The following is a 116,591-nucleotide window of genomic DNA, read 5'->3' as shown; positions in this document are numbered from 1 at the left end:
ACGAATCACACACAAACACATCATTCTAACAACCAGAATTTAACAGAAACTATTCATAATCTGGTATTTTAACACTACAGTGTGTGTGTGTGTGTGTGTGTGTGTGTGTGTGTGTGGTGGTGGGTGGTGAGGTATCAGGGGACATGTTTTTATAACATGGTGAGAACTGAATGTCCCCATGAGGATAGGAATATCTGACAGATTTGACCTTGTGGGGACATTTGGCTGGTGAGTGTTTTACAAATACTGAAGCTTTTATTTCAATTTTATTTTGATTGCTGAAGTTTGGATGTTAGACGTCTGTGTACCAGAGCGTTAATTATCTGTATGCATTAATAATTATATCAATGGGAGGTCCTAACAAGGAAGGTAAGACAAGAATGTGTGTGTGTGTGTGAGTGTGTGTGTGTGTGTGGCGTTTAACTCTGTACTAAAACCTCATTCGTCACCTCTCGGCTGTACAGGACTGAATTATTTAACGCTCGGCCCCTCGTGCTCTAATTAAAGGGCAATAAAGCAGCATTAGCGCTGACAGGCCATTAGAGAACGCTGTAATGGACTGTGGAGAGTTTAAAGCAGGATCAGCGGAGAAGAGCGGGACAATTCCTCTCTCTCTCTCTCTCTCTCTCTCTCTCTCTCTCTGTCTGTCTGTCTGAAATTCCTAACATTCTGTCTAAAATCAGATTTACACATCCACGTGCACAAGATATAAGAACCTGGATGAGCTAAACTTCATGAAAGGTTAAATATCGTTGAAGGAAACATGCTAACAATGTTGACAATGCTAACTTCACAATGCTAATTCTCTTACACTCGCTGTTAGCAGCATCGCTAAGATTATCAACTTTTCTGGAAGTAATGAATCCTTAAAGAATCCTTTAGATCCCAAAAATCCTTTCTTTCTGTATTTAATTCATTCACTGATTAATTTTCTTGTTTTTTTCCCCTTTTCTTGTGTTTCATTGTTTTGTTCTGTATTTAATTTAACATTATATATAATATTATATAATAGAACATTAATTTAATGCATTTATTAATGTAATATGTTTTCTTTATCTTATCTGGCTTTTCTTTTCTTCCCTTTTATTTCTTATGTTGTTTTTTTTTGTTTGTTGTTGTTTTCTTTCTGTCTTTCTTTTCTCTGTATTTAATTTAATATCATATTAGTTTAATGTATTTATTAATGTAATATTTTTTCTTTATCTTACCTGGGTTTCCCTTTCTTTATCTTTTATTTCTTTTTTTTCTTATCTGTTTTTCTTTTTTCTCTATTGACTTTATTAGTTTTTCTTCCCATTGCATCTTCCCATTTTTTCTTCTATTTCTTCTTTCATTGTTTCTTTCTTCTGTATTTAATTTCTTAATTTTTCTATATATTACCTTCTTTCTTTCTTTGTTTCAGATTTCATTTATTAATTTCCTCGTTTTTCTTAGTTTTTCTTTCTTTCTTTCTTTCTTTCTTTCTGCATTTAATGTACCAATTTATTCATTTTTCTTTCTGTATCTTTCCTTGTTTTTTTTCTTTCCTTTTCACTTTCTTTTATTTCTTGCTAACTGGTGGTCATTCATTTACACTCATTGTTAGCAGGATTGCTGTTTTTGTCCTTAAAGGTTCCTTAAAGGTTCCTTGAAGGTTGTGTGTAGAACCCTACAGCACAGAGATCCTCTCTCAGAACCCTGTCTGGAAGCCAAACATCTTTTAAATGCAGCTTTAGTGTTCATGGGGATTTGTTATGATTTTAATGAAGTGAGTTTGAGGGATTTTTCTCATGCAGGTGTAGGAGAGAGAGAGAGAGAGAGAGAGAGAGAGAGAGAGAGAGAGAGAGAGAGAGATGATCAGTGTCTGCCACCTGGTGGTCAAAGTGTGCTATGATCTGTGATCTGTTTATCTGTTGATGTGTTTGATGATCTGTTTATCTGTTTATTTATATATATATATATATATATATGTCATAGTACACTTTTCTAAGATTTTCTAAGATGTTTTTTTATTTATTTATTTGATTTTTCCCCCCTTTTAATAGCAATAAAATAATCTGATTGGAAGCAGCTAGTTTGTTGGAAAAAATTGTTAAATGTTACTTTTTTTATTTTATTTTATTTTTTTTTTTTACAGATTATTTGTAAAAAAAAAAAAAATTCCTTTATGTTAAATGGATTATTTCACAAACTTTAATTTTTAAAAAATATTTTGAATATATTAAAACAATTAATTTTTCTAGATATTAAATAAAAAAGAATCAAATTGATCTTTTCACGTTTTTTCAGCACAGCATGTAATGTCCAGATCGTGTAGATTTCCATGTGAGATTATGTTACATGCAGAGACTCGATATGGATCATTTCGGCTGAAAATCCGCAGATCTGATGATGCTGCAGGTGCACAAACATGTTCCCGCATCTCAGTGCACTTCAGCACTACTGATAAAAGAGATGGCGCCCCCTGTTGATCTGGATCTGATCATAGCTGACTTTAATCTGCAGAAGACTTCAACTGGACGTTGTAACTTGAGCTAGCTTCGATTTTCTCCGAGTTCTGCGAGTGACGTCAAGTCAACATGGCTGCGCACAGCATCAACACAGCAGCACGTCTCACCTTTAAATGAGTTATGAGATAAATGAGGACTTGGGAAGTCAGAACTCGGAATTACGGCATTTTTGACCTCCGTGTGTTCGAGCTACGAAGTGGGAAAAAAACCACAGACGCCTCCATGTTCATCTTTTGTTAGTAACGAACTATCCTGATGATTTAACAGGTGAATGTGTCTGCATGTTTATTGATCAAAAGCTTGAAAATACTTGTGTATACAGAATAAATAATTTAAAGGTAAGAAGTGCTGCTGTGTTTACTGTTAAAGCTGTGAGCGGCCATGTTGATTTGACGTCACTTGCTGAACTCAGGGTTGAGGAGACCGTCCCAAGCAGGAACTTCGAGTTGAGGAGGTGTTTTCTTTGTTTTTTTTTGTTTTTTTCTAGTCGGTGGTTGGATTTACAAGTTTTAGTCAAATGCAGTGTGTGTGTGTGTGTGTGTGTGTGTGTGTGTATGCGCGCGTGTGCATGTGTGTGTGTGTGTGTGGCCTTTGTGGTCTCTGAGGGCACTTCTTTTCTTGATGAGATTAATAGTGGCTTTACACTGCTGGCCATTATTAGGACAGAGAACACACACACACACACACACACTCTCTCTCTCTCTCTCTCTCTATAATAGCAGCACTCTGTATTAATGGCGTGTGTAAGAGGGCAGGATTAATGTGGGCCAGCTGTAACAGAGAGAGGGGCAGCTGCAGGAGGAGAGCTGTGTTTCAATCCCACTACAGAGGGAACAATAAGGGCATAAGTGTGAAAGTGGAAGTGAGGGGAGAAAAGGAAAGCTCGTGTAATGAGATAAGCACTTCTCCATTGTGTGTTCAGATTAATGAGGAGTGAAATGTAACATTGCCACTTGGCTTTGTGAGAAAAGTCTCGTCACCTGTGCGGCTTTGTCCCGAAAACCACGAGGCGTTTAGTGTTCTTATTAAAATATCATCCAGGTGAAGAACGATAGAGTCAGGCTTAAGCACATGCAAGGAAATTCTGTACAGTCAAAATATTACAATAAAAATAAATAAATTATCAACACAAAAAAATCGCCTGTATGCTTTTTACAATGAAATCAGCTACACTTTATTTAAAAAAAAAATAAATAAATAATGAAATCAGCTGTACGTACACACTAATAAATAAAAGAGAAGGGACAAAACAAGAGAATAAAAATAAAAATGAATTCTTTCAATACAAAAAAAAATATTTCAATACAGAAAACAGAAAGAAAGAAAGAAAGAAAGAAAGAAAGAAAGATGTTTGTTCAGGAAGAAGAAAGGAGGCGACTGCAGGCCTGCGAGGATGCTGATGTGAATGATTAACAGCGTGACACACTGACAGAGGCATAAAATCATGCAGTCTGAGATTAAGCCTCAAACAGGAAGTGGAATAGTTGTGTGCAGTCCTGTATGTCTGGTGGTATGTCTGAACATTTTACTCAGACATACACCCCATCCTCAGATACACACTTCCTGTTGATTAATGTTAATGGAACACACACACTCATATATACACATACACACACTCTAAGGTGTTTGTTATGCATGTTGCACTGACTCAGTGTGACCACACAGGGGCAGCGTCACTTCACTCTCATCACACTGAGAGAGCGAGAGAGAGAAAGAAGGAAAGGAAAGAGACACAACAAATCAACAGTACGGGCTAACGAGAACAGAAAGTAATGACCATAAAAGTATAATAGAAGGTGAAACTGCACCTGTCCCTTCACACACACACACACACACACACATTTGCACTACTGCAACACACACACACACAAACACACACACCAGCACCACTCACACACAGACTGTAACACAACACTGCAACACAACATTGTAACACAAACACAGACTGTAACACACACAGACTGTAACACACCACTGTAACACACACAGACTGTAACACACACAGACTGTAACACACACAGACTGTAACACACCACTGTAATACACACAGACGGTAACACACCACTGTAATACACACAGACTGTAATACACACAGACTAACATACACAGACTGTAACACACCACTGTAACACACACAGACTGTAACACACCACTGTAATACACACAGACTGTAACACACCACTGTAATACACACAGACTGTAATACACACAGACTGTAACACACCACTGTAATACACACAGACTGTAACACACCACTGTAATACACACAGACTGTAATACACACAGACTGTAACACACCACTGTAATACACACAGACTGTAATACACACAGACTGTAACACACCACTGTAATACACACAGACTGTAATACACACCACTGCAATACGCACAGAGTGTAATACACACAGACTGTAACACACCACTGTAATACACACAGACTGTAATACACACCACTGTAACACACACAGACTGTAATACACACAGACTGTAACACACCACTGTAATACACACAGACTGTAATACACACAGACTGTAACACACAGACTGTAACACACAGACTGTAACACACAGACTGTAACACACCACTGTAATACACACAGACTGTAATACACACCACTGCAATACGCACAGAGTGTAATACACACAGACTGTAACACACCACTGTAATACACACAGACTGTAATACACACCACTGTAACACACACAGACTGTAATACACACAGACTGTAACACACCACTGTAATACACACAGACTGTAACACAACACTGCAACACAACATTGTAACACAAACACAGACTGTAACACACACAGACTGTAACACACCACTGTAACACACACAGACTGTAACACACACAGACTGTAACACACACAGACTGTAACACACCACTGTAATACACACAGACGGTAACACACCACTGTAATACACACAGACTGTAATACACACAGACTAACATACACAGACTGTAACACACCACTGTAACACACACAGACTGTAACACACCACTGTAATACACACAGACTGTAACACACCACTGTAATACACACAGACTGTAATACACACAGACTGTAACACACCACTGTAATACACACAGACTGTAACACACCACTGTAATACACACAGACTGTAATACACACAGACTGTAACACACCACTGTAATACACACAGACTGTAATACACACAGACTGTAACACACCACTGTAATACACACAGACTGTAATACACACCACTGCAATACGCACAGAGTGTAATACACACAGACTGTAACACACCACTGTAATACACACAGACTGTAATACACACCACTGTAACACACACAGACTGTAATACACACAGACTGTAACACACCACTGTAATACACACAGACTGTAATACACACAGACTGTAACACACAGACTGTAACACACAGACTGTAACACACAGACTGTAACACACCACTGTAATACACACAGACTGTAATACACACCACTGCAATACGCACAGAGTGTAATACACACAGACTGTAACACACCACTGTAATACACACAGACTGTAATACACACCACTGTAACACACACAGACTGTAATACACACAGACTGTAACACACCACTGTAATACACACAGACTGTAACACACCACTGTAATACACCACTGTAATACACACAGACTGTAATACACACAGACTGTAACACACAGACTGTAACACACCACTGTAACACACACAGACTGTAACACACCACTCTAATACACAGACTGTAACACACCACTGTAATACACACAGACTGTAACACACCACTCTAATACACAGACTGTAACACACCACTGTAACACACACAGACTGTAATACACACAGACTAACATACACAGACTGTAACACACAGACTGTAACATATAGAGAATGTAACACACACACTGTAACACACCATTGCAACACAATATTGTAACACACACACAGACTGTAACAGCACTAACAAACACAGACTGTAACAACACTAACAAACACAGACTGTAACACAACACTGTAATACACCACTGTAACACACACAGACTGTAACACACCAATGTAATACACACAGGGTGTAACACACACAGACAGTAACACAATACTGTGATACACCACTGTAACACACACAGACTGTAACACACACAGACTGTAACACACCAATGTAATACACACAGACTGTAACACACACACACAGACTGTAACATACCACTGCAACACACCAATGCAACACACACAGACTGTAACACACCACTGTAACACACACAGACTGTAACACACCAATGTAAGACACACAGGGTGTAACACACACAGACTGTAACACACTGCTGTAAAACACACGGACTGTAACACTACACCTACACAGACTGTAACACACCACTGTAACACACACAGACTGTAACACACACAGACTGTAACACACCACTGTAATACACACAGACTGTAACACACCACTGTAATACACACAGACTGTAACACACACAGACTGTAACACTACACCTACACAGACTGTAACACACACAGACTGTAACACACACAGACTGTAACACACCACTGTAATACACACAGATTGTAACACACACAGACTGTAACACACCACTGTAATACACACAGATTGTAACACACACAGACTGTAACACACCACTGCAGTTGATTTAACTCCGTTTGTGTTAATATTGATTATTAATGTGTTAAATTGACATTTATTTATTCAGAGCTAATTATACTGTAAATTCCAAACACTGGGCTAAAACACCAAACAGGACGGATACAGTGAGATAACACGAGATAAAGTGAGACAACATGAGATAAAGTGAGATATAACAGGATGAAGGGTATGAGTTTTAGTAAATTGTAATTTTTTTTCTTTGTTTCTTCTGACTGCAAAAAGAAAAAGAAAAAAGAAAAATAGATAAATAAAGAATATATAAATTCAGGAATTAAATAAAGAACAAAAAGAGAGAAAGAAAAGAAAGGAAAAAGCAAGAAATGGAAGAAAAAAACAGTAAATACAAGGAAAATTAATACATTTATGAATTAAAGAAAGAAAGAAAGAAAGAAAGAAAGAAAGAAAAGGAAAATAAAAACTAATTGAAAACAAATACAAGAAAAAAGGAATAAATTAACGAATTAATTGAGAAAGAAAGAACAAAGAAGAATTTTTAAAAAGAATAAAAGAAAAAAGAAATGAATTAAATGTTATAAAAAAGAGCAAAAAGAAAAAGAAAAGAAAAAAGGAAGGCTCAGAAGAACAAACAACTAAGAAAAACAACAAAAAAATGGAACAGCCTGCTATTAACAGAATTTTTTTTTCAAAGAAGAAGAAAAATAAGCATTCCTGCGCTCTGTGTTCTCATCTATGTTTAGACGAGTGTGCTCTGTGTAATTACTGTCAATATTTTTATATCTTTCTACAGAGAGAGAAGGAAAATATGGAGATTCCTCTTTTCTGTTTTTTTGTTGTCTCTAGTGGGGAAGGAGGAAGAGGGAGGATACAGAGATGGTGATGGAGAGAGGGATAGAGAGGAGAGAGGAGTAGATGTGTGGCTCATTATCGGCTCACATGGGCATGTGTGTGTGTGTGTGTGTGTGCGTAAGCACTGAGCTATGGAGTGTGTGTGTGTGTGTGTGTGTGTGTGTGGTTTTGGCAGCAGGGTCGCCTCGTTTAGATGATTAAAAACTGCTTAATTAAAATTTGATAATTTAATCGAATGAAGAAGAAAATCTGTTTCAGTGTTCCCATGTCCGAAAGACACAAGAGTCCAAAAACATCTTTTCTTTTGTTTCGGAGAAATAAAGAGCTTTTAAAACATCCTGCACTGCTGGAGGAAAATGGAGCGCTCTCGCTCTCTCTGCAACACGGCCGTGCCATTACTGTGAATTTTAAAAATGGAGGACATAAAGAAAAAAAAAGTAATGACAGGAAAAGATGAGACACGGAAAAGGTTTCCTATAAAACGTGTATTATTATTATTATTATTATTATTATAGCAGTGTGAGAGAAGAGGAATAGAAGTGTGTGTTAGCTTTGTGTCAGTGCTACAGGCATGTACAGGTGATAATAGCTTTATATCGTGTGAAATAGAGAGAATCTTCCTCACCAGTGTAACACTCATGCAAAGGTGTGCGTAAGTATTCACCCCCTTGAACTAGTCCACATCTTGTAATGTTACGTCTCCGAACTGAAAATGATTTTACATCATGAATCTCCACAAAATATCCCATAATACTGAAGTGGAGGGAAAATCAATATAATTCACAAATTTATTTACAAAAAAACCTGATAATAGTTGTGAGCGCATTCAGAAGTATTCACCCCCCAAATTCGTTCTGTTTATTAGATAATAAAGTGTCACGTGATCTACATATAAATCCACTTATATCCACTAAACCAGGAAGTACAACTACAATCAAAGAACAAGGAACACGTGAACAAGAAACAAGGTGAACAATAACCGAGACAAAGCATGATTGCGTGATAAGACTTCACAACGAAAGGCAGAAACAGCAGGGTTTAAACAGATAAACTAATCCAGAGCTTAACACAGAGGATCAGGACACACACCAATGACAGGACAGGGGGCGGAGACAAAAGCACATAGTAACGTGAACAAAACATGAAATTAGCGCCTGACAAGTTGAAGAACGCAGATGCAGAAACAGCATCATGAGAAGGCCACAAAGAAGCCATCAAAACAAGTCTTGGAAAATGTTCTGGAAAATAAAGTGACATTAAAATCATTATTAAAAAGTTTAAAGACTCAGAAACCACAACTGCAACTCTGCCTAGTGGACGGCATCCACCAAAATTCAGTGAGCAGGTGAAGAGGGGATTAGTCAGAGAAGCGACCAGGTTGTGTTCAGTGGGATGTGAATGTTCACGCTGGGACACTCAGTGAAGTAATACCCGGGTGATGATGTGGAATGGGGTGGTGTGATGGTGCAGCGTGAAGCATTACTGCCTCACAAAAAACAGCTCCAGGGTTCCTGAGCTCAGATTCCTGTCTGTGAGGAGTTCCACATCTTCTCCCCGTGTCCATGTGGGTTTCCGCTGGGTTGCCCAATTTCCTCCCACTGTGTAAAAACATGCTCGTAAGTGTCTCTCGGTGTGAATGAGTGTGTGAATGAGTGTGTGAATGAGTGTGTGTGCATGCTGTGATGAACTCATGTCCGTTCCAGAGTGTATTCCAGCCTCACTCCCTGTGTTCCCGGTATAGGTTCTGGATCCACTGTGACCTCACCAGGATAAATCAATGGATAAAGGATGAATCAATGAGTATTCACACACACACACACACACACACACACACACACATATACAAACACACACCAGAGGGGGTGGAGCCAGCAGAGCTCGCTGCAATTTAAAATGTTTAAAATGGCCACCGCACCAGAAAGAACATCACACCTGTCTTCTGGTTTTTGGTTTCTGATCCTGTTCTGGAGCTCTTTAGCTTTTCTCCTGATCAGGACTCAATCAGGGTGGATCCAGAGTCTATCCTGGGCATGAGGCTGGAATTCATTCTGGATGGGACGCCAGTCCATCGCGGTTCATCACACACACACACATTCACAACTGGGGTAATTTAGCATAGCAAAATCCACTTACCTGCATGTTTTTGGGAGGAAAGTGGAGGAAACCCACACGGACACGGGGAGAACATGTAAATCTCTGCAGACGGTAATCCGAGCTCAGGATCGAACCAGGAATCCTGGAGCTGTGAGGCAGCAACGTGAACCTGCTGCAGCGGGATTGATGCATTGGATTTCCCCTTAATAACATAAATAAGCTGTTGTTCCTGTGGAGGCTGTTCTCATGTCCTGATGTGATGTGATATTGTGATCATGTTCTAACATCTGGAATCTTTTCTAGTAACCATGCTTACTATTGTGGAAATACATAAACCTTCTCAAAAAATACTCAAAATCATTTTTTTTTCAATATTTAAACAACACCATTTCTAGTTGAATCACAATCATGAAGTTTTACATGATCGTATCCATAGTTAGAAATATATATTTATATATTACAAAGCAATTTCCAAAGCAAATTGATACCTGTATTTTTGTTAGTCGTAAATATCCACGACTTTAAGGCTGGTTAGTTTTAATCACCAACAACCACCATCTGTAATTAACATAAAAACAAGCACAGGAGAAAACAGCTGTGGAAAAACCATGAAGAAGAAAGCCGTGATGTGCACTACTGCTGCTCGTTTAGCTAATATTCCTCTTATTTATTCCAAACAGACGAGCTCCATTAGTTTGGGTATAAAGTGAGGTAGATTAATGAAAGCGCTGCTGCTTCACAGATGCGTATCCCGCTGTGAGAGCTTCTCTGTTTGACTACACTGTGTAAATTCAGCACAGCGTCGTCCTGACTGACTGTGATGAATGTTTTCTACAGACGAATGACAAATCTGTCCATCAGAGAGCTGCAATTCTGTGACTCAGTGTTTTGACACGCAGTCGAGAATAGAAACATGTGATATAAAGAGAAAAAGGTAGAAAAAAGAAAAAAGTCTGCACAAATTTATAACACAATATGGTCAACTATCCAGGTGATAATAATGATATTATGAAAAAAATGAAAAAAGAGAAAAATCTTAATTAAAATTGGAATTTAAATTGCAGTATTTAGTATTTATTTAAGTTAAAGCGTACTCAAATATTCAAGGCAAGACACTGCAGATAGAGATAGCAATTTTCATCCATCCTTTTTCAGATTTTTGCATCTATAAAGTTTTCTCTTCTCATTTCTAGTAGTAAAAATGTGACAAATAAAACATGTTAAGCTCCGCCCTCTTATACATCATGTCCTGTCATACATCACTGAAAAACTCATTTCCTGCTCTTTATGTCAATTTCTGTCATTATGATATCCATGTCAATTTCCTTTATAAACCTTATAAACCACATTTACTAGATAATACACTGTGTATGTCTAAAACCACTTTCTGAAAAGATTTTATTCTAAGTTTAGAACTAAAAGTCTCAGTTTCTAGAGACTTCATTGAGAAGGATAAAGCAGAAGGCGTGATGTTTAGACAGGGGAGAAAAACTCCGTCTCTATTGTTGAGTGTTGTAGGAAATGACTGAACAGACCACAAAGAAATATTTATTTCTTTATTATATTGTTTACAATATTTAATGTGGCTATGAGATACTAAATCATCATGAATTCGTATCGTGTGCTGAGGATGTAGAGGATTTGATCATATGACGTATTTGTAGAGGAGGCGGATGCAGGTGCAGATTTAGTTTATTGCAGGTGAGACACATGAAACTCAAACAGCAAGAAAAGAACAAGGATAAAAACGCAGGCAATAACATGAGCAAGATCTAAATCAGGCACAAGGTTACCGACACAGACGACAAAAGCTAGACACCGAGTGCTGCACAAGACGTAACTTAAATACTAGCGCTCAATTAAACCAAAACGTGAAGCAGGTGCAGTCATGTGACATGATCCCGTGAGGCGCAGTGGCTGATGGGAAACACAGTTCAGCGCTGATTCCAGCATAACCATGACAGATCATAATTTTGAATTTTTGAATGAATAGAATACTGTGAATGTTTGTGTTAAATTGATGCGCTTTCCTGTAAATAAAACATATCTACGGTTTGAAGGATAAGCTGACCAAGCATTCATCTGCTACACTTACAGAAAAAAGTTCATTCATCATTTTATCCATAAAAAAAATTTGGTCCTGCAGTTAAGATGCATCTTCTCAGAAAACAAAACAAACCTTTTTTATGGACTTTAAAGGGACAATATTATTAATTAATGAATAATGTCATATTTGGTGTTTTGGCCTCAAATGACATTCCATAGTGTTTTTGAGAGCATTTACAAACCATACCATACCAAACCAAACCATAAATTTCTGTGTAATTCTCATATAACTTCTGAATAAATGTGTAGTTAGGTCTTACTGTGGTTTAGTTATATAGTTAATTGTATGTTATTAATAAGTAATTGTGAGATAAAGAGTGGCAATTGTGAAATGTTAACTTGCAGTTGTGAGATGTAAAGTCACAAAACTCCTGGTTGTGTGGAAAAAGTCACAGTTAAGGAATGTAAAAAGTCATAATTGAGGGATAACTTGCAATTGTGAGACAAAAAGTCGCAGTTAATTCAATTCTGCGTTATATTTTCTCATATGTGGTGGAAACAAGCTTCCATAGAATACCGCTGTGTGACAATTTTGGTATTAAAACCTCACTATGTGTGTGTAAGTCAACACTGAACACTGAACACAGCGCTACAGTAATGTGATAAGTGTAAAACTGACTATCCATCACGCTGAAGTATAAGCGCTATATTTTATCCACATCATCCACATAATCATCATCATCGTAAACACTCATCCGTGGACGTGAAAGGCGAGGACAGAAGACAGGCCGTGGGTGAGATGGTGAGAACATGACAACATCCACAACATAACCAACACACTTTCATTAGTGCTTTAACAATTGCATTACAGCACATGAATATTGCATGCGCCGTGTCTTTGTGCCGTAAATGAGTTAGAAGATATTCACCGCCTCAAACGGCCTCATGGGAAACAAAGCCTATTCTTCCAGTGACGCTTCATTTACATCCTCACAAACCACGGGCCGGAGCGAGCACAAGTCCTGCTGAATATCAAACGCTGTGAGCAAGAACTGATCAAACACAAACACACACAAATCTGCTCTACAACCAATCATCTGTCCTCATCATCTGTCCTCATGACGTTCGGTGATAGCAAAGCTTCCTTTTATATATGAATGTATGAGCTTTTCAGCACACAAAGTCACACAAATGATTATTATTGAATTTTACACTGCTGTTGAATTCTGGATTCGGATTGGTCAGAAGGTGTTCAATAATTTTCTATTACTGAAGCTTTGGCAATTTGTACAGCGGACACTCCACATAAACAGATAAAACAAGTGTGTAATCATTGATATGGTGAAGTTTTCTGTAAATTTATTTAACATTTATGGAAGGAGTCTCCAGTGTCAGTGCTTTGTAACAGTCAGAGGTAAAGGTGTAACTCTTAGTTTTCTGACATCTTCAAGACAGAGGAGTTTTCGCTTTTTGCCGTTTCTTGTTACCATGACACGCTGCATTTTTTAAAATTTTATTATCTTCAAGAGAGAGAGAAAAAGAGAGAGTGGTGAGGGAAAGATATTATGCATTATAGTGCAGGTAATACACAGTCTACAGTCTATAGCACTTACTATAGTGTTACAGTCAGATAAGGAGAGACGCGGTGGTGTGATGAAGCAGAGTTACAGATTTGATGTAATTTTCTTCATTTTATTTTTGGCAGGTTGTAAATCTTCAGATTGTTAACCATCATTAACAGCTGACCTTTTTTTAATTAAACCACTTTACACACAATCAACCAGCCTCATAAAGACAAGATTCACGTTCTTCTTGTTGTTCAATACACACAACGCACAACATGGCCTGTTCAGGTTGTGTATTGTGTCTCTGTGCTGTGAATAGAATGACATTTCACAGTTTATTAGAGTTCCTGTTGACCTGCAGGATAAAATGGCGGTGCTAATTCCTCGAGAGGATTGCTGAGTTGCTTGGTGACATTTAGAGGCTTTGACAAATGGGTCATGTTGGGATGCACAGGAACCGAACCATCAGGTTGAATCAGGTACAGCGCTTTCACACATCTTACACACAAACACAATTAACTGGATAAAATAATGCAGTGGGTTGATTTACCTCCTGCTGTGTAGACTCGTACAGTACTTGTCTTAATGTTTGCACATGGAGATGAGCGAGAAGTGTGTGTGTGTGTGTGTGTGTGTGTGAAATGTTCTGCATGACAGTGTGAAGGGCAACTATATATACAGCATATACAAGGCGAGAGAGAAATGAGCTAACGAGGAGAGAAGGAGAAACTGTGAAAATGAGAGTGTAGTTTAAAGGAATATCAGCCAAATGTGAAATGTACACAATGTTCTTCAGGTTTTCCGACATGGACGCCAGGAAACTTCCATTTATAGTTGCTATAGCATAAGTGAGAACAGGAACTCTCTTATTTAACAGACAATCCACAACTTTAAGTGTAATATAAAAAATATAAAAAGTATGATGTGTCGTATATTAATACATTAAGAATTGTAATCGTTGGAAAATAATCAACTTTGGGGTGGTAACAGGAGCGCCACACAACTTCATCACATCATATCATCATTAATTAATTTACTATAAACACATGACACACAAGGTTTTATTCCTTAATAATCTTAAACACTTAATAATCGTCAAAACTCTTTTTTTAAATTATACTTTTCCCGCAAGTGCCAGTTCCGTCATGGAGATAAAAATACACTCAAAATACATTCACCAAATCAGGAGATACATACCAAACATTCTGTAGACAGTGATCTCACACACACACACACACACACACACATAGCGCTGGAGGAAGTTGAAGGTCTTGTTGTTATCTTATGTTTTCAGCAATTATAAAATTTCACATGCACTCTTATGAAAAAAAGAAAGTCTTTGGATATTTACATGCTCTAAACTTTATTCAGTCCTGAATCCTTTTATGATAACAAAACACTTATAAGATTGTATGTGGGACTTTTAAGCGTTGCCTCAGAAGGTGTAGTAGAATGTAATAAATGAGACAATAAAAATAAGTAATAATAAATAATAAATAAGTGTCACAAAACACTCCCTCTCTGCTCACTTCTTCAGTTCTGGTGCTGGTTCTGCCACAGACCACGCCCACCCTTCATTACTATCATCTACGTATGAAAAAAGGTTCCTGAAGGTTCTTTATAGTTTCTACTTTATAGGTTTTAAAACCTACGTAAATCCGTACAGGTTCTATATAAAGCCCTACAACGGATGGTTTCAATTTTAGAGAGATTTCCAATTTAGAAATCTACGAACCCTCAGCCAACAAAAAGCACTTTTTTTGGAAAAATTTAAACATATAACATTGTGCAAAATTCTTAAGCCATTCAAGAAAATAACATTTAATAAAATAATAAGCCACAGCAGTGCAACGAAAAGTGTTCACCATATTATCGGAAAGATCACGAGTTTGAATCCTGACGATCCTACAGACTTCTGTGGCCGGGAGTCCAAGAGAGCAAAATTGGCTGTGCTGTCTTTGTGGGAGGGGCTTACTCTCTCTCCCCTGTCAATCACAGCAACACTAGCCAATCACAGGCGTAGGTGAGCTCATGTATGTGGAAGAGGGCAGATAGCTCTTTCCTCTGAGTGTGTTAGTATGCATTAAAGTGATTTTTATCTGAACTAATTCTCATTTTAGTGTTTTTAATAGCCACCCAGATAAAAGAATTGTATCACTAAAACCATTTGGGAATGAAGATGGTTGTTTTAAACTTTAAATGCCCTCAGAACATATTAATACAGTTTGACACCTGAATGTTAGTTCAGTAGGCGGGGCTTTTTTCACTACTATACAATACTGTTTATACATTGTGTAAGGAATAAAACTCTCCCTGTGGTGCTGTTAGAGTAAAATAATAATATAGAGAAAAATAATAATTATTTTCCTCTAACAGCATGTCCTGAAGTGTTTTAATCCTCTTATACCACAGCAATTTGCCATAGATTGCAAGTTTATTGTTAATTTTTATCCATTTATAGGTACATTTAATGTTGTGGAATGTCTGTAAAACAAGTTAGTTCCTGTTCTCGCTTACGTTAAAGCAGCTGTTAGCATCCTGTGTCCTGAAGATGTATAAACATCGTTCCCTCACCAGCCTCTCTTTTTTTTCTCTCTTGAAGATATTACGACGAATAATGCAGCTTGTCATATCACCGAGAAACATCTCTGCTCGGAAAATTTGACGCCTGAATGTTAGTTAGGCTTTTTGAATTAATTTGGTGAGTAGATCCGCCTCTTTGTCCTGATTGGTTGGATGTTGGTGATCCATTTTATTTGCTTTTTTCTTCTGTTTACAAATATGAGGAGAACTAATGTTAGCTCTGACCTGACATTTAACGTAAGTCTGAAAGAGTTAATTTTAACCGACTCTGTGGTTAGGGTGCGAGGCGATGACTCACGGGGAAGCCTGAATAAACCACCTCAGTGTTTAATCCCATCACCTCTGGCTCCTGTTCCCTTCGGCACGGTGAAGCCGCAGTGATGTTATAATTACCAGGTTGGATACGGCGCATGGCGGGGGCGGATGATAATTCCGTCTCTGCTTTTCTGCTAAGATAGGAGGTCGCTGTGCCGCTCCACATCCATGTTGCCCCTAACAACCATTCTTATGTCCGCCCACACACACACACACACACACACACACACACTCACGCCCACACGCGGGGGATGCACATGCAGGGGTGAGGTGTGGGGAAGACAGGAGACAAGACCTTTCCTCTTCCTGGCTCTCTCTCTCTCTCTCTCTCTCCCTCTCTCTCTCTCTTCAAAGAAAAAAATCTTATCCTTGTTTTCCCCTCTCTCCCCATTTATCACAATCTCCATCTCTTAATATCTCCGTTTCTATTTAATCTTCTTCTCAGCAATGTTCTATCCCATGTCTTTAGATTTAACATTATAGCAGCCGAAACATTTATTTTAAACTGAAAATTTCATCACTAACATTAAAAATTCTGGTGAAAACCGAGCTCCAAAGTCTTCTCAGTGCTCAGAGTTCCTCCTGATGTCAGGTAGCAATCCTTAAGTCACGATTTTCCTTCCCCCGGACCACATTTAGGACCTGATGTGTCAATCAATGTCAAAATCCGAAGCTGGCGTAAAGATACAGGCAGACAGTGGCAACAAGAGCAAATCTATATTCCAGGTCATGACTGTGCTCGTGTTTTAGTCTTATTCAGATTTCTTTCTGCTCTGGTTCCATACTAGAGACTGAACTTCTGGCATTGTTGCACAACTAGGTGAAAGAACTTAAGTTATTTCCCCCAAACCACGTAAACTGGCAGAAAAACTTATGAAGTTTACATTTTCCTGCGTTGTCCATGTGCATTTGTTTTGGTCTTCTCTAACTGTGTTCAGTTCTGATTGGTTTCTGTACGCTGCTGTTGCGTCACGAAGTCTTTCCATGCATTTTTGCACCGAGCATTTCTGAACCTTCTTTATTTATTTCATGAGTTTTTTGACTCTTGCCTGTGTTTTGACATCAATTATGGATCTTCTGTGTTGAACCCTGTCCCCTTGTTCTGGATTACGACAATAGCCCACAATAACAGCTATGCTGAGTTTACACACTTGTGTACTGCCAGTAAATGAACTATGCCACCAGCCCTTTTCAGACAGGATTCGATTTACATGGTGCACTGCAGTAACTCCATCAGCTGCAGGTTCTCCTCTGTGATTTTATTTCCATCCAGATCAGCCTTGTTTCTGTTTTTCTTCTCGTCTGAGTAAATTACACACCAAATTACCTAGTGTTTTTTTTTTTACTCAACATTCATTACGGCTAAAACTTTTAGCTCTGTCTGGATCCACAATCACACTGATAACTTCATTTTTATTTTATCTTACAGCAGTGTATTTAAGAACACTTGATCTGGGCTGCTTAATGGTAATCTCCAAAAGAGTGCTTGTAACGATATGTAAAGAGTCTCCTGAGGGACTGTACCATTGCATGGATATAATAAGGGGTGGACAAAGAAATTATACTTAAGTGAACATAATGTTTAAAAAAACTATTCACCTATAATTAGGAGCCAAAAACTGTACTCATGTGAGAGTAAAGAAGTTGCTACTTTTGAATGTATTCGAGTATTAAAATGTAAATATGTTTAAGTGATGAAATTATGTTCATGTCATGTTTTCATGTGAAAATTATGTGAAGTAAGAATACCAGTATTTTCCACTCTTGCTTCTTTGATTGGATAAAATCTGGTTGTTACCAAATTTTAAAACTGATTGGCTACAGATCGTGAAACACTCAACAACAAAACTAATTACTCACTACTAGTGATGATGCACCTTAAACTCTGCCAGAATTCTTTAGTGAACTTTATCTAATCTCAGTGCGAGGTATAGGATCAGATTTACACCCTGATCTAAAGGTCGACTGGTGCAACTGGCTAGAGATCTTCATCATCATCATCATCATCATCAGAAACTGATCTGAGCATAAAAAGCTCCTTGTTGGGAAAAAAAATCATTTGAGACTTTGATGAGCTCAGGTTTTCTTTCATCAGGGAGATGCTCTGATCTGATGTGTGCTGCTGTAGAGGTTTATTACTAATGTATGAGGAGAATAATTATTAATCATCAGGAGCTCATGAGGATGAGTAATGATCACGGTGATGATGATTAATGTGGGAAACACTCGTCTCTGTTAATCCTCATATGCATTCTACACAGCAATATCTCAGACAGGGCTTATACCCTACTGTACAATACTGTTTATATACATTCTGTAAGGACTGAAACTCGTGGTGCGTGTGGTGCTGTTAGAGAAAAATAATCAACGACAGGGTGGTGTGATGAAGCGGAGTTACTGTTACCTTCCCAAAGTGTTTTTAATCCTCTTATACCACAGCAATTTGCCAAAGACTGCAAGTTAATTGTTCATTTTTATCCATTTATAGATACAGTTAATGTTGTTGAACGTCTGTAAAACAGGTTAGTTCCTGTTCTCGCTTACGTTAAAGGAGCTATTAACATGCTGACACTGGAGACTCCTTCCATAAATGCTCAATAAATGTCTCCTTAACTGCAAACTTCACCATACTGATGATTTTTAAAATCTGTTTATATGGAGCTTCTGCTGTACACGTCCCTGTGAATGAGCTGTTACTATAGAAACGATAATGTATTAGAACAAGCACATTAATATAAATTAATCAACACCGTCTGACCAATCAGAATCCAGAATTCAACAGCACTGTGGTGTCATATACAATTACAAATAATGATGTGGCTCTTCATTATGCATGGGCTTTGTGAAGTCCCTATATAATTTAAACATATTATTTATTATCATCATCATTATTATTATTATGTAGGATTATGTTTATAAATAATACATATTGTATAAGAAGGCAGGTGGAAGTTCTCTCTCTCTCTCTCTCTCTCTCTCTCTTTCTCTCTCTCTTTCAAGTAATTGAAGAATTACAGTTTCAAATGTATTAGCTGCCATTCCAGACTGTCTGGACTCACTCAGATAAGTTCATGCTGGGAAGCAAGAGGGAATTATGGGAAAGGCTACAGTGGGTTGACCTGGTTATCTTGGGCTGTGGGAAAAAAAAGTCCCATGAGTCACTCTGGCATGTAGTTGAGGCCACTTTGGTAATGTATGGACTAGCTGGGGCGCTTGCTCATGCATGGAGGGTCACTGGTGCTGTTTTTACACCACATACTGGAAGATTGCAGGAGAAAAAATTCCCATGCCCAATTCCCTCACACAGCTCAGCGCTAACTCATCTCAACTTATACATGCATGGTACTTCACAGAGATTATAATTATAAAAGCAGTACAGGTTTAGTGTCAGTCCTAAAGCACTGCTGAGTTCTGGATTGTGATTGGTCAGAAGGTGTTGATTAATCTTCTAGGACAGCAGCTCTGTCAGTAGTGCAGCTGCAAATCACAGCACTCGTTCTAATATGTTATTGTTTCTATAGTAACAGCTAATAAAAACATGTGTAATCATTGATATGGTGAATTTTTCTTAAAGTAAGATGTTTATTTAACGTTTATGGAAGGAGTCTCCAGTGTCAGTGCTTTGTAACAGTCAGAGGTAAAGCTGTAACTTCAGGACAGAAGAGTTTATGCTTTGTGGTTTCTTGGTAAACTTTGTTTTTTTTTTCTTATTAACTTTAAGAGAGAAAAAAGAGAAGCTGGCGAGGGAACGACTGTTTATAGCTGCTATAACGTAAGTGAGAACAGGAACTAACTTGTTTTGGGGACGTTCTACAACATTAAATGTAACTATAAACTGACAAAAAGTACAATGTAACATTCTTTAATTAATAATCATTGGCAATTGCTGTAGTATAAGTGGAATAAAACACTTCAGAATGTGCTGTTATAGAAAACTATAGGAAGTCTTCGCATCGGGTCGCATTGCACCACCCACTGTTGATTATTTTCCTGTAACAGCATCACACAGAGTGGTTTATTCCTGGCACATACTTACAAAGATGTCTCTATAAATCAAATCTTATTCCTAGAGCCCAAAAAATTTTAAACAAAAGAGAATTACCTCCAGCGTTTTAGTTTCATCCTTTCGTTATTCGCGATCATTGGCGAGTTTATTAGCTTTCCTGAGAACGTGTCCTGAAATATCGGCAGCTGTTCGGTGTCTGTTAATATCTAACCTTGCAAACAAAGTCTAACTAGCTAGTAACCTGCATTATCTAGATCATTCTAATGAAACCTTTTCCAATTGGATGATGTTTAGCTAGCATTTTTGGGCTTTATCTTGAAATTTCATGTACACATGATGTAACTAAACTGCTATATTTATATGACTATATGTTCACATTTATGACTGTTATACTGTAACTAACAGTCACATTTTCGTTTGTAGATAGTCTGAAGTCATTGAAATGATCTAGCTAATGCAGGTTACATGCTAGTTTCCCTTTATAAGCTAGCTTGGTTATTCAATGAACAGAAAAACAGCTGCTGCTAATCATAGCTAATAAACAAATTAAAAAAAAAAAATGATGCATGATGAAACTAAAGAGTCTGAAGGTGAGTTTTTTTGGATTAAAAAAAATACTTACAAATGAGACAGACAACTTTGAGTAATGCTATTGAGGCAAACTATCGTTGTTGTTGTTTTTTTTTCAGTAACTTTGTCAGTAACAGTAATGCTAATTTCTGCTTTTATGGCTACAGGAGTTTTAACATTCCTGTAGCTCATGGAGTAGCAGGACTTCTGTAAATCTATGTAATACTAAAAGATAAAGCGTAAACAGAGCTAAATGTGTGTTGTGTCGTGTGGAGTGAGTATGTGGATGCTGGGAGTGTAAAGTTGTTCTTGTTTGCACGCCCTGCCCTCATGTCTTTGTGGTGTCGGGTCTCTTTCTCACAGAGCAGAGCCAAGTTGTCCTGGCAGGGGACCGCTGGAATAAATTCAACAACAGTCCCACCACTTGTTATTTTCGTTTAGCTATAAATGCGACGAGCTCGTTTTGAATCAGTGCAGATCATTTCACTGCCTGTCTGCCTCACATACGAGGTTCTAGTGGGTTATAGATGTTATAGATGTTTAGAGAAGGAAACACAGCATCATATAGTCTAGAGGAAAGATTATGCCACTCTTCCATACGATACAGAAAACTCACACAAACTTCTTGTGTGTGTGTGTGTGTGTGTTTTTGTTTTTTTTTACATGGGATCAAAATGTACTTTATTTCCACATGTGATTTCTACACACGTAATTTTCCATGTAATTTAAAAAGACATATTATTCATTTATTTTGTCTGATTTTTTAAATATCATTTATGACGTTTATTTATGACATGATCTTTATTTCCACATGTAATGCTTTCATTATTCATTATGATTCTTTTTTTACACATGGTTCATTTATTTTCATATGTAACAGGGCTGCACAATATATCGAAATGATGAAAATATCGCAAATGTAAATATCGTGATATACGTGATATATCCTTGCGATACCTGAATGATTTTAATACTTCAAAAAGTTATGAAAAGTCAATGCTGTCTTTTCCTCAGAAGAGCAAGAAACATGTTTGTTCGTTATGTCACTTTCAGTTTTTAGATATATAAATATATATATAAATATAATATAAATTGATTTTACAAACTTATAGCATTATCGTACCGCATATCACATTATTTAATTATTTAAAGTTATCGCATATCGCACTTTTCTTCAATATTTGATACTGAAGATGATATTTTGATGATTATTGATCATTTATTAGCACATGATTCATTTATTCACATGTGATTCTTTCTACATGATTCTTTTATTTGCACATGAGGGTTTTTTTTTTACATGGTTTACACATGGTTTTATTTATTACATATTATTATGACATATCACATAGCCTATAACTTATTTTTCATACAATATTCTTCTTCTAATCCTTAAAATTTAAGTTTTAAAAGTTTTTTGGGTGTTTATTCGTGTTACTTTGTGTTACATACTTTGTAAAAAAAAAAAAACTCCTTTGCTGTTAGAAATGCAATAGATAAATTGAAAGCTTAATAAACAAACAAACAAATAAGTATTGTTCACATGATGTCACTTGATGTTTACTTGAGTTCACATGTTCAATCTGAGGACATGACCTTTGAACTTTACATGAGGATAAAACTGTAAATCACATAGGACTCAGATGATCACGTGATTCCTCTGTGAGATTGGGATTCAGCACTACAGGAGTTCAGCTTGTCCATAATGTGCTGCTTAAGCTTTAATTATAATCAACAAAGAAAACTTCACAACCTAAGCGACTAATAATAATAATAACAATAATAACAACAACAACAATAATAATAACAACAGCATCAACAACAACAACAACAACAACAATAATAATAATAATAATAATAATAATAATAATAATAATCATAATCATAATAACACAGGATTCGTTGAAGACAAAATGAATGACTCCTCTAAAAGAGTCGTTCACAAAAAAAATGAACCGACTCTTTTACGATTCTCCCATCATCACTAACGGGAGGGCATGAGCGCGCGCATCAGTGAGCTCCGTGCGCTCGCGCTTCATCTCCTCCACACGCGATCACCGGAACAACGCAGATACACGTGAGGGAAAGAAGAAGAAAAAAAAAACACCGGCAATTATTCCTCTTCAGAGCAGACACCGACACCGACAGCGACAGCGACAGGACTGCGGATTTAAACTGATTTATGACCAAAATCTGGGAATCTTTTGCTATAAATCGCGCGCGCATCACTGACCGGAGGAAAAGTGCACAGGCGTGTAGCTTCACGTGAAGGAGGACAGCGTGCACGCGGGGTTCTGCGGGAGTGCGTTAAAAAATAAATAAATAAAATAAAATAAAAGGAGTATTGTTTAAGAACCAGGCCCCTGAAGTGTGGAACTCCTAATGATGTACAAGTTGATGGAGAGGAAGAGAGAAGGAGAGATGCTCGTCAGATACACGCGCGTGCATGAAGCTGCATCCTGAACACGGCGTCATGACTTCCTGTAAGGTAAAATCCTAAAAGCAGCATCATGCCGTGGAGCTGCACCGTAGTGAACCGTAGTGTGATGCCATCCTGTGAAGACCAGCGTGCTGCCACTGAGAGGACGTCTGACGTCATTTTACAGTGAAAAAGCGTGATGCCATCCTGCATGATGCCACTCTGGACTGAACAGTGTGAAGTTGTTTTCTAATAAACAGTGTGATGTCATCCTGGGTGATGCCACTGTACTAGGAACAGTGTGATGCCATGATGCCACTGTGCAGAGAGAAGTGGCGTGTCATTCTGTAACCGCGTGATGCCATTCTGTCATTCTACAGTCAACAGTGTGATGCCATTCTGTCATTCTACAGTCAACAGTGTGATGCCATTCTGTCATTCTACAGTCAACAGTGTGATGCCATTCTGTCATTCTACAGTCAACAGTGTGATGCCATTCTGTAAGCAACAGTGCAGCAGTATGTGCGATGCCACCTGCAGTGAACACTGAGAGGTCACTTTGCAGTGAACAGTGTGATGCCACCCTGCGTGATGCCATTCTGCAGCGAACAGTCTCGTGCCTGATAAAACATGCCATCATGCCGTCTCGCGATGAAAAGCATCAGACTCTCCTGCACTGACTTCTGAGCGGCGCCATGCACTTGGCAGACGTGCTCGCGTGCATCGCGGTGCTCGCTGTCCTCGCGGTCTCGCTGCTGTCCAACGCGCTCGTGCTGATCTGCTTCGCGTGCAGCCCCGAGATCAGGAAGCGCGCGGCGGGCCTTTTCACGCTCAACCTGGCCACGTGCAACCTGCTGCTCACCGTCACCAACATGCCTCTCACGCTGCTCGCGCTCGCAGGCCACGCGCAGCCGGGAGGCGACGGGCTGTGTCGCGCGGCCGCCTTCCTCGAGACCTTCCTGAGTGCCAACGCCATGCTCACCGTGGCCGCGCTCAGCGTGGACGGCTGGATGGCGGTGGTCTTCCCGCTCAGCTACCGCTCCAGGATGCGCCACCGGGACGCCGCGCTCGCGCTCGCCTACGCGTGGGCGCACTCCGCGTGCTTCGCGGCGGCCGCAGCGTGCCTCTCCTGGCTCGGCTATCACGGCCTCTACGCGTCGTGCACGCTGCGCGCCACCGCCGCCGCCGCCTCCAGCGTGCCGTTCGCCGCGTTCACGGTGGCCTTCCACGCGCTCACCTTCCTGCTGTCGCTCGTGGTGCTGTGCGTCGCCTACCTCAAAGTGCTCCGAGTCGCGCGCTTCCACTGCAAGCGCATTGACGTGATCACCATGCAGACCCTCGTGCTGCTCGTGGACATTCACCCCAGGTAAGAGTCACGTGCACATCACTGCAAACTCTTAAAGAAGGTTAAATCTAAAAGTTTGTGAAGGTTCTACAAGAGAGTAAGTTCCAAATACACACTGTTCAGACAACGAGAACCGTTAACCATCCGGAGAACCCGTGAGGAACTATTTTATTCCTGCAGTGTAGTGGAAGAGGAGCAGATCTCGGAAAGTGCATGAACTCTGTACAATGTAATCCACTTCAGTGTTGAATTAACATCTACTGTGTGAGTGTAAATTAAACACACTCTCAGAGAAAGGTACTAAACTGTACCATCTTTCACATGGTGTCTTTGCAAACATGGTTTGAGGAACATCACCGGACCTTATGGACCACTCCAGTTCCTTTAATTAGCTTTCTGAGTAATACTTTAAAGGTACACCAGACACAACTTCACAAAAAAATCACATGAAAACGTGCACTACGTATAAAAGTGTGAAACATTACACATGACGTGTGTGTGACCTTTCTGTAAGGTTTGCACTGTACAACGTAAAGTCTGTTTATAAGGAGAAACTGATGAAGTGCATTAAACCAGATTTGTTCCTAAATTAGCTGCATATTTCTGATAAACAAGCTTCATGTTTTTGATCGAGCAAAACAGAAATGAATCTTCGTAATCATGTAAAATGCGTGTAAAAGGGTTGTGGTTTAGCAGCGAGCAGTGAGAGCGTGCAGCGTGGGGTTAGTACGTGTGTAACGCACGCTGCTCGAGGGAACACACTGCTTTTTTGCGGCTGTTGTTTGGGAAATGTTAAAATGACATTTCATTATGAGGCCAGAGACCTGAGGGGACAGGAGAAGAGCTGTGCACTAGCAGCCTGCACGCTCTTAACTCCAGCACACAGGCTTCATAACCACATCTTTGCCTAGAGAATGCTGGAGTCGAACACATCTATTATTTATTTAATGCAACAAAAGTGCATAAATACGTCTGAAATTTTCACAGCTGCTGCAGTTTAACTAAGAGCAAGGATGCATCGAGACCATTTATTTCACACCGTAAACTCGAGTATGTTTTCTGGTCCTTGTTGATGCTGAAGTGAGTAACCTACAGTCAGTGCCTCAGTGTTGGTTGCTGTTGTGTGTTGTTAGTTTTACGTGTAAGATATTATTATGTTTAAACAGCATCGTTAACAGAGAACCTGAAGAACGGCTGACTCAGGGCTCAGTGCTCGCTGAAGTGAAGTGCTCTCATGTGGAACAGTTTCTCTGCACGCTCGCTTCACTGCTCCACACTCGCAAATCTTTAAGTGCGTGCGGTTCACGGCAACTCACGCTTATTTTTGAGGTCCGTGCTCACTGATGCTCTCAATACTCCCTATTAAGCACACTGTTTAAACACCATGTAGATGTTTTATCAGGTTAGTTGTGCTGTAGGATTCGCTGTAGTTCCTCCTCATGATATTTTCACAGAGTTTCTAGCTCGTATTAATCATTACAACAACGTACAGTAGACTTACGTCACATAGCATCACCTGGTATCAGCTGTTAGTATCAGAGCATTTTTTTTAATGAGTACAAATATGAGTACTGATACTGAGTACTGATACTTTACCAGTATCAGTATCGATGCAACTCTAACTAAGAGGCTCAAATAAAATGTAAATAATCAGAATAAATTAACGCCTTGAATTAGTATCTCTCTAATTAACATTAACAAACACAGATATGCTTTTTAAATTTTGGGGGATGTATGAATCATATTTCACACAATACTTCCCCCAAACAAACCCCCCACTTCACCCCCCCATCCTGATCTCACACACACACACACACACACACTCAGTAACACATGTCTGGTGTTGCAGTGTTCGACAGCGATGCCTGGAGGAACAGAGGAGGCGACGGCAGCGAGCAGCCAGGAAGATCAGCACATTCATCGGCACTTTTGTGCTTTGCTTCGCACCCTACGTGATCACAAGGTGAGAACCCGATACACACACACACACACACACACACACACACACACACAGTTCACTAAATCTGAAAAATAAATACATCCAAAAAATAAATTAAACACTGGTTTAAGTCTCAAATTATTATTATATATTATTAAGCATTTTATGAAACACCTTTTACTAAATTAATTTCACTAAATTAATCATACAATGGGTTAGTAAGAACAGCGTCAGTACGCCTTATCAGCAATTCTACATGCCTCTGGAATTCCACACTACAACCCTTTTAAAAAAACCATTAACTATATAAAGCACCCCTTGAAGAAGAGTGTATTGGAGGGATACACCCTGTGGATGGAGGGGGGCGGAGTCATCCTGGATGAGACCACACCCACCAGGATAGAAATGTTTCATCACAGGATAAAGGTGATGAGTCAGAAGATCAGCAGTACTGATTTACACCTGACGTTTCCGTCTGAAGGACTTCATTTGATGTTAATTATTGGCCTCAGGATGCTTTCACACCTGCCGTGTCTGGTGAGCACCTATCAAACACGTTCTTTATTTCAGTCCGTTCTGACAGATGTGAATATTCCACCTGTATTCAGGTGCACCGATACCTGAACCGTGCTCCACCAAGCATGAGGAGTCTCAGTTCTCGTCCATATGAGCCATTTTACGAATGCAGTTTTAAGAAGGAACTCATTTTTGACATTCATGAAGTATACTGTGGAAGCTGACGCTCTCTGATCCACACCTACTGCATAATTTACAGCATTTGCAACCTTACAAGTTCAAAGAATCTTGCATACGACAGCACATGAGTATTTGTGCTATTACTGAAAAATAAAGTCCAGTTCTTCCCACAAAACATGATGTATTTATTTCTAGAGCAAACATACTGTAGTTTAAACAGTAGATAACACATACACGTTTATTTTCCTTTAAATAGCTTATACAGGACATGTTAAGGAATCATTTATCAACTCAATAAACAATAGACATTTTCTAAAGTAGCTCCATAAGTGCGTGTCAGAAATCAGAAAACCTTAAATTATCCACTTTGGCACGGCTCTGAAGAAGTGCAAATAGAATCATTAGGAATATTGGCACATTATACTAATGGCTAGGTAATAACTATAGTATTCTAATGTCTTAATAATAATAAAAAAAGGCATCTGTGTGACCTCTAAACAAAAACTAATTCTCAGTGAGAACCAGGAAGAAATGTTTATCAAAACTGTGCACATTCTGTAAAATTCCTGACCAGTCAAAGTCGTCACACATGCAAAACGGTTTAATGGGATTGAAAATTAGTGCAGTGGGAGAGAAACTGAAAGAAAAAGCCTGGAAGTTTTAAGGGAGCTCCTGGGCGTAGGTCACACTCTCCATGATCCTCTGATGAGCTTCAAGCTTTTCTAGGATCTTGGAGATGAGGACAAAACAAATGAAAAATAATTTACAAGGTGACAAAAAACAAAAACAAACTAGCAAATAAATAAATACTAGATGTGCAAACAGCCTAGGACTGGGATTTAATTCAGTCTCAGATGAGGATTTTTCAGCCTGACACCTGAACCTGTGTCCTTTATAAGCAGTGTCTTTATGATTAGGAAGATAGAAGAAGGCACTATAACATATCATTGTGCATATTGAACATTTGGTACCTTGCCTTACTGAGTATCAGCTCATGCCAGAGAGATGTCGGGATCTCCATACTTCACTAGGCACAAAAATTGGTTCTTAATGGAGAACACCCATTAATCCTGAATCTAATCAGTGTCAGGATTAATCTGTGCATGAAAAAGCCTCTATATATTTAAGAAACAGCCGTACTGAGAAGCCACAAGGTCACAGATAAGTGTTTTTCAGAGGTATTTCACTGCTTCCTACAGCCTGAGCCCCAGTGGACCTGTACAATGAACAGCTTACACACACACACACACACACACACACACACACACACCACTGGCTGACCTTGTGATAGAGAATCTGATGCCGCTTCTGCATTTTCAGTGTGTGCAGTTTGATGATATATTCTGCTCAGTGATTTCCCTCTACATTCTTAAAGGAACACTTCACCTGGAAATATATGGACAGTTTCCTCATATGTACCTTAAATATTCCTTATATAATATATAAATATTCCATAACTGATATTCCTATAGATAGAGAGATAGATAGATATCCACTTATATATACTATATACTATACTGATATACTAGTATATTTTAAATGATCCTGTTTTCAACCTCAAGCTGATCTTGAACCTGCACTATCAATCAGCAGTCGAAAGACTTATTAATTGGCTAATTAAATTTATGTTGTTATTAATGAAAAAAGGGAATTATGGAGTAGATAATGTCTGTATTTGACAATCAAAGGCCATATTGCAGTTATGATTAATCAGAAAAGTATGTGTATTATAGTGAACATGTTTCACACATGAAGAAAGAAACAAAAGAAAAAAATCAGTTGACTTTTCCAATGGCTGAATATTTTCCTGGTTTCCTGCTTTTTGTGCAGTTTTTGGGAATTTTGCTGAGGCCTGGCAACCCTGCGTTTTATTCTTTTAGCTCCTCTCTAACATGACTGTCCCATTCCATTACTAATCAAACTGTCATTTCACAAAACATAAAAGGCATTTTAATTAAATTGCACAAAAGGGTAATTTCAGTGGACGCGCCCGACCAGGGAGCGAATGCGCATGCGTTACACACTGCAGGCATTGTGAAGGACTAGCCTAGAGATATGGCTCTGGCCTTGTGCTGTCAATCATTAAGTTCATAAAGCAAAGTTATATGAAATTCTGCAGCAATCATCAGTATAAATGTAATAATGGTACTCCTAATTTTCATTTTGAGGCAGAAATGAACACTGTAGGAGGTAAATCAGTGCTGATGATTTATAATAATGCACAGTGCTGCAAAATACAATGAGCTTTAATTTCTTATTATTTGTACTCTGGGAATTAATCAACATCTCCCAGCAGAAAGCAGTTTGGGAAAAAGGACTGTGGGGTCACACCAGGTTTAAACAGGAAGCAGATTATTCTGTCATCTGACAGCATGATACAAATGATCCAAGGCTGACATCTTTTAATGTGGCATAAGTATATATATATGCAGTGTTGTAGAGCATTATGAAATATGAATCATATGACTAAATTCAACTGTAATGATCTAAATGGGGTCTATGACAAGTAAGGAATAAAAACACGGTCACACTGTTTGTGTGTTTTAGCACACCAAGTTGATTATTTTCCTATACAGCTCATCCCAAGTGTTTTATTTTTATTTATACCACAGCAATGTTTCAATGATTACAATTTATTAAAGAATAATGCATACCTATTATCCATTTATAGGTACATTTAATGTTGTGGTCCATGAAACAAGTTAGTTCCTACATTATAGCAGCTATAAAGTTCCCTCACTAGCTTCACTTTTTTCTCTAGAAATTATTAAGACAAAAATTCGCAGCTTGTCATATTACCGAGAAACCAGGAAGCGTAAACTCCTCTGTCCTGAAGATGAAGTGCTGACACTGGAGACTCCTTTACAATTACACACATTTTTAAACCTATTTATTTGGAGCATTTGTCATACAAGAGCTGTCACTATAGAAATGATAACGTATTATATATTATATTAACGTAGTAATATAAACCTGTGGTCTGTAATAAAAAAAAAATGTATCAAAAATGTCTGACCAATTAGATTCAGACTGGAACACCAAATGTCAGATAAGATCTGAGCCAAGGCAGAGCAGGTTGCTTCAAGCTTTGAACTTTTTGCCTATTATTAAGTTATTCTTCTTAAAAGAGCGTGTGGAATTTACTACTTTAACCAGCGCTGTTTCAGTACTTTTATGAGGCCTAAACCTTGACTGAAAATGACTCCTATGTAAATATGAGCTTAGCTAATGAGCTAGAACCTATTCTAGGATCTTGCAGAGATTGTTTCAGGGGCCAATCACTGAGAAAACATATAAATAAGATGATGTATATGAGGATCAGTTAAATTACTTCAGAATGCTCGACTGGGGTACAGTATTTTAGGTTATGATTTTCTGTATATAATTAAGTAACAAAATATGCTGTTCAGTTCATACTCAAAGTTCTGTCAAATGTTTTTAAATATTATAATAGGAAAAAAAGTTATTGCTACTACATTTTGTGGGTATCTGTGCTTCAGTGTTCATCTTATTTCTCAAGTTTGCTACTGTACCAAATTAAAAATCTTAGAATATTTCTGTTAGGGAGACGCTAATCTCGTTGGTAACACTCACTTTATTTGAAATCTGAAGACTACCAGTTTAGTTTACACACAAAAATAAGGTGCTAACAAGAAAATAAACTGTTATTTAAAAAAATGAGAAACACATAAACTAAGTTCCCAGTTTAAATAACTACTACTTAATTTAACTACTCGATAGTAAGGTGTGGAATCGATTCAAATAAGATTTGATTAACTGATCTACTGATTCACCTAAGCTCTGGATTCATTTCCATACCTCAAGTTCACGCAGAACATGTGCACTAATAGTTACTGTAGATTCAGTGGGTGTTCATTGGGAGTTAAGTCTGAGATCCATTGAGTCATTTAAGGAAGTGAGACAGATTAAATAGTTTAAAAGGTATAAATAGTTCATATAGGATTTGAATATGTCCATATTCATAGCATATACCTGTATTTGAGGTATGAGTAAGCAGAACGAGGTTCACTGTGGAGAAGCTGATCTTCTTGCATCCTCACTGTGTGTGTGATATACATCAGCACTGCTGTGTGTGATATGCTAATGTGCTAACAGCGTAGCTCTCTTTATCCAACTCTCTGTCTTCCTCAAATGATATGATGGATGTCTGTATTGTAATTAGACCAAGCTCTTTGTGTGTGTGTGTGTGTGTGTGTCTCTAGCAGTCTCTGATGGTTCAGTGAGTGTGTTGCCATTAATTAGATTTCCAGGGAAGAGTCTCGATGCTCAGGATTATAATAAAATAACAAGGCACAGATTTTATAAATGCCAGCGGCTGTCTTACAGTAAAGATGGGAATTTTCAACATCTTCTATCTGTGTGTGTGTGTGTGTGTGTGTGTGTGCTCTGAATTACAACCCAAGATTGGAATAACCAATTATAGTGGCATAAAATGAGGCATTTTGCAAATCCCACATTCTTAACATGAAAATGTGAGAATTATTTCTTGTTATCAGAATTTCTAAATATAACACACAAATATTAGCCACTAATAGCTGCTAATAAGGCCTGATGTGTGTGTGTGTGTGTGTGTGTGTAGGTCTGGGAAAATTCACTGGATATTGATATGGCTGAATTCTGGAAAACCGGCAAAAATGATGGCTCTACTTTATTATACATATATTTCCCCAAAATTATATGAAAATATTTGTATTTAGGTGACTTTCTAACCTTGCCTGGTGTCTGCCTGTAAAGATCATATTGTGTAAGGAGCCAGTTTATTAAACACAGCAGTAAAAACAGTTATACAGTCTGTATAAAAAGGTGTAAAACCTCATTAGCTAATTCAGCTTGTAATCAGATAGCAGCTGTCAGAATGTCTGCCACGCAAAAGAGGAACATGTTTCATTCGTTTTCAGAACTGTATCTAGTAGAAAATGTCACAGTTTGACCGTGTGAAGGATTTTCCCAGACTGCCACACATATTTGCAAATTTTTCAGCCTATTTTTACTCTGCAATGCAAACTATGCTAACTGGGAATGTGTTAAAGCTTACCCAGAAAAGCAAGGATGCCCAAAAGATATGAACAAAAAAAGACATTTGTAGGACGTCCAAGGAGATGAATACGAGACATCAAAATTTGATCGGGGCCAAAAATAGACGTGTATTTAGGGATGAAGTCTGGCAACAATAGACATCTGAAGCAACTCCTTACAGAAAGAGGGCACTTTAAATTTAAAAAAATTATCCTCTTAATAAGATTAAAAAGCACTGCTGGGAAATGTGATAGGGATTTTAATTGGCTGCATTCAAAGCTCACAGCACTGTTTTCACCCAGACAAGTCACACTCGTAGTGTAAGAGTGATGAAAAATGACTCGGATTGTTAAAGACCCTCCGAGCGCTCGGATCTGTCACTTGGTTTCTGAGTGAAAAGCTAAAATGACGGCCCAGAGCTGTTATGAAGAGTGGAAGTCACCAAGTGGGAGGGGTACGCTCTAATAAGTTAAATATAGAAAAAGTGGAAACAGACGAAACAGAGAGAGAAAATGCAATTTGAGCTTCTTCATGGTTTTTCCAGCTTAAATTTAATTCCTTAGATTCAATCCGGACCTCTAGCTTCAAGGTAGCCGTGCTGTAACACTGTGGTTTATTCATTAAATATAAGGATACACTGCAGAATCAGAGGATGTACTGTGTGTGCTAAGTCTGTTTATCCAAGCATTTCCAGTCAACATGGTCATATCACCAGGAGACATGGTCCTCGCAGGCAAATCCTTCATCATAGCTAAAAGACGACAGGCAAAGTTTTCTTTAGACGCAAACCTGAAAAAATTACTTATACATGCACTGTAAACTAGGACAACTAAAACGAGAAACAAAGAGACAGGAAATTAAGGGACACATACATACACACACTGGGGAATAAATACAGAAATATTTACACACACTGCGCTGCTTGAACAATTCTCTATTTCCAAAGAGGCAATATGTGACATGATGCTGTAGTAAAATATTCAGTGACACGGTGGTGGGATGAAGCGGATGTAGCTTCACCTCCTACAGCCTCACAAACACTCTGCTTGCACAGCTAAAGGACTTTAGCCAAAAAACACCCTTTTTCTCTAGAAACGTTGTATACTGTACTGAATATTTACTACATCTGGGCAGAAACCCAACATTGCTCTCATCCTGAGAACACCATCTCTACTCTGAAGCATGGTGGTGATAGCATAATGTTCAGTGTTCCCACTGGCCTCTTTTTGCTTCTCTGACTAATCGCCTTTGTACCCAGTCACTGATTTTGGTGGATGATCTCTTCTAGGCAGAGTCAAGGGTGTTCCATATTCTTTTGAATTTTAATAATGGATTTAATGTCATATCATGTGATGTTCAAAGTTTGGGATATTTGTTTTATAACCAAATCTAGATTGATACTTTTCCAGAGCTTTGTTCTGGACTTGTTTTGGTAGCTTGTTGGGCTTCATGCTGCTGTTTGTTTAGGTATGTTCTCTAACAAACTCTTCGCTCAGAGTCCAGGTGTATTTATATTGAGATCATGTGACCCTTTAATTGCGCACAAGTTGACTCCATTTAACTAATTATGTGACTTCTGATGGTAACCGCTTGCACCAGAACTAATTTAATTTGCAAGTTGCATAGCAAAGGGGTGAATACTTACGCAATAACAACTTTTACATTTTTCATTTGTAAATAATTTTGCAAACTATATTGATTTTTCCCCCACTTCAGTCCTATGGGGTATTTGGTGTAGATTCATGACATAAAATCCCAATGCAGTCCATCTTAGTTCTAGGTTGTAACACTACAAAATGGTGGAAAAGTACACCATTTTGCTGACATCTATTATGAACAACACCTCTCACCCCCTGTATGGGACTGTGGAGACCCTGTGTAGCTCTTTCAGCCGCAGACTGCTACACTCCCAGTGTAGGAAGGAGCGCTACCGCAGGTCATTCATGCCAGCGGCTGTCAGACTTTACAACACCGCGTTACAGTGATGTTCAAATGTGCAATATTTTATAAATTTTATATAATTTTACTTCTTTTATTACTCCTAAGGGTGTATATATAGTTATAGTTTTAACTTTTCCTTCGTCCTTCCTTTTCTTTCTTCCTGCACTTTAACTGTCTGTGAGCTGCTGTGATAAGTGAATTCCCCCACTGTGGGATCAATAAAGTTTATTTTATCTTATCTTAAAAGGTCAAGGTACAGACATCATGTCCAATAACCCTCTTTAAATGCAATGGTAGAAGTTTCTGAAGTGTGTCTTAAGTTTATATATGGGTTCAAAGACACACCCATCAATTATGTCCATCTGTCCGACGCAAAGACACGCCCAACTCCGGACCATTCTTATCTTTCAATTCTGAACGTTTTGGAACCTAAAATGGTTTCCAGATGCCAATGTTTTTCAAATCTTGAACATTTACTTCCTGCACTGCACTTATTAGTATTTTCCTGCTCACAGGGAGGGTTTGTTAATAAGAGTTGTAGCAGGATTGTTGATGCAGCGTTGGAGTACATGAACACTAGGGTTAAATCATGGAAGCTTGAAAAGAAGTATGGAAAATAATACGAATAATAGAAAAGACAGAATTTCATTAAACCCATCATGTTACATATTCTGGAGCTAAATATCCTGACTTTAAAGCTAAAATCTCCCTCTTTTTGTCTCTCACAGGCTTCTGGAGCTTTGGCCTGCAGTTCCTATAAACCAGCACTGGGGGGTGCTGTGTAAATGTCTGGCCTACTGTAAAGCAGCATGTGATCCCTTTGTCTACTCCCTACTCCGGCACCAGTACCGGAAAGCCTGCACTGACATCATCAACCGGATCCTAAAACGCAGATCTATGAACTCGTCAGACGAATGGCAGCGAGCAAACGGTCCCAACACCGTCGTTCAGGCCATGGAGCTACCGGGAACACTGAAGGAATGTACAGCGTAAAAAAACGCTGGGTGTAATGATGATGAGGAGCTTCTACGCACAAGAACTGTGAAGATTCCACTCTGCTGTCGGATCCTAGCAAAACAATTCACTGGAGATTCCAGAACGGTCCGTTCTCTAGAAAGGACAATTCAAGAGTTTCAAGGATTTTTTAAACAGAAGATTCTGGAGAAATTTGGAGAATTCAGGTTTCTACAATATTCTGGAGAGTTCTGCAGAGTGCTGTGTCCTACAGTGGATGTTAAACACTTCCAGAGCACTAGGTTTTCTAAATCAGAAGATTTTGAGTGTTCTGGAGAATTCCACATACTACAAGTGGAGGTCTCTTTTCAGGGGAGTTCCAGACAGAGATGTATTCTCCATGTTTTAGGGAATTCCATTGTCTAAAACGTGATTTTACCAGAGAATTTCAGTCTCTAAATGTCTCTATCTTTACATTTTAAAGAGTTTTAAAGAACTGGAGAGTTTCATTCTTTAGAGCACTATATCCTTGAGAGTTCTTATGGAAGATTTTGGATTGTTATAGGTCTGAAAGAGTCCTGGAGGATGATATCTTCTCAGTAGTTCTACAGAATTCTATTTTCCACAATGATGGAATCGGGAGAGTTCAATTTCCAGTATTCACAGAAAAAGACAATTATAGGAATTCCTGGTTAATTCAGTTCTTTAGAGTGAAAGATTTTTACAAGGTTTCCAACATTACAATTAATCTAAAATCTAAAAAAAAATCTAGAGAGCCGAGTTCCCTAGAATGTTGAAGGCACGAGAGTTTTAGAGAGTTCCTTAGATTTCTTGTGAGTGGACTATTTTATAGAGTTATGTTGTTCACAGCATAATATTCTAGAGTATTCTAGCCTCTGGAGCGAAACTTTTCCACAGCTCACCATGTAAAATTTAGAGAATTCCATGGCATTATGGAGAGAGGATGATTTTAGAGTTCAGTTCTCTAAAATGTAAGATTTTACAGGGTTTCAGAGAGTTCCATCAATCTAAAATGCAAAAAAATTTCCAGAGAGCCCTATTTCCTGGGAAGAAAATAAGCCAGTTCTGGAGAATTCTGGAGAGTGGACATTTTTAAAGAGTTAAGTTGTCTACAGTAGAATTTTCAAGAGTTCAGTTCTAGTGTGTGTGTGTAAAATCTTCCAGACAGTACCATGCGAAAGTGTTTGCCCAACTGCCTTGAATGTAGAGTTCAAGAGACTTCTAGAGAGTGCAATCTGGAGAGTGGAAAGTTTTATAGAGTTATGCCTACTAGAACCGAATACTCTAGAGAATTCAATTTTATTCTCTAGAGTGAAAGATTTTACTGGGTTTCTTAGAATTCCATCCATCTAAAATGCAAAAAAAAATTTCCAGATAGAGTAATAACCTAGAATACAGAATTCAAGAGAGTTCTGGAGACTAGACAGTTTTATACAGGTATGTTGTCCATAGCAGGATATTTTAAAGAGTTCCAGTGTCTAGAATTGATGATTTGACCGAGTTCCAGAGATTTTATTTTCCAGAATATATATTCTTAAGATTTCTGGAAAGCTCTTCTCTCTAGAATCCAAGATTTGAAAGCATTCCACTCTAGAGGAAAACATATTAGAGGAGTGCACATCAATCACATCTATACATCTTTCCACATCTATACTGACTTTTCTACTGATTTCTCCTGCTTGCTTAGGACTTCATTGGTAGCTGTGTGTTTTAAGATTCCTCTAAAAATGGTAAACTGCAAGGTCAATGTCATGACAGGATATATATATATATATATATATATATATATATTTGTTCCAAATACTGATGAAGATTCTTGTATGGATTTCGGAGGACATCATCTAAACGGGTTGGTGGAAGCTTACATCTGTCCATGTCTATAGGACACTGTGAGATGACACCATTTCCAATAGCATTGCATGAACAAGAATGGATGATGAATCTGAAATGTAGCACCGATATCTAGCTCAACCTGTGCTCCTTAGACCGGAGTCTAGTGCTGCTATCGTCTGTGATATGTACAGAGAAAACCTTTTCATTTTAACAGAATCATTTGAACAACAAGACCCTGTTAGGTTTTAGAAAATAAAGTCTTATCTACTGACTTGGGACAATCTGACACACTGGACCGTACTGCAGAACGAATGGTGGGGAAATCGACGTGGGCTTCAGCAGAGCCCTCTCATCCGTGAACAGCACGATCTCTCTTGAAACTTTCATTGTTTCCCCCCACACGCTCGAGCCGACTCTCTCAGAAACCAATTAAACCACGGCTGGCAGCTGAGAGAGAGAAAAGAGAGAGAGAATGCTACGCTCCCTCCTGGCCTCTCAGACTGTCGGATTAATTGACAGAGTTTCCCTGCTCCAGGACAGGCGAAAGGACAAATCACCTCCGCTGTGTGTTTAGTGCCTTCTTCCTCCAGTGTAATTGAATTTAGATTGAGATCAGCTAGCACCATGGCTAATACGAGACTATTTATACTCCAAGCTGTGGATAGTGTTTATTTGTGATGGTCAGAACAAAGTGTGTTTTGGGACTAAAGTTAGAATCTGTAGCTCATTTTATTAGATCAAACGTGGTCGCGTTACGCATGAATCCGTTTTCTTATCTACGAGTACTTTTGAAATGACTATGACCTAGCAACCAACTACCTCTTCGCATATTTAGTTCAGTTTATAGTGAGTAAAGAATGATGAATTTGTTCGAAAATGAAAAATCAAGAACCCATGAAATCAAAACCGGTTAAAATCATTATACCCCATGAATTCATCACACCCTTTCCCCAAAAAACTAATTCTGTCAGTTATCAATCTAAATACTACCACAGCACTGTTGAATTCTCGACTCTGATTGGTCAGAAAGTGTTGATGAAATTTCTATAGCAGCTTTAAGTTCTAATACGTTATCGTTTCTATAGTAACGGCTCATTCACAGGGACTTGTACAGCAGACGCTCCACATAAACCGATAAAAAAAAAACAAAACAGGTTATCGTTGATATGGTGAAGTTTTCTTTTCTGTAAGGAGACATTTATTTAACATTTATGGAAGGAGTCTCCAGTGTCAGCACTTTGTAACGGTCAGAGTTAAAGCTGAAACTAAGGTTTCAGAACTGCGTTGTTTGTCTTATTAACTTCAAAAGAGGAAAAAAGAGAAGCTGCTGAGGGAATGATGTTTATAGCTACTATAATGTAAGTGAGAACAGGAACTAACTTGTTTTGTGGAATATAAAATGTAACTATAAACGGATAAATGTATGACGTGTCGTCCTTTAATTAATATTTTTAAAAATTTTCAAATTACTGTGGTATAAGAGAAATAAAACATTTTGGGACATGCTGTTACAGGAAAATAATCAACTTCACTGTGGTAAGAGTTTTGATTATTTTCCTGCAACAGCATGACACTGGGTGTTTTATTCCGTATTTAATAAATAACTTGCTGCAAACCCTATTTTTGGTTGCTAATGGTACAAAACACACTGCTATGTCTTGGCTAGCCTCCATTTTTACCTAGCTGGCTAAGCTACCATAATGATCTTGAGATTTATTGGCTAACTTCCTGTTTCAAAAGGAAATTTCATAGGCACTTTAAACATTTCACTTCATCTATAGAAGGAATGATATACGGACTCACATTCTGATTCCGAGTTTGATTGATGTTCTTGGAAAACCAGTGATGAAAATTTATTGGACTTATTGGTCATGAAATCTGTGTGTGTGTGTGTGTTAGATAACGTGAAAAACCTTTGCATCGGAAATGTGAAGTCTTTTGTAGCAGAGTGTTAAATGGATCTCACTGTTGTAGCTTCAGGCTTTATTAGATATGTAAAGTTAAGTGGTTATACTATCAGCCATGGTATCAGCCATTTTGTTTTTCAGTTCTCCTTTCATTCTTTTATACTTCTATATATATTTTTTAATTCATTACATTCCTACAGCCCATTAGTGTGACTCTAGGACATATGGGAAGAAGTATGTGCCTATTATAATAATAATTTTATACAATATATCACACAACATTGTTATCAAGGACAACAGTGTCAAAGAGCAATCCAACAGTCTGAGAAAGATTGATGAATAACTTTATTTTAAATATGTTATTTGGTGATAATAAATAAGACAAGGCAATTATCCTGATGAGAAACGTACCTGGATGCTAGCGTGATCTCATTAGCACGTTATTAGCTGTGCTTTCGGTGAATCATTTCCACACGCCCACGCCGACTTTCCCCTCTCGACTCTGAAGTGTGTATCAGCTACACCACATCACACAAACGTCCACTCGTAGCAGAAGAGGATTTTTCAACAGGAACACACACTCGACCTTGTAGGCAACGACAAACTAGTTAAAGCAGTTTCCTCAGAGATTTGTTTCCTGTTAACTCTGTACACTGCAAATATTAACACACGGAATAAAACACTTCAGGGACGTGCTGTTGTAGGAAAATAATACTTCATGAGTACGAAGAAAATCAGCAAAGCTTTTGTTCAGATTGACGAAAGCATTTACACAGAACTTTACTAAATGATTGATAAATGAAGCCAAATCTATCTATTTTGTCATGGAGTGTGTTACCATAGAAACTGCTAATTTACAGGTTTCAGTAAACGCACAGCTCCGAGTACAATCTCTGTGCCGTAATCCCATAAATGCAGAAAGGCAAATCTACTATGACGGAAATTCACTTTATTTAGGATAAAATGTTTAAAGTTGACATTTCAAAAGCTAACCTTTTAGTTTCCTTTCCATTCTCACTGACATTTCAGTTCTGCTCGTGAAACTCAAATATGAAAACCGGATATTAAACAGTAGGGTGTTCGTTTAAGGAGCCAGTATTTGTTCAGTCCCACTGTAGGAAGCAGATTGTGTAATATTAACATGTTTTTATATTCATGGTTTTGCTAATCTGACATATTAGCAGTGTTAACCCGCTAACGCAGCTAGCGCAGCTTTTCATATTAGCAGTCCTTCACATTCAAATGTACTGACAGGATTTTTCTCCTGTCACCAAGATAAAGCTCAGAAAATCTGTCTGAGGCGTTCGTTGTTTTATACACACACACACACACACACACCGGGAGATGATGGTTCTCTGAGGAATGGGAAATTACAATGAGATGAAAATCTGCTCGTCTGAAAAGGTCATTTGGGGTCAGTGAACGTGTCTTATGTGTCTGACCTGCAGAAGGAGCTCCTGTTAAAAACGAATTACAGTCACAGCATGAGTGGAATTTAATAACAGCGCTGTGCTGTGCATCTGAAACGATGTGAGGAGCAGTTCCACTCCGACGTTAGGATCTCAGTCAGTGTGTCGGGTATAACTGAAATCTAACAGGAGTCTCCACCTCTTTTACCTGAATGTTAAATTTAGGTATAACAATTAATAAATAGAAAATTATTTAAAGAACTTTACAAACCACCAAAAAGGCTAGTCATGCTAAGCTTTGTCAAGAACTTATTATTTTCATGCAATTTGCCTGACATGGCAGGCAACCAATCACAAACCTTAAACTCCCAATCTCTTTAAAATTGTTTTTTAAAGACAGGATTCTGTGATTCTTTTCAGTGGAGTATCATAGTATCATGCTCCAAAAACTCCAAACTGTGGTCAAATATTTGTTTTCAGTGAGTGCTGTGAGCCAATCAGATTGCACCCTTCGAGATTCTGAAGCTTGTGGCCAGAAAAGTTTACACAAGATATCAGACACTCTTATCCTGTCTGTGTGTATGATTTTCACAATATTTACAACACACATAGTAAAGGCGTAAGGGACCAATCTGTAACAGTTACGACAAAAAGTAACCCGTTACACAGAAAATAATTTTGAGAGTAAACAGAAATGTTTCAGTGGTTGCTTCAGAACAACGAGCTGTACCACTTCATTACTGTTAAGTCTTTCGGGCTTTATTGCTTGACCTTCCTCATTACAATGCTCATTACATATTCATTCATCATGAAGAGAAAGTTGAAGTATCTAGGCGATTTTTGTAAATGAGCTCTCTAGCTTAGTCTTGTGTTTTAAATGGAATTAGACATATTGCAGTTTAGGATGGATCCAGTTATTACTGAAAATGGAGCACACCCATGCTGCGTCATCATTATTTCCAAAATATAGTTTCCATCTTCCTTGAATGTCTTCTGTTTATTTATTTGACCAACATTTAGTCCATTTGAAGAGTCTGAATCAAAGTCTGGTACTTTCTGATTCGTTACTTTTGGGTTTGCACATAATTTAATTACCAACAATAAAAAAATACATTGGCTGAGGGATATGTAGACCAGAAAACAACGCTCTCATAAAACACAAGTTTTCCATTAAACGCACTAAACACTGTGCACGTTAAAACGCACAATGATGGCTGCCAGTTTTACCATTTCCCACGACCCCTGAACGTAATGACGTAGCTCCATTTGTTTTTTTTTCAGTAAGAGCTCTTTGAGGACTTCTGTATGATTTCATTTTCCATCTGCAGAACTTTTGCACAGAATAGACTAGGAATACACTTGAATGAGAAACGTGTAATTGTGATGTTCCTCGGTGAAATTAAACAGACTGTGTGGATATTTAAAGAGCATTTCTCTTGTATATGGTGAGGTTTAGTTTTAGACATTTGAGAAAAATGCGTGAACAATATTTTTGTGTAATCTATTCTGAAATTCATAAGAAATGTTTTAGAACATGTGATGAAGTGGATTTTTTTTTTTTTTTGGCTTGTTTTTTTATAGTAATGTAAATAAGTAGATGAACGGAAACGTCTGTATTTTGACCTCGGGAAATAAAGTACATGAAATAAAGCTGGTATTACTATTTAAACCACTTTTAATAATCTTTTCTTTCATACTACTTTATTACCCATAAAGCATCGGGGTACTACAAAACAGCATCAACAGCAATCATTTTACAAGTGTAATGTTTGAACAGTTTTGTAATCAATTAACGCACTAATGTTAGCTGTAAAATGTCACTATAAATCAAATGTATAAACATGCAAGCATGTCAGGCTTTAGCTAAAGTTAATTAATATATATACACAGTGCTAATCTCTTATAGCCGCTAATTAACCCATTAGTTATCTTGTGATGTGTCTACAGTATGTGATCTCTGCTGCATACCACTGAATTTATCCCATACAACACGTCTAGTTCAGTGTAGAATGATCTGACAATGCTAATTCATTCTAATTAATGCTAATTACCCAACAAGCAGCAATGTTGCTTTTTCCCAGATGCTAAAAGTCATGTCTCGTTAGTGTTCCTTCAGCATGGAGTTATTTTAAACACTAGAAGACAAAAAAAAAGAAATCTGTCTGATGCTCTGACATTTCTTAGAAAACAACCCAGTGTTCCTTTGTCCCTTTCTTCAGTTCCTTTAATACAAAATGACTATGATGACTATGTGCAGAACATGTGCCAGTTACAAACATACACATTCTGATATGTTGAATAAATGTCTGGAAATGTGAACTGCAAATAAATTGCATTCTTAAAAAAAAAGCTTTAGGCAGGAGTGGAAAAAGGAGAACTGAGAAATTATACTTGTGAAAATATAGATACTGTGTTAAAATGTTTAATTTACTCAGTTAAAAGTTGAAGTATCCAGCAAAATAGAAACACTCAAGTGAAAGTAAAAAAGTTGCGATTTTCACATGTACTCAATGAGTAAAAAAAGAAAAATGATGAAACTAAGAGATCGTGTTTTAATGTAAAAACTCTTAGCTGATTTTTATGTTAGAGCAACTACACCATTTTCCCTGAAAACATCAGTCAGTCTCTGTAGGTTTGTTGCTCATATCCATGACTAACATTATGCAGTTCGATAATAAATTAATCAGAAATGAAATATTCTGTCAATAACCAGTACTTACCATTAGCTAATATTATTACCTTAGCTGCTGGAACTGATGCTAGACTAACCTAACATTAGCAAAGAAAACAGGCTAACGTAATTTAAATATAGTCGGTTAATGTTAGCAAATTAGTGAAATGTATCTCATGCTTTTTCTAATTTAATTATTGGACAGAGTTCATGCCTTCTATGGAGTTAAAGGAGCCTCATTTTATGAGTCTTTGTTTACTCCAACATACTGAAACATTTTCCTGAGGTAGGGCCAGAGGCGCTCATCCTCAACGTCAACACTGCAGTTCAGTGGATTATCCATTTTCAGACACACACACTGATAGTGCTAACTTCATCTTGTAGCATGAGATCACTGCAATTGTGACTGCTCTTGATAGATTTTTTCTACTTGAATGGTGAACAGAAATTTTCTGGTTTTCTTTTATTTATTTTGGAACTTACCAGGTACAAAATGACTTTCACAAATATCTATAGCAAAAGTGAAGAGACACAGAAGCGATGTACTTGTATATGCATGTAATGACGTCGCATTTAGAGAAAAGAAGAGTGTTAGAATTGGGTTGTCTGCCTGTTGTATGTTTAACGCCACCTAAAAGTGTTGGTTTTATGAGCAGTGGTGACTCCGCTGACCCCACCAGGATCTCAGGAACCCTTTCTGTAACGTTTGATATCGAGTTAAGGGAACATTCAGTAAATATGGATCTGAGAAGACAGATATGTGCTGTACAATTGGGACACAGCCTTTGTTACTGTGCTAACAATTCTCAGGTTTGGGGATTTGGCTGTGGACATGTGCAAGCAGCGCACCGCTCCGAGGGCAGTGTGTGTTCTTCACACTCCATGCTTATCTGTAATGAAACAGCCAGCAGGAACAGCAGCTGCAAATGGCTGTGATTTCAAACAGCAGACCTCACATGAACGTGTACGGTGTGTTAGTGTGAGGAGTTTCAGGTGCATTGTGTTTTCCTTCGGAGTGCAAGATTAGAACAATTACATCAACATGAGAGAACACAGATTGCTTTCTTAGTGGGGCGTGTGTGTGTGTGTGTGTGTGTGTGTGTGTGTGTGTGTGTGTGTACAGAAAGGGTTCCTCACGGGTTCATAGCTTCCTAACAGGGAGGCCTCTTTAAAAAAGGAAACGCTCTGCTGTAGTGTCTTCAAAACACTACAAAAAAAGGACTCTAGCTTTAACTTTTTTAAGAGTGTATTTATATCTATGTGTAGACTTCCATGAGTTCAAAATCTCAAAAGTATTTACATATCAAAAATCGCAGGGTAATAAAAAACAAAGTATTCATGGCAATGCAGAAAACAATGTTCCATCACTAATGAATTTACTATTAAACTTTCTGCATTATTACAAATCATAAAAAGTATATGTAACAAAATAAAACACTCAAGAACTTTGAATAGGCTGATGTAAACACCTATAGCTCTATAGAATGTTTCAAATTTCCCTACTGATGTAAGAAAAGACATTTCTCCAGGCAGATTAAGGCCCCATCTAAATGTATATACAGCGATCAGCCATAGCATTAAAACCACCCTATATTGTGTAGGTCCCCCTTGTGCTGCCAAAACAGCTCTGACCCATCAAAGCATGGACTCCATGAAGACCTCTGAAGGTGTGCTGTGGTTTCTGGCACCAAGACGTTAGCAGCAGATCCTTTAAGTCCTGTAAGTTGTGAGGTGGAGCCTCCATGGATTGGACTTGTTTGTCCATCACATCCCACAGATGCTCGATCAGATTGAGATCTGGGGAATTTGGAGGCCCAGTCAACACCTTGAACACTTTGTCATGTTCCTCAAACCATTCCTGAACAGTTTTTGCAGTGTGGCAGGGAGCATTATCCTGCTGAAAGAGGTCACTTCCATTAGGGAATACCGTTGCCATGAAGGGGTGTACTTGGTCTGCAGCAATGTTTAGGTAGGTTATACGTATCAAAGTAGCATCCACATGAATGCCAGGACCCAAGGTTTCCTAGCAGAACATTGCCAAGAGCATCACTCCGCCAACTTGCCTTCTTCCCGTAGTGCATCCTGGTGCCATCTCTTCCCCAGGTAAGCGACGCACACGCACCCGGTCATCCACGTAATGTAAAAGAAAATCTGATTCATCAGACCACGCCACCTTCTTCCATTGCTTCATGGTCCAGTTCTGATGCTCACGTACCCATTGTAGGTGCTTTCGGTGGTGGACAGGAGTCGGCATGGGCACTCTGACAGGTCTGTGGCTACACAGCCTCATACTCAGCAAGCTGCGATGCACTGTGTGTCCTGACTCCTTTGTATCATAGCCAGCTTTAACTTTTCAGCAATTTGTGCTACAGTAGCTCTTCTGTGGGATCGGACCAGACGGGCCTTCACTCCCCACACACATCACTGAGCCTTAGGTGCCAATGACCCTGTCACCGGTTCACCGGTTGTCCTTCCTTGGGCCACTTTTGGTAGGTACTAACCACTGCATACCGGGAACACCCCACAAGACCTGCTGTTTTGGAGACATTCTGACCCAGTCATCTAGTCATCACAAATTGGCCCTAATCAAAGTCACTCAGATCCTTACGCTTGCCCATTTTTCCTGCTTCCAACACTTCAACTTCGAGAACTGACTGATCACTTGTCTAATATATCCCACCACTTGACAGGTGCCATGGTAACGAGATAATGTTATTCACGTCACCTGTCAGTGGTTTTAATGTTATGGCTAATTTTTGTTGATGTTTCTGAAAACAGAGGAGTAAAAACTACATTTGTTGGGTACATAAATATTCATCTCCCGGTCTAATACTTGGTAGAACCACCTTTCCCTGCAGTTAGCACTACAATATCTGTCAGTTTTGTACATCTGGATCCTGGATATTTTTACGCACTCTTCTAGGCAAAATTGCTCAGGCTCAGTCAGATCGGATGAACAGTTTTTTCAAGTCTGTTCTCTTTTTTCATGATACTCTATTTTATAGTTTATAATTGTAAATAATCGTGCAAATTATATTGGTAGATTCATGACAATAAAATGTGAAAAGGTGCAAATACTTATGCAATGCACTGTACATGGCCATTCAGCTGCAGAGACACACACTGAGAGGGAAAACAGGATGACACACACTTGTCTGATCTGTAGCTGGCAGCGTTTTCCACATCAAAGCTGGGCATCACTTCAGAGAGAGAGTTTGGCCTGTGAAGCTGAGTGGAGGTCAGTGTGTCAGCCCTCCATCTCCACACAGCTGTGGTTCTGCTGGTCTGCAGCTGTGAGGAGGAACCCTGTTAGACCAGGCCACCACGCTGCAGGCTCAGGATTTACAGGTGTTACAATAAAATGTTCTGTGCTAAATCGGTCATCATGCTGTGTGTCATGATAGAAGGTAAATTTGTGGATTCTGAAATGCTGATTGTGGTCAAAAATGTGGTGTGAAGTTGGGTAGATCTATTTTAACACTTCATGGTACTGTTATTAGTGTGTTGGTGAAACCTTAATCCTCTTACAAAGTCTATTCAATGTAATGTCTATACAGCACACATGTCTGTGAGCCCACTTAGTCCTGAGCTCACACTCTTTAGTCTTGGCCTTGGTTAGCGTCCAGGGTTTTACTCTGATCGATGTGGCTCTTTTCTTCATCTTAGCTGGTGTGTGTCTCAGTCAGTAGATGTTATAGTTTTTGGTCTTATTTTATTATTGAATGGTGCAAGTCTTCGTCTTATTTTGGTCTTGGTATGGATAGGTGTCCTGGTTACCATAAGTCTTGGTCTTGGTTGGTATGAGACTTGTTGGTTTTGGTTAGTGTAAGTTTTGGACTTGACTTGGTTGTATGTTAGGTCTTGTTCCTATTTTAATCTTTGTTTTTAATTAGTCTTGGTTAGTATGTTTTTTATGTTACTTTGGTTTTAGTTGGGTCATTGTCTTACTTTGATCTTGGTTGATATGACCTTGTCTGGCTTGGTATATGTCTTGGTTGGTATGGGTCTTGGTCTTATTGTAATCTTCGTTTTCATTTGTCTTCTTTTCATTTGGCCTTTGTTGGTACCAGCCTTGGTCTTATTTTGGTCTTGGTATGGGTCTTGGCTAATATAGGTCTTGGTATTATTTTGATCTTGGTTGTTGTGGGTCTTGGTTGGTATAGATCTTGGTCTTATTTTTGGACTTGATTATGATGAGTTTTGGTCTTAATCTTGTCTTAGTCTTGATCGACATGGGTCTTTTCTTGTACTTGCCTTGGTCTTTGATGGTGTGGGACATAGCCTTCTCTTAGTTGAGGTTGTTTTTTTTGTTTGTTTTTTTTTTGCCTTAAGAGCTGGTTTTGCTTTATACCTGGTTGGTATGGGCCTTTTCTTGGTCTTACCTTAGGCTTGGTTGGTGTGAGACTTGGTATTGCCTTAATTGAGATTTGTTCTTGTTTTGGTGTTGCATTGATCTTGGTTGATATGGTTTTTGGTCATATTTTAATCATGGTTGGTATGGGTTTAGGTCTCATTTTAGTCTTAGATGGTAGGGTTTTTTTGTCTGATCTTGGTCTTGATCTATATATACACTTTTGTCTTGTCTTATCCTGGAGTAAGATGGACATGAATACAACTATACTGCTATGTAGTCATCAGAAAGCCACCATATCTGTAATTATGGCACCTTTGAATAAAGAAACACACACCAAACACACACAGTCCTCCATCTTGTGATTTATATATACACTGAGGCCCTGATTTGCTAAGGTGCATTCGGGTAAACTACTTGTGTGTTGGTTGGTATCTTGCAGATGACGTACCAAGGGTATTTACATGAATAAAGGTATTAAGTATTAAGTGCAAACTAAAATAAAATGATTTTTATATGTGTCTAATTAAATCTCAGCAAATAAAACAGATAGCAGGTCAGAGCAGCTGGAGCAGATCACATCTGAAACAAAAAACTCTTCTTTCCAGGTAAAACATCATAATCAGAACTCCACCACAAATGGGTTATGTGCTATCAGCGTAAAGAAAAAGAAAAGATGAACCTGTATTTTTATGGGAAATGATTTTAGACAGATAGATAAGAAAAAAAAGACTCATATACTCACTATTTTGCCATTTGGACCAAAGGACCCTGTCCATCAGAGTGACGAAATCGTGTTCTGGCACTGGGATATTTTGCCACAACACTGGTTTGGACATGTTTGGAACGACACATTACCTGCGAATTCTGCGTGTCTGGTTTCATTCAGTGGATTTAGGGTGCTGGGAAGTCTTATATAGCCACCCATCCTGCTCGAAGAAATCTGCTCTGTGATAGTCCAGCACTGAGGAAGCCTGAGGCTAAGAAATGAGGAGCCATGGGAGGTTTTGGCATTGCGAGAGTTTCATTAACTCCCACCTGTGATTGGCTCTAAGGCAAAAGATTCTTAACGCCATAGATAAAAGATAAAACGTAATTATTTTGCCTTTTCAAATCATGCATAATAATGCGTATCAGTCATTAACAATCCTGTACAACTGTGTTCTTTCTCTTCAAAATAAGTGCAGCCATGGTACGAAATGAGCACCAGCTTAATACCTGCCCATTGGTTGTATTAATTTACACACTCAAATACTCAGTGGTTCTGTGGATGTTCTTTTCCATTGCATTCCTGGTCGAGGAGAACCTACATATATGGTCCAGAGCAACAGACAGACTACAGTCAGTACTTTTTTGTATAAATACAAAATGCACTTATACAGTGCAGTACTGTATGTTCGACACGTCACTGAAGTGTCATTATTAAAGAGACAGTGAGAAGAAGAGGCTGTGAGCATAGTAAAGATGCTCGTTTGCCTGCGATTCTGGAACAAGAACTCTCCAGTTACTAATATTTCTAATATTATTTAATTACTGATATTATTTATGACATCACTAGTTTTTCTAGCATACAATGAGCAGATATGTATGCATTTTTTTAAGGTGTGTATAGAAGAGAAAGGCTAGGAAGGCTAGGAAGGCTATGATCTGGAGCATTTTCACCACTTTAAATGCTGTAAGGTATCTTTAAACGCTGTAAAGGAGTGGAATGATGTGATGTGAGCACTGCATAAACGAGAGTTTTCAGTGATTTCATCATCCATCCTCCAGGTGCATGAAAGTCTCATTTTTGTGATGTAATGATCTACTAGATTTTCTTTTTAATCACACCAACAGCACAACAAGACATTATCAAGCAAGGAGTGTAAATAAATGGCGCTGGTATGCGTGGAGATAGCTTCACATTCTCACATGTTCATTTCAATTTAGCTCCAAATGTTGCTGAAATGTTCTGCATCCTTGCTGAATGTGAGGCGAATATTAAACACTGAACTTTACGGAGGACAACGTGTGGCCCACATATCTCTACATGATAGTTTGGTTCACATACCATCTCATGATTAATTTAAATAGATTAAAATCTCTAACCTGGTCTGGGTTTTCTTAGATGACCGTTTTATTGTGCAGGACACACACACACACACATTCAGATTACATGGCTATTAGTCTTCTATTTAATGGATTATTAAAAAGATTCCCCAACTTGTTCATTCAGATAGAAGTTTAATTCGGATTAGCATCAATGGGGTTACTGAATTCTAATTGAGCGATCAGTTTGAGCATGTAAACGTAGCTCACGAGTGCAGCTGTGCAGTGAAATGTGCATCAGATTAATACCTGCCTATCAGTCATATTGATTTAAAACGCAAATACTATCTCAATGATTCTATGGTCGTTCCTTTCCAATGCATTCCATTCCAACCTGGTAGAAGAGATCTAATGCACAAAATCCATCAATATGATAATGAGACATGTTTGGTCATCAGTGTGGACTTGAACACGTGCAATTAGAAGGTAAACTTTGCCTGAATGGACTGTTTGCTACGGCATCAATAAGAATAGCGTGATTATCGCTCACATAGCTTACACAGAGGATGATCTGGTCTCCTTGGAGCTCGAGGGGAAACTCCAGGACCGTGAACAACCACAATAATACACAAAACACACACACACACACACACACACACACTCCACATGAGGCGAGATAATTGGTTGAGCAGCAGGCTCATTCGTGCGTATCAGTAAAATGTTGATGGTGGACTCAGAGAGAGGAGGCGAGAGGTGATTGGGGGTCCGGATAATTGCAGCATTGCCATAAGGAGGTGTGTGTTGATTCGTGGGTGTGTTTACAAAGCGCAGAGAAAACAGCAGAGTAGATGGCACACAACGTAATTAAAGCTTTGTCTCTGAGACCATTACAGTCGAGTTTTTTTAAAATAAATAACTAAACACAGTCCACAAGATCCTCTGCTACACCATAAACCAGTGGATCTCACTTTTATCTCACTTTTTAGCTATAGTGCCTCGTTAACAGACTACAATATATAATTTTATACAATTCTCCAAATACTGCAAAGTATGTTTATAATGCAAATCTGATTGGTGTTGATTTGTTTTCTATAACAGCAGCTCAGATAGTAGTGCAACTGCACATCACAGGCTCAAGTTTAACAATTCATAGCCATGAAAATTCAGCCAGGAGGTGCTTAGTATGTGGTCTCGAATTATTAATTCGTGTCCTAAAAAATTGCAGCCATAAATATATTAACTACATGTGACCTCAAAAATATTAACAACTTTTGTCTTCAAAAAAATTACGTTGAGGCCTTGAAATTATTAACAGCACTTTGCTTGGAAAATATTAACAACCAGTGGCCTCAAAACTCATTATTATATATTATTATATATTGTTTATATTATACAATTTAACTATTTGTGGCCCTGAAAATAGGCTCAAACATACTAACTAATCATGGCTTTGGAAAAATGAATTACTCTTGTCCTCAAAATATTAACTACTTGTGTCATCAAAAAATTTAACGCAAGGCCTCGACAATATTAACTTGTGGCCTTGAAATAATTATCTGTGGCCTCAACACTTTCATTTTGGTGGAGATTTGGTAGCAAACAGTGCAAAAAAAACAACAAAAACACTGAAAACAAGAACCAAAAACCTGAACTAGAGATACAAGGCGAAACATCCAGACTATGATCGAGACTAAGTTACAAACAGCATCACACAAACACAAAACCAACAAAAGCTTGACAATGAGGTGCTTACAAGCTAGACTTATATAGTGCTAAATCAGGGTGGGGTGAGACGAGACACAGGTGATGGTGGTTAGGACATGTGACATGCTGGGGCTGATGGGAAATGTAGTCCTGTGTTTTTTGGGTGCTACTATAACTGAAATTACAACAGGAAGCTACTCAAACACGTCAAACCCAGCACTGATGAGTGCTCACGCGTACAGGATTTACAATTCCCGATCCTTAGGAGACTGACGTTGCCAGTTTGTTTGGAACACAATAACTAAATATTTATAAATATTTTTCAAGTAACACAAAGGAAAGACTAGGAAGACTGACATGGGGCATTTAAAAGCTGTAAGGAATTTGATAAAAGAGTGAATAAAACTCACCTGATGATGCGACTGTCATAGCGTAAACAGGAGTTATTAATGATTTCATCAGCCGATCGGTGTGTTTTAAGGTCTCCTGCCTGTGAGAAGCTCATTTTCATGATGGTACGTGATGATTTTCTGTTTTCATATCAACAACCAGACATCATCAAGCCATGGGGTGTAAACTCCTTTAGCGTCCGGATGAGCGTGCATGCAGACACGCCACATGTCCTTGGAAAGTGATCTGTTGGTTCAGGTTTGGTGGGAAACACAAACCAGCTGAGGTTCCATAACTTCTGGTTTGAGACACACTTCATGAACACACTCAAATACACTCCATCACATCCTAACACGCTCTGATGCTAATGCTGAAGAGCCTGAGCGCTGCTGAGTTCAGCGTTTTAGCTCATTTCACACACCTGATTCACATCAGCAGCTCATTAACACAACCAGAGTCCATTTTAACACATTCTTTAACTTTAGTTCTAGTCTTAGGCTGATTGAGGTTTTTTTTTAGGAAGTAATCATATTTTTAGTCACAGTGAAACCATCTGAAATCAACGTGTCAGAAAAGTGGCAAGTACTGTCACTTTTTTATTTGTTTGTTTTTTACTTCCCAACCAATCAGGTCACAGCTCATGGAGCTAATGTGAAAAAAGGGAGAAAAACAAACATGGAGGACAAAGTGCGGTGAAAAATGGGTCTTGTTAGATACTGAATATGAAGAGATTTTTGACACGTTAAATGGAAAATTTTGCTAACATCGCACAAGTCACACGAGCAGCTCAAAATCTGCCTTCAAAGCTACAACAAGGACAAACAACCCCCTCATCACCAGAGTCACACTGACCTATATTTCACCTGCATTACTGAGAATAATCCATCTAATGTAGAGAGCAAGCTAGGCTCGTTAGTTAGCTAAGGCTAGCTAGGAGTGGTAGTTATAATCGTTTGGTTATTGTTGCTTTAGTCTACATGCCGTTTCAGTCAGTGAAAAACTAAAGGTTTCACGCTTTTTCACTCATCAAAGTTCCACAAAATGTCCTTTTTCAGCTTTCAGAATGCAAATTCAGTTATTTCATTAGTTTTAATTCCTTCTTAAAAACAACACCAGCTTGTTTTATGAATGCACATTGCCATTACAAAGTTGTTCTTTATCTTAAACTATCACACAGCTACAACATGAAACAGATCCTTTATACTAGTGCGACTCTAATGAGCAGTTTCTACACTACATGCACTTAATAAAAGGAAATTAATTACATCAGGTACAGTTGGGGTCATCAGTTTACATACGCCTTGCAGAATCTGCAAAATGTTAATAATTTAACAGAATTTAAGGCAACATGATGCATTAAGAGCTGGGGGGTGTAAACTTTTGTACAGGATGATTAGTGTAAATTGTTATTATTTTGTCTTCTGGGAAACATGTAAATGTCTTATGTAGCTTCTGAAGGGCAGTACTAAATGAAAAAATAAGATCTTGAACCAAAATAATAACAATTTACCCCAATCATCCTGTTCAAAAGTTTACACCCCTTTGGCGCTTAATGTATCTTGTTGTCTTCTTGAGCATCAGTGAGTGTTTGCGCTTTTTGTAATAGTCGTGTTCGAGTCCCTCAGCTGTCCTCAGTGTGAAAAGATGGATCTCAGCATCATATAGCTGCTGATGGAAAGGAGTCAAATATGCAGAAGATGGTGGAAAAGCAGAGAAGGTGCAGGACCTGGAGGATTTTACTGAAGAACAGTGTGCAGTTTAACTGCTCAGGACAAACAAGAGACTCATGAACAACGATCACAAAACATAAAAACAGTCGCTGATCATCAGGAAACACACACAGTATTAAGAATCGAGTGTATGGAAACTTCTGAACTGGTTCATGTGTGTAAATTCAGTTATTATTGTGTCTTGTGGACTAGATGGAAACATCTGCTGTGTGAAATCGCTTATTCAGGGCAGAACTTAGTAAAAAATAAAATGCAATTTTTATGATCACTCTTATTATTATTATTTTTTTAATTATTAACATTTTGCAGATTCCTGCAAGGCGTATTTAAACTTATGACCACAACTGTGTATGCTATTTCTAGCTAGCTAGCTTTATACACTAGCAAAACAATTTTTCCAAGGACATAAAACATTTCTTTACAAAAATAACTTCACTGTAACGGAAAAGGTTGCTAGTTAGGAAAGAGGTTATGAGAATGACAAGAAGATTCAAAAACCACAAAGCTTTAATGTGCGGCTTTTACATGCGCAGATCAGAGAAGTCGAGTGTAGATCGTTTGTAGATTTAGGAAAGTATTACATGTCATCATATATTTTCAGCAAAAGGGTGAATTATTATTTATTTATTATCGAGTTTGTCTTCACGGAAAAACTTGTTAAGAAACATTTATCATGTCAGTGTTCACCATGGCAAATGATTTCTGCAAGAATCCTCACCTTTACACAGGAATTTAATGCCAGGAGTTTATTGGAGTCCATTTGTAAGGTTTATCAGTTAAACATTTCCATTAATGTAACAGATACAGTCAGTAAATAGTAAGAGTGAGTAATGAAGCATCAAACAGGATCAGTATTAACTCCAAATCTGTCTGAGTTCATCTGAACCCCTGATCATTGTAGATGTCAGATATCTATAGGTAGATAGAAACGTTATTTTACCAGTTTAAGTGCCATTACACAGGCTTCACAGTGAAACTGCCTTGTTTTCTCCTGTACTCGCTTTCAATTAACTTCTGCTACAAATCACAGGTTTATATTAATGCCCTCATTGTAATACGCTATCGTTTCTATGGTAACAACTCATTCATAGGGACTCGTACAGTGGACACTCCACATAAACAGATTTCTAAAGATTGGTGATATGGTGAAGTTTTCTGTAAGGAGATGTTTATGGAAGGAGTCTCCAGTGTCAGGGCTTTTTAAGAGCCAGAGGTAAAGCTGTAACTTTCAGTTTTCCAAAACACTGCAGTTTCTCGCTAACAAAAAACAACCAGCTGCATTCTTTTTAACTTCGAGAGAGTAAAAGAGAAGCTGATGAGGGAACGACTGTTTATAGCTGCTGTAACGGAAGTGAGAACAGGAACTAACTTGGATGTTGCACAGAATGAAATGTAAATTGAAGAATCGTACTCACTGACACGTTGCTGTGGTATAAGGGGAATAAAACACTTGAGGACGTGCTGTTATAGGAAAATAATCGACTTCAGGATGGTTTTATTCTTCTTTAGATTGACGTATTGCTCCACATCAGTGAATAATAATAAATGCAGAAAAACATGCTTTAAACGGATAGTAATGCTGAGAGTTTTATTTCCATGCCAGTTTTGGTGTTTATAATTCTCTAATAACTCTGTTCATGCACTCTGTAATTATATTAATTCTGAATAAAACACTTATGTCGATATAAAATGGACACTTTGCTCTTTCTGTAGCTTCGTGTTGAAGCGCATTTACAGCCTGAAATAACAAAAATCTATTTTCTACAGAACCAAGCGGCTCTTGTGTATCCTCTATCCTTTATGTGTGTATCCTCTATCCTTTATGTGTGTATCCTCTATCCTTTATGTGTGTATCCACTATCCTTTATCCAGTTCTCTATCTGATTACTTTATTCATTCTTTTTTCACCATCAGACTTCATACAGTCTAAAACAGTCCAGAATGTCCAGCACACACCCGGGTTCCCTTTCAGTCCCTCACACAGCGTCGTCTATGTCCCCGGACGTCTCTGTTGAGGTCGTCGCATGTTGATTGGCTGCTTGTTGAACTTCTCCATGATTTCTTTGATGCGTGACAGGTTGGAGCGAGCGAGTCTGAAGTCGCACTGCGTGGCTCCCATGTCGTAACCGACTTCACACACTTTACGGGTGAGACCGTAGCCTTCGGCTCGCACCGTCACGCTGTACTCGCCCGGGTTCAGCAAACGCCAGTAATCTCCATCCGCGGCTGTGGGGAAAAAAAACAAAACACACAAAGTCATTGCAGCATAGAGAACTGATCCAACGACATCTATGACGAATGACATGTCATACTTTTTCATTTTATAGTTATATTTAATGTTGTGGAACGTCCAAGAAACAAGCTAGTTCCTGTTGTCGCTGTTATAGCAGCTATAAACAGTCGTTCCCTCATCAGCCTCTCTTTATTCTCTCTCTTAATGTTAATAAGCAAAAAAAATGCAGCTTGTCGTCTTTTATCACCGAGAAACCACAAAGAAGTGTAAACTCCTGTGTCCTGAAGATGTTACATCTTTACAGCTGACTGTTACAACATTTATTTATTATAATGTAGTTTATACCACAGCAAAAATGACTGGTTTCGGATTAGCTCATAGTTTTATGTCGGCAGCAAAGTCCTTCTAGTTAAGCAGTTGTAGCTGAGCGGTTGTTTTCAGTCGTACAAGACCAGGCTGAATGTGCAGAGACCAACAAACCAGAAACAGATCAACAAGATCACATTTCAAACATCGATTAGACAAAAAGATTGCATGAATAATGTGAGAAAACTGTTCAGGTTGTTCATGTTTCTCCGTAACTAACTGAGCAAGGCGCTGTGTATTTGTGTACATCAGTGTGAGATTCAGAGGCATTTTTTGGTAACATCTCAACCAAGATGAAGATCGACTCTTTTTACTTACGCAGTACAAACACCATGTTGAGTCTAAATAGCAGTTTATTAATTTGCCTGAAGCTACAATTCAAACATGATACAACTGAGCAGCTGAAGGTTCTGTGTCTTGCTCAAGAGCTCACAACCTTCCGATCTCTTGCCCAATGCTTTAGTCACTGAGTCACCACTGACCTTTACATTTCACCTTTGCTTTTAAAGCAAGAAAACGAGAATATTTTTTAAAAATGTATCTAAAAATCGTTTAATCCGTGATTCAGCACAAACATGAATTTTGAGTGTTTATAGACTCAGCTCTTGAGCAGTTGAATGGCTGAGTGCTCTTGAAATCAATATCATGACAGTCCTTGCTAATGCTAACTCTAGCTGAACCACCATATGTTCTGGGGGTGCAGGTTAAGTCACGGGAATGGGGTTTGGGTTCAAGGAGTAAAAGAATCATTCAAAGCTTTTATTCAACACCACCTACTTAACCTTTAAGACCTAATCTTGACACATTTTGACAGATCTTGCCTAATGCACCTTTAATTAAATGGATTTACACAGAAAGAACAGAAGGCAGCCATAGCAACGGCTCTGTGTGTGTGTGTGTGTGTGTGTGTGAGTGTGTGTGTGTGTGTGTTTAGCTAAATAAAGTGAGAGTTTGCAGTTTTCATACCCTAAAGTTATGAGAAAGCTAAACACCTCAGTTTGTTTAAACACTGGTGGAAGTGAGTTAGCACAGCTAAAATATCTCAGCATAAGGAAATAACACACACTGCTTTGTGCCTATAAATACTCTACATTTACCAGTTACCATCAGAAGTGACATAATTGGTTGAATGAAGTCGACGTGTGTGAAATTAAAGTGTCATGTGATCTCAAAAGAAAGTTCCCAGACCCAAGAACCCAGAGTTTGTTAGAGAACATACCAAAACTAAAAGCATTGTGAAGACCAAGGAGTCAGAAAAGTTCTGGAAAAATGTGGAAACCAAAACACTACTCATCACCCTGAGACCAGCAGCACAGCAAACTGTGAAGCATGGTGGTGGCAGCATCATGATGAGACTTGCGTCTCTGACTAATCCCCTCTTTACCTGGTCACTGACTTTGGTTGGAGGACGTGGTTGTGCCAAATTCCTTCCATACTTATGCAAGGTGCTGTCTATGTGTTTAGACTTTAGCAGTAGCCAAATCACTCCAATCAGCTTTGAACAATAACGTGTGTGTGTGTGTGCGTGTGTGTGTTTATATTAACCATCCTCTCTCTGGGTGGGAATGCACACACAGTCATCGTAACTGCCTTTGCTGCTTCATAATCAGCTCAGGGGATTGGCTTACTGTGTGTGTGTGTGTGTGTGTGTGTGTGTTGGGTATCTCCAATCCACAATTAGGAGCAATGACTCAAGCTGTAGGTTTCAGGCTGACACACAGCTTCAGGAAAGCCAGGCTGCTCTGCCGCTGCAGTGTAAGTGATCCTACACTCTGTTTCCAAGATACAGCAAAAACCTGGCAGAGATAAACTGCTTCTCTTCTTTGTGCATCTATCTGCAGCACAATACTCTAATTAAACTGGCGTTACGCTGGACGATTTTGGCCTGATTTTGCTCTCGCAGACAAAAATCACACGCTGTAAAAAAACAAAGATTTGTTTGTGGGTTGAGAATGGTGGTCTTACAGAGCATAATGTGATGTCATTTATTTTTGATTGAAATCTCAGAGTGTGAGATTTTGCTACGACTCTCATCGACCAATAGGAGGACGGCAAACTACAGATACGGTAGCTGTGATGACAAAACGTAAGCGAAACATTCTAACAGACAGAAAAAAAAAATCTCATTATCTCAAACTCACTGTGAATTTGTTTGTGTGTATGCGAGCCTGTTTTCTGGAAGAGCTGATTTCTGCATCACGCTGATTGACGACGTAAACCGTATCGTACGTAGTAATTTTTTTTAACCGCAGGTCCAGAGGATCGTTAGCGATCAGGTAATCTGACATCGAGAACACACGCTATCACACAGTCTGATATAGAGTTCAGCACTGAGTTTATTGGGATCGTGTAAAATGTGTGACGTGGAATAAGTGTAAATTTTTTTTTACGGATTTAGAGGGAACGATGACAATAACATCATGATTTAAAAAAAATCACTATGCATGAAATGCATCATGATATTTTGTTTTCCTGACGTTTGCGAAGATCAGTGCAACAAACACAAACGCACCAGGGAAACTAAAAAACAAACAAACAAACAAAAAACCTACAACTAATCAATTTTTCATTTTAGTATTTACAGTAGAACAAAAGCTACTTTTGGCTACACAGTTTTAATTTGCCTTGCTCTTAATAATTAATTTAAATCTCTACAGTACTAGAAATACTGCTAATCAAAAATATGACGATCATTTTATTATCCCAACATTAATAACAGCATCGTATTGTACTGCACTGATGCTAAAGCAACTGGCCTTATTACTGACACTTTCGCTAATTTATTATCAGTCATTACACCTGGAAGTTACATTAAGAAGCAGAAATGTAAGAACATATGAAGATAAATTGTGAAGATAAAAAGTGAGGTGTTTGTAGCTGCTATAACGTAAGTGAGAACAGGCACTAACTTGTTTCACAGAAGTTTGATGACATTAAACGTAACAATAAATGGATAAAAAGTATGACGTGGCATTCCTGGCGTGGCACAAAATTCATTTCTTCATATGCTGATCCCATTTTTATTGTATCTTTTATGAAAACAGAATAAGTTTCCAGATCTTTACAGTAGAATTGCTGACTCGTACTTCGCCGAAATGCACTGTACTGCCTATGTGTTTTGTTTTGTTTTTTGTTTGTTTGTTTTTTTATTTCTAGACTTTGTGTGGTGAAACGAGTAAAATAAGGCAATAAAATAAACTTTTTTAAACAAAATTATAGCTTTTTTTTTTTTTAAAAAATTGGAATTAAGTTCCCATTGTAGTGTGTCCTTTAAAAAATTATAATAGATACAATAAAAAAGCTATTTCCGTGTTTTTCCCGTCTCCATTTCACACACAACTCAGCTGTATTGTGCCAGTATTACAGATGAGAATACGAGAGTATTAAACTATTAGAATAGAAATGTGAGTAAGTGTACCTGTGCGGATGTCGTGGTTGATGCCCTCCACACTGACTATGGCATTGGCGATGCCTTTCCCCTGCATGTCCCTCACCACACCCTTAATACCCCGATGAACCTGAGAAAGAGAGAGATTCACAAATCACTGAATCATTTTTCAATTCATTTCACCTAAAACATGCAGGAGAAATTATTCAGGAGATAATCAGCTTTATTTTATATTACTGTAGCTGAATAATCTTCACCGAGGTCAGTGAACGGAGCTAAATGATGTACGAGTTGTTAAACTGAAGCTGCTTGTTAAGACGACACACTTTACAGCCCACACACTACACTTCAGTCCTACAGTTCCTAAGGCTTCAGTGATGGATGATTCACAAACAAATGATTCTTTTGAAATGAATCATTTAAAGGAGTCAGATAAAATAGGTTCACAAGCACAAACTACCACTAATGCAGCTAATAATGATTTTATTTTAGGATCTAGTGATAGAAAATTCCTAAACAAGTGAGTTACTTGGAATGAATCATCTAACTAATGAAGAATCATTTTATTTAAGGATCTAGTGATGACCAATTCACAAACAAATGAACATTTAGGAATAAATCATTTAATTGAGTTGGATGAATCAGCTATTTGTTTATTTATTTATTTATTTATTTTTTTTATTTATTCTTCATATTGTATTTTATTTTATTGTGTCTGTCAGTCTCATTGGAGGAGGCGTGTACTCTGTCTGTCAATCATGTAATAGGAGGCGTGGGCAACGTATCTGTCAGTCAAAATGAAGGAGGCGTGGCCTCTGTGTCTGTCAGTCTCAGTGAAGGAGGCGTGGCCTCTGTGTCTGTCAGTCTCAGTGAAGGAGGCGTGGCCTCTGTGTCTGTCAGTCAAATTGAAGGAGGCGTGGCCTCTGTGTCTGTCAGTCAAATTGAAGGAGGCGTGGCCTCTGTGTCTGTCAGTCAGAGTGAAGGAGGTGTGACCTCTGTGTGTGTCAGTCAAATTGTGCACTTGGTGCCTGTCAATCAAAGTCAAGGAGGCGTGGCCTCTGTGTGTGTCAGTCAGAGTGAAGGAGGCGTGGCCTCTGTGTGTGTCAGTCAGAGTGAAGGAGGCGTGGCCTCTATGCATATCAATCATGTTAAAGGAGGCATGTGGCCTGTGTATCTGTCAGTGGCAGTAAAAGAGGAGTGGCCTCTGTCTCAAAGAAGGAGGTGTGGCCTCTGTGTCTGTCACAGTGAAAGAGGTGTGGCCTTTTGCCCTTTTGTATTACATCGAAATAGATCTAAACTGATTTGTATTGAATCTCTTCTTCATATCACGTGATATATGGATTAGTTTTGTGAACTCGACATCCATCACTTCAATATATTTATTTCTCTAGACCTGAAACAGATGCTGGAGTGTATGTCACGTAGGTGGAAATGTCACTTTGCTTGTAATTCAGTATTGCAGTAAAACCCATGTGTGTGTGTGTGTGTGTGTGTGTGTGTGTCATGCCACACTCCCACTGCTAGCATTAATCAGATTTACTCCATACTGAGTCGAAAGCTGTGTAATCTCCAGCTTAACCGTCTTAATCATCTGAGGAGGAAGAGAAAACGTTCATCACCTCAGTGCTGGAGCTCTGTATTACTGCAGTCATATATCGGACACATATGTTGTTTCAGTATGTGTGTGTGTGTGTGTGTGTAGGTGTTTGCGCTGTACCTGTTCCATAAATCTGAGCTGTGACAATCAGTCGATTATATCTCATTTGTGCTTATGTGTGTGTGTGTGTGTGTATACCTGCTCCATGAACACAAGCAGAGACTCGCGGTTGTTCTCCCACTCCTCAGGCAGCTCGCTCTCATGAGGAAACTTGTCACAGCCCACGTACATGGACAGCTCAAAGCAGTTGGTGTGGAGGTAGCTAAAATCATTCATACCTGAAAAACGGACACGTCCTCGTAATAAAGTACAGATAATACTGTATATCACACATGCATGTATAACCTGTTAGATGTTATGTGTGCAGGATGGCCAGGTCTGTGTTATTTAACAAAGAAAATCATGTGTAATCGTTGATAAGGTGAAGTTTTCTGTAAGGACATGTTTATTATGTAACATTTATGGAAGGAGTCTCCAGTGTCAGCGCTTTGTAACAGTCAGAGGTAAAGCTGTAACTTTAAGACAGAATGACTGTTTACAGCTGCTAAAACGTAAGTGAGAACAAGAACTAACTTGTTTCGTGGATGTTGATCGACAAGAAATGTAACGAGAAACAGATAAAAAGTACAATGTAAATTGTAATCGTTAGCAAAGTGCTGTAGTATAAGAGGAATAAAACACTCTGTGTCGTGCTGTTACAGGAAAATATTTCACTCACGCCACTCTGTGATTATTTTACTGTAACAGTAGCATGAACTGTGGTTTATTCTTAATAAAGTGTTATCTTATCATATCATATTCTTTACTTCAAAAAAGGAGATTAGTAACCAGCACAAGTGAAGCTTAATCAAGATTCATTATGGTTGCTATGGTTACATGAACAACTCCTCATATTTTGAAGAAACTGAACTCTGATGGGTTATAAATGTTCTGTCATTCAGGTTGTAAATTGATTGTGAAGAACCTGTGGGATAAACAGGAATAGATGAAGAGAAGAATGTATTAACTTTCCGAAATGAATTTAAAAAGAATCGCCTGATTGTGTGTATATGAGAAAAATTCAAAGTTGACACAGCTATCATTTTGCTTTCTAAGGGTTTATGCATAATGAAAAAAAAAGTCAAAACTGGACGAGGTTTCAACAGGAAATAGTTATCTTATTGTATCTATTGCACGTTAGCATGATTACTTGCAATATAAATTAACTTGTTTAAAAAATAGATGGTGTTTATATAATTCTCTGGTCCTTTTTAAACACTTTTAAACACTTTTAAACACTACGGTTCTGAGGTCATACTACAGCCAAACAAATGACGAAACATCTTTATTCCCAAACCTCACTCACTTCCTGCGGCCGTGTGCCAGGACGCCCCGTTGATGTTGCCGTCCTCTTTGGCGAAGTCGTGTGTGTGACACACCCTGCGCGTCGGGGCTGTCATCAGCCGGTGTGTGGACGCGTACGAGAACGCCAGCCAGCGGAACACCGGGTCGTCCGGAGTGGGCGTGGCCCCCTTCAGAACTCCAGATTGTCGAGTCCGGTCATAAGGGAAGGTCACTACCAACTCGCCGCCTTGAAGATTGCCCCCTAAGACGAAGGGGATCTTGTCCATCCATCCCAGCAGTGCCCGCGTCTCCATGGCAACCTGTCATATTGAGCTATTCATATCTCTGCTTTAATAGTGATATAGTCTATATAATGCTCTTATAGCAAGATATTGTGATTTTTTATATATATTTCTAACACTAGATAGGTAGGGAAAAGTGAAAAGTGTATCTCAGGACTGTTTTTGGAGAGAGAATGTCCTCAAACATGAGGTGAGTGTGTGGGGAAGTTTTAATCTCTCAGGATTTAACTCACTAATTAACAGTTAAAAATGAAAAAAGAAGAAGCACTGGATAGGAACAGACTGCGAGTAATCTGGATTATGTAATCTGTTTACCTGTGATTAAAATATATGTGCATGTTTATACCGCAGCGCTGCTGAATTCTGGATTCTGATTGGTCAGAAGATGTTGATTACTTTTCTATAACAGCAGCACTGACAATAGTGCAGGTTAATATTAATGCACCTGTTCTAATACGTTATCGTTTCTATAGCAACAGATCATTCACAGGAACTCGTCCTGCAGACGCTCCACATAAATAGATGTTTATTTAAGGTTTGTGGAAGGAGTCTCCAGTGTCAGTGCTTTGTAACAGTCAGAGGTAAAGCTGTAACGTTAACTTGCAAGCGATGTAAATAGTCTCAGCAGTTTCACCTGAAGAGCTTTTATTTTAGTGTGTATAGGTCTGTAATACATCAGGACACTGCTGGTTGTCATTTTAAATATGTACAATAACCCCATTATTAATTATTAATTGTATCTATTTAGAGTTATTTATTAATAGCTTGTTATGTCTCGGTTAATTTATGGAGCAGATTTAGTTTCTATAACAAGAGAGTTAAGACGAGGGCTGTGACAGCAATCAGCACTGACTGTGACTCACACATGCTCAGAAATAACCGCAACAGCAGCACACACTCTGCTGAACACGATGAAATGTGTGTGTGTGTGTGTGTGTGTATACATGTGTATGGAAATAACCACCTCTAAAACAGTGTGTCAGCCTGGGTGGTTTGCCTCTATTTTCTAATTATGGCTGCCGTGCTAATGCAAACACTCGCAGCAGGGAGCTCAGAGTTTCTCTTTACTTCCACAGCAACAGCGTTTCTGACAGAAATGTCACACAGGCCACTTTCAGCAGCATTCTGCCCTAAATAACGACTTTTGGTGCTTGTTTTTAAAGTGAAAGTTTGGTGAAGAATGCTCATAGAGCTAAGATTGAAAGAAAAACTAGCAATGTTAGTATGAAACCGTTCATTTGATTTGTTCTTAGCACCAAAGTTCTTATCTGTGGTTTCTCTTATTACATACACACACACTGATTATAATTTCATTCACGACTTTCAAACCTTCGCTAGCAATGCGTCTGAAATTAATGTTCAATTTGCTGTTGCTCATAATGCAAAGCAAATGCTCTGTGAGAGGAGAAATTGGGGTTTAAAAGCTGCTGAGAAGTGGCGTGAATGGGCAGCCACGGAAAAAAAAACGTCAAAAAGATCAGGACTAAACAGCATGTTTAAAATGCAAGTCCATTAACCAGGAAAATGTGTTAATAAATGAAGTTCTTATTAAATAAAGACGCTCGAGCCAGAAGAAGTAAACAGAGTGGCAGGCGGAAATACGGCCGATACGCACTGATTACTAATTAGTTTTAATGAACAGATGAATGTGTACAGAATAAACTCCTTATAAAAAAGTTTAAAACAGCAGGCCAATTGACAAGTCAGGAATGAAACTGTGTGTGTGTGTGTGTGTGTGTGTGCTGCTGCTGCTGTACTGAGTGATGATGATACTGTCCCCACCCCAAAGTTGATTATTTTCCTTTATTTAACCGCATTTCCTGAAGTGTTTTATTCCTCTTATGCCACAGCAATTTACCAAAGATTACAATATTTATTCATTAAATAGCATCAGCCTTTCTTTTTTCTCTCTCTTGAAGTTAAAACTCCTCTGTCCTGAAGATGTCGGAAAACTCAACGTTACAGCTTTACTGCTGACTGTTACAAAGTGCTGACACTGGAGACTCCTTCCATAAATGTTAAATAAACATCTCCTTAACAAATTTTTTAATCTATTTATTATTAATGGAGCATCTGATGTACACGTCCCTGTGAATGAGCTGTTACTATAGAAACGATAACGTATTATGACGAGTACATTAATATAAATCTGTGATTTATAGCTGCACTACTGTCAGAGCTTCTGTTATAGAAAATTAATCAACACCTTCTGAACAATCAGATTTGAGAATTCATCTGTGCTCTGGTGTAACAAAAACATAACACAATTCTATATTGATATTTATTATTCAAGTATCTATATTTAAGCCGTCTGTTCCTGATTAGCTCCTGATAAATACCTCCTTAAATAAATAAAATTGAAAAATAAATTGAAATAAATAAAATAGAATTGAATTGAATTGAATAGCACACTCCACATGTCACTAGGTTCACTTTTAAACAGAACTGTGTGCTGGTCGGCGCTGCACTGGGACTTACTGCGCCCTTTGTCTGTCCCAGTAGTCATTGTACTGTCATTGTACTGTCTTGTGCTGTCTTGTGTGGTCTTGTGTGGTCTGCACATGTTTGCACTTGTGCACTTTATGTATAATTTATGTAGTCCTTTGTAGTTCTGTGTTGTTCTGTGTTTCTTATGTAGCACCTTGGTCCTGGAGTACTTGTATATGGCTGAAATGACAATAAACTCCACTTGAACTTGAACTTGAACTAAATAACTCTGACTTTCGGTGAAGTTTTGCGAAGTCTTGCTCCTAGCGTGCCGCTAGTGAAGTTACAGAGATGGTTGTTTGTGTACATGCTTGTGCAGTATTGATGCTGTCTAGCCTGGTTAAGTCTGTCTGATGATCGTCTGATACTTTGCTTGTCTATTGATTCTGATGTTTGTTTGCGCTTTTGGATTCGTCTGCTTTGTTCAGTAAAACCCTGCACTGGCATGTGCGCCTGACTGATATTCCACTGAGATCAGTGTTTCTTGTATTTCTTGGTTGTATACCACACAGTCAGGTCTGTGGAGCTGTGTGTGTGTGTGTGTGTGTGTGTGTTTATAGATGACATACCGTGGCATTTTTGGACTGGTACCACTCAGGAATGGGTATGTGGTGGTTGTGGAACTTGCGTGGAACCCATTTCCGAGACTCGGCTTCCCACAGAATTTTGTTCAGGTCAGGGAAGTTATGGTGGATGTCCATGCCGTCCTGACTCCATCGACCCAAAGACCATCCGCTCAACTCCGAGCCCTGAGAACAGGACAGTTTATATTTTGGAGTTCATAGTAATAGCCAGTTGTTCATTAAGGACTGTATTTAGTTCCTAACTACGATGATACAGTATATGAATGAGAAAATGGCCAGATCAAATGAGACAATGCTGCATGAATAGCAGCTGTAATTATCACATTAATCACTGGCTTCATTTAACAAAATGGCTTCCACACTCATTATTCAGCTGGGCATAGAATAGCACTTGATCCAGCACATCCTGCTATTTTACATTTTATTTTTTATATCATGCTCTGACAGTTATTCATGCACACAATTTAATAAAGAAATTAAAAAGTAATTGAGGTCATGAAATAGTAACGTTTGTGCAGCATGCACTTAATTTTATCACAGTTTTAATTCAGTATTTAAGTTGTTAAGTCGATAAAATAATGCTGATGTTTGTGTTAATTCGATGTGCTCTCCTGTAAAGAAAACATGTCCATGGTTTGAAGGATAATCTGACCAAGCACTCGTCTGCTACACTTACACACAAACTCCAGTCTCGTCTGTTACACATACAGACAAACTCCAGTCTCGTCTGCTACACTTACAGACAAACTCCAGTCTCGTCTGCCACACTTACACACAAACTCCAGTCTCGTCTGCCACACTTACACACAAACTCCAGTCTCGTCTGTTACACATACACACAAACTCCAGTCTCGTCTGCTACACTTACAGACAAATTCCAGTCTCGTCTGCTAACCTTACAGACAAACTCCAGTCTCGTCTGCCACACTTACAGACAAACTCCAGTCTCGTCTGCCACACTTACAGACAAACTCCAGTCTCGTCTGCCACACTTACAGACAAACTCCAGTCTCGTCTGCCACACTTACAGACAAACTCCAGTCTCGTCTGCTACACTTACAGACAAATTCCAGTCTCGTCTGCTAACCTTACAGACAAACTCCAGTCTCGTCTGCCACACTTACAGACACACTCCAGTCTCGTCTGCCACACTTACACACAAACTCCAGTCTCGTCTGCTACACTTACACACAAACTCCAGTCTCGTCTGTTACACTTACAGACAAACTCCAGTCTCGTCTGCCACACTTACAGACAAACTCCAGTCTCGTCTGCCACACTTACAGACAAACTCCAGTCTCGTCTGCAACACTTACAGACAAACTCCAGTCTCGTCTGTTACACTTACAGACACACTCCAGTCTCGTCTGTTACACTTACACACAAACTCCAGTCTCGTCTGTTACACTTACAGACAAACTCCAGTCTCGTCTGCCACACTTACAGACAAACTCCAGTCTCGTCTGCCACACTTACAGACAAACTCCAGTCTCGTCTGTTACACTTACAGACAAACTCCAGTCTCGTCTGCCACACTTACACACAAACTCCAGTCTCATCTGCCACACTTACAGACAAACTCCAGTCTCGTCTGCCACACTTACAGACAAACTCCAGTCTCGTCTGCTACACTTACACACAAACTCCAGTCTCGTCTGTTACACTTACAGACACACTCCAGTCTCGTCTGTTACACTTACAGACACACTCCAGTCTCGTCTGCTACACTTACACACAAACTCCAGTCTCGTCTGCTACACTTACACACAAACTCCAGTCTCGTCTGTTACACTTACAGACAAACTCCAGTCTCGTCTGCTACACTTACAGACAAACTCCAGTCTCGTCTGCTACACTTACAGACAAACTCCAGTCTCGTCTGCTACACTTACAGACAAACTCCAGTCTCGTCTGCTACACTTACACACAAACTCCAGTCTCGTCTGCTACACTTACACACAAACTCCAGTCTCGTCTGCTACACTTACAGACAAACTCCAGTCTCGTCTGTTACACTTACAGACAAACTCCAGTCTCGTCTGCTACACTTACAGACAAACTCCAGTCTCGTCTGCCACACTTACAGACAAACTCCAGTCTCGTCTGCTACACTTACAGACAAACTCGAAGTCCTCCATGTGGAAAAGAAAAACCCTTTAAAGGGACGATATTATTAATCAATTAATAACGTTTGTGCAGCATGCACTTAATTTTATCACAGTTTTAATTCAGTATTTAAGTTGTTAAGTCGATAAAATAATGCTGATGTTTGTGTTAATTCGATGTGCTCTCCTGTAAAGAAAACATGTCCATGGTTTGAAGGATAATCTGACCAAGCACTCGTCTGCTACACTTACACACAAACTCCAGTCTCGTCTGTTACACATACAGACAAACTCCAGTCTCGTCTGCTACACTTACAGACAAACTCCAGTCTCGTCTGCCACACTTACAGACAAACTCCAGTCTCGTCTGCCACACTTACAGACAAATTCCAGTCTCGTCTGCTAACCTTACAGACAAACTCCAGTCTCGTCTGCCACACTTACAGACAAACTCCAGTCTCGTCTGCCACACTTACAGACAAACTCCAGTCTCGTCTGCCACACTTACAGACAAACTCCAGTCTCGTCTGCTACACTTACAGACAAATTCCAGTCTCGTCTGCTAACCTTACAGACAAACTCCAGTCTCGTCTGCCACACTTACAGACACACTCCAGTCTCGTCTGCCACACTTACACACAAACTCCAGTCTCGTCTGCTACACTTACACACAAACTCCAGTCTCGTCTGTTACACTTACAGACAAACTCCAGTCTCGTCTGCCACACTTACAGACAAACTCCAGTCTCGTCTGCCACACTTACAGACAAACTCCAGTCTCGTCTGCAACACTTACAGACAAACTCCAGTCTCGTCTGTTACACTTACAGACACACTCCAGTCTCGTCTGTTACACTTACAGACACACTCCAGTCTCGTCTGCTACACTTACAGACACACTCCAGTCTCGTCTGCTACACTTACAGACAAACTCCAGTCTCGTCTGCTACACTTACAGACAAACTCCAGTCTCGTCTGCTACACTTACAGACAAACTCCAGTCTCGTCTGCCACACTTACAGACAAACTCCAGTCTCGTCTGCTACACTTACAGACAAACTCCAGTCTCGACTGCTACACTTACACACAAACTCCAGTCTCGTCTGCCACACTTACAGACAAACTCCAGTCTCGTCTGCCACACTTACAGACAAACTCCAGTCTCGACTGCTACACTTACACACAAACTCCAGTCTCATCTGCCACACTTACAGACAAACTCCAGTCTCGTCTGCCACACTTACAGACAAACTCCAGTCTCGTCTGCTACACTTACACACAAACTCCAGTCTCGTCTGTTACACTTACAGACACACTCCAGTCTCGTCTGTTACACTTACAGACACACTCCAGTCTCGTCTGCTACACTTACACACAAACTCCAGTCTCGTCTGCTACACTTACAGACAAACTCCAGTCTCGTCTGTTACACTTACAGACAAACTCCAGTCTCGTCTGCTACACTTACAGACAAACTCCAGTCTCGTCTGCTACACTTACAGACAAACTCCAGTCTCGTCTGCTACACTTACACACAAACTCCAGTCTCGTCTGCTACACTTACACACAAACTCCAGTCTCGTCTGCTACACTTACAGACAAACTCCAGTCTCGTCTGCTACACTTACAGACAAACTCCAGTCTCGTCTGCTACACTTACAGACAAACTCCAGTCTCGTCTGCTACACTTACAGACAAACTCGAAGTCCTCCATGTGGAAAAGAAAAACCCTTTAAAGGGACGATATTATTAATCAATTAATAGTGGCATATTTTTGTATTTAATATGGACCTCGAGTGACATCGAGTGACGATATCAAGAAACATGCGCTTAAGTTCAAGATCAGAATCAATAAAGGCGTAATTGAGACACGCCCCTGTTATAGACAAACTCCACCCCTGTGTGTGTAACTATCATGTTACTTCAGTCTGTAGTTATGTCTGAGGTCTGAATGCTGATGTGTGTGATTTCAGCATTAAGCACTAGCATTAGTTTAAGCACTAGCATTAACTAGAAGAAGTCCTGGTCCACATTGGTTGTCTAAGTGTGTGTGTGTGGGTGTGTGTATATATATATATATATCTGTGTGTGTGTGTCTGTGTGACCTACAGCCTCTGAGGCCTTGTCGTATCCGTCTGGATTGACCGATGGCAGTAAATGGATCCGCGTCTCGCGAACCAGGTGTCGTATCCGTTGGTTACCGGAGCGATACTCCACGCATAAGAACTGCATTAACAGGAGGAGGAGTTCACGCCCCAGCACCTCGTTGCCATGGGAACCCGCCGTGTAGCGAAACTCCGGCTCACCTGGAGGAGGGGGGTGGATGAGTCATACCTGCGAGTGTGTTTTGATGAGTCATGGTAGCACTTTTGTTCAGAAGGCTGTAAAGAGCGTGTGTGTGTGTGTGTGTGTGTGTGTGTGTGTATATGTAATGATGTCTTACCCAGCTCATGTTCTCCTGGATTATCTGTTATCTCTATAGCGTAGAGTTTCTGTCCGTTGTAGCTCTTCCCGATGTTATAAATCCGGGTAATATTCGGGCACATTTCATTCACCACCTTCATTAACTGCAGCAGAAAGAACAGATTTATTTACAGTTTTTTTAATCACTGGCCTTACACAACCTTACACAACAATTTGTGACAATTGACGGTGGTTACAATTCTGCACAGATCCTAAACAAGGAATAAAACAATCTGCGTCATGCAACAACAGCATGGTGTGATGAAGCAGAGTTACTGTTACCACACAGAAGTTGTTTATTTTCCTATAACAGTATCTTATAACGAAAAAAATGAATAAACAAATAACCTCTTGGACACCAGAGATCACAGTCTGAAAAATACTCAGGCTTATAAAAGTTACTGATCACATTCAGAGTCTGTCAGCAAATTGAAAAATCCTAACTTATCCTACTTCAGCCTGTGTTTTGACTCTGTTTTGGAAGGAGTCTCCAGTGTCAGAGCTTTGTCACATTTGTTTACAAGAATTTCTGTGAGACCTCAGACTCTGAGAGTCGATGGTCGTTGGTCCCTGATTCGTGAGCGTGATGTGAAAGTGTGTTTTATTCTGTAGGGGGTTTGATGACTGAAACCCGTGCCAAAAAATATATCTTAGAAAATGAAAATATCTTGAATATGAGCCAATGTATTTAATAATTCTTCTGATCAAATATAAGATTCATCAGCCTGCTTTTAGATGCTTTAACTCATTTTTATGAGCTTTTCTTTAAAAATGCTTAAAATTAGAAAACATTATCTGCCAACAGAATGAGACAAACTAGTTAAAACTATTTCAAACTAGTAAAAATTGTCTATAAATAGGTTTAATTCAATTCAATTCGATTTTATTTGTATAGCACTTTTAAAAATGGACCTTGTCACAAAGCAGCTTTACAGAAATAAATACATTCAAATTAAACCTAAATAAATTGTAAATTTGTGAAGATATTGAGATGATATGAGGAAGAAACCTTGAGAGGAACCAGACTCAAAAGGGAACCATCCTCATCTGGGTGTCACTGGATAGTGCGATTATAAATAATTCCCTTAAACCTCTCCACTGTCCACTGATGAAGCCCCAAGCACAAAGCTGCTCATGGCAACCGCAGCCCCAAAGCCACCACAGTACAACTCGCCATATTAATGATTTTTATATCTGGTTTGTGTGTGATGACAGAAATCTGACTATATTCAGAATATCTTCACTTGCTAAAATGTCATTTTTTGTGGTGTATATTTGGGGTCCCACATTGACAACATTAGTTAGGATGGTGTGTGTGTGGTTCAAGCATTAAAGGCAGGAAATGAACAGTCGGAGGTAAAGCTGTAACTTTAAGTTTTCCGAGTTTTGTGGTTTCTCTGTAACATGAAAAGCTGCAATATTGTGATATATGTCTTGTTAACATCAAGGGAGAGAGAGAGAGAAAGAGAGGCTGGTGTTTATAGCTGCTATAACGTAAATGAGAACAGGAAAGAACTTGCTCCAGTAAAACCCTTTCATGCATAAATTATTTACACGCATATCCACAATCTCTTTTTTTCACTTAAAATTGCATAATGTATGAATTTTGCTTCTGTCTAAATATTAAATATATTAAAAAGCAAATGGATTATCCATGAGTAAAAAAGGCTAAAACAGTATGTTTGATATAATAATTAAAAAAAAATTTAAATCTTCCAATGTTCAAAATTTTTTAACATTCAGATTGAAGAAATTTTTTTTTAGAAAATAACATACAAAAGTTACACAGTTTACAACTGCTGAATGAAGCAAAGAGGTAAAAAATAAAAAAAAATTAATAATAATAATAATAATTTTCCCAAAAACACTCATTTAAAAAACAAACAAAAAAAATAGAATTGTAAAAATTTAAGGGGATCAGTGGAGTCTGGCACAAAAGCAGTTTTACTCTAAGTTTTTTTTTATGCAGAAACAGATAAAAAGTATGATGAGTTGTTCATGAATACATAAAAACTTGTAACTGTTGGCAGGTTGCTGTGGTATAAGAGGAATAAAACACTTGGGAACGTTCTGTTATAGGAAAATCGTCACCTTCAGTGTTGTAACAGTAACTCCTCATTATCCTTGACGATGACATAAACCCTGAAAGCTGAAGCTATAACAGCACAGCCCAGAGTGTTTCATTCCTTACTTAATGCATGCAGCATATTAAACTCAGGATTGAACGTTTCAGGATGAGATAACCGCGTTGCGTTATCGTGCTCACGCATGTTGCGGAGGCAGAACACAAAATGATATCGTGATCCACTACCACAGGAAAGGGAGGGACTAATTAGCCTTGTATCACGACGCAGATGAGAAAAGACGGAGCAGGAGCACAGAAACGGTGCGAATGAAAGTCAGGAGCATCTGCCTCTGTGTTCTGTACAGCTCTGCCTCATAGCACTTCAACATATGCTCTAAACAAAAGCGGGGCATGCTGGGAAACGGCCTTGTGAGCTGTCAGCCTGCATGCTTAATAATGTATTTTCATGTTTTGTTTGCCAGCTGCCTGTATGGTAATTAATCAAAGCAGAAAGAATGGGGTTTTAATTAAGCTCTTGATGAACTGTGATTTCCACATTGTAAATCTTTTCCCAGACATCTGTTTTTCCTGATCGAGCATGTGGGCGGCCAGCGTGGATGTCATTCGCTCAGCTGGCGTGCACCAAGCCACCACTTTCTTGTCGAACAGCACCACTGACGTGTGTATTAGAAGATGTGTAACTACAGGTTAGCATGTCTTAATAGTTCTTCTGATGTACAGAAATGACTAGCAAGCTAAACAGCACATGTTTAGCAGCAGAACGATCTATAAATATTGAAGTGTTAGCGTTAGTAAGGAATAAAACATGATAAAGTGGGGTGTTATAGGAAGAAAACCCATGATGGAGTGGTGTGGAGAGTTACTGTGACCACCCCAAGGTTGATTATTTTCCTATAAAAGCATGTCCTGAAGTGTTTTATTCCTCTTATACCACCACAAGATAAGTTATTTCCTGTTATAGGTTATGCTATAGCAGCTATAGAGCTGGACGTAATTACTGAAACAATCTAGCATTCCCTTTTAAGAAGGAATTAAAATGTAGAAAATGATTCATTTGCAGTTTGGAAACATGGTAGGGAAATTTTAGGGGGAAAAAAAGACTAAAGATTTTAGATTTATTGACTAAAACGGTTATGGATTTTTATCAAAAGACTAAAACAAAATCCAAATTAGCTCTCTAAGTGAACAGTGAAATGATCAGTACGTGTTGTAGCTCAAATGCTGTACATGTCGATTAAACACTACAGGATGTTTTTGTTATGTTTTAAATGAAAACCATCGTATTGGAGCTGTGACATCTGATGGCTTTCTGCATCCACGTAAGAAATTAACAGCCAACTAAGTGGCCTGTTATTAAAATAAATGAATGGACAAAGTGAGGAACACTTTAGAGCATGTTTTACATAATCATACATAAATCTAGTACACATAAATCTTTGTGATTTTATACAATTCTCATATATAACTTATTATTGTTGATATTAATGTTATATGAATTAAAATAGCACCGTCTTGGGATTATTATTAAGCTATTATGCAGTATTGCTCTATTTTTTAGAGTAATATGTTGATCGTATCTTGGGTGCTGAACATTTCTTTCTAACTTCCTTTACATTAAGCCAAGCAGTTAGGAAGCTTTATATTGACGTTGCCTCACAGTCCGGAATGGCGGACATGTTGACGTATTTTAGTAGCTAGCAGCAGCTGTTAATGCGCCACCTACAGCAGCTTTCTAATATTTATAACACAGTACATCCAAATGAATCGGTGAGAATGTAAGGCATTGTGAAGGTAATGAAAGTGTGATGTAGTGGTGAAGATCGTTCTTTACCTGCCTCATCTCTTTGTAATTGTGGTGTCTGAAGTCCAGCTTGTCTGTGGTGGTGATTTCATTGCGGCGGTGGTAATAATTATTAGGATCTGAAATGTACACACAAAAAGATATAATCCAAAGGCATAATTTATAAAAACAACATTCTGTAATTAACCCTTAAAATTAAATTTTTGCCAACATTATGATTTTGTTACATACAGTATTTTGCTTTTGAAACTATTCATTTGCACCACATTTTCTCCAAAGAAGTTTTTTTTTTTCTTTGCTAATATTTTCTTCTCCCTTTATTTTGTAATCTTCACCCTTATCTATATCTTCCCCATGTCAAAAAAAGAATAATAAAACATGCTGTTATAGGAAAATAATCAACTTTGGGACTGGAACAGTAACTCTGCTTCATCACACCACCTCATTTGTTGATTATATTCCTATAACAGTAACACAGTGTTTTATTCCTTCCTTATAGTGTAACATAACTATAACTGATTAAATAGATATTAAACGGATCTCTTTTCATTGTTAGGCTGCATTTAAACATAGCTACTGATGTGAACCAGCTGCATGAAAAAGGGTTCCTCATGGGTTCTTCGGATGGTTATGGGTTCTAGATTTCTAACTTGGTTCTGAAAGATCAGCCCTCTGCTGTACTACACTGTACTACACACACACTGCTTTCTCTTCTCCACTGTGAAGAACCCAGGGTTGTTTTTTTTTACCTGGTAAGGGGCATCCCAGGATCTCCGCCCTCATACAGATGCTGCCGTGGTTGTACCAGGAGCGCGGGTTGATCCGGATGTAGCGCGCCACCACAGGCCTGGGGAATTTGTTCAGCACTGGGATCTCCTTCTCCTTATTGCCAATGAACAGCTACTGAGGCAAGCACAGGTCATGATGAATACAAAATCAACTTTTATTCATCATCCTCGTGCTCACAGTTGTAAAATTGTAATGTGTTGAAAATATCAAGTCCATACAAGAAACTATAGGCTGAACAAAAACAGATAAAGAAATAAATTGATTAAAAAATAACTGTGTTTTAGTTACTTTATGGACTATTTGCATGGTCAAGTCATTTCTAGAGTCTGAGATGAGCCAAGAGTCCACAATGTGTCTGAGTCAAGTCACACGTCCACTATGATTCTGAGTCAATTCTAGAGTCCACTATGAGTCTAAATCGAGTCACAGGTCCAGTATGAGTCGAGTCACCTGTGCACCCTGAGTTTGAGTCGAGTCACACATCCACTGAGTTATGTCATGTCAAATGTACACTATGAGTCTGAGACAATTCCACAGTTTGCTATGAGTCTGAGTCAAGTCACAGGTCCAGTATGAGTCAAGTGACATGTACACTATGAGTCTGAGTTGAGTCACACATCCACATATAAGTCTGAGTCAAGTCACATGTCCATTAGGAGTCTGAGTTAAGACACATGTCCGCTATGAGTCTAAGTTGAGTCACACGTCCACTATGAGTCTGAGTCAGTTCTAGAGTCGACTATGAGTCTAAGTTGAGTCACACGTCCAAAATGAGTCGAGTCACACGTCCACTGAGTTTGAGTCATGTCAAATGTACACTATGAGTCTGAGTCAGTTCCAGAGTCCGCTATGAAACTGAGTCGAGTCACATGTCCACTATGACTCTGAGTCAAGTCTCGGGTTATATATATCGAGTCATAGATCCACTATGAGTCCAAGATGAGTGAAGACTCCACTATGAGTCTGAGTAGAGTCAAGTGTTCACTGTAAGTGAGTCGAGTCACATGTCCACTATGAGTATGAGTCATGTCAAATGTACACTATGAGTCTGAGTCAGTTCCAGAGTCCGCTATGACTCTGAGTCAAGTCTCGGGTTATATATATCGAGTCATAGATCCACTATGAGTCCAAGATGAGTGAAGACTTCAGTATGAGTCTGAGTAGAGTCAAGTGTTCACTATAAGTGAGTCGAGTCACATGTCCACTATGAGTATGAGTTGACTCGAGAGAACCTCTCAAGATTTATTCCTAAAGTTCTATAGGAACTTAATTTTTTTCCTCATTGCTGTCATCTTCAGCTTGCTTTAACACAATTAATGCTAAAACGTTATTGGAGCTGTAAGTGTAAGGGTATAGATGAACAGTCTCACTGTGTCTCCACAGGGTTTTAATTGAAGCACTTTGAGTCTCCAACATGGTGCACAATTATTTACAATTACATCTCCTGGTAATTAGGTTTGCAAATGAGCGTCTAATAAACCTGAAACAAGCATACGCTCTTCAGAATCGACGGCAATCAAATGCTCATACAGGATCCGATCAGTAATTAGAATAACAATAATATTCTCCTGTGTAAAAGGAGCTGCATCTGTAATGAATTAGAATCTCTTTTAATTATCATCTCAATTAATAAAAATGATTAGAAGGTTTGTAAAAGAAAAAAGCGGATAATGCTGTAATAAAAATAATCAGCCAGTTTGGAACGAAGTGTTCGCCAATTACTGACATGGAGTGATGTTAATTCTAGTGTTTCTAGACAGAAGCCTGAGCCAAATTCAATCAGCTCAATCAGGTGCAATGAAATCAAATTCAATCGAGTTTCATTTTGTAGAAGATGAAATAAATTAACCTGTTTTTAATCTGCAATGTAATAACAGTAGTTATAATATCATACTGTTGACGGTTTGCTGAATCTGCTGTTTTAACCATTAAACCCAAAAATGGCTGACCTTTTGTTTTTTATACTGCAGAATACTCCTTACCTCTCAGTATTGATCAGGTCTCCTCCATTAGCAGTTTAAAAATAAAACATTTTTAGTGTACCATTTAATGAGACTCATTGTGGATTCTGGACTCCACCCAGACTCATAGTAGATGTCTGACTTGACTCAGAGTCAGTGGATATTTGACACAATTCAGACTCATAGTGGACTCTGAACTCAACTCAGACTTATAGAAAATGGGTTATTTGACTCAACACACACTCATAGTGGATGTGTGACTCGACTCAGACTCATAGTGAACTCTGAACTTGACTGTAAGTAATCGCGGACATGTGACTTAACTCAAATCAGACTCATAGTGGACACGGGACTCGACTCAGACTCATATTGGATGTCTGACTTGGACTCATACTCATACAGGACACATGACTTAACTCAGACTCATAGTGGATGTGTGACTCAGTGGACGTGTGACTTGACTCAGACTCATAGTGGATGTGCGACTCGGTGGACATATGCCTTGACTCAGACTCATAGTGGATATGTGACTCGACTCAGACTCATAGTGGATGTGTGACTCAGTGGATATGTGACTTGACTCAGACTCATAGTGGATGTGTGACTCAGTGGATGTGTGACTCGACTCAGACTCATAGTGGATATGTGACTCGACTCAGACTCATAGTGAACGTGCGATAAATATAACTACATTCAAGGTGATATGTAAATGTTTGTCTCTTTACCGCTGCACATGTGACACTCCCATGGAGAATGAATTATAAAGCATCAAGACTCAAAATATGTCTATGGCTTGGACTCAAAAAAAAGGAAGATGTCTGCTGTGAAGCACTTTAAGGTGCACCCTAAATGTAATGCGATATGAACAATAATAATTATAAGTTTATGTAATAATAATAATAACTGTTAGGTACATGCTCTGCTCACCAGGTCTCTGGAGCCATTCTTCAGAGTCACCCAGGTGTGTGAATCATTGCTGACCAAAACTCGGTACGACGTCACCCAGTCACTCCTGAAAAAGAGTCAGAAATGGAAAAGCAGTGGAGTGAATGATGTAGAGATTGAGGAATATGCTCTGTATTGATTAAAAATCTGAAGAAGTTATGTTCAGTCAGATGAGCATCTGAGCAGCAGAGTTGAAAGGTATTTGTTGTGTTTTTTTTTCAGACTTAACAGGACAAAAACATGATGAAACTTTGGAAGGAGGAACAAAAACAACAGGGCAGAAGTTAATCAAAATAATTAAGGATGAGACACAGAACAGGTGAACACATTAGGGTAATAAACCAATGACAGGGCAGGGGGCGGAGACAGGACCAAAACCAGAGCAAAAACTCAAAGTTTGTGTTTTTCATGCATTTAAAATTTTTGTGTTGTTATGTTTATCATGAATTTCAAACAAAATTTATTGATTAAGATCAATTTTAATCTTTAAATAAGAAAGTGACCCAGCATTCTGTGGATTCTGATCTTCTTTACAGTAAGACGTGAAATTAGTAGTAGCAGACCTATAATTCTAGGCTTACTAAAATTGAAGAAGAAGTAGAAGGAGAAGAAGAAGAAGGAAAAGAAGGGTCATGGGTTCATGAGAATTTTGGACACTTAAAATGGAGTCACTCACAGCCAAAAAAAATATTGCAAACCCTTTATGTATGAGTTGATTCAAGCTGCTAGCTGTTTGGGGTGTAAATGGCAGAATAAGATGACTACATGATGATCCTCAGCTCTGAGGCTTTTAGTTCACCCTTATGATTCAGGGTTCCTGTTGAATCACCACTTCCCAGGTTTTTCCCATGTTTTCTAAAATGTTTTGGGGAATTTTTTAATGTCTTCATCGAGTGTTTAAAGCTCAGGAGTCGGATGTTGAGCCGATTTGGACATCGTTATGATTGTGGGATTTAAAAATAGATTTGAATAACGAGGTTTTCCTTCCTGCAGCAGTAAATGAGCTCAGGGCAGACCAAAAATACCCCCAATTAATTAATAATTCATTATCCGTATCCTTTTATTCTAATTACTATAAAGAGGCCTGCAGCAGAATCTTCACTTCCTCTCTGATCCAGGAACAGCCGTGATGTGTGTTAGCCATGTGTTACAGGAAGTTACGAGAAGAGGATAAAAGGAGATAAAATATTAAAATGGAGCATAAATCTCACACTAAACTGGGAAGCCGTTCTTAGTAGTGTGTGTTAGACGTGACACCGTTATGTATGAGGTGATGCTTAAAACGTTGTATAAAGTGCTTCTCAAATTTAAAAGATGGTGTTTTTGTACCTGTTTCCTTTGAGAAGCTTTATTCCCGTAGGTCCATTTCAGGTTTTCTAGATGCCACTGAAAACCCCATGCAGGTGCGTAACCTGACTCTGAATACCAGGAACTTTCTCCTGAGTAAATATTCATGTAACGTTTGGACTTAAATTGATTAATCTGAAGAAAATGTTAAGATTAAAATGAATAATAATGTAAATGAATGATAACGTGAAGGTACATAGATTACTAATTAAAACACATTCTCATTCATATTGATTAGAAATATATTAGTAAAATTTACAGTTTTGATAGTGTATAGCCTGAATGTATCCGCACACACCATAGTTTTTATTGTTTTAATTGTTGTGATGTCATAGTTACACATTACGTACGGCTAAATCATGCTAGGTTTTAGTGATTCAGTTCAGTTCAATTTTATTTGTATAGCCATTTTAACAATAGACATTGTCACAAAGCAGCTTTACAGAAAGAAATACATTTTATTATTAAAATAAATTTTAAATGTATGAATTTATCCCTAATGAGAAAGCCAGAGGTGATGGTGGTGAGGAAAAACTCCCTGAGATGGACATGAGGAAGAAACGTTGAGAGGAACCAGACTCAAAAGGGATCCATCCTCATCTGGGTGACACCCGATAGTGCGATTATAAATCATTCCCTTCTATAACTGTGTACTACATGCACAAATAGTGCAGTTGTGTAACCAGGAAATTCATTAGTTTTCACATGAAGTCTGTTTTGTTAAACCTCTCCACTGTCCACTGGTGGAGACCTGAGTGCAAGCAGATGTTTTTACATCAGGCATTAAGCAGATCCTACGCAGTATTTAACACGTCGCCTGCCGAATTTTCAGTCTCTCTAAACAATAGAAGCTCTGCTGCTTTCTGTGTTTTATTATTTAATAATTAATTTATATAGAAACCACGACAACTTTATCAGCATCGAACCACGTGGCTGGAATTAGCATCTGACATTTTCACTATCTGACTGGAACAGTGCCTTTAACACATTGTGTGTGTGTGTGTGTGTGTGTGTGTGTGTGTGTGTGTGTGTGTGCGTGCGTGTGCGTGTGCGTGTGTGTGTGTGTGTGTGTGTGTGTGTGTGTGCATGTGTGTGTGTGTGTGTGGGCAGTGCGAATGCAATTTAAACAAATCTTTCTCCAAATTTATTTGATCTTTGCTTCATTTTATTCCTGTATTCCATTTGAAGGCAGAACATAAGAGTGACAAAGTGTTTCACATGGATGTGAGACATTTTTATATAAATCTTGTGATTGTTTATTATTTATTATTTTATTTTTAAAATTGAAAAAATTATTAATTAGCAAGTAATATATAGTTTACTAATTAAAGCTTAATTAGTTATTGAGTAAGTATTATGTAGAATTAAAACATATTTTATATAAAATGTTTAAATATTCAGATATCAGGTTTAATTATTAGAATAAAAGTTTGATTTAATTAACACTTTATAATACATTTATTTATCAATTATTTTACATGACGGTTTGTCGTTTATATCATTAATTATTTTTGATGATTTTTCCAGAAGGTTTTATTCATCAGGTTTATCACATTGTAAAGTTGGGTGTAAATGTTTTCGTCGATCAAACCGAGCTAAAAATTCTCACCAGATTTGAAAATGTCACTGATTTTCCTCGAACTCGTGTGCGTACATTGATAAATTACCATGTTTACGGCAGGGATGATTTACATTAAGCCACACCCATGAAACTCCATAAAAGGCAAAGCTCACAGAGAGCTGAAGACAACAAAAATATAGTTATGCTGCAATCGATTTACCTCAGAAGCAGGAAGTCGGACCTTACAATTACGTCATTTTCGACCTCCACGTGTTCAAGCTACAAAGAGGGGAAAAACCACAGAAGCCTCCATGTTCATCTTTTGTTAGCTAAAAGCTAGCCAGCTAACTGTGCCGAGTGATGTATATCTACCTCAGAACAGTGAGCTGGAGAGTCAGTGTTACAGATTTAACTAATATGTCTAATATTTATCTATTTATCTATTATGTGTATATACAGTATAACCCATTTAAAGGTAAGAAGTGCTGCTGTGTTTACTGCTGATGCTGTGAGCGGCCATTTTGATTTGACGTCACTTGCTGAACTTGGGGTTGAGGAGACCATCCTGAGTTTATGAGTTGAGGAAGTGGGTTTTCTTGTTTTTAAAGTTATGAATTACAAGTTTAATTTGAATGCAAAATTTGATAAATGTGTGAGTGTGTGTGTGTGTGTGTACTCACGACCAGTGTGAGCTCCTGCCCTGTGTTATGACTCCGGTGAATTTGGTGAGTCTCCGGGCGTCGACCTCGAACCACTGCAGCGGGTCGTTCCTGCCTGCACACCACGCTCCGTCGTACAGATCGTCCTCATACAGACCAGCCTGGAAAAGCAACACACAAAAAAAATTATTAAAAAACATACAAAACATTATCACAAACTGGACACAGAGTTCTCTGCTAGCATTCACTAGCCGTGTGAATCTGCTGATGTGATGGAGTTCAGTTCAGTGAGTAAGGCGGCTCAGTCAGGCTGTAGAGAATTATCCAAAAACTACAGACGCTTTTCTTAAAACTTTCCAACAGAAAAGCAACGTATCTTAAAACTTTTTACTGAAACTTGGCAAAAAAATGTTTTATCAGATACCAGAGAAAACATATAACTTACGGGATATCGGATCCTGTAACACAGCTAATGCCAGAGATTGGAATTAGATTTGAAAACGAAATTTATTTTTGAATTTGGAAATGTTTACATATAAAGAGACTTCACTGGTTTTTCTTTTTAATTGTGCAATAATATTTGATGCCATATGTACAATAAGTGCAATATTTTAACTGTTCAATATTCTTTTTTTATTTATTTTATTTTATTTTACTTTCTGCACTGAGAGTACTCACTCAATTTCATTGTACATCCATTGTTACAATGACAATAAAGAGTTACTTACTTATTACTTATTACTTACTTATTACTTTTGATAGGATTTTTAAAATATTTTCTATTATATTTACACTTAAAGAGTTTAACTGTGAAGTGTTTCTATAAAAAATAATTAATCTTAGCAGTTTAAGCAGTTAAAACACTGAAATGTCGGATGGGTTTCAGTATCAGCTGATACACAAAGGTATCGGTAAAGAAAAAGTTGATGTGCCATTTCTATTTTTTTAATCATATTTTCCTGAGAACAGCTTTTTCAGCACGGACACTAACTTTACACTTTACTCATTACACATTCATGAATAATTCAATGCATTGTGGGAAACAGTGGCGTTCATATAAAGACGTGTAACTGTGATAATGAGTTGACCTGGATGTTGAGTCGTCCTCTGTGAGCTCCCAGACCGTACCGCTGCATGCTGGAGGCGTGAAGCTGGAAGTCATCGATTTTCAGAGTCTCCAGGCCGAGAGGCGGGCAATCTAATGAAGCAGAGCAAACATTTACTCCACAAACACCACCAACAGGAAGTAGAACCTGCTCATGATGGTGTGTGTTCATCGAGTCACACCACAGACTGTAGTGTTCATTTCAGCAGCGTTTCATCTCTAACTCTCTAAATGAGCTGATGAACATTAAACACTAAACACGGTGGTGCCGTGACCCGCCTCAGAGTTATCAACCCAAACAGAATGAAGTAAACATCACACAGCTGCGAACCGTAACACGTCATTACAGTGCAGAATATTATACATAGCTCAGTAAAGAGTTAAACACGCAATGTTGTGCTGTTATAGTAAAATAATCAACGATGAGATGGTGTGATGAAGCAGAGTTACTCTTACCATGTTGTCAGATTGTTGTGTTTCTGAGAAACCGCAAAGAAGCGTAAACTCCTCTGTCCTGAAGATGTCGGAAAACTTAAAGTTACAGCTTTACCTCTGACTGTTACAAAGCGCTGACACTGGAGACTCCTTCCATAAATGTTACATAAACATCTCCATTACACAAACAGATCAAGAGTTGAACACAATTTTTAACCCATTCGCTGTACAAGTCCCTGTGAATGAGCTGTTACAATAGAAACGTATTAGAACAAGCACATTAGTATAAACCTGTGATTTGCAGCTGCACTACTGTCAGAGCTGCTGTGTTCCTGGGATAGACTCTGGATCCATCACCATCCTGGCCCAGATAAAGCTCTTGCTCAAGATGGATGAATGAATAGATGAATAAATGAATTAATGAATGAATGAAAGTGATGTGAGAAAGTTAAATGACTCATCTCATATTTCGATTATAAACAATTTTCAATCAAATCCCTGGGCACCTGAGTTTCAGAAGGCACAGCTCTGTTGAAAGAAAAAAAATCTGACATACAGTTCTGTGCAGAAGTCTTAGGCACATGCAAAGAAATACTGTAAAGTAAAGATGACTTCAAAAACAATGAAATTAAATCTTTCTATTTAAAAGAAAACTACTACAACGTGCAGTAAACAATAATAAACTAAACAAACTCAGTATTTGGTGTGATGAAAAAATCAGTATGTGAGGTGCAGTGTGTGCAGTTTTATAAGGAAATGAGCTGGAAGTGTTACTGAGCATCTTGCAGAAGCAGCCACAGTTCTTCTGGAGACTTTGACTGTCGACTCGCTTCTTATTTCTGCAGCGAAACCCAGCAGCCTTCATTATGTTTTTATCTGAAAAGTGTCTCTTATGGAATCTGCTGCTTTCTTTACTGACATACAAACATTTTTCTGGAACGTTTCATTTTGTGCCGGAAAACTAATGTTTGGAATCTAAAATGTTTTTGTTCTGAATCAATAATGTAGAAGTCAGAAAATAAACATCTATAACAAAGTTTGTACTAAGAAAAATAGGGTGCCAAGACTTTTGCACAGTACCGTACATTAAATTAATTTGTTCAGCAGAAATTAAATGAAATTAATAAGAATACCATTTTATTTTATTTTTTAAAAAAAAAAGAAATGTTGCTATGGGCCACAGCTGGAGGTTTCCTCAGTTACTACCTTTTGATTTCAGAGAACAACTTTCATTTCGTTTCGTTTCGTTACCCAAAAATTCTCATAAATCAAGATAAATGAAACCTCACGAGGTGTTTTGTTTTTGTTAACACTCTGGAGTGATCAGTGAGTATTTTACTACCATATGAAAAGTGGACATTAATTCAGTTTTATTTGAACAGCAGTTTAAACAATGGCCATTGTCAGAAAGCAGCTTATTATCAGGAAAGCTTAAGATCGAAAGCAAATGTGATGATGAAGTTACATTTTGTTACCCAGATGAAGTTTCTGAAGTTTGTTTGTGGTGAAATAAGTGTTTCCTTCAACCAGTTTTACGAAACCGGTGCAGGCATGAGCTCAGAACTGCAGAATGAAGTAAATAAAGCTGTAAAATATCGGCCTAATTGCCGACAGCAGGATGCGGGATAACAAAGAGCTCCTTCGTCTAGAGTCTGTGGTTTGCCTTGGCCTGGCCTCGAGTCTGTCCGTGTGATTTCAGCCAGAAAATATGATGAGGCGTTGAAACGTGTGAGATCAGACACATCAGAGAGACTCACTGAGACGGACGCTAAACAGCATTCTGACCAAAATACCTCGTCTGGAGAACAGCTTTCACAAAAGGGTCGAAAGCATGCATTTCCTTCTCTCTCGTTTCTGTGTGTGTGTGTGTGTGTGTGTGTGTGTGTGTGTGTAGACATTCAGTATGCTAACCACATGCTCTCTGTTGCATAACCTCACCACAGCTCGAACACAAAGGTCAGTGCAGATGTTGGAATCCCAAATCCAATTAAATTAAAGGGAATTAAATCTAATTAAATTCTCTCTAATTAAATTTAATAAACATTATTGTTTCCTCAAGGGGTCAGATGAGGACTTGGTTCACTGACTATCATAATTGTGCAGGAGAAACGATGTACCATACTGTATGTAAGATACGATGTCCAAGAAAGTATCTTTAATATTTAAAATAAACATTAATGTGTTAGAACGAGTGCATTAATGCAAGTGAATGAAGGAACAAAATGGAAGGAAGGATATGGAAGGGCATGGAGGAAGAGAGAGAAAAGTAAAGATTTAGAGAAAGAAAGAAAGATTGATTCATGGTATTCATGGAATTAAAAGAAATAAAGGAAGGAAGAAAGGAAGGGAGCGATAAAAGAAACAGAAAGAATGCAACAAAACAAAAAAATGGGAGTGTGTATTTAATCAAAGCTTCTGATTGGTCAGTTGCAGTAAAACTCATTATGACATCATCAACTGGGAATTTAAATTATCCAACATTCAGTTTCACACTTTAACTCTGTGATTGAGCTGTTGCTATAGAAACAGTAATGTATTAGAACGAGCGCTTTAATATAAACCTGCACTACTGTCTACTGCTGTTAAAGAAAATTAATCAACACCTCCTGACCAATCACAATCCAGAATCCAGACTCCACAATCCAACTGCGCTGTTGTGTTTTGGTATTAAGGAGAAATTTTCCGTGTGACTTTTTGTCCACTATAAGAGCAGATTATGTGCATGAGTTATTGACATATGGGTGAAATAGCAAGTGATGTGAACTCATACGCTTGTGGTTTCCAGTTTCCTCAGGTACGAGTGGAAGTAAAAATCCAGTCAGCGTGCGCAGAACCATCACATCGTGCACTGAATTATCCTCACTGTCCACGATTCATCAGATGATTGATGACACTGACAGCACGCGGAGGCTTAATGAGCTCGTCATGATGTCAGGGCAATAATAATTAATGAAATGATTTAATTACATTAGCCTAGCGAGTTATTAAACAGGAAGTAGGTCACGCTTACATCAGGCAGATTCTCCTACTAACCATGTTTAAGTCATTGTTGCTTGTTTTTCCCTTTTTTTTAGTTTGAGAATAAACTTCGCCAGACCTACTTCCTGCACAACACACACTCTTTACCCGTCTGAGAGCTATTAAACACCTCATATAGAGAGCTCCGATATTTATAAAAGAGAAGAAAAGCTTCTGTCTCGAGCATGAAAAATAACACCACCTGCTTGTCTGATCATGCACTCCTCCTCCTCTTCCTCTTCCTCCTCCTCCTACAGAAGCACTTCTTTTAGATTAATCTGAACCACAAGGACACACTGAATGCACAGAAATGGCAGACTGAGGAAGTGTTAGGAGAAAGCCAGGACACTGAGGGTCATATACAGAGCTGTGTATAATCACACACACCAGTATTCAGACCTCAGACATAACTACAGACTCAGGCACTATGTATGTGAAGTTACGGGAGAGTTACACACACAGGGGGTGGAGTTTGTCTAAAAAAAGGTGTGTCTCAGTTACACTCGATCCTGACCTTGAACTTAGGCATTTTTCTTGTGTGTTATTGGCTCAAGTGAGAAGCAGGATTAATTCCTGAAATTTCCTGTCACTCTGAAATGTATGTTTTGGCTGTAAATACACTCAACCACACTACGGGAAGCCATTCAAGGCCAAAATTAAACACTCCTAGATATGAAACTATTCATTAATTAATTATATCCTAGAGACGATACATTTTTAAAGGGCACATCTCTCCTCGTCTCTCTAACACTCTGTCTGTCTCCATCTCTCTCTCTCTCTCTCTCTCTCTCTCTCTCTCTCTTGCTCTGAACCGTTCCTGAGCTGAAGAAGAGTGATTGTTTCGAATCCACTGATCCAGTCCAGAATGTTATCTTCTAGATATATCTGACAGTGCTTCCAGAAAGCATGGATCACTAAAAATCAAAGAACTGATAAGGGCATGGCTCTGGAGGAAGTCAGGAGTCTCTACCATCGCTACCATCAGGAGGAGGAAGGAGCTTCTTCTGTCTTTCCAAACACCACAAATGACATTTGACTTTGCCTCTAAGAAAGCGAAGAAAGTCAAGTTAAGGCACAGAATGTCTCTGACTGGAGTAAAGGAGTCAGGATGGTCAGGGTTGCTGGTGCTGGAGGTTCCTGTATAAAGCAGATCTACAGTCGCAGGTCATGCACATGGAAATGGCTTTAAACAGAAATGTGGCTCACGTCGACCCTACTATAGGAGAAGAATCTCAATTCTGTGGCAGGGAGGAAACGTTAGACCACCTGCTCATCAGAAGATTACTGAAATCACAAATTACTTAAATCCTGCTTCAGGGAGGTTTGGAGTCAGCTGGACGGAATGTGTGTGTGTGTGTGTGTGTGAGAGTTCGGGCCAAAGTATACAGCTGCACACAGAAATCTGTTCTTTATTGAATTTTATGATAGATCAGGTCAAGCTTGCTGTCATCTAAGGGAGTGAGACTCAGGACACTGTCTCTGTCCCTCTATCTTTCTCTCTTTATCTGTTTATCTCTCTATCTTGATCTCTGTCATAACATGAATCGCTAATGCCATGTGACTCACTGCGCTAATAATCCTGAAATATTGCTCAGGACATGCTCATGCAGTTCTCTTCTCTTCCTTCTGAAAAAAAAGCATATCTTTTACAAGATTCTTTATTATTTTTATTCCTATATTTGGGATTTTATGTGTTCTGAGTGTAAAGGTCATTTGCTGTATCATGAAAAGGGAAAATGCAGAAAATAAGACTAAAGGTAAAAGATTAAAAACGTTATAATCATGCATGTTGTGCTACATTGGTTTGTGTTCCTCTTATTCCTGGCCAAACATTTCATCAGAAGATGAACATGAAGGGACATGTGGGAAATATGCTTTTAAATTGATGATGTAAAAGAGTTTCTAACGTTTAACCCCTATAGCGAGTGAGGAATGAGGTCACAAAGCCAAGCTCCGCCTCCCCGCTTTCACACACCATCCAATTACACACACAGTGTCGGTGTTTCTCAGAAATAGCAGGACTTAGGAGGATGTGTGTGAGTGTGTGAGTGTGCTGTGATCAAACCATCTGCCTACAGGCTTCTCTTTCTGCAACACACACACACACACACCATAAGCTCCGGAGTTTCTGGAATTCTGCGAACTTGATAAAAGATAAAAAAGATATAAAGCAGCATGAAATAGTAAGACATCTCAATGTCTTACACACTGTCACACACACACACACACACAGAGACAGAGAGAGAAAGAGAGATGTGACATCTTTCTCTCTTCCTATCTGCTTTTCAGTTTCACTCCCACACACACGACACATGATTTGATGATATGGTTTCCCCTCAAAAGTATCTTCTGAAATGTGAGGTCTCTGTCTCTAACACACACACACACACACACACTGTGTATGTGACAAGTTCTGAGACAATGTCCGATGTCAGAGAGACTTTGAGAAAAGTAAAACAAGCTGAAGCTTGCTGCTTGTGTATGTCAAGTAGAGCATTGACTAATGACATTGTGAATGATAAAATTAAAACATGAACACAGAATAAAAGTGTGGACAGGTGTGTGTGTGTGTGTGTGTGTGTGTGTGTGTGTGTGTGTGCGTGTGTGTGTGTTTACACTGTAAATGCAGAGAAAATCTGTTGGCACTGGAGATGCAAATGTGTGGTGAATATTGAATATTGAATATAAGACATTCTTGAGTGCAGCACACAGGAGCTTTAACGGCTATACAGTTCCTGATACAGCATACATCAGCTGAACATTCAGTGCGCTGATGATGTTGTTCCAAAAATTAATTTCCCAACCAGAAGATGTCTGTACCAAGCTGAAAGCACTGACTGCTGCTTACAACTCTGGGAACCTGGTGGCCTACAAGAAGGCCAGATCTGACCTCCAGAAAGCCATCAGAACAGCTAAAGGGATTACAGGGACAAGGTAGAATCACACTAACGTGGGTCAGACCTCAAGTGCATGTAGAGTGGACTGCGATCAATAACAATATAGTGATGTAGGAATGTCCACCTAATTAGAAGATGTGCTCAATAGATACTGAATAAAACCTATGCAGCTCTAAGACTTCCTGTAGACCAGAACCACGCTGCGCACTAGTCCTGTCTGTGAACAGTTCTTTCAAGGCAGTAAATCCACGCAATTTACCAGGACCTGAAGGCAACCATGGCCAATCCTTAGAGCATGCGCCACCCAGTTAGTGGAGGTCTTCAATCTGTCTCTAAGTCTGTCAGCCTTCCAGTGTGCTGCAAGAAGTCCATCATCATTCCAGTTCCTAAGATTCCTGTCATCACCTGCCTGAATGACTACCACCCTGTCGCAGTGACTTCCATTATCATGAAGTGTTATAAGCTGCTACTTAAAACCCACATTCCAGATCAATGCACATCCCTATCTACAACCATGGACCCTCTCTGGTTTCCATACCACTCCAACAGATCTCACACACCTAGAGAAACAGAACATCTATGTGAGAATGCTGTTCATGGATTACAGCTTGGCATTTATCACCATCGTTCCAGTCCAACTCATCCTGAAGCTGAAAGATCTGGGGCTTAACAGTAACTTGGTCTCCTCCACACTAACTCTGAGCACAGGTGCCACTCAGAGACGTGTACTCAACCACTTTCTGTACTCCTTCTTCACACATGACTGCGTTGCCACAACAACAACCTTTCTCTTGACATCAGCAAAATGAAGGAAATGATATCTGATGACAGGAAGTCCCAAAGTGGAGTACACACACCTATACACATCAACAGAGCTGCTGTTGAAAAAGTCACAAGCTTCGAGTTCCTTGGTGTTGACATGGCCGATGACCTTTTCTGGTCCCCCTACAGCAAGACGATCATAAGTTCTGACTGTCTTTCTGTTTCCTGTGGAAGCTCAAGAAGTTTGGACTGAACCCAAAAACCCTCACCAACTGCTACCATTGCACCACAGAGAGCATCCTGACTGGGTGCATCACTGTATGCTATGGCAGTTGGTCTTAATACTTTGTTGCAAAGCTGTTGTTGATGATTACTGCTTGGAGATGTCTATAGTAAGAAGAAATTTGCTTTTTGCAGCATTGTGGCTCAAGCTTGGTCCATTCCTCCTGGCAAATTATCTTCAATTCAAGGTTATGATGGTCCTTCTGATGAACTCACAACTCCAAAATCCTCCAAAATTTTCACTGGGATTCGAGTCAGGAGATTGTCTAGACCATGCAAGGCCTTCTTGAGTTATTACGGCTGTGTGTTTGGGGTCGTTGTTGAAACATCGACCTTATCCCTAGATTCAGGAGATTAAATCTCCTCTAATACATCCCAGAACATCACTCCATTCATCACTCCATTCATGTTTCCTTTGATGGTGTGTAATGCCCCAGTACCATCTGCAGAGAATCAGCACCATATCATGATGCTCCCACCACCGTGCTTCACTGTGTGTATGATATTCTTGGGATCATACGCACAATCTTTCTTTCTCCAAACATGACGAGCTGAATTATTACCAAAGGGTTTTGTTTTGTCTGACCAGAGTATATTGTTCTAAAGTGTTCTGATTTGTCTAAATGCTTTTGACGTGCATCTCTGTGCTTCTTTTTTAGCAGAGGAGTTTAGCAGCAGGTGTTCCTGAGAACTTTGGAAGCTCCTTGACCTTCACCATGCTACTTTTGTGAAATCTTCCCAACCAAACCTTTATAATGACACCAGGTGCAGTTTTCACTAGAGCAATTTTACAGCATTTATATCTAGAATTTTATTTTTATTCAAAATATTTACATATATATTTCTTAATATCATGCTCAAAAAAACAAAAGTCATTATGTATGTAAATTTGAAGTGGATATATGCACTGGAAGTGTATTAAATAACAAAAACAAAAGTGTCTAAATACATATTTCCAGTCACTGTATTTTGCTAGTGTAACTCATTGTCCACTATGAGTTCAGAGTTGAAGGCGGACTCCTTCAGAGTTTTATTTGGAGTCCCATTGCTTAAACAAGCCAGCCAAAATCCCTTTCCTTTCCGTTTGGCAGCCATTCAGTATGTGGCTGTCGAGACCAATTCCAGAGCCACATATCCTGCTGCAGGCGGTGCAGCTGAACACAGCATGTAAGATTAGTTCTCTGCATTGTCAGATGCTTTCTCTTTGGTTTGTCCTTTGGGATTCCAGCATGGGGAATCCAACCATGCTAACAGAACTCCACAGTGGCCTGTTAACAGCCAAATGTTCAAGTCATGATGGATTTAGCTGGTCTTTATAGCTGAGATTTTGTTGTAAAGGTCTTCTGTTCACATCCAGTGTGGACAGGACAGGACAGGACAGGACAGGACAGGACAGGACAGGACAGGACAGGACAGGACAGGACAGGACAGGACAGGACAGGACAGGACAGGACAGGACAGGACAGGACAGGACAGGACAGGACAGGACAGGACAGGAATCTTTTAGCAACCAGCATCTCCTTCTCTCTCTCTTGCTCAACAAACCCAACCCAGCGAAGCGTTTATTTGGGTTGCCTCTATAATGACACTATAATTACACCTCGACCGCTAACTGAACTTTTGTAACCAAGCCTAAGTGTGACTTAATATTAACAAAATAAAAGGGTTTATCTTATCTTAGATCATGAATTCAAATCCTGACAATGCCACAGCCATCCGTGGCCAAGGAAGCAAAAGTGGCCTTGCTCTCTGGGTGGGAGGGGCATACTGTCTCCCCTGTCAATCACAGTGACACTAGCCAATCACAGGAGTCTGTGAGCTCATGTATGCGGAAGAGGGTAGATAGCGCTGTCCTCTGAGTGTGTTATGCTGTGTAATTTAAACATTGCAGTTGGCTGGCTTTATGTCTTTTCAAAACATTTTGGAGAGGTTTTTTTTTTTTTCAAAACACTGTTCCTGTGAACGGAGATGTTTTTGAAAACCTTGTTCATATGGACAGATATTTTTGAAAATGTTGTTTTTGTAGACGGAGGTACTTTCAAAATACATAAATGGTTCCTAGTATTTCCACTGGAATGTTTTAATGCAATGTGGCATCACTTTCTTCCTGTCTCTTTCGCTCATTTACACACACACACACACACACACACACTTGTCATGTCGCCCAGTGGCATTTTCAGAAATGGGACCTCTCTCTCTCTTGCTCACCCTCACACACACTCACAAACACACACACACACACACACACACACACACTCACAGACACACATATGTAGTTTCCAAGATTCCTTCTGCTACAATCTCCTTCTTTCTGTCTCCAGATGGTCCGTGAGCTCCTAACAACACAATCTTCCGGATTGTGACGATTTCCACTCACTCACTCACTCACTCACTCACACACACACACACACACACACATATATACACACACACACACACACACACACACACAGTTTTCAGGATTTCCCCAATGGGATCTTCTGAAAATATGGAAATGTGACATCACTCTCTAACTTGTGCATACACACACACACACACACACACACACGTTCTAGCATTCCTACTCATCCATGCCTCTTTCTCTCTCTCTCTCTCTCTCTCTCTCTCTCACACACACACACACACACACACACACACATACACACACACACCAATACACAGATGATTGGCAGATTCCCAAATAGCATCTTCTTAAATGTGTCACTGCCCCCTCACACACACACACACACACACACACACACACAAGGGATTGCCAGGATTTCCCTCAACAGCATCTTGTGACATGTGACAACACACCCACCCTCTCTCTCTCTCTCCCTCTCTGTTTAACACACACACACACACACACCCACACACACACACACACACACACACACACAAGCATTTCCACTGATGCATGTTCTGTAATGCAACATCACATGCTCAGCTATCAGATGCTCACCATCTTCTCATTCAAATATCATCATATTACATTCATAGCAAAAAGAAAAAAAGGTTATTTGTGTCTTCAGTCTGCATTTTCTATCCCTGATTTTTTTCAGGTTTAAAGGCGACAATCTAGACGCTGTACGCTTCTACTCCGAAAAACCTGACAACCTCAGATGTGTGGAGTACACATGAATGTGGAGCTCAGAAGATCCACTGAAGCAGCTGCGTAACCTGACTCTGAATACCAGGAACTTTCCCTGCGTAATGATTGACATAACAGCTCTGAATACGGCCCTCTGTCTCTCAGGCTGAAGTGTGATAGTCAAATTATTTTATTCTACATCTATGAAACATTAAATCAGCGGACAGATCCCTGAGCGAGTGTGGCGAGGAGGACGTCTTTCCTGTCCAAACATCTGTGAAGAGAGACGTGAACATCCTGAAGTGAACTCAGCTGAAACAATTCCGTCCTTCAATCAGTGCCATGTTCCCAGGAATCATGTAGCTTTGCTCAGCTAACGCTCTTCTCCTGCCAGGCTTTCAGATATTGCTTCTTTAGACTTAGGCTTTTTTTAAAAATACAGCTCACTTTATGAGTTCATGGAAGTAAAATGTGTGTATGTAGCACATCAGTGGGTGATGTATCAATGAGAACGAACTGAAACACATAATAATAATCTACTGAAGTCTGCGGTGAAAATGTTCAGGTGTCATGGTGAGCTCAAATGACAGACAGTTTGTTAAATGAGTCAAGATTTTTAGTAAAATTGTTATAGATTTTCTCAGGCAATGCCCTAAAATATATACCTCTCTCACAAAGGAACGATAAAATACTTCCTACACAGAAAAAACCTCAAAACCTCAAAATCATGAAGCGGTTAGTTCACTGTGATCCAGGCAGCGATACACACTGTATGAACTCTCAGAAATAAAGATACCAAGCTGTACTTTTCCTTGTCTCTGGGAGCTGGTACCATTAAAGGAACGTGCTTTGTACCTTTAGTGTGTATCTTTCAGCTGTAGTACCTTTAATTAGCTTTTAGAATAGTGGTCCAATTATGTACTGTAAATTATTTTTAAATGTTTCCAGGTAAAAGATGCATACTAAAGATTAGGTGTCAGGCTTCAAACATGGAATGATACGATTTTGATTCATAAAGCAACGAGTTGATTGGTAGGTCTACTGTTAATTCGTGAATGATGATGATGTAGAGAAGGACTATTTTAAAATATTAGAAATATTTTACATCTGTTTAAGATTGTTGATAGATTCATTTCAATCGTTACCTTTTAATTTGATTCATCGATCGAAATCATCCTATCATTAATACCCCTATTAAACGTGTCGCTTTTATAGTACCACCCCAGAGACAAGGCAAAGTACAGATTGGTAGCTTCATTTCTGAGAGTGTGGGACACCAGGCCATCGCAAGGCATCATGCACACACTCATACACACACTTATTAACACCTGACCTAGCCAATTCACCTGCTACCTGACAGAAAACCAGAGGAAACCAACACAGACATGCAGACATTAACACGAGCTCAGGATCGAGCTCAAAGACCCTGGAGCTGTGAGTCTGTGCCAAAGTGACGCCCGAAGTGCAACTTTCAGCTTTAAAATGAGAGAAACATCTCTGTAATAGAAATATTTATTTTTAACAAATCAAGCCGAGCACATAAAGTTTTAAAGTTTCCCTGGAAAAACAGTGTTTAAAATGGGTCACTTTGCCCAGAACAAGACATAAAAGTTAATAAGGATCACACACAGAACTGCAGGGAAACACAGTGAAGTCGGCTTTCATGCCAAATCACACACACACACACACACACACACTTGGCTGAAGCGGAAGTATTCAGGAATACATCATCAGCAGGAGTGTTCTAGCAGGATATTAATCACATGAGTAGTGTGAGATTGTTAGAAAGACACCATTTTGGCTGCTTTATCCATGCATAGTTGAAACCATGTCACGTCTTATGCTCTATTCAAGTTAAAAACCCATTATTTTCTCCCCTAGAAATGGAAAAAATATCAAAAATAATTTTTCCAAATTCTGAAACTTTGTGCTTGCTTCGGTTTCCTCTAAAGAATGATTGATATGATTGCTGAGGTTGTTTCAGAGGTGAAATAAAAGTGTCAATGATAAAATATTGTGTGTATATACAACATGATAAAATGCTAAAATAAAAATGATAAAATGATAAAATATTGTGTGTTTGAATACAATTTCATTATACGGCTATAAAATCAACCAGCAGAAGAGATGTTTTGAATGAATGAGACAATTACTTTGATGACATTCAGCAACCTGCTGTGAGAAATACGATCGCAATGTTGGTTTGAGAATAATAAAAATAATAATCTCTTTTTCCATTAAAACATTGACAGACATCTGGAATTCTTAAAGGAGAGTTTTCTATAAATGTAAAAATCCAGATCCTGTACTTTGTGTTCTCAGAGTGCTAAAGATTCTTGGCTCTTTGTGGTCTGTACATCTTCATTTGTGTTTTTATTCCATGGTAACGACACATCATCCGGACGAAAAAGCGCAACTCAGCATCTCTGAGATGCGAGGCGTTCCTCATGAGGTTGTGCTTTTACTGGAACACAGACTCACTTTCACACACACATTACACACAGCTTCACATACAGGTCTCAGATATTTGTTTTACATGATGAACGTTACTGTGAAAGGTGTTGCTACTAAACAGCAGCAGACTCATTTCTGCTGAGGAACTAAAGTCCAGGAGCTTTAGCCAAGGAAATAGTCCAGGAACCTTTTGCTCATAAACTTTAGCTCAGTAACTTAAGATCTGGTCCTTTAAATCTAGAACTTAAGGCCAAGAACTTTTAGCCCAGAACTTAATCACATGAACTTAACCTAACATTTAACGTATTTTAGAGCCACTGGCTTTTAGTCTAGAACCTACAATCAGAAACCTTTAGCCCAGAACATCAGCTCAGGTATTTTAAGCCCAAAATTTAAGACCAGTAACTTTAGCCCAGCATTTATAAACTCAGGATGCGCAGGAAGTTCAGCCTAGATCTTAATCTTACAAACATTAAGCACAGAATTTAAACACAGGAACTTCAAACTTAGAACTTAAGACCAGAAACTTTAGTCTAGAACTTCAGGTATTTTAAAGCCAGAAATTAAGATCAGGAACATTTAGGACATAATTTAAGCCTGGAAACTTTTAGCCAATCACAAAGCTTCCAGCACGGAGGACTACTGACCAATCAGAACAACTTCAACCTACAGCCTACTCTACCTTCTCAAGCCACCCCTCTTTTGCATGTTAAAAGATGATTTTCTACAATAAATTTTTAAATTTATCCATCAAAAACATTTTAATATTAAATGTTTAAATACATTATTAAATAAAGCATTTTAAAGTACTTTGGAGCCAAATGCACACTAATTTTGATTTTAAGGTAAAACGTACCCACTCTCTCGGACCGGTAATGTCCGTCTGCTTCACTGATGCTGTTAGCAGTTTTCTCAGCCTTCTTGTTTGAAGATTTCACTGAAAACACAAACAGAATAAAGCTTTCACCAGCTGGGTTTAAAATGTGATTTGTGAGCTGTTTATGAGGCTGCTAGCGTTGGGATGTGTGTTGTTAGGCATTAAACACTTTTGAACATAAATATTACCGAGAGTTATGAAAACACTTCTGTTTACAAAGTTCCCACGCTCAGAGAGATGGAGCATTTCAGAACAAACTCATGTTTCCGGAGCTAGAACATAAAAGCGTGCACTACAGCACCACCATCAGGTCTGGCCAGGGTTCCTCCAGAAGGACCTCCAGAACACATGGACTTTAATTCATCCTTATTTTCAAATAACATGTTTCCAAAGACCTGTTGACTGCGTCTTCTAAAAGCTTTGGTGCATCTGCTATGGACACACTGTGGTTCCTCCATGGTTCCTCTGTTTATTGTGCATGGTTAGTCCATAATTCCATTTGATTAGATCTGTAATTACTCTTATGTTGGTCCTCTACACCTTTATCCTTGTTTGTACATTTAACCTTCTTGCAAGGGGCCTTACTACACCCACTGAGACTTGGTGCTAATTTTTGGCTTTATACCTAAACTTGGTTTGGCTAGTCACTGAACTGAGGAACATTTCTACCAATTTTTTGTCCTCTGTTCTGAAGAAGAAGAAAAACCCTTACAAAATTGACTATAAGAGCAAACAGGTGCCAAATACTCGTGACCAAACCACTGATGAAATATAATAATAAATGGGTATAAGTGGTGCAACAGGTGGCATGGAGACAAGAAGTTCAAAAGTGTTCACCAGCAATCTGTAGATCACGAGATGGAATCCAAACAATGCCACAGCCATCCATGGCCAGGAGTCAAGAGAGCGAAAGTGGCTGTGCTGTCTGGGCAAGTGGGGTGTACTCTCTCTCTCTCTCTCTCTCTCTCTCTCTCTCTCTCTATCTCTCCTGTCAATCACAGTGACACTAGCCAATCGTGAGCCTTTGTGAGCTCATGTATGTGGAAGAGGGCAATAGCTCTTATAATGGGTTGAAGGGTGATAGTGTGTTACGCTGCACAGCATCGCAGCATGAGCAGCAGCTCAAAAAGTCTCTTCACTAGCTTCACGTGTCTCAGAGGAAGAGGTTAAAAAAATAAACTTAGTAATATCGCTTATAAAATAGTAACAAAGACTATTTTACTTCATCAAATTAATGTATCCATTAATCCATTTCTCCTGTTCAGTGGAATTTTCATTTCTCACTGGAATCAAGTGAAACATTTTCAAGTTTTGGAATGTGAGAAATACACAAGTGTAACTCTCACACGTAACAACGAGTGCCAGTAACAGATATACTTCTTCTTCTGTTATTATTATACTTCTGTTTTAATAGACTGTAACCCACTGTCTGCTGTCACCACTTTAAATGTACTTGAGCTATATTTATGCAATACAATACTCAATGTCTTTTTAACTGCACATGTTTATATATATCATACTTTTTCATGTTACAGTCTAATTTCTAACTAATTTGTAAAAGCTGTGTAGAATTTGCTTGGTGAACAAAAAAAATGCAGAGTACAGGCTGGAATATAATTGCTTTTAACTACACAGAAGCAAGATGGATGTTGTATATCCTGTGGCTGTTTGGAGCATCGCTTGTGCATGTCCTCAGAAATTAATCCCACGTGTTTGTGTGGTGCAATACCAACATAAATAGTGGAGGCAGTATAGTACCATGTGACACTCTGTCCAGTTTTCCTTTTACAGTTAGTGATTGAATTTTAAAAAAACCTCTCATGTAGTCTTCAAATCTACCGAAAGGTCTGTTTTGAGCTTTGTTATGTACCAATCTTCTATATTTTCTTAATTGAATTATTAATTGATTGATTGATTATTGATTATTGGTGAATGTAAGGTCAGAGTTTTCAATTTGAGATGCAGCTCAGGACAATCTTAATGACAGTTTTTTTAAAAAACAAAGCTCATCAGCTCACTGTACATGAAACTGCTAAACATTTTGCCGTTTGATTGGAAACCTGATGGACAGGGATGTTCTGGCTCTGAGGTGACATCTAGTGAACTTTGCATTTAATAATCCAGATGTAAAGTACCTAAAGTATGCAGGTGAAAAATGCCGCTCATGATGCTGCTGAATTGACTTGTTTCCAACCTCCCCAAGTTCTCCCACTTCATCCCATTGCAGTCTTCCCTCCACTGGATTCCTTTATCTGCTTCATAAGATGTAACACACTGATGCTCACCTACAAAGCCAAACATGGACCATGACACCCCGCTCTGCACCACGCCCCCTCTGACTGGACTCCACCTACTGCTGACCTTACCGAGGACATCACTGCTTTGCAACCTGCTGACTTGACGGAGAACGTCATCACTCCACCACCTGCTGACTTTTTCGATGACATTGTCATCCCTCCACCTGACTCCTGTCCTGGCCAACCAATGTGCTAGTGTCATCACTCAACCTGCCTGGCTATCCTGGGTCTGTCTTCCAGCTTCACTAAGTTGCTCCACTTCCTGCTTCAGAGAGGATGTTGGTCTGCCTCACCTTTACTCAGCAGAAGATATCGCTGCTCTGCCTCCTTGCTCTGCTGTAGATGCTGCTCAACTCCCTGCTGCATTGAGGGCCCTCCACCTCCCTGTACTGCTGAGGACTTTTCTTCACTACCCTGCACCACTGAGGATGTTGCTCTGCTGATGACGTCGCTCTGCTTCCCTGCACAGGTGATGACGTCACTCTGCCTTGCAGCACAAGTGATGACGTTGCTCTGCCTTGCTGCACGAGTGATGACGTCGCTCTGACTTGCAGCATGAGTGATGACGTCGCTCTGCCTCCCTGCACGAGTGATGACGTCGCTCTGCCTCGCGGCACAGGTGATGACGTCGCTCTGCCTCGCGGCACAGGTGATGACGTCGCTCTGCCTCGCGGCACAGGTGATGACGTCGCTCTGCCTCGCGGCACAGGTGATGACGTTGCTCTTGTTAGCATCTACTGTGGCAAGCCTGGCCATTTCCGAGCATCATGTCCCGAGCTCTTGGGAAAAGGACCGCCCCATCCAGCCAAGGGAGAGTTAGTCGACAGATTCTCTAAGGCCTGCCGCTTCATACCGCTGTGCAAACTCCCTTCTGCTCTTGAAACAGCCAAACTAATATTTACTCATGTCTTCCGAGTCTTTGGTCTCCCACAGGACATCGTCTCAGACCGGGGGCCCCAGTTCTCCTCCCGAGTGTGGCGGGGGTTCTGCAAACTCATTGGGGCCACTGCCAGCCTCTCCTCTGGGTTCCACCCCCAGTCCAATGGCCAGACTGAGAGGCTCAACCAGGACCTGGAAACCACCCTGCGAGGCCTGGCGATGGATAACCCGACATCATGGAGCACCTGGCTGCCATGGGCAGAGTACGCCCACAACACTCTCCAGTCATCGGCCACCAGGTTGTCGCCGTTCCAGTGCCAGTTCGGGTTCCAGCCACCTCTGTTTCCGGAACAGGAGGAGGACGCTGGGGTGCCCTCGGTCAGCCAGTACATGAGACGGTGTCGCAAGACCTGGAACAAGGTTAGGAGGACCCTCATCCAGACTTCCAGGGCCAACCAGACTCAGGCCAACCGCCACAGAAGGCCTGCCCACAGTTTCCGTCCTGGGCAGCAGGTTTGGCTGTCCGCCAAGGACCTTCCTCTGCGGGTGGAGAACCGCAAGCTTGCCCCCCGCTACGTTGGCCCCTTCAAGGTGGTGCGCAGGGTGAACCCTGTCGCCTACCGGCTCCAGTTGCCCCGGTCTCTACGGATCAACCCCACATTCCATGTATCCCTGTTGCAGCCCGTGCTGACGTCCTCTTATGCCCCTGCCCCTAGGAATCCCCCTCCTCCCCGCATCCTCCAGGGTCAGACCGTGTTCACTGTGCGCCGCCTGCTGGACTCCCGCCGGGTCCGTGGCGGGCTTCAATATCTGGTGGACTGGGAGGGCTATGGCCCGGAGGAGCGATGTTGGGTCCCCACCCGGGACATTTTAGACAAAGATCTTTGTCGGGACTTCCATTTGGCCCATCCTGAGCGCCCTGGGAATGTCAGGAGACGCTCCTTGAGGGGGGGGGGTCCTGTTAGGACTTGGACTATCTTGGCCTCTAGAGGCCGCTATTGCTTCCGTGTTTTGTGTTTTTGTTTTGACAGCCATGTGCTTTTGTTTTTCCATGTGCCTTGTGCCCCGCCTAGTCCTCATTACTTACACCTGTTTTCAGTTTGCCCCCTTGATTTGTTTGTGTATTTATACCCCCTCAGTTTGGCCTCTTGTCACTGAGTCTTTTTGCTGTTATGTTTAAGACTAGTAACCTCTGTTCCGTGTTCCTTACTTATGTCTTTGTGTTGTTTTTGGTACTTTGCTTTCTTGTGGACTTTTTGGACTTTGTATTTGCTGTTGTTGGATCTTCTGAGCATTTGGATTTTTGCCTCTTTTTTTTCTAATTTTTGGTTTCTTGGACTGTGCACTTTTGGATTTTAAAATTTTTTTTTTCCCTTGTATCTTCTGAGCGTTTGGATTATACTTTTGTTATTTTTTTGCCTTGGATGTTGGATTTTAATTAATAAACTGTTTCCTTTACTTACTCTCGCCTCAATCCTCTGCACTTGAGTCATTCCCCTGGTGGCCTAGTGGGGGTTTGCTGGATTACTACGCCGGCGACCCGGGTCCGATTCCCAGCAAAACCCTAACAGCTCTGCCTTGCGGCACAGGTGATGACGTCGCTCTGCCTTGTGGCACAGGTGATGATGTTGCTCTGCCTCCCTGCACCACTGCAATCATCATGCCTTCTCCTTGCTCTGCTGAGGATGTTGCTCCTTCTGGGCAACACCTCTCTCGAGCTCCAGGCAGCTAGCGATTTTTAGCCTTCTGGCAGTAAGTGTCATAGGGTGTCACAGGGTGTTCTGTCATGAATTCCCCCTCTCAGCATCTGCTGCTGATCTCCGAGCACGTCTGCTCTCCCAGTGTGAACAGCACTGCTTCCATGTTTCATGCTTTGTTTACGTCATGAACACGTGTCGTAACGTGCAATTTTGTTTAGAAAGCCAAGTGCATTCTGTTTTGATTCATGTCTTGTCTCCTCCCCTGTCTTTTCATTGGTTTGTCTTCTTATTGTGTCGGTTTCTGTTTGTTTCCTGTTTATGACCCTTGCTGGTGTTTCTTTTTTATGATTATGGATTATCCCAGTTTGTTTCTGCCTGCCTGTTCTTTAAACTAGGCTACGGACCTTGACAATGATCAACTCATCTCACCGCACTTTAGTGACCACAAGAAGTTGCTAACAATTATAATTTTAATAATTTTATCCATTTATAGTTACATTTAATGTTGTGAAACACCCATAAAACAAGTTGGATCTTGTTATTACTTGCATTACAGCATCAGTGAACAGTTATAAAGTTATAGCTTTACCTTAAACTGTTACAAAGAAATATTGCCACTACAGAGCAGGCTATCATACTTTCTAACCATAACAGTGCCAGCATTACAATTCTCATCACATATTCTGTGCTGAATCTCGGAGAAACAGACGCTCGGCAGCTGCAGAAGTGACAGTGGTGTTGGACAGAGAACACAAAACGAGTGAACGACACTTTTATGTGGATGAAAAGCGGATTTGGATTTAAAGTAATCAGATCCATGTGAGAGAAATTACAGTAGAGTTTAGATTTAAAGGGTTTAAATCTATGATTCTGTGCAGAGATTTTTAAATTTGATGACATGGAATTACACGGCGTTACACTTTTAAACAGTCACATCACATTTCCCTCTCTGGTCGCACTTTTTTCTCTGAACTGAACTGTTTCTTTTAGGTTCTGTCTTTTTGACCAGAAGGTTGTGAGTTTAAATCTCAGGAGCATGGATCTCAATGGTGAGTCACTTAAAGCATTAAAGCGTTCTCAAATTGAATAAGTGTAATGTATTTCTCTTGTGGTTTCCGCCTACGTTTACATTTCTAACCACACACATCTCCGCATAATGTCATTAACAAACCCACTGAGTCCACGTGCGAGAGCACAATAATCAGGTTTAACAATCTGACTGAACATTTAGCGATTGTTTATTTTGGCCTTACATGGGGGAGTGAGGAAACCGCGCCAAAACCAGCACTCTTACACACTTTATGTGATTTATACAGGCAGAGGAGTGTGTGTTCTCAGAGTAGGAGTGTGTATTCTCCAGATCGTCTCTGTTTATTCTGCTCTTTAATGTGGCAGAGTGATTGAGGTCCATCTTTCCTCTACGTTGTTTATTTTCCCTCTGTGTGAAGCCTGACAGTAGCCTAATGGTCTGCACAGTGATATATCAAACGTATTATTACATAAAAACTACGTTAGGTGAATAAACACATCACTAAAGAGGCTTTGTACAAAATTACACATTGTGAATATACAAGTTCACAGACAGGTTCTGCATCAGAAAACACTATATAGAGAAAAATATTAAAAAAAAAACATACAATATACTGTAACTCTATAGAACAACGCTGCTGGATAAACTAGACAGAATAATTGTAAGCTCAGTAATTACACGTATGCTCTTGTAAGGATTCTGCCATGGATTAGGAAAATCCTTAAATAAAGACACTACCGTCTCTAATTCCCAAGTGTTACAGGGATAAATAACACCAGATCATTGACTGTGTACTTCCTGAAGACGGCGCTTGCTGCTAGCTAAATCCCAAATGTGTCCAGAAATTTCCCTTATGGAGAATCCAGGAATATGGCTACATTTATTGTTCTTATAAATATATACAACACACGTACATACGTATAGGTTCTCAAGCACGTGGCCTGATAAATGTGTTTGTAGAATTTAAAACTTTCACAAGAAGACATTTATGTAGCATTTATGGAAGGAGTCTCCAGTGTCAGCGCTTTGCAACAGTCAGAAGTAAAGCTGTAACTTAAAGTTTTTACACTTTTAGGAGTTTACACTTTTTTATTGTTTCTCGGTAACATGACAAGCTGCACATTTTTCAAATCCAGTCCAACCAGAGAGCATTAACTGTTGGTTGCTAGGGTGTTGCTAGGTGGTTTCTAAGGTGCTGTTAGGTCAGTGCTATGGACTGGATGGAATTTCTCACTGGATGGAATTTCAAGTGGTTGCTACGGTGTTACTAGGTGGTTGCTAGGAGGTTGATAGGTGGTCGCTAGGTGTTTGCTATGGTATTCCAGGTGGTTGCTAGGAGGTTGGTAGGTGGTCGCTAGGTGTTTGCTATGGTATTCCAGGTGGTTGCTAGGAGGTTGATAGGTGGTCGCTAGGTGTTTGCTATGGTATTCCAGGTGGTTGCTAGGAGGTTGATAGGTGGTCGCTAGGTGTTTGCTATGGTATTCCAGGTGGTTGCTAGGAGGTTGATAGGTGGTTGCTAGGTGTTTGCTATGATATTCCAGGTGGTTGCTAGGAGGTTGATAGGTGGTCGCTAGGTGTTTGCTATGATATTCCAGGTGGTTGCTAGGAGGTTGATAGGTGGTTGCTAGGTGTTTGCTATGGTATTCCAGGTGGCATTTAGGGTGGTTTCTAAGGTGTTGTTAGGTCAATGCTAGGGTGTTGTTAAATGATTGCTGTGATATTCCAGGTGGTTGCTAGGGTGTTGCTAAGCAGATGCTGTATTATCCCTGGTGGTTACTAGGTGGTTGCTATGGTATTCCAGGTGACTTCTGGAGTGTTGTTAGGTGAAAGCTAGGGTAGAGAGGAGTTTACGGTTGTACGCTTTGCAGTTTCTCTGTAACACGACACACTGCATTTTTTTTGTCTTATTAACGTCAAGAGAGAGAAAACAGAGGGAGAGGGAAGGACTGTTTATAGCTGCTATAACGTAAGTAAGAAGAGGAACTAACTCATCTTGGGGACGTTCCACAACATTAAATGTAACTATAAATATCTAAAACGTGTAATTTGTACTTTAATAAATAAAAATTGTATAAATCTTTGGCAAATTGCTGTGGTATAAGTGGAATAAAACACTTCAGGATGTGCTGTTATAGAAAAATAAACTTCAGGTGACAATAATACATCACACCACCTGTTATTGATTATTTTACTATTCTTTCCTTCAGAAATGACATTTTTAGAAACGTCTTTGATCACAGTCGTGTGCAAAGGCCAAAGGTTACCTGACTTTGTCTTTCCTCCAGCTTGTTTCCCCGGGGTTTTGGGTTTGTTGTGGACAGGTGGTGTGGAAAGTTCATGACCTTCCACCGCGCTCTCCTCCAGGACAGGAACGCGGTAATAATGCTCCCTGCTCAACAGCTCCTGCATGTAATAATCCTCATCTTCACTCGGGAATCCCCGAGAGACGTCCGGAAACAATCCCACAATGCCGAGCAGCGAGAGAGCGAAGAGAGCGGGATGTCCTGGTACAATGGAGAAGAAGGACACCATCATCTTCTCTCCTTGTCTCTCCTTTTCTGTCCTCTTTTCCCTTCTTCTCCCCTTTTATGTTTTTTCTCTTTTCTGTCTTCTGTCCTCTTGTCTTTTTCTGTCTCTTTCTCTCTCTTCCTCTTGAAAATCCCTGAGTGAGAGAGAAAGTTTTCAGACTTCTCGAGATCCTCAATGAAAACTAGTGAGCCAAGAGGACCTTGAGAGGGATAGAGCAAGAGAGAGAGACAGAGAGACAGAGAGAAAGAGGGAGGGACTGAAAGAAAGGATATTATAAATGTAAGAAGAGACAGCGGGAAGTAAAGCACTTTCAAGCAGGTGGTCAAAACTGAAGCATTTTTTTTGGAAAGAGTTGAAAACTGGAAGTCTTTAACCTGTGCTCTCCTCAGAGAAGACATGTGGAGTGAAAAGACAATTAGAGATGGATGACGAGAAAGAGAGAGATGGAAAGAGACTTTAGCAAAAATGTAAGAGAGAAAGGAAGAGAGTTAGAGAGAGGAATTAAACATACAGAAATCGGGCTGTAACTCTAACCCGTCTGTCTCAGAGCCTTTCTTCCTTTATTTTCTCAGAAGGAGTTAAAAAGAAGTGCATATGGAGCAAATAAAACGAGAATGAAGAGAGAGAGAGAGAGAGAGAGAGAGGGAGGGAGAGGGAGGGAGAGGGAGAGACACGAGCACTGCAGATGCCTTTAAAGCTCACAGGGGTGGAACTATTTAATAAATAATACATTCACTGTATAATAGAATATGAATCTGTTATTCAGAAGATAAGGGCAGAGCAATATGATGCTGTAACACTGATATTGTGATCGATTCTGGCACTTTTCTGAGATATCGTCAATATCATGATATAACAGTTTTTCTTTAAAAAATAATCACACACTGATGAGAAAAAGCGTACTTGATGTTAAAGTTTGTACTAAACCTTTAAAACTGTAGAATGTTAAAAACAACACGTTCTGTGAAGCTCATATTTATAATGAACAATAAACACGTTCATATCATGTTATAATGCAGTCATGAGGAATTATACACATTATTACAGTATAATCATTTATAAAACTGCCTTCCACTTTATGGCTTATTTATTACTTAACATAATTATGCATATATTATTACCACTTAACATAATTATGCGTTACGTTAATGGGGTTAGATTATCAGGAAATTGCTTTATGAACTGTAATGCCTTTCATAAATAATTATAATAATGTATATAATGCATTATAACAGATTATGAATGTATGCACAGGTCATTAATTTATTTAGATATTAAACAACAGGGCCGGAAAGTCATAGCCGCTTATGTAATTAAGATAGGAATATAATAGAACTATTAATTTTGATTATGATAATTATTCTTGTCTGTATATGAATTTGTTTATTTATCTACTTGTTTGTTCTGGATAATGATTGGTGATAAATTGTAGCTGGTTTAAGGTAATATGTATGTCATGGCAGGGGGTAAGACAAATGTTTGGATGGCGAAGAAGTGGTTTCAATATAGTTTTTTTTGACCACTTCATTGTTGGAAAGAATTTTTGGATCATGAAATGAACTTACAGACATGATTGATTTAGGTTTTTTTACTTGGATTAAGTAGGCATGTTTAAAAGACATTCACGCATGGACTTGAAGTGCGTTTCAAAAGAAAACCACCGATTCCTCATTCCAGGGTCTAACATGGAAGACAGCTACAGTATCATCAAACACTGCTTTATGCTGGAAGGTTGTCAGAAAACCTGTATATCGTGATGCATATCACGTATCGTAGAAATATCTCTGCTATAATATTTTTGTCATATCACCAGTCCTAGAACAGATACAAACTCAGACACAAACACATAAAGTAAAATTCACACTACTCATGTTTTTGTCTGTCATGAGCGGGTTGCTCCAGTAGCCCAACCTCAGCTCTGTCTTTCAATATAAAAGCATACTTTTATCATATTTCTGTAAAAACTGCCCCAAATTTTATAAAAGAAATATTCTTTTATTTATTGAGCCGCCGCTCCTTATAGCTCACCACACACATGCTGGAGTCTTCAGAAAATAGCAATTTTATCCATTTTCAAAATATTAACTTGCATGATTTATGTCATTCTTAATTAAAAAATTTTCATCATTACTAAAGGAAAATCTAAATCTTTTTTTTTCAGCTTCGTAGTAGATTCTGACAGTGTGTCCAGTGAACTTGTCTGATCTTTCTGATAAATATTATTAGGTTGATATTGTTGTCGATTATGATCAAAAGTTCTCTGATTTGGGAAAGACGTTGTTGTTTTGAAAAATAAGCTCACTCAGTCACATTAGATTAGACAGAAAGCTTTCCAGAAAGTTCCACAGGACGACTGGTTGAGACCGATTATCAACTCGAGTGATGTAGCTGAGGTTGAGGAACTGTACGAGTTGAATGGAGTGGAATAAAGTTATGTTATGTTCTGCAAATTGCTATTTGTTGTTATAAATTGTGAATGAAAAAATCACTTCTTGTATTTTTCCAGTGTTTCCAGTGGCATTGTGTTACACCTGTGAAGTTTCTGTATATCTTACAGTGTCTTTTTTACAAAGCAGATAAAACACTGCATCCTCATGCAGGAGCAGCTCTTCAGGGCAAACAAGAGGAGTCTAGGGGGACATTGAAATGTGATTGGCCACCCCAGTGTACCACCCCTGCCCCAATCCCTCCCAATACTATTGTCAATTATTATTATTATTGAAACCCTTCCAAAACCTCAGATTTTAAAAAATATTACAGATCTGATCTGATACAGCTGCAGTGTTGCAGGCAGTTGTCTCAGTCTCAGAATGATGTGCCATGAATCATGACACCTTCTACAGAGGTGCCAACATTACTAACAAGAAAATCCTGGCAGGTAGAGAGGGGAAAAAACACCGAATTTCAGAAAAACAGGAGCGTAGGTTGATGGAACAGGGCAGCAATTTTTTGGAATGTCCGTCAAGCAATGGTAAGAAAACACAGAGGCAAAAGTCCCAGGAAATCACTTGCACTCAGAACATAGCACAAAGCCAACGGTAGCAAAGCTAGCCAGATTGCTCTAGTGCGCTAGCTAAACTCTTAAAGAGTCTGCAGAGTGAGTTTACTGTCCTTGAGGGTGATTACCATGAGCTCTGTGCCTCAAAAGTGAAGTTAAAAGGCTTCTCCGTTAAGATGTCTTCCCTGAGGCCCTGTGTGAAGCCTACTTTCAGGCACGACGATGTTTTAGTTTTGTTGTATTTGGTTCTCTACAAATGAACCAAATCAGCTACAAATCTTGGAAAGGTCTTTGGCTGTATAACTTTCATGATACTGTAGGACGTATCTGAGCTGTCGTATGATAGATGCTTTTGAAATCTCCTGCCAATAGGAAACCTACAGGCTACAAACCTTGTACTTGTTTCTGGTTAGTTAGTGGAAACAACAGCATGTGTACCACTGAAAGCGCTTCTTAATAATCAGCCGCTTCTCCATCTATCAACACCCTGGCATTGACCTAACAACACTTTAGAAACCACCTAGCAACACCCAAAAAGCTGCCTGGGATACCATAGCAAACCACCTAGCAACCCTCTAGCACTGACTTAACAACACTTTAGAAACCACCTAGCAACACCACCTGGAATACCATAGCAAGTACCTAGAGACCACCTAGCAACCTCCTAGCAACCTCGTAGCAACCACCTGAAATTCCAAAACGACCTACTAAGAGCCTAGCAACTCCCTGGGATACCATAGCAAACCACCTAGCACTGACCTAACAACACCTTAGAAACCACTTAGCAACACCACCTGGAATACCATAGCAAGCACCTAAAGACCACCTAGCAACCTCCTAGCGACCACCTGAATTTCCAAAACCACCAACTAAGAGCCTAGCAACTACGTGGCATACCATAGCAAACCTCCTAGCAACCCCCTAGCACTGACCTAACAACACCTTAGAAACCACTTAGCCACACCCAAAAACACATCAAACACCTAGCAACCACCTAGCAACCTTCTTCGCAACCGCCTGGGATAACTTAGCAAAGTGAAGTGAAAGTAACCACTACCAGAGGAAATGCACATCTTTCACATCCTGCATAATTAACTGAAAAAGCAGCAAAGCATAGTTTTCACTCTAACGAGTCTGTAAGGAGTCAAAAATTATAAATGTTTAAACGATGACACTTTTGCTTCTAACTTGTTTGTTACAGATTTTTCTATAACTAGTTTAATCATATACTAGAATTTCTAAAAGCACTTTCACACCTATTAATCCATTTGGCTAAAGTCTAAACCAGAGCGAAATTTACACTTTGGTTCTTTTGCTATTTGGTTTAGTTGCATATTAAATGGCCAAAAATACTGTTGTCTGAGGGGCGTGTAGGGCTGAAAACATCCTCATGAAACGCTTATGTTTTGTCACAGCCAATGTTTCTTTTCTTTTTTTTGTTCAGAACTCATGGCATTTGTGCAGCACTACAGCTCTGTCCTTTGGCTCAGTTTAGCAGCTCACAATCAAATTTACAAACAAAACAAATAAAACTCTGCAACCCAAAAAACACTGTGTGTTTGATTCACTTCCTGCAGGTGAGTCGATTCAGAGTCGAATCACTTTGTCACGTGGACGCAGGCTGAGACCACCTCGTTCTCGGACCCCAGTGTGGCTGCTGTGTTCTCACCTGCCTAAAGAAGCACACTGAAGAGGAGAAACACAGCGAGGTTCTGTTCAAACACACTAAACACTGTGTATGTGGAAGCACTCTATAAAGAAAAACACATGAATAAAGCTAGCATGAAATTTATGAGGTGATTTTAATTTTCCTTGATAAATATTTCTGGCTGAAGAGAAGCCAGACAGCGTCAGCGTTTTTCCCTGAAGATTCGCCCGCTCTGAAGCCTGGACCTGCCTAGACATGGACGCAATTTTCACATTAGAAGAGCAGTAAGGTAGAAAATCAGAGTGTGTGTGTATGTGTGTGTGTGTGTGTGTGTGTGTGTGTGTTGGGTAATGATGTGATCGCACCCGCTTAAAGCCCGGTGTCAGAGCACATCACATCAACTGCTGAAGAGTCGCTTCAATTCCTGTCCAACACACACCCACATCCAGCATCACGTCTCCCAGCTTACAGCAAATCCATACCAAATCCTTCAAGCTTTCCAGCGATCATCACGTTGTCTTTCGGCTGTTTTCCAAATGCAGTGCGGAACGAGGAGGGGGAGAATCTACAGTATGTGCAGCGTTAACAGAGGGGAAGAGTGTGTTAGAGACAGAGGGAGACTCGTTTCAGTTAAAAGCTCCTGCTTCATTCCGTCTTATTCTCAGCATGGGAGGAAGACCAGCTCCTACTCGACCTTAGCGTGTGAGCTGAGTGTGTGTGACACACGCATACACACACACACACACACACACACACTCACACACCCACACACACACTCACACACCCACTCTCTCTCTCTCACACACACACACACACGCCCTCGGGCTCAGAGACGGACAAATACCTGAAGATGTGGAGGAGGATGAAGCCAGGCAAACACGAGACACTCACACACACTCGCACACACACTCTCTCTCTCACACACACACACACACACACACACACTCTCTCTCTCTCACACACACACACACACACACTCTCTTTCTCACACACACACACCCTTGGGCTCAGAGACGGACAAATACCTGAAGATGTGGAGGAGGATGAAGCCAGGCAAATCACACGAGACACTTACACACACTCACACACACACTCACACACACACACACTCTCTCTCTCTCACACACACACACACACACCCTTGGGCTCAGAGATGGACAAATACCTGAAGATGTGGAGGAGGATGAAGCCAGGCAAACCACACGAGACACACACACACACACACACTCAGGTTTAACACTATTATTCCAATTCCAACATTTAATGCAAAGCAGATTTTTCTGCGTGATCTGATTTCAAAAATAAAACAATACAGTAACTAAATCCATGTCAGTAAGGAATAAAACACTGTGTGTGTCATGCTGTTGTAGTAAAATAATCAGTGATGGGGTGGTGTGATGCAGCAGAGTTACTGTTACCACCCAATAACTGCAGAGTGTTTTATTCCTCTTCTACCTCAGCAATTCGCCAATGATTACAACTGTTTATTTATTAAAAAATGACACATACTTTTTATCCATTTATAGTTACATTTAAGTTAGTTCCTGTTCTCACTTACATTATAGCAGCTTATCATTTTACCGAGAAACCACAAAGTGTAAACTCCTAACTTTCGCTCCACCCTAGCATTCACCTAGCAACACCCTAGCAACTACCAGGGATAACATAACAACTGCTTAGCAACCACTTGGAATATCACAGCAATCATCTATCAACACCTTAGCACTGACCTAACAACACCTTAGAAACCACCTAGCAACATCCTAAAAGCCACCTGGAATACCACAGCAAACACCTAGCAACCACCTGTCAGTCTCCTAGCAACCACCCAGGATAACTTCACGACATCCTTGCAACGACCTGAAATTCCAGAACTACCTAGTAAGAGCCTAGCAACTAACCGGGATACCATAGCAAACCACGTAGCAACCCCCTAGCACTGACCTAACAATGCCTTAGAAACTACTTAGCAACCCCCTAGCACTGACCTAACAACACCTTAGAAACCACCTAGCAACACCCTAGCACTGACCTAACAACACCTTAGAAACCACTTAGCAACACCCTAGCAACCACCTGGAATATCACAACAATCATCTATCAGCTCCATGGCATTGACCGAAAAACACCTTAGAAACTTCCTAGCAACACCCTAAAAGCCACCTGGGATACCATAGCAACCACCTAGCACCCCCCTAGCACTGACCTAACAAAACCACCTAGCAACCCCCTAGCAACCACCTGGAATGTCACGGCAATCATCTATCAGCTCCCTGGCATTGACCTAACAACTCCTTAGGAACTTCCTAGCAACACCCTAAAAGCTGACTGGGATACCATAGCAACCACCTAGCAACCCCCTAGCACTGACCTAGCAACCCCCTAGCAACCACCAGTCAATGCTCTGGGGTTGGACTGGATTTCTCATAAAGTTTGTACTTGTGCACTGTGTTTTGTACACCAAAATTATATTATATTATGTTATATTATATTATATTATATTATATTATATTATATCAGCAGTAAAAAAATAAATAAATAAATAAAAGTTTAGCTGTTGTCACTGAGCGTGTTGTTGGATTGGAGTCAGTCAGTGAAATGGGAATTTCTTTCTGTCCTTCATCTCATTCCACTGCACTAAATCACCACAGTGACATGAAATCCCACAGAAAGCAGGCGGATATTAACTCACGCTACAGGTTTCCATTTAAAATCAGCACCAGGACAAAAAAAAAAAAAAAAAAACACGCGGAGTGAATAAAAACCAGCAGTGTGACACGATGCCGAGTTTCAGCTGCAGAAAGGAATTTCATTTCCACTTGATAAAATCAGTCTCTGGCTGCCATCAGAAAAGAAAACAAACTTCATACAACCAACAACAACAACAACAACAACAACAACATCAACACATTGTGCATTGCACTGTACACTGTCTATTGAAAAAATACAATCCTGAACAATTCTATGAATATGCAAATTAGAAATGCCCCGCCCCTTACACTGGTAAAGTGGTTTTGCATTGGCTGCATTTGCATATTAAAACATGATGAGTGTTATTTTATTTATACCACTGCAGTGTTACAGCGTTTACATGTATCATTTAAAATCTAAAATTTGCACATCATAAAAGTATCCTTGAAAAAGTTTTCATAAAAATATTCATGAAAGTTGAGATTGAGATCGATGGTCTTAGAATGCATAATGTGACACATCCAAAGAAGTGAGAAATTTCTCATTAAAATCTCACAACGCTTGTCTAAAGTCCACCAATAGAAGGAATTTAAAAAGTCTAGAGTGACACTAAGATGATTTAAAGCATGTGCATGATTCAGAGTTTGCATTTTAAAACCAGCAAGTGGAAGAAAACCAAAGCTCCCAAAGATCACGTTTACTTGTCCTTCAGTAGCGCTTTATTCAAACCATAACTCTTTTAGAGCTGATGTTTTAACAGATGTTTTTCCTTTTTTTATTTTCATTTGGATTGCTCTATCCATCTCTGGACTTGAGCAAATATGTGACCTAAAAGCCTTGGTGAAGCGGATTCCTGCAGGTGCCTGTGTTAGACCTGTGCTTTCTTTGGTTATTATTTCCAGAAGAAACATCTGGAGGGAGACAATTAACTATTTAATACCTACTGTAATTCTGTACAAGTTTTGAACCATTAAAATTTCCCCTGAAATCAAAATTGGTCTTTCAGAGCTTTCTGATCCTGTCCCTTAGTGCTATTGACACAACTGACAGAAAATGTAGAATTAATTTGTTTTTACTTTTATAGTTTGTCACTTCTGGTAGCATGACTAACATATTGAAAACGTTTCCCCTCTCATTTGTCAAGCTTAATCAGTCCAAAATCCAAAGAAATCACGAAACTCCCAGATGTACAGAGAAATATTTAATGATTATGGTTTCTGTATTCATAAACCGAAACCTGTAATTATAAAGAGATATTAAAAACAGACAATCTAAAAGCATACGAAATGGAAACAAATAAACCAAGAAACAATCAGGCTCAGAAAAACGCTGGAGTTTGGCAAGAAAACAAACAAACAAACAAATGTGACTGAGGAAAAAGCAAAACAAGATCCACATGTGAGACACAAGAGAGAAGTCAAACACAAGTCAGCCATATTAAACACAAGGTAGCAAACGAGACACAGGTGAGATAAGGTACATATCAGAAAGACAAGCAAAGCACAGATGAGAAAAGATAAACTCAAGAGAGTCAAATGAGACACAGATTAAATGAGACAATTTAAACCCTAATGAGACAAACTACGTGCAGGTGAGACAAATTAAACATTAGTGAGACAAACTATGTGCAGGGGAGACACATTAAACACTAATGAGACAAACTACATGCAGGTGAGACACATTAAACACTAGTGAGACAAACTATGTGCACGGGAGACACATTAAACACTAGTGAGACAAACTATGTGCAGGGGAGACACATTAAACACTAGTGAGACAAACTATGTGCAGGGGAGACACATTAAACACTAGTGAGACAAACTATGTGCAGGTGAGACACATTAAACACTAGTGAGACAAACTATGTGCAGGTGAGACACATTAAACACTAGTGAGACAAACTATGTGCAGGTGAGACACATTAAACATTAGTGAGACAAACTGTGCAGGTGAGACACATTAAACACTAGTGAGACAAACTACATGCAGGTGAGACACATTAAACACTAGTGAGACAAACTATGTGCACGGGAGACACATTAAACACTAGTGAGACAAACTATGTGCAGGGGAGACACATTAAACACTAGTGAGACAAACTATGTGCAGGGGAGACACATTAAACACTAGTGAGACAAACTATGTGCAGGTGAGACACATTAAACACTAGTGAGACAAACTATGTGCAGGGGAGACACATTAAACACTAGTGAGACAAACTACGTGCAGGGGAGACACATTAAACACTAGTGAGACAAACTACGTGCAGGGGAGACACATTAAACACTAGTGAGACAAACTACGTGCAGGGGAGACACATTAAACACTAGTGAGACAAACTATGTGCAGGGGAGACACATTAAACACTAGTGAGACAAACTATGTGCAGGGGAGACACATTAAACACTAGTGAGACAAACTATGTGCAGGGGAGACACATTAAACACTAGTGAGACAAACTATGTGCAGGTGAGACACATTAAACACTAGTGAGACAAACTACGTGCAGGGGAGACACATTAAACACTAGTGAGACAAACTACGTGTAGGTGAGACACATTAAACACTAGTGAGACAAACTACATGCGGTAAGACAAGGTATACACAGGTGAGACAAGTTATACATTAGTGAAACAAATGAAACACTAGTGAGAAAAGGTAAAAAAAAGACCAAGTGAGACATACTAGATACAGTGAGACAACTTAAACACAGAAAGATAAACAACACACAGATGAAGCAAGGTAAACACTAGTGAGACAAACTAGATACAGGTGAGACAAACTAGACACAGGTGAGACACATTAAACACTAGTGAGACAAACTACGTGCAGGGGAGACACATTAAACACTAGTGAGACAAACTACGTGCAGGGGAGACACATTAAACACTAGTGAGACAAACTACATGCAGGTGAGACACATTAAACACTAGTGAGACAAACTACATGCGGTAAGACAAAATATACACAGGTGAGACAAGTTATACATTAGTGAAACAAATGAAACAGGTGAGAAAAGGTAAAAAAAGAACAAGTGAGACATACTAGACACAGTGAGACAACTTAAACACAGAAAGATAAACAACACACAGATGAAACAAGGTAAACACTAGTGAGACAAACTAGATACAGGTGAGACAAACTAGACATTACTGAGACAAACTACATGCAGGGGAGACACATTAAACACTAGTGAGACAAACTATGTGCAGGGGAGACACATTAAACACTAGTGAGACAAACTATGTGCAGGTGAGACACATTAAACACTAGTGAGACAAACTATGTGCAGGTGAGACACATTAAACACTAGTGAGACAAACTACATGCAGGTGAGACACATTAAACACTAGTGAGACAAACTATGTGCAGGTGAGACACATTAAACACTAGTGAGACAAACTGTGCAGGTGAGACACATTAAACACTAGTGAGACAAACTATGTGCAGGGGAGACACATTAAACACTAGTGAGACAAACTATGTGCAGGTGAGACAAATGAGACACCAGTGAGTCTGGCCAAGGCAGCAAGGATCAGAAGTGCCACTTGACTCTTTCAGTTTTTGCTTGTGCATAATCTGAAGATGTTCCACCTCCCAGGCCCTGGGCGTGTCCTGGGAGTGTCCTGGGTGTGTGTGTCCTGGGTGTGTGTGTGTCCTGGGTGTGTCCCGGTCTTATCATCTTAGTCTTTACTTTTGGAGCAGATATAGTATAAAAACCCACACTGGAATAAGTTTGCTCAGAAACTGTGTCCATCTTTTCTCTCTGGTCTCCATAATACAGTAAGTCTGTCAGCATCTTGGAGAGTTTTGCCTCGGTCATAAAACCGTCAGGAGGCTTTTCAGATAGATTCATAGGCAGATGTGAGAGGGAAAGCGGCCAATCTATTAGTGTCTGTTTAGAGGACAAAAAGGATCATTTCTAACTGTTTAATGTTGGTGTGTGAGGAATGTGATCCTGCCTAAAGATGATACCAGGACTTAAAGGTAGTCAAAAATATCAGTAAAATGGATTGATGGCAGATACAGATGATTTTGATCACAAAATAGGCACTACTGCTTGAAACTATTACGTCCTACATGCTGATTATTTGAGGATGATATGATAACCGGAAAAATTTGTGACAGAATGTGGGTCAAACTATCCAGCTAATCAAAGCCAGCTTTTAAAGTCCACAATCCTGACAGTGCTGGTTCAGACTGCCTGGAGTCGCGTTATCTGATTTTAATTATTTTTGTTGAACCACCAAAAAGTTTGCTGTGGAATTTGGCTAATTTTAGCAAGTTGTTTAGAGAGCTACTGTTGTACTGTAACGTGCAGTTAGTGAAGGCAGGATGCATGTGTGTAAACTCAGCTTTATTAA

General features: G+C 39.3%; 2 protein-coding genes across 2 annotated transcripts; one reads left to right on the top strand and one right to left on the bottom strand.

Moving 5' to 3' along the window:
* Positions 1-23,142: 23,142 nt before the first annotated feature.
* On the top strand, positions 23,143-42,293 carry LOC113527117 (G-protein coupled receptor 26-like). The gene is made up of 3 exons (XM_026914637.3): positions 23,143-24,908; positions 26,737-26,850; positions 35,229-42,293. The coding sequence occupies exons 1-3, from the start codon at positions 24,238-24,240 to the stop codon at positions 35,491-35,493; spliced, it is 1,050 nt and encodes a 349-aa protein (XP_026770438.1). The 5' UTR covers positions 23,143-24,237; the 3' UTR covers positions 35,494-42,293.
* Positions 42,294-54,229: 11,936 nt separating this feature from the next.
* On the bottom strand, positions 54,230-105,093 carry cpxm2 (carboxypeptidase X (M14 family), member 2). Its single transcript, XM_026914653.3, has 14 exons — positions 104,626-105,093; positions 96,435-96,515; positions 82,644-82,753; positions 81,577-81,716; positions 77,971-78,055; positions 75,043-75,193; positions 74,324-74,412; positions 70,387-70,510; positions 70,053-70,249; positions 65,824-66,003; positions 62,488-62,785; positions 61,281-61,420; positions 59,516-59,615; positions 54,230-55,724 (listed from the first exon to the last, which is right to left on the bottom strand). The coding sequence occupies exons 1-14, from the start codon at positions 104,894-104,896 to the stop codon at positions 55,489-55,491; spliced, it is 2,202 nt and encodes a 733-aa protein (XP_026770454.1). The 5' UTR covers positions 104,897-105,093; the 3' UTR covers positions 54,230-55,488.
* Positions 105,094-116,591: the final 11,498 nt, after the last annotated feature.

This window comes from Pangasianodon hypophthalmus, chromosome 12 (genome assembly GCF_027358585.1).
Source record: "Pangasianodon hypophthalmus isolate fPanHyp1 chromosome 12, fPanHyp1.pri, whole genome shotgun sequence".
Taxonomy (NCBI): Eukaryota; Metazoa; Chordata; class Actinopteri; order Siluriformes; family Pangasiidae; genus Pangasianodon; species Pangasianodon hypophthalmus.
This window is presented reverse-complemented; position numbering and strand designations above follow the sequence as displayed.

Coding starts and splice junctions, on each gene's coding strand:
- LOC113527117 (XM_026914637.3), top strand. CDS start 24,238: ATGCACTTGGCAGACGTGCTCGCGTGCATCGCGGTGCTCGCTGTCCTC. Junction 24,909..26,736: donor CTCGTGGACATTCACCCCAG/GTAAGAGTCACG, acceptor CTGGTGTTGCAG/TGTTCGACAGCGATGCCTGG. Junction 26,851..35,228: donor GCACCCTACGTGATCACAAG/GTGAGAACCCGA, acceptor TGTCTCTCACAG/GCTTCTGGAGCTTTGGCCTG.
- cpxm2 (XM_026914653.3), bottom strand. CDS start 104,896: ATGATGGTGTCCTTCTTCTCCATTGTACCAGGACATCCCGCTCTCTTC. Junction 66,004..70,052: donor ACGACAAGGCCTCAGAGGCT/GTAGGTCACACA, acceptor TCCTGTTCTCAG/GGCTCGGAGTTGAGCGGATG. Junction 62,786..65,823: donor ACCAGTCCAAAAATGCCACG/GTATGTCATCTA, acceptor TCAATATGACAG/GTTGCCATGGAGACGCGGGC.